Below are 143,232 nucleotides of genomic sequence, written 5' to 3'. Positions count from 1 at the left end.
TTGATTACAAAGGTTTATTATATGTGATAAGAGGGATGGAAACTTGTGTTTGCCACATATCTTGCTTTCTACAATTTTGCCAGGAAAACAAAAGGAGTGATCTTCATAGGGAACCAGTAGGGTGATGGTTGGTCAAAAAAAATATTCATAAAATATTCAAAAAAATATTCACCAAAATATTCAAGAAATATTCAAGAAATATTAGAGAAATATTAGAGAAATATTAGAGAAATATTAGAGAAATATTCAAAGGAATGATTGATTACAAAGGTTATTATATGTGATAAGAGGGATGGAAACTTGTGTTTGCCACATATCTGGCTTTCTACAATTTTGCCAGGAAAACAAAAGGAGTGATCTTCATAGGGAACCAGTGGGATGATGGTTGGTCAAAAAAAATATTCATAAAATATTCAAAAAAATATTCACCAAAATATTCAAGAAATATTCACGAAATATTCAAGAAATATTCAAAGGAATGATTGATTACAAAGGTTATTATATGTGATAAGAGGGATGGAAACTTGTGTTTGCCACATATCTGGCTTTCTACAATTTTGCCAGGAAAACAAAAGGAGTGATCTTCATAGGGAACCAGTGGGATGATGGTTGGTCAAAAAAAATATTCATAAAATATTCAAAAAAATATTCACCAAAATATTCAAGAAATATTCACGAAATATTCAAGAAATATTCAAAGGAATGATTGATTACAAAGGTTATTATATGTGATAAGAGGGATGGAAACTTGTGTTTGCCACATACCTTGCTTTCTACAATTTTGCCATGAAAACAAAAGGAGTGATCTTCATAGGGAACCAGTGGGATGATGGTTGGTCAAAAAAAATATTCATAAAATATTCAAAAAAATATTCACCAAAATATTCACCAAAATATTCAAGAAATATTAGAGAAATATTCAAAGAAATGATTGATTACAAAGGTTATTATATGTGATAAGGGGGATGGAAACTTGTGTTTGCCACATATCTTGATTTCTATAATTTTGCCAGGAAAACAAAAGGAGTGATCTTCATAGGGAACCAGTGGGATGATGGTTGGTCAAAAAAAATATTCATAAAATATTCAAAAAAATATTCACCAAAATATTCAAGAAATATTCACGAAATATTCAAGAAATATTAGAGAAATATTCAAAGGAATGATTGATTACAAAGGTTATTATATGTGATAAGAGGGATGGAAACTTGTGTTTGCCACATATCTTGCTTTCCACAATTTTGCCAGGAAAACAAAAGGAGTGATCTTCATAGGGAACCAGTGGGATGATGGTTGGTCAAAAAAAATATTCATAAAATATTCAAAAAAATATTCACCAAAATATTCACCAAAATATTCAAGAAATATTCACGAAATATTCACGAAATATTCAAGAAATATTCAAAGGAATGATTGATTACAAAGGTTATTATATGTGATAAGAGGGATGGAAACTTGTGTTTGCCACATATCTTGCTTTCTACAATTTTGCTAGGAAAACAAAAGGAGTGATCTTCATAGGGAACCAGTGGGATGATGGTTGGTCAAAAAAAATATTCATAAAATATTCAAAAAAATATTCACCAAAATATTCAAGAAATATTCAAGAAATATTCACGAAATATTCAAGAAATATTCAAAGGAATGATTGATTACAAAGGTTATTATATGTGATAAGAGGGATGGAAACTTGTGTTTGCCACATATCTTGCTTTCTACAATTTTGCTAGGAAAACAAAAGGAGTGATCTTCATAGGGAACCAGTGGGATGATGGTTGGTCAAAAAAAATATTCATAAAATATTCAAAAAAATATTCACCAAAATATTCAAGAAATATTCAAGAAATATTAGAGAAATATTAGAGAAATATTAGAGAAATATTCAAAGGAATGATTGATTACAAAGGTTATTATATGTGATAAGAGGGATGGAAACTTGTGTTTGCCACATATCTTGATTTCTATAATTTTGCCAGGAAAACAAAAGGAGTGATCTTCATAGGGAACCAGTGGGATGATGGTTGGTCAAAAAAAAGATTCATAAAATATTCAAAAAAATATTCACCAAAATATTCAAGAAATATTCACGAAATATTCAAGAAATATTAGAGAAATATTCAAAGGAATGATTGATTACAAAGGTTATTATATGTGATAAGAGGGATGGAAACTTGTGTTTGCCACATATCTTGCTTTCTACAATTTTGCCATGAAAACAAAAGGAGTGATCTTCATAGGGAACCAGTGGGATGATGCTTGGTCAAAAAAAATATTCATAAAATATTCAAAAAAATATTCACCAAAATATTCAAGAAATATTAGAGAAATATTCAAAGAAATGATTGATTACAAAGGTTATTATATGTGATAAGGGGGATGGAAACTTGTGTTTGCCACATATCTTGATTTCTATAATTTTGCCAGGAAAACAAAAGGAGTGATCTTCATAGGGAACCAGTGGGATGATGGTTGGTCAAAAAAAATATTCATAAAATATTCAAAAAAATATTCACCAAAATATTCAAGAAATATTCACGAAATATTCAAGAAATATTAGAGAAATATTCAAAGGAATGATTGATTACAAAGGTTATATGTGATAAGAGGGATGGAAACTTGTGTTTGCCACATATCTTGCTTTCTACAATTTTGCCAGGAAAACAAAAGGAGTGATCTTCATAGGGAACCAGTGGGATGATGGTTGGTCAAAAAAAATATTCATAAAATATTCATAAAATATTCAAAAAAATATTCACCAAAATATTCACTAAAATATTCAAAAAATATTCAAGAAATATTAGAGAAATATTCAAAGAAATGATTGATTACAAAGGTTATTATATGTGATAAGGGGGATGGAAACTTGTGTTTGCCACATATCTTGATTTCTATAATTTTGCCAGGAAAACAAAAGGAGTGATCTTCATAGGGAACCAGTGGGATGATGGTTGGTCAAAAAAAATACTCATAAAATATTCAAAAAAATATTCACCAAAATATTCACCAAAATAATCACCAAAATATTCAAGAAATATTCACGAAATATTCAAGAAATATTAGAGAAATATTCAAAGGAATGATTGATTACAAAGGTTATTATATGTGATAAGAGGGATGGAAACTTGTGTTTGCCACATATCTTGCTTTCTACAAAATCAAAAGGAGTGATCTTCATAGGGAACCAGTGGGATGATGGTTGGTCAAAAAAATTATTCATAAAAATATTCAAAAAAATATTCACCAAAATATTCACCAAAATATTCAAGAAATATTCAAGAAATATTAGAGAAATATTCAAAGAAATGATTGATTACAAAGGTTAAGATATGTGATAAGGGGGATGGAAACTTGTGTTTGCCACATATCTTGCTTTCTACAATTTTGCCAGGAAAACAAAAGGAGTGATCTTCATAGGGAACCAGTGGGATGATGGTTGGTCAAAAAAAATATTCATAAAATATTCAAAAAAATATTCACCAAAATATTCAAGAAATATTCACGAAATATTCAAGAAATATTAGAGAAATATTCAAAGGAATGATTGATTACAAAGGTTATTATATGTGATAAGAGGGATGGAAACTTGTGTTTGCCACATATCTTGCTTTCTACAATTTTGCCATGAAAACAAAAGGAGTGATCTTCATAGGGAACCAGTGGGATAATGGTTGGTCAAAAAAAATATTCATAAAATATTCAAAAAAATATTCACCAAAATATTTAAGAAAATATTAGAGAAATATTCAAAGAAATGATTGATTACAAAGGTTATTATATGTGATAAGGGGGATGGAAACTTGTGTTTGCCACATATCTTGATTTCTATAATTTTGCCAGGAAAACAAAAGGAGTGATCTTCATAGGGAACCAGTGGGATGATGGTTGGTCAAAAAAAATATTCATAAAATATTCAAAAAAATATTCACCAAAATATTCAAGAAATATTCACGAAATATTCAAGAAATATTAGAGAAATATTCAAAGGAATGATTGATTACAAAGGTTATATGTGATAAGAGGGATGGAAACTTGTGTTTGCCACATATCTTGCTTTCTACAATTTTGCCAGGAAAACAAAAGGAGTGATCTTCATAGGGAACCAGTGGGATGATGGTTGGTCAAAAAAAATATTCATAAAATATTCAAAAAAATATTCACCAAAATATTCAAGAAATATTCACGAAATATTCAAGAAATATTCAAAGGAATGATTGATTACAAAGGTTATTATATGTGATAAGAGGGATGGAAACTTGTGTTTGCCACATATCTTGCTTTCTACAATTTTGCTAGGAAAACAAAAGGAGTGATCTTCATAGGGAACCAGTGGGATGATGGTTGGTCAAAAAAAATATTCATAAAATATTCACCAAAACATTCACCAAAATATTCAAGAAATATTCAAGAAATATTAGAGAAATATTCAAAGGAATGATTGATTACAAAGGTTATTATATGTGATAAGAGGGATGGAAACTTGTGTTTGCCACATATCTTGCTTTCTACAATTTTGCCAGGAAAACAAAAGGAGTGATCTTCATAGGGAACCAGTGGGATGATGGTTGGTCAAAAAAAATATTCATAAAATATTCATAAAATATTCAAAAAAATATTCACCAAAATATTCACCAAAATATTCAAAAAATATTCAAGAAATATTAGAGAAATATTCAAAGAAATGATTGATTACAAAGGTTATTATATGTGATAACAGGGATGGAAACTTGTGTTTGCCACATATCTTGCTTTCTACAATTTTGCCAGGAAAACAAAAGGAGTGATCTTCATAGGGAACCAGTGGGATGATGGTTGGTCAAAAAAAATTATTCATAAAAATATTCAAAAAAATATTCACTAAAATATTCACCAAAATATTCAAGAAATATTCAAGAAATATTAGAGAAATATTCAAAGAAATGATTGATTACAAAGGTTAAGATGTGTGATAAGAGGGATGGAAACTTGTGTTTGCCACATATCCTGCTTTCTACAATTTTGCCAGGAAAACAAAAGGAGTGATCTTCATAGGGAACCAGTGGGATGATGGTTGGTCAAAAAAAATTATTCATAAAAATATTCAAAAAAATATTCACCAAAATATTCACCAAAATATTCAAGAAATATTCAAGAAATATTAGAGAAATATTCAAAGAAATGATTGATTACAAAGGTTAAGATGTGTGATAAGAGGGATGGAAACTTGTGTTTGCCACATATCCTGCTTTCTACAATTTTGCCAGGAAAACAAAAGGAGTGATCTTCATAGGGAACCAGTGGGATGATGGTTGGTCAAAAAAAAATATTCATAAAATATTCAAAAAAATATTCACCAAAATATTCACCAAAATAATCACCAAAATATTCAAAAAATATTCACGAAATATTCAAGAAATATTAGAGAAATATTCAAAGAAATGATTGATTACAAAGGTTAAGATATGTGATAAGAGGGATGGAAACTTGTGTTTGCCACATATCCTGCTTTCTACAATTTTGCCAGGAAAACAAAAGGAGTGATCTTCATAGGGAACCAGTGGGATGATGGTTGGTCAAAAAAAAATATTCATAAAATATTCAAAAAAATATTCACCAAAATATTCACCAAAATAATCACCAAAATATTCAAGAAATATTCACGAAATATTCAAGAAATATTAGAGAAATATTCAAAGGAATGATTGATTACAAAGGTTATTATATGTGATAAGAGGGATGGAAACTTGTGTTTGCCACATATCTTGTTTTCTACATTTTTGCCAGGAAAACAAAAGGAGTGATCTTCATAGGGAACCAGTGGGATGATGGTTGGTCAAAAAAAATTATTCATAAAATATTCAAAAAAATATTCACCAAAATATTCACCAAAGTATTCAAGAAATATTCAAGAAATATTAGAGAAATATTCAAAGAAATGATTGATTACAAAGGTTATTATATGTGATAAGAGGGATGGAAACTTGTGTTTGCCAGATATCCTGATTTCTACAATTTTGCCAGGAAAACAAAAGGAGTGATCTTCATAGGGAACCAGTGGGATGATGGTTGGTCAAAAAAAATATTCATAAAATATTCAAAAAAATATTCACCAAAATATTCACCAAAATATTCAAGAAATATTCAAGAAATATTAGAGAAATATTCAAAGAAATGATTGATTACAAAGGTTATTATATTCGATAAGGGGGATGGAAACTTGTGTTTGCCACATATCTTGCTTTCTACAATTTTGCCAGGAAAACAAAAGGAGTGATCTTCATAGGGAACCAGTGGGATGATGGTTGGTCAAAAAAAATTATTCATAAAATATTCAAAAAAATATTCACCAAAATATTCACCAAAGTATTCAAGAAATATTAGAGAAATATTCAAAGAAATGATTGATTACAAAGGTTATTATATGTGATAAGAGGGATGGAAACTTGTGTTTGCCAGATATCCTGATTTCTACAATTTTGCCAGGAAAACAAAAGGAGTGATCTTCATAGGGAACCAGTGGGATGATGGTTGGTCAAAAAAAAATATTCATAAAATATTCAAAAAAATATTCACCAAAATATTCACCAAAATAATCACCAAAATATTCAAGAAATATTCACGAAATATTCAAGAAATATTAGAGAAATATTCAAAGGAATGATTGATTACAAAGGTTATTATATGTGATAAGAGGGATGGAAACTTGTGTTTGCCACATATCTTGCTTTCTACAATTTTGCCAGGAAAACAAAAGGATTGATCTTCATAGGGAACCAGTGGGATGATGGTTAGTCAAAAAAAGTATTCATAAAATATTCAAAAAAATATTCACCAAAACATTCACCAAAATATCCAAGAAATATTCACGAAATATTCAAAGAAAAGATTGATTACAAAGGTTATTATATGTGATAAGGGGGATGGAAACTTGTGTTTGCCACATATCTTGCTTTTTACAATTTTGCCAGGAAATCAAAAGGAGTTATCTTCATAGGGAACCAGTGGGATGATTGTTGGTCAAAAAAAATATTCAAAAAATATTCAAAAAAATATTCACCAAAATATGCACCAAAATATTCAAGAAATATTAGAGAAATATTCAAAGAAATGATTGATTACAAAGTTTATTATATTCGATAAGGGGGATGGAAACTTGTGTTTGCCACATATCTTGCTTTCTACAATTTTGCCAGGAAAACAAAAGTAGTGATCTTCATAGGGAACCAGTGGATGATGGTTGGTCAAAAAAAATATTCATAAAATATTCAAAAAAATATTCACCAAAATATTCACCAAAATAATCACCAAAATATTCAAAAAATATTCACGAAATATTCAAGAAATATTAGAGAAATATTCAAAGGAATGATTGATTACAAAGGTTAAGATATGTGATAAGAGGGATGGAAACTTGTGTTTGCCACATATCCTGCTTTCTACAATTTTGCCAGGAAAACAAAAGGAGTGATCTTCATAGGGAACCAGTGGGATGATGGTTGGTCAAAAAAAAATATTCATAAAATATTCAAAAAAATATTCACCAAAATATTCACCAAAATAATCACCAAAATATTCAAGAAATATTCACGAAATATTCAAGAAATATTAGAGAAATATTCAAAGGAATGATTGATTACAAAGGTTATTATATGTGATAAGAGGGATGGAAACTTGTGTTTGCCACATATCTTGTTTTCTACATTTTTGCCAGGAAAACAAAAGGAGTGATCTTCATAGGGAACCAGTGGGATGATGGTTGGTCAAAAAAAATATTCATAAAATATTCAAAAAAATATTCACCAAAATATTCACCAAAATATTCAAGAAATATTCAAGAAATATTAGAGAAATATTAGAGAAATATTCAAAGAAAGGATTGATTACAAAGGTTATTATATTCGATAAGGGGGATGGAAACTTGTGTTTGCCACATATCTTGCTTTCTACAATTTTGCCAGGAAAACAAAAGGAGTGATCTTCATAGGGAACCAGTGGGATGATGGTTGGTCAAAAAAAATTATTCATAAAATATTCAAAAAAATATTCACCAAAATATTCACCAAAGTATTCAAGAAATATTCAAGAAATATTAGAGAAATATTCAAAGAAATGATTGATTACAAAGGTTATTATATGTGATAAGAGGGATGGAAACTTGTGTTTGCCAGATATCCTGATTTCTACAATTTTGCCAGGAAAACAAAAGGAGTGATCTTCATAGGGAACCAGTGGGATGATGGTTGGTCAAAAAAAAATATTCATAAAATATTCAAAAAAATATTCACCAAAATATTCACCAAAATAATCACCAAAATATTCAAGAAATATTCACGAAATATTCAAGAAATATTAGAGAAATATTCAAAGGAATGATTGATTACAAAGGTTATTATATTCGATAAGGGGGATGGAAACTTGTGTTTGCCACATATCTTGCTTTCTACAATTTTGCCAGGAAAACAAAAGTAGTGATCTTCATAGGGAACCAGTGGGATGATGGTTGGTCAAAAAAAATATTCATAAAATATTCAAAAAAATATTCACCAAAATATTCACCAAAATAATCACCAAAATATTCAAGAAATATTCACGAAATATTCAAGAAATATTAGAGAAATATTCAAAGGAATGATTGATTACAAAGTTTATTATATTCGATAAGGGGGATGGAAACTTGTGTTTGCCACATATCTTGCTTTCTACAATTTTGCCAGGAAAACAAAAGTAGTGATCTTCATAGGGAACCAGTGGGATGATGGTTGGTCAAAAAAAATATTCATAAAATATTCAAAAAAATATTCAAAAAAATATTCACCAAAACATTCACCAAAATATCCAAGAAATATTCACGAAATATTCAAAGAAAAGATTGATTACAAAGGTTATTATATGTGATAAGGGGGATGGAAACTTGTGTTTGCCACATATCTTGCTTTCTACAATTTTGCCAGGAAAACGAAAGGATTGATCTTCAAAGGGAACCAGTGGGATGATGGTTGGTCAAAAAAAGTATTCATAAAATATTCAAAAAAATATTCACCAAAACATTCACCAAAATATCCAAGAAATATTCAAGAAATATTAGAGAAATATTCAAAGAAATGATTGATTACAAAGGTTATTATATGTGATAAGAGGGATGGAAACTTGTGTTTGCCAGATACCCTGATTTCTACAATTTTGCCAGGAAAACAAAAGGAGTGATCTTCATAGGGAACCAGTGGGATGATGGTTGGTCAAAAAAAAATATTCATAAAATATTCAAAAAAATATTCACCAAAATATTCACCAAAATAATCACCAAAATATTCAAGAAATATTCACGAAATATTCAAGAAATATTAGAGAAATATTCAAAGGAATGATTGATTACAAAGGTTATTATATGTGATAAGAGGGATGGAAACTTGTGTTTGCCACATATCTTGCTTTCTACAATTTTGCCAGGAAAACAAAAGGATTGATCTTCATAGGGAACCAGTGGGATGATGGTTAGTCAAAAAAAGTATTCATAAAATATTCAAAAAAATATTCACCAAAACATTCACCAAAATATCCAAGAAATATTCATGAAATATTCAAAGAAAAGATTGATTACAAAGGTTATTATATGTGATAAGGGGGATGGAAACTTGTGTTTGCCACATATCTTGCTTTTTACAATTTTGCCAGGAAAACAAAAGGATTGATCTTCATAGGGAACCAGTGGGATGATGGTTGGTCAAAAAAAATATTCATAAAATATTCAAAAAAATATTCACCAAAACATTCACCAAAATATCCAAGAAATATTCACGAAATATTCAAAGAAAAGATTGATTACAAAGGTTATTATATGTGATAAGGGGGATGGAAACTTGTGTTTGCCACATATCTTGCTTTCTACAATTTTGCCAGGAAAACAAAAGGAGTGATCTTCATAGGGAACCAGTGGGATGATGGTTGGTCAAAAAAAATATTCAAAAAAATATTCACCAAAATATGCACCAAAATATTCAAGAAATATTAGAGAAATATTCAAAGAAATGATTGATTACAAAGGTTATTATATTCGATAAGGGGGATGGAAACTTGTGTTTGCCACATATCTGGCTTTCTACAATTTTGCCAGGAAAACAAAAGGAGTGATCTTCATAGGGAACCAGTGGGATGATGGTTGGTCAAAAAAAATATTCATAAAATATTCAAAAAAATATTCACCAAAACATTCACCAAAATATTCAAGAAATATTCACGAAATATTCAAAGAAATATCAGAGAAATATTCAAAGGAATGATTGATTACAAAGGTTAGTATATGTGATAAGAGGGATGGAAACTTGTGTTTGCCACATATCTTGCTTTCTACAATTTTGCCAGGAAAACAAAAGGAGTGATCTTCATAGGGAACCAGTGGGATGATGGTTGGTCAAAAAAAATTATTCATAAAATATTCAAAAAAATATTCACCAAAATATTCACCAAAGTATTCAAGAAATATTCAAGAAATATTCAAGAAATATTAGAGAAATATTCAAAGAAATGATTGATTACAAAGGTTATTATATGTGATAAGAGGGATGGAAACTTGTGTTTGCCAGATATCCTGATTTCTACAATTTTGCCAGGAAAACAAAAGGAGTGATCTTCATAGGGAACCAGTGGGATGATGGTTGGTCAAAAAAAATATTCATAAAATATTCAAAAAAATATTCACCAAAATATTCACCAAAATATTCAAGAAATATTCAAGAAATATTAGAGAAATATTCAAAGAAATGATTGATTACAAAGGTTATTATATTCGATAAGGGGGATGGAAACTTGTGTTTGCCACATATCTTACTTTCTACAATTTTGCCAGGAAAACAAAAGGATTGATCTTCAAAGGGAACCAGTGGGATGATGGTTGGTCAAAAAAAAAAATTCATAAAATATTCAAAAAAATATTCACCAAAACATTCACCAAAATATCCAAGAAATATTCACGAAATATTCAAAGAAAAGATTGATTACAAAGGTTATTATATGTGATAAGGGGGATGGAAACTTGTGTTTGCCACATATCTTGCTTTTTACAATTTTGCCAGGAAAACAAAAGGAGTGATCTTCATAGGGAACCAGTGGGATGATTGTTGGTCAAAAAAAATATTCAAAAAATATTCAAAAAATATTCACCAAAATATGCACCAAAATATTCAAGAAATATTAGAGAAATATTCAAAGAAATGATTGATTACAAAGTTTATTATATTCGATAAGGGGGATGGAAACTTGTGTTTGCCACATATCTTGCTTTCTACAATTTTGCCAGGAAAACAAAAGGAGTGATCTTCATAGGGAACCAGTGGGATGATGGTTGGTCAAAAAAAATATTCATAAAATATTCAAAAAAATATTCACCAAAATATTCACCAAAATAATCACCAAAATATTCAAGAAATATTCACGAAATATTCAAGAAATATTAGAGAAATATTCAAAGGAATGATTGATTACAAAGGTTATTATATGTGATAAGAGGGATGGAAACTTGTGTTTGCCACATATCTTGATTTCTACAATTTTGCCAGGAAAACAAAAGGATTGATCTTCATAGGGAACCAGTGGGATGATGGTTGGTCAAAAAAAGTATTCATAAAATATTCAAAAAAATATTCACCAAAACATTCACCAAAATATCCAAGAAATATTCACGAAATATTCAAAGAAAAGATTGATTACAAAGGTTATTATATGTGATAAGGGGGATGGAAACTTGTGTTTGCCACATATCTTGCTTTTTACAATTTTGCCAGGAAAACAAAAGGAGTGATCTTCATAGGGAACCAGTGGGATGATGGTTGGTCAAAAAAAATATTCAAAAAATATTCAAAAAAATATTCACCAAAATATGCACCAAAATATTCAAGAAATATTAGAGAAATATTCAAAGAAATGATTGATTACAAAGGTTATTATATTCGATAAGGGGGATGGAAACTTGTGTTTGCCACATATCTTGCTTTCTACAATTTTGCCAGGAAAACAAAAGGAGTGATCTTCATAGGGAACCAGTGGGATGATGGTTGGTCAAAAAAAAATATTCATAAAATATTCAAAAAAATATTCACCAAAATATTCACCAAAATATTCAAGAAATATTAGAGAAATATTCAAAGAAATGATTGATTACAAAGGTTATTATATTCGATAAGGGGGATGGAAACTTGTGTTTGCCACATATCTTGCTTTTTACAATTTTGCCAGGAAAATAAAAGGAGTGATCTTCATAGGGAACCAGTGGGATGATGGTTGGTCAAAAAAAATATTCAAAAAATATTCAAAAAAATATGCACCAAAATATGCACCAAAATATTCACCAAAATATTCAAGAAATATTCAAGAAATATTCACGAAATATTCAAGAAATATTAGAGAAATATTCAAAGAAATGATTGATTACAAAGGTTATTATATTCGATAAGGGGGATGGAAACTTTTGTTTGCCACATATCTTGCTTTCTACAATTTTGCCAGGAAAACAAAAGAAGTGATCTTCATAGGGAACCAGTGGGATGATGGTTGGTCAAAAAAAATATTCATAAAATATTCAAAAAAATATTCACCAAAACATTCACCAAAATATTCAAGAAATATTAACGAAATATTCAAAGAAATATCAGAGAAATATTCAAAGGAATGATTGATTACAAAGGTTATTATATGTGATAAGAGGGATGGAAACTTGTGTTTGCCACATATCTTGCTTTCTACAATTTTGCCAGGAAAACAAAAGGAGTGATCTTCATAGGGAACCAGTGGGATGATGGTTGGTCAAAAAAAATATTCATAAAATATTCAAAAAAATATTCACCAAAATATTCACCAAAATATTCAAGAAATATTCAAGAAATATTCAAAGAAATGATTGATTACAAAGGTTATTATATGTGATAAGGGGGGTGGAAACTTGTGTTTGCCACATATCTTGATTTCTATAATTTTGCCAGGAAAACAAAAGGATTGATCTTCATAGGGAACCAGTGGGATGATGGTTGGTCAAAAAAAATATTCATAAAATATTCAAAAAAATATTCACCAAAATATTCACCAAAATAATCACCAAAATATTCAAGAAATATTCACGAAATATTCAAGAAATATTAGAGAAATATTCAAAGGAATGATTGATTACAAAGGTTATTATATGTGAAAAGAGGGATGGAAACTTGTGTTTGCCACATATCTTGCTTTCTACAATTTTGCCAGGAAAACAAAAGGAGTGATCTTCATAGGGAACCAGTGGGATGATGGTTGGTCAAAAAAAATATTCATGAAATATTCAAAAAAATATTCACCAAAATATTCAAGAAATATTCACGAAATATTCAAGAAATATTAGAGAAATATTCAAAGGAATGATTGATTACAAAGGTTATTATATGTGATAAGAGGGATGGAAACTTGTGTTTGCCACATATCTTGCTTTCTACAATTTTGCCAGGAAAACAAAAGGAGTGATCTTCATAGGGAACCAGTGGGATGATGGTTGGTCAAAAAAAATTATTCATAAAATATTCAAAAAAATATTCACCAAAATATTCACCAAAGTATTCAAGAAATATTCAAGAAATATTCAAAGAAATGATTGATTACAAAGGTTATTATATGTGATAAGAGGGATGGAAACTTGTGTTTGCCAGATATCCTGATTTCTACAATTTTGCCAGGAAAACAAAAGGTGTGATCTTCATAGGGAACCAGTGGGATGATGGTTGGTCAAAAAAAATATTCATAAAATATTCAAAAAAATATTCACCAAAATATTCACCAAAATAATCACCAAAATATTCAAGAAATATTCACGAAATATTCAAGAAATATTAGAGAAATATTCGAAGAAATGATTGATTACAAAGGTTATTATATGTGATAAGGGGGATGGAAACTTGTGTTTGCCACATATCTTGATTTCTATAATTTTGCCAGGAAAACAAAAGGAGTGATCTTCATAGGGAACCAGTGGGATGATGGTTGGTCAAAAAAAATATTCATAAAATATTCAAAAAAATATTCACCAAAATATGCACCAAAATATTCAAGAAATATTAGAGAAATATTCAAAGAAATGATTGATTACAAAGTTTATTATATGTGATAAGGGGGATGGAAACTTGTGTTTGCCACATATCTTGCTTTTTACAATTTTGCCAGGAAATCAAAAGGAGTGATCTTCATAGGGAACCAGTGGGATGATTGTTGGTCAAAAAAAATATTCAAAAAATATTCAAAAAAATATTCACCAAAATATGCACCAAAATATTCAAGAAATATTAGAGAAATATTCAAAGAAATGATTGATTACAAAGTTTATTATATTCGATAAGGGGGATGGAAACTTGTGTTTGCCACATATCTTGCTTTCTACAATTTTGCCAGGAAAACAAAAGTAGTGATCTTCATAGGGAACCAGTGGGATGATGGTTGGTCAAAAAAAATATTCATAAAATATTCAAAAAAATATTCACCAAAATATTCACCAAAATAATCACCAAAATATTCAAGAAATATTCACGAAATATTCAAGAAATATTAGAGAAATATTCAAAGGAATGATTGATTACAAAGGTTATTATATGTGATAAGAGGGATGGAAACTTGTGTTTGCCACATATCTTGATTTCTATAATTTTGCCAGGAAAACAAAAGGATTGATCTTCATAGGGAACCAGTGGGATGATGGTTGGTCAAAAAAAATATTCATAAAATATTCAAAAAAATATTCACCAAAACATTCACCAAAATATCCAAGAAATATTCACGAAATATTCAAAGAAAAGATTGATTACAAAGGTTATTATATGTGATAAGGGGGATGGAAACTTGTGTTTGCCACATATCTTGCTTTCTACAATTTTGCCAGGAAAACAAAAGGAGTGATCTTCATAGGGAACCAGTGGGATGATGGTTGGTCAAAAAAAATATTCAAAAAAATATTCACCAAAATATGCACCAAAATATTCAAGAAATATTAGAGAAATATTCAAAGAAATGATTGATTACAAAGGTTATTATATTCGATAAGGGGGATGGAAACTTTTGTTTGCCACATATCTTGCTTTCTACAATTTTGCCAGGAAAACAAAAGAAGTGATCTTCATAGGGAACCAGTGGGATGATGGTTGGTCAAAAAAAAATTCATAAAATATTCAAAAAAATATTCACCAAAACATTCACCAAAATATTCAAGAAATATTAACGAAATATTCAAAGAAATATCAGAGAAATATTCAAAGGAATGATTGATTACAAAGGTTATTATATGTGATAAGAGGGATGGAAACTTGTGTTTGCCACATATCTTGCTTTCTACAATTTTGCCAGGAAAACAAAAGGAGTGATCTTCATAGGGAACCAGTGGGATGATGGTTGGTCAAAAAAAATTATTCATAAAATATTGAAAAAAATATTCACCAAAATATTCACCAAAGTATTCAAGAAATATTAGAGAAATATTCAAAGAAATGATTGATTACAAAGGTTATTATATGTGATAAGAGGGATGGAAACTTGTGTTTGCCAGATATCCTGATTTCTACAATTTTGCCAGGAAAACAAAAGGAGTGATCTTCATAGGGAACCAGTGGGATGATGGTTGGTCAAAAAAAATATTCATAAAATATTCAAAAAAATATTCACCAAAATATTCACCAAAATATTCAAGAAATATTCAAGAAATATTCAAAGAAATGATTGATTACAAAGGTTATTATATGTGATAAGGGGGGTGGAAACTTGTGTTTGCCACATATCTTGATTTCTATAATTTTGCCAGGAAAACAAAAGGATTGATCTTCATAGGGAACCAGTGGGATGATGGTTGGTCAAAAAAAATATTCATAAAATATTCAAAAAAATATTCACCAAAATATTCACCAAAATAATCACCAAAATATTCAAGAAATATTCACGAAATATTCAAGAAATATGAGAGAAATATTCAAAGGAATGATTGATTACAAAGGTTATTATATGTGAAAAGAGGGATGGAAACTTGTGTTTGCCACATATCTTGCTTTCTACAATTTTGCCAGGAAAACAAAAGGAGTGATCTTCATAGGGAACCAGTGGGATGATGGTTGGTCAAAAAAAATATTCATGAAATATTCAAAAAAATATTCACCAAAACATTCAAGAAATATTCACGAAATATTCAAGAAATATTAGAGAAATATTCAAAGGAATGATTGATTACAAAGGTTATTATATGTGATAAGAGGGATGGAAACTTGTGTTTGCCACATATCTTGCTTTCTACAATTTTGCCAGGAAAACAAAAGGAGTGATCTTCATAGGGAACCAGTGGGATGATGGTTGGTCAAAAAAAATTATTCATAAAATATTAAAAAAAATATTCACCAAAATATTCACCAAAGTATTCAAGAAATATTCGAGAAATATTCAAAGAAATGATTGATTACAAAGGTTATTATATGTGATAAGAGGGATGGAAACTTGTGTTTGCCAGATATCCTGATTTCTACAATTTTGCCAGGAAAACAAAAGGTGTGATCTTCATAGGGAACCAGTGGGATGATGGTTGGTCAAAAAAAAATATTCATAAAATATTCAAAAAAATATTCACCAAAATATTCACCAAAATAATCACCAAAATATTCAAGAAATATTCACGAAATATTCAAGAAATATTAGAGAAATATTCGAAGAAATGATTGATTACAAAGGTTATTATATGTGATAAGGGGGATGGAAACTTGTTTTTGCCACATATCTTGATTTCTATAATTTTGCCAGGAAATCAAAAGGAGTGATCTTCATAGGGAACCAGTGGGATGATGGTTGGTCAAAAAAAATATTCAAAAAATATTCAAAAAAATATTCACCAAAATATGCACCAAAATATTCAAGAAATATTAGAGAAATATTCAAAGAAATGATTGATTACAAAGTTTATTATATTCGATAAGGGGGATGGAAACTTGTGTTTGCCACATATCTTGCTTTCTACAATTTTGCCAGGAAAACAAAAGTAGTGATCTTCATAGGGAACCAGTGGGATGATGGTTGGTCAAAAAAAATATTCATAAAATATTCAAAAAAATATTCACCAAAATATTCACCAAAATAATCACCAAAATATTCAAGAAATATTCACGAAATATTCAAGAAATATTAGAGAAATATTCAAAGGAATGATTGATTACAAAGGTTATTATATGTGATAAGAGGGATGGAAACTTGTGTTTGCCACATATCTTGATTTCTATAATTTTGCCAGGAAAACAAAAGGATTGATCTTCATAGGGAACCAGTGGGATGATGGTTGGTCAAAAAAAATATTCATAAAATATTCAAAAAAATATTCACCAAAACATTCACCAAAATATCCAAGAAATATTCACGAAATATTCAAAGAAAAGATTGATTACAAAGGTTATTATATGTGATAAGGGGGATGGAAACTTGTGTTTGCCACATATCTTGCTTTCTACAATTTTGCCAGGAAAACAAAAGGAGTGATCTTCATAGGGAACCAGTGGGATGATGGTTGGTCAAAAAAAATATTCAAAAAAATATTCACCAAAATATGCACCAAAATATTCAAGAAATATTAGAGAAATATTCAAAGAAATGATTGATTACAAAGGTTATTATATTCGATAAGGGGGATGGAAACTTTTGTTTGCCACATATCTTGCTTTCTACAATTTTGCCAGGAAAACAAAAGGAGTGATCTTCATAGGGAACCAGTGGGATGATGGTTGGTCAAAAAAAATATTCATAAAATATTCAAAAAAATATTCACCAAAACATTCACCAAAATATTCAAGAAATATTCACGAAATATTCAAAGAAATATCAGAGAAATATTCAAAGGAATGATTGATTACAAAGGTTAGTATATGTGATAAGAGGGATGGAAACTTGTGTTTGCCACATATCTTGCTTTCTACAATTTTGCCAGGAAAACAAAAGGAGTGATCTTCATAGGGAACCAGTGGGATGATGGTTGGTCAAAAAAAATTATTCATAAAATATTCAAAAAAATATTCACCAAAATATTCACCAAAGTATTCAAGAAATATTCAAGAAATATTAGAGAAATATTAGAGAAATATTCAAAGAAATGATTGATTACAAAGGTTATTATATGTGATAAGAGGGATGGAAACTTGTGTTTGCCAGATATCCTGATTTCTACAATTTTGCCAGGAAAACAAAAGGAGTGATCTTCATAGGGAACCAGTGGGATGATGGTTGGTCAAAAAAAATATTCATAAAATATTCAAAAAAATATTCACCAAAATATTCACCAAAATATTCAAGAAATATTCAAGAAATATTAGAGAAATATTCAAAGAAATGATTGATTACAAAGGTTATTATATTCGATAAGGGGGATGGAAACTTGTGTTTGCCACATATCTTGCTTTCTACAATTTTGCCAGGAAAACAAAAGGAGTGATCTTCATAGGGAACCAGTGGGATGATGGTTGGTCAAAAAAAATATTCATAAAATATTCAAAAAAATATTCACCGAAATATTCACCAAAATAATCACCAAAATATTTAAGAAATATTCAAGAAATATTCACGAAATATTCAAGAAATATTAGAGAAATATTCAAAGAAATGATTGATTACAAAGGTTATTATATTCGATAAGGGGGATGGAAACTTTTGTTTGCCACATATCTTGCTTTCTACAATTTTGCCAGGAAAACAAAAGAAGTGATCTTCATAGGGAACCAGTGGGATGATGGTTGGTCAAAAAAAATATTCATAAAATATTCAAAAAAATATTCACCAAAACATTCACCAAAATATTCAAGAAATATTAACGAAATATTCAAAGAAATATCAGAGAAATATTCAAAGGAATGATTGATTACAAAGGTTATTATATGTGATAAGAGGGATGGAAACTTGTGTTTGCCACATATCTTGCTTTCTACAATTTTGCCAGGAAAACAAAAGGAGTGATCTTCATAGGGAACCAGTGGGATGATGGTTGGTCAAAAAAAATTATTCATAAAATATTCAAAAAAATATTCACCAAAATATTCACCAAAGTATTCAAGAAATATTAGAGAAATATTCAAAGAAATGATTGATTACAAAGGTTATTATATGATATAAGAGGGATGGAAACTTGTGTTTGCCAGATATCCTGATTTCTACAATTTTGCCAGGAAAACAAAAGGAGTGATCTTCATAGGGAACCAGTGGGATGATGGTTGGTCAAAAAAAATATTCATAAAATATTCAAAAAAATATTCACCAAAATATTCACCAAAATATTCAAGAAATATTCAAGAAATATTCAAAGGAATGATTGATTACAAAGGTTATTATATGTGATAAGGGGGGTGGAAACTTGTGTTTGCCACATATCTTGATTTCTATAATTTTGCCAGGAAAACAAAAGGATTGATCTTCATAGGGAACCAGTGGGATGATGGTTGGTCAAAAAAAATGTTCATAAAATATTCAAAAAAATATTCACCAAAATATTCACCAAAATAATCACCAAAATATTCAAGAAATATTCACAAAATATTCAAGAAATATTAGAGAAATATTCAAAGGAATGATTGATTACAAAGGTTATTATATGTGAAAAGAGGGATGGAAACTTGTGTTTGCCACATATCTTGCTTTCTACAATTTTGCCAGGAAAACAAAAGGAGTGATCTTCATAGGGAACCAGTGGGATGATGGTTGGTCAAAAAAAATATTCATGAAATATTCAAAAAAATATTCACCAAAATATTCAAGAAATATTCACGAAATATTCAAGAAATATTAGAGAAATATTCAAAGGAATGATTGATTACAAAGGTTATTATATGTGATAAGAGGGATGGAAACTTGTGTTTGCCACATATCTTGCTTTCTACAATTTTGCCAGGAAAACAAAAGGAGTGATCTTCATAGGGAACCAGTGGGATGATGGTTGGTCAAAAAAAATTATTCATAAAATATTCAAAAAAATATTCACCAAAATATTCACCAAAGTATTCAAGAAATATTCGAGAAATATTCAAAGAAATGATTGATTACAAAGGTTATTATATGTGATAAGAGCGATGGAAACTTGTGTTTGCCAGATATCCTGATTTCTACAATTTTGCCAGGAAAACAAAAGGTGTGATCTTCATAGGGAACCAGTGGGATGATGGTTGGTCAAAAAAAAATATTCATAAAATATTCAAAAAAATATTCACCAAAATATTCACCAAAATAATCACCAAAATATTCAAGAAATATTCACGAAATATTCAAGAAATATTAGAGAAATATTCGAAGAAATGATTGATTACAAAGGTTATTATATGTGATAAGGGGGATGGAAACTTGTGTTTGCCACATATCTTGATTTCTATAATTTTGCCAGGAAAACAAAAGGAGTGATCTTCATAGGGAACCAGTGGGATGATGGTTGGTCAAAAAAAATATTCATAAAATATTCAAAAAAATATTCACCAAAATATGCACCAAAATATTCAAGAAATATTAGAGAAATATTCAAAGAAATGATTGATTACAAAGTTTATTATATTCGATAAGGGGGATGGAAACTTGTGTTTGCCACATATCTTGCTTTCTACAATTTTGCCAGGAAAACAAAAGGAGTGATCTTCATAGGGAACCAGTGGGATGATGGTTGGTCAAAAAAATATTCATAAAATATTCAAAAAAATATTCACCAAAATATTCACCAAAATAATCATCAAAATATTCAAGAAATATTCACGAAATATTCAAGAAATATTAGAGAAATATTCAAAGAAATGATTGATTACAAAGGTTATTATATTCGATAAGGGGGATGGAAACTTTTGTTTGCCACATATCTTGCTTTCTACAATTTTGCCAGGAAAACAAAAGAAGTGATCTTCATAGGGAACCAGTGGGATGATGGTTGGTCAAAAAAAATATTCATAAAATATTCAAAAAAATATTCACCAAAACATTCACCAAAATATCCAAGAAATATTCACGAAATATTCAAAGAAAAGATTGATTACAAAGGTTATTATATGTGATAAGGGGGATGGAAACTTGTGTTTGCCACATATCTTGCTTTTTACAATTTTGCCAGGAAAACAAAAGGAGTGATCTTCATAGGGAACCAGTGGGATGATGGTTGGTCTAAAAAAATATTCAAAAAATATTCAAAAAAATATTCACCAAAATATGCACCAAAATATTCAAGAAATATTCAAGAAATATTCACGAAATATTCAAGAAATATTAGAGAAATATTCAAAGAAATGATTGATTACAAAGGTTATTATATTCGATAAGGGGGATGGAAACTATTGTTTGCCACATATCTTGCTTTCTACAATTTTGCCAGGAAAACAAAAGAAGTTATCTTCATAGGGAACCAGTGGGATGATGGTTGGTCAAAAAAAATATTCATAAAATATTCAAAAAAATATTCACCAAAACATTCACCAAAATATTCAAGAAATATTAACGAAATATTCAAAGAAATATCAGAGAAATATTCAAAGGAATGATTGATTACAAAGGTTATTATATGTGATAAGAGGGATGGAAACTTGTGTTTGCCACATATCTTGCTTTCTACAATTTTGCCAGGAAAACAAAAGGAGTGATCTTCATAGGGAACCAGTGGGATGATGGTTGGTCAAAAAAAATTATTCATAAAATATTCAAAAAAATATTCACCAAAATATTCACCAAAGTATTCAAGAAATATTCAAGAAATATTAGAGAAATATTCAAAGAAATGATTGATTACAAAGGTTATTATATGTGATAAGAGGGATGGAAACTTGTGTTTGCCAGATATCCTGATTTCTACAATTTTGCCAGGAAAACAAAAGGAGTGATCTTCATAGAGAACCAGTGGGATGATGGTTGGTCAAAAAAAATATTCATAAAATATTCAAAAAAATATTCAACGAAATATTCACCAAAATAATCACCAAAATATTCAAGAAATATTCACGAATTATTCAAGAAATATTAGAGAAATATTCAAAGAAATGATTGATTACAAAGGTTATTATATTCGATAAGGGGGATGGAAACTTTTGTTTGCCACATATCTTGCTTTCTACAATTTTGCCAGGAAAACAAAAGAAGTGATCTTCATAGGGAACCAGTGGGATGATGGTTGGTCAAAAAAAATATTCATAAAATATTCAAAAAAATATTCACCAAAACATTCACCAAAATATTCAAGAAATATTAACGAAATATTCAAAGAAATATCAGAGAAATATTCAAAGGAATGATTGATTACAAAGGTTATTATATGTGATAAGAGGGATGGAAACTTGTGTTTGCCACATATCTTGCTTTCTACAATTTTGCCAGGAAAACAAAAGGAGTGATCTTCATAGGGAACCAGTGGGATGATGGTTGGTCAAAAAAAATTATTCATAAAATATTCAAAAAAATATTCACCAAAATATTCACCAAAGTATTCAAGAAATATTAGAGAAATATTCAAAGAAATGATTGATTACAAAGGTTATTATATGTGATAAGAGGGATGGAAACTTGTGTTTGCCAGATATCCTGATTTCTACAATTTTGCCAGGAAAACAAAAGGAGTGATCTTCATAGAGAACCAGTGGGATGATGGTTGGTCAAAAAAAATATTCATAAAATATTCAAAAAAATATTCAACGAAATATTCACCAAAATAATCACCAAAATATTCAAGAAATATTCACGAATTATTCAAGAAATATTAGAGAAATATTCAAAGAAATGATTGATTACAAAGGTTATTATATTCGATAAGGGGGATGGAAACTTTTGTTTGCCACATATCTTGCTTTCTACAATTTTGCCAGGAAAACAAAAGAAGTGATCTTCATAGGGAACCAGTGGGATGATGGTTGGTCAAAAAAAATATTCATAAAATATTCAAAAAAATATTCACCAAAACATTCACCAAAATATTCAAGAAATATTAACGAAATATTCAAAGAAATATCAGAGAAATATTCAAAGGAATGATTGATTACAAAGGTTATTATATGTGATAAGAGGGATGGAAACTTGTGTTTGCCACATATCTTGCTTTCTACAATTTTGCCAGGAAAACAAAAGGAGTGATCTTCATAGGGAACCAGTGGGATGATGGTTGGTCAAAAAAAATATTCATAAAATATTCAAAAAAATATTCACCAAAATATTCACCAAAGTATTCAAGAAATATTCAAGAAATATTAGAGAAATATTCAAAGAAATGATTGATTACAAAGGTTATTATATTTGATAAGGGGGATGGAAACTTGTGTTTGCCACATATCTTGCTTTCTACAATTTTGCCAGGAAAACAAAAGGATTGATCTTCATAGGGAACCAGTGGGATGATGGTTGGTCAAAAAAAATATTCATAAAATATTCAAAAAAATATTCACCAAAATATTCACCAAAATAATCACCAAAATATTCAAGAAATATTCACGAAATATTCAAGAAATATTAGAGAAATATTCAAAGGAATGATTGATTACAAAGGTTATTATATGTGATAAGAGGGATGGAAACTTGTGTTTGCCACATATCTTGCTTTCTACAATTTTGCCAGGAAAACAAAAGGAGTGATCTTCATAGGGAACCAGTGGGATGATGGTTGGTCAAAAAAAATTATTCATAAAATATTCAAAAAAATATTCACCAAAATATTCACCAAAGTATTCAAGAAATATTAGAGAAATATTCAAAGAAATGATTGATTACAAAGGTTATTATATGTGATAAGGGGGATGGAAACTTGTGTTTGCCACATATCTTGATTTCTATAATTTTGCCAGGAAAACAAAAGGAGTGATCTTCATAGGGAACCAGTGGGATGATGGTTGGTCAAAAAAAATATTCATAAAATATTCAAAAAAATATTCACCAAAATATTCAAGAAAAATTCACGAAATATAAAAGAAATATTCAAAGGAATGATTGATTACAAATGTTATTATATGTGATAAGAGGGATGGAAACTTGTGTTTGCCACATATCTTGCTTTCTACAATTTTGCCAGGAAAATAAAAGGAGTGATCTTCATAGGGAACCAGTGGGATGATGGTTGGTCAAAAAAAATATTCATAAACTATTCAAAAAAAATTCACCAAAATATTCACCAAAATAATCACCAAAATATTCACGAAATATTCAAGAAATATTAGAGATATATTCAAAGGAATGATTGATTACAAAGGTTATTATATGTGATAAGAGGGATGGAAACTTGTGTTTGCCACATATCTTGCTTTCTACAATTTTGCCAGGAAAACAAAAGGAGTGATCTTCATAGGGAACCAGTGGGATGATGGTTGGTCAAAAAAAATATTCATAAAATATTCAAAAAAATATTCACCAAAACATTCACCAAAATATTCAAGAAATATTCACGAAATATTCAAAGAAATATCAGAGAAATATTCAAAGGAATGATTGATTACAAAGGTTAGTATATGTGATAAGAGGGATGGAAACTTGTGTTTGCCACATATCTTGCTTTCTACAATTTTGCCAGGAAAACAAAAGGAGTGATCTTCATAGGGAACCAGTGGGATGATGGTTGGTCAAAAAAAATTATTCATAAAATATTCAAAAAAATATTCACCAAAATATTCACCAAAGTATTCAAGAAATATTCAAGAAATATTAGAGAAATATTCGAGAAATATTCAAAGAAATGATTGATTACAAAGGTTATTATATGTGATAAGAGGGATGGAAACTTGTGTTTGCCAGATATCCTGATTTCTACAATTTTGCCAGGAAAACAAAAGGAGTGATCTTCATAGGGAACCAGTGGGATGATGGTTGGTCAAAAAAAATATTCATAAAATATTCAAAAAAATATTCACCAAAATATTCACCAAAATATTCAAGAAATATTCAAGAAATATTAGAGAAATATTCAAAGAAATGATTGATTACAAAGGTTATTATATTCGATAAGGGGGATGGAAACTTGTGTTTGCCACATATCTTGCTTTCTACAATTTTGCCAGGAAAACAAAAGGAGTGATCTTCATAGGGAACCAGTGGGATGATGGTTGGTCAAAAAAAAAAATTCATAAAATATTCAAAAAAATATTCACCAAAATATTCACCAAAATAATCACCAAAATATTCAAGAAATATTCACGAAATATTCAAGAAATATTAGAGAAATATTCAAAGGAATGATTGATTACAAAGGTTATTATATGTGATAAGAGGGATGGAAACTTGTGTTTGCCACATATCTTACTTTCTACAATTTTGCCAGGAAAACAAAAGGATTGATCTTCAAAGGGAACCAGTGGGATGATGGTTGGTCAAAAAAAGTATTAATAAAATATTCAAAAAAATATTCACCAAAACATTCACCAAAATATCCAAGAAATATTCACGAAATATTCAAAGAAAAGATTGATTACAAAGGTTATTATATGTGATAAGGGGGATGGAAACTTGTGTTTGCCACATATCTTGCTTTTTACAATTTTGCCAGGAAAACAAAAGGAGTGATCTTCATAGGGAACCAGTGGGATGATGGTTGGTCAAAAAAAATATTCAAAAAATATTCAAAAAAATATTCACCAAAATATGCACCAAAATATTCAAGAAATATTAGAGAAATATTCAAAGAAATGATTGATTACAAAGGTTATTATATGTGATAAGGGGGATGGAAACTTGTGTTTGCCACATATCTTGCTTTTTACAATTTTGCCAGGAAAATAAAAGGAGTGATCTTCATAGGGAACCAGTGGGATGATGGTTGGTCAAAAAAAATATTCAAAAAATATTCAAAAAAATATTCACCAAAATATGCACCAAAATATTCAAGAAATATTAGAGAAATATTCAAAGAAATGATTGATTACAAAGGTTATTATATTCGATAAGGGGGATGGAAACTTGTGTTTGCCACATATCTTGCTTTCTACAATTTTGCCAGGAAAACAAAAGGAGTGATCTTCATAGGGAACCAGTGGGATGATGGTTGGTCAAAAAAAATATTCATAAAATATTCAAAAAAATATTCACCGAAATATTCACCAAAATAATCACCAAAATATTTAAGAAATATTCAAAGAAATATCAGAGAAATATTCAAAGGAATGATTGATTACAAAGGTTATTATATGTGATAAGAGGGATGGAAACTTGTGTTTGCCACATATCTTGCTTTCTACAATTTTGCCAGTAAAACAAAAGGAGTGATCTTCATAGGGAACCAGTGGGATGATGGTTGGTCAAAAAAAATTATTCATAAAATATTCAAAAAAATATTCACCAAAATATTCACCAAAGTATTCAAGAAATATTAGAGAAATATTCAAAGAAATGATTGATTACAAAGGTTATTATATGTGATAAGAGGGATGGAAACTTGTGTTTGCCAGATATCCTGATTTCTACAATTTTGCCAGGAAAACAAAAGGAGTGATCTTCATAGGGAACCAGTGGGATGATGGTTGGTCAAAAAAAATATTCATAAAATATTCAAAAAAATATTCACCAAAATATTCACCAAAATATTCAAGAAATATTCAAGAAATATTCAAAGAAATGATTGATTACAAAGGTTATTATATGTGATAAGGGGGGTGGAAACTTGTGTTTGCCACATATCTTGCTTTCTACAATTTTGCCAGGAAAACAAAAGGATTGATCTTCATAGGGAACCAGTGGGATGATGGTTGGTCAAAAAAAATATTCATAAAATATTCAAAAAAATATTCACCAAAATATTCACCAAAATAATCACCAAAATATTCAAGAAATATTCACGAAATATTCAAGAAATATTAGAGAAATATTCAAAGGAATGATTGATTACAAAGGTTATTATATGTGAAAAGAGGGATGGAAACTTGTGTTTGCCACATATCTTGCTTTCTACAATTTTGCCAGGAAAACAAAAGGAGTGATCTTCATAGGGAACCAGTGGGATGATGGTTGGTCAAAAAAAATATTCATGAAATATTCAAAAAAATATTCACCAAAATATTCAAGAAATATTCACGAAATATTCAAGAAATATTAGAGAAATATTCAAAGGAATGATTGATTACAAAGGTTATTATATGTGATAAGAGGGATGGAAACTTGTGTTTGCCACATATCTTGCTTTCTACAATTTTGCCAGGAAAACAAAAGGAGTGATCTTCATAGGGAACCAGTGGGATGATGGTTGGTCAAAAAAAATTATTCATAAAATATTCAAAAAAATATTCACCAAAATATTCACCAAAGTATTCAAGAAATATTCGAGAAATATTCAAAGAAATATCAGAGAAATATTCAAAGGAATGATTGATTACAAAGGTTATTATATGTGATAAGAGGGATGGAAACTTGTGTTTGCCACATATCTTGCTTTCTACAATTTTGCCAGGAAAACAAAAGGAGTGATCTTCATAGGGAACCAGTGGGATGATGGTTGGTCAAAAAAAATATTCATAAAATATTCAAAAAAATATTCACCAAAATATTCACCAAAGTATTCAAGAAATATTCAAGAAATATTAGAGAAATATTCAAAGAAATGATTGATTACAAAGGTTATTATATGTGATAAGGGGGGTGGAAACTTGTGTTTGCCACATATCTTGATTTCTATAATTTTGCCAGGAAAACAAAAGGATTGATCTTCATAGGGAACCAGTGGGATGATGGTTGGTCAAAAAAAATATTCATAAAATATTCAAAAAAATATTCACCAAAATATTCACCAAAATAATCACCAAAATATTCAAGAAATATTCACGAAATATTCAAGAAATATTAGAGAAATATTCAAAGGAATGATTGATTACAAAGGTTATTATATGTGATAAGAGGGATGGAAACTTGTGTTTGCCACATATCTTGCTTTCTACAATTTTGCCAGGAAAACAAAAGGAGTGATCTTCATAGGGAACCAGTGGGATGATGGTTGGTCAAAAAAAATTATTCATAAAATATTCAAAAAAATATTCACCAAAATATTCACCAAAGTATTCAAGAAATATTCAAGAAATATTAGAGAAATATTCAAAGAAATGATTGATTACAAAGGTTATTATATGTGATAAGAGGGATGGAAACTTGTGTTTGCCAGATATCCTGATTTCTACAATTTTGCCAGGAAAACAAAAGGTGTGATCTTCATAGGGAACCAGTGGGATGATGGTTGGTCAAAAAAAAATATTCATAAAATATTCAAAAAAATATTCACCAAAATATTCACCAAAATAGACACCAAAATATTCAAGAAATATTCACGAAATATTCAAGAAATATTCACGAAATATTCAAAGGAATGATTGATTACAAAGGTTATTATATGTGATAAGATGGATGGAAACTTGTGTTTTCCACATATCTTGCTTTCTACAATTTTGACAGGAAAACAAAAGGAGTGATCTTCATAGGGAACCAGTGGGATGATGGATGGTCAAAAAAAATATTCATAAAATATTCAAAAAAATATTCACCAAAAAATTCCTCAAAATATTCACGAAATATTCAAGAAATATTAGAGAAATATTCGAAGAAATGATTGATTACAAAGGTTATTATATGTGATAAGGGGGATGGAAACTTGTGTTTGCCACATATCTTGATTTCTATAATTTTGCCAGGAAAACAAAAGGAGTGATCTTCATAGGGAACCAGTGGGATGATGGTTGGTCAAAAAAAATATTCATAAAATATTCAAAAAAATATTCACCAAAATATTCACCAAAATATTCAAGAAAAATTCACGAAATATAAAAGAAATATTCAAAGGAATGATTGATTACAACTGTTATTATATGTGATAAGAGGGATGGAAACTTGTGTTTGCCACATATCTTGCTTTCTACAATTTTGCCAGGAAAATAAAAGGAGTGATCTTCATAGGGAACCAGTGGGATGATGGTTGGTCAAAAAAAATATTCATAAACTATTCAAAAAAAATTCACCAAAATATTCACCAAAATAATCACCAAAATATTCAAGAAATATTCACGAAATATTCAAGAAATATTAGAGATATATTCAAAGGAATGATTGATTACAAAGGTTATTATATGTGATAAGAGGGATGGAAACTTGTGTTTGCCACATATCTTGCTTTCTACAATTTTGCCAGGAAAACAAAAGGAGTGATCTTCATAGGGAACCAGTGGGATGATGGTTGGTCAAAAAAAATATTCATAAAATATTCAAAAAAATATTCACCAAAATATTCACCAAAATAATCACCAAAATATTCAAGAAATATTCAAGAAATATTAGATAAATATTCTAAGGAATGATTGATTACAAAGGTTATTATATGTGATAAGAGGGATGGAAACTTGTGTTTGCCACATATCTTGCTTTCTACAATTTTGACAGGAAAACAAAAGGAGTGATCTTCATAGGGAACCAGTGGGATGATGGTTGGTCAAAAAAAATATTCATAAAATATTCAAAAAAATATTCACCAAAAAATTCCTCAAAATATTCACGAAATATTCAAGAAATATTCAAAAAAATATTCAAAAAAATATTCAAAAAATATTCACCAAAATATTCAAGAAATATTCAAAGGAATGATTGATTACTAAGGTTATTATATGTGATAAGAGGGATGGAAACTTGTGTTTGCCACATATCTTGCTTTCTACATTTTTGCCAGGAAAACAAAAGGATTGATCTTCATAGGGAACCAGTGGGATGATGGTTGGTCAAAAAAAATATTCAAAAAATATTCAAAAAAATATGCACCAAAATATTCAAGAAATATTAGAGAAATATTCAAAGAAATGATTGATTACAAAGGTTATTATATGTGATAAGGGGGATGGAAACTTGTGTTTGCCACATATCTTGATTTCTATCATTTTGCCAGGAAAATAAAAGGAGTGATCTTCATAGGGAACCAGTGGGATGATGGTTGGTCAAAAAAAATATTCATAAAATATTCAAAAAAATATTCACCAAAATATTCACCAAAATAATCACCAAAATATTCAAGAAATATTCACGAAATATTCAAGAAATATTAGAGAAATATTCAAAGGAATGATTGATTACAAAGGTTATTATATGTGATAAGAGGGATGGAAACTTGTGTTTGCCACATATCTTGCCTTCTACAATTTTGCCAGGAAACCAAAAGGAGTGATCTTCATAGGGAACCAGTGGGATGATGGTTGGTCAAAAAAAATATTCATAAAATATTCAAAAAAATATTCACCAAAATATTCACCAAAATATTCAAGAAATATTAGAGAAATATTCAAAGAAATGATTGATTACAAAGGTTATTATATTCGATAAGGGGGATGGAAACTTGTGTTTGCCACATATCTTGCTTTCTACAATTTTGCCAGGAAAACAAAAGGAGTGATCTTCATAGGGAACCAGTGGGATGATGGTTGGTCAAAAAAAATATTCACTAAAATATTCACCAAAATAATCACCAAAATATTCAAGAAATATTCACGAAATATTCAAGAAATATTAGAGAAATATTCAAAGGAATGATTGATAACAAAGGTTATTATATGTGATAAGAGGGATGGAAACTTGTGTTTGCCACATATCTTGCTTTCTACAATTTTGCCAGGAAAAAAAAAGGATTGATCTTCATAGGGAACCAGTGGGACGATGGTTGGTCAAAAAAAATATTCAAAAAATATTCAAAAAAATATGCAACAAAATATTAGAGAAATATTCAAAAAATATTTAAAGGAATGATTGATTACAATGGTCATTATATGTGATAAGGGGGATGGAAACTTGTGTTTGCCACATATCTTGATTTCTATAATTTTGCCAGGAAAACAAAAGGAGTGTTCTTCATAGGGAACCAGTGGGATGATGGTTGGTCAAAAAAAATATTCATAAAATATTCAAAAAAATATTCACCAAAATATTCACCAAAATAATCACCAAAATATTCAAGAAATATTCACGAAATATTCAAGAAATATTAGAGAAATATTCAAAGGAATGATTGATTACAAAGGTTATTATATGTGATAAGAGGGATGGAAACTTGTGTTTGCCACATATCTTGCTTTCTACAATTTTGCCAGGAAAACAAAAGGATTGATCTTCATAGGGAACCAGTGGGACGATGGTTGGTCAAAAAAAATATTCAAAAAATATTCAAAAAAATATGCACCAAAATATTCAAGAAATATTAGAGAAATATTCAAAGAAATGATTGATTACAAAGGTTATTATATGTGATAAGGGGGATGGAAACTTGTGTTTGCCACATATCTTGATTTCTATCATTTTGCCAGGAAAATAAAAGGAGTGATCTTCATAGGGAACCAGTGGGATGATGGTTGGTCAAAAAAAATATTCATAAAATATTCATAAAATATTCAAAAAAATATTCACCAAAATATTCACCAAAATAATCACCAAAATATTCAAGAAATATTCACGAAATATTCAAGAAATATTAGAGAAATATTCAAAGGAATGATTGATTACAAAGGTTATTATATGTGATAAGAGGGATGGAAACTTGTGTTTGCCACATATCTTGCCTTCTACAATTTTGCCAGGAAACCAAAAGGAGTGATCTTCATAGGGAACCAGTGGGATGATGGTTGGTCAAAAAAGATATTCATAAAATCTTTAAAAAAATATTCACCAAAATATTCACCAAAATATTCAAGAAATATTAGAGAAATATTCAAAGAAATGATTGATTACAAAGGTTATTATATTCGATAAGGGGGATGGAAACTTGTGTTTGCCACATATCTTGCTTTCTACAATTTTGCCAGGAAAACAAAAGGAGTGATCTTCATAGGGAACCAGTGGGATGATGGTTGGTCAAAAAAAATATTCATAAAATATTCAAAAAAATATTCACTAAAATATTCACCAAAATAATCACCAAAATATTCAAGAAATATTCACGAAATATTCAAGAAATATTAGAGAAATATTCAAAGGAATGATTGATAACAAAGGTTATTATATGTGATAAGAGGGATGGAAACTTGGGTTTGCCACATATCTTGCTTTCTACAATTTTGCCAGAAAAAAAAGGATTGATCTTCATAGGGAACCAGTGGGACGATGGTTGGTCAAAAAAAATATTCAAAAAATATTCAAAAAAATATGCACCAAAATATTCAAGAAATATTAGAGAAATATTCAAAGAAATGATTGATTACAAAGGTTATTATATGTGATAACGGGGATGGAAACTTGTGTTTGCCACATATCTTGATTTCTATCATTTTGCCAGGAAAATAAAAGGAGTGATCTTCATAGGGAACCAGTGGGATGATGGTTGGTCAAAAAAAATATTAATAAAATATTCAAAAAAATATTCACCAAAATAATCACCAAAATAATCACCAAAATATTTAAGAAATATTCACGAAATATTCAAGAAATATTAGAGAAATATTCAAAGGAATGATTGATTACAAAGGTTATTTAATGTGATAAGAGGGATGGAAACTTGTGTTTGCCACATATCTTGCCTTCTACAATTTTGCCAGGAAACCAAAAGGAGTGATCTTCATAGGGAACCAGTGGGATGATGGTTGGTCAAAAAAAATATTCATAAAATCTTCAAAAAAATATTCACCAAAATATTCACCAAAATATTCCAGAAATATTCAAGAAATATTAGAGAAATATTCAAAGAAATGATTGATTACAAAGGTTATTATATGTGATAAGAGGGATGGAAACTTGTGTTTGCCACATATCCTGCTTTCTACAATTTTGCCAGGGAAACAAATGGAGGGATCTTCATAGGGAACCAGTGGGATGATGGTTGGTCAAAAAAAAATATTCATAAAATATTCAAAAAAATATTCACCAAAATATTCACCAAAATAATGACCAAAATATTCAAGAAATATTCACGAAATATTCAAGAAATATTAGAGAAATATTCAAAGGAATGATTGATTACAAAGGTTATTATATGTTATAAGATGGATGGAAACTTGTGTTTGCCACATATCTTGCTTTCTACAATTTTGACAGGAAAACAAAAGGAGTGATCTTCATAGGGAACCAGTGGGATGATGGATGGTCAAAAAAAATATTCATAAAATATTCAAAAAAATATTCACCAAAAAATTCCTCAAAATATTCACGAAATATTCAAGAAATATTAGAGAAATATTCGAAGAAATGATTGATTACAAAGGTTATTATATGTGATAAGGGGGATGGAAACTTGTGTTTGCCACATATCTTGATTTCTATAATTTTGCCAGGAAAACAAAAGGAGTGATCTTCATAGGGAACCAGTGGGATGATGGTTGGTCAAAAAAAATATTCATAAAATATTCAAAAAAATATTCACCAAAATATTCACCAAAATATTCAAGAAAAATTCACGAAATATAAAAGAAATATTCAAAGGAATGATTGATTACAAATGTTATTATATGTGATAAGAGGGATGGAAACTTGTGTTTGCCACATATCTTGCTTTCTACAATTTTGCCAGGAAAATAAAAGGAGTGATCTTCATAGGGAACCAGTGGGATGATGGTTGGTCAAAAAAAATATTCATAAACTATTCAAAAAAAAATTCACCAAAATATTCACCAAAATAATCACCAAAATATTCAAGAAATATTCACGAAATATTCAAGAAATATTAGAGATATATTCAAAGGAATGATTGATTACAAAGGTTATTATATGTGATAAGAGGGATGGAAACTTGTGTTTGCCACATATCTTGCTTTCTACAATTTTGCCAGGAAAACAAAAGGAGTGATCTTCATAGGGAACCAGTGGGATGATGGTTGGTCAAAAAAAATATTCATAAAATATTCAAAAAAATATTCACCAAAATATTCACCAAAATAATCACCAAAATATTCAAGAAATATTAGATAAATATTCTAAGGAATGATTGATTACAAAGGTTATTATATGAGATAAGAGGGATGGAAACTTGTGTTTGCCACATATCTTGCTTTCTACAATTTTGACAGGAAAACAAAAGGAGTGATCTTCATAGGGAACCAGTGGGATGATGGTTGGTCAAAAAAAATATTCATAAAATATTCAAAAAAATATTCACCAAAAAATTCCTCAAAATATTCACGAAATATTCAAGAAATATTCAAGAAATACTAGAGAAATATTCAAAGAAATGATTGATTACAAAGGTTATTATATGTGATGAGGAGGGAAGGAAACCTGTGTTTGCCACATATCTTGCTTTCTACAATTTTTCCAGGAAAACAAAAGAAGTGATCTTCATAGGGAACCAGTGGGATGATGGTTGGTCAAAAAAAAAACTTCATTAAATATTCAAAAAAATATTCAAAAAAATATTCAAAAAATATTCACCAAAATATTCAAGAAATATTAGAGAAATATTCAAAGGAATGATTGATTACAAAGGTTATTATATGTGATAAGAGGGATGGAAACTTGTGTTTGCCACATATCTTGCTTTCTACAATTTTGCCAGGAAAACAAAAGGAGTGATCTTCATAGGGAACCAGTGGGATGATGGTTGGTCAAAAAAAATATTCATAAAATATTCAAAAAAATATTCACCAAAATATTCACCAAAATAATCACCAAAATATTCAAGAAATATTCCAGAAATATTAGATAAATATTCTAAGGAATGATTGATTACAAAGGTTATTATATGTGATAAGAGGGATGGAAACTTGTGTTTGCCACATATCTTGCTTTCTACAATTTTGACAGGAAAACAAAAGAAGTGATCTTCATAGGGAACCAGTGGGATGATGGTTGGTCAAAAAAATATTCATAAAATATTCAAGAAATATTCAAGAAATAATAGAGAAATATTCAAAGAAATGATTGATTACAAAGGTTATTATATGTGATGAGGAGGGAAGGAAACCTGTGTTTGCCACATATCTTGCTTTCTACAATTTTTCCAGGAAAACAAAAGAAGTGATCTTCATAGGGAACCAGTGGGATGATGGTTGGTCAAAAAAAATATTCATAAAATATTCAAAAAAATATTCACCAAAATATTCACCAAAATAATCACCAAAATATTCAAGAAATATTAGATAAATATTCTAAGGAATGATTGATTACAAAGGTTATTATATGAGATAAGAGGGATGGAAACTTGTGTTTGCCACATATCTTGCTTTCTACAATTTTGACAGGAAAACAAAAGGAGTGATCTTCATAGGGAACCAGTGGGATGATGGTTGGTCAAAAAAAATATTCATAAAATATTCAAAAAAATATTCACCAAAATATTCAAGAAATATTAGAGAAATATTCAAAAAATATTCAAAGGAATGATTGATTACAATGGTCATTATATGTGATAAGGGGGATGGAAACTTGTGTTTGCCACATATCTTGATTTCTATAATTTTGCCAGGAAAACAAAAGGAGTGATCTTCATAGGGAACCAGTGGGATGATGGTTGGTCAAAAAAAATATTCATAAGATATTCAAAAAAATATTCACCAAAATATTCACCAAAATAATCACCAAAATATTCAAGAAATATTCAAGAAATATTAGAGAAATATTCAAAGGAATGATTGATTACAAAGGTTATTATATGTGATAAGAGGGATGGAAACTTGTGTTTGCCACATATCTTGCTTTCTACATTTTTGCCAGGAAAACAAAAGGATTGATCTTCATAGGGAACCAGTGGGATGATGGTTGGTCAAAAAAAATATTCATAAAATATTCAAAAAAATATTCTCCAAAATATTCACCAAAATATTCAAGAAAAATTCACGAAATATAAAAGAAATATTCAAAGGAATGATTGATTACAAATGTTATTATATGTGATAAGAGGGATGGAAACTTGTGTTTGCCACATATCTTGCTTTCTACAATTTTGCCAGGAAAATAAAAGGAGTGATCTTCATAGGGAACCAGTGGGATGATGGTTGGTCAAAAAAAAAACTTCATTAAATATTCAAAAAAATATTCACCAAAATATTCAAGAAATATTAGAGAAATATTCAAAAAATATTCAAAGGAATGATTGATTACAATGGTCATTATATGTGATAAGGGGGATGGAAACTTGTGTTTGCCACATATCTTGATTTCTATAATTTTGCCAGGAAAACAAAAGGAGTGATCTTCACAGGGAACCAGTGGGATGATGGTTGGTCAAAAAAAATATTCATAAGATATTCAAAAAAATATTCACCAAAATATTCACCAAAATAATCACCAAAATATTCAAGAAATATTCAAGAAATATTAGAGAAATATTCAAAGGAATGATTGATTACAAAGGTTATTATATGTGATAAGAGGGATGGAAACTTGTGTTTGCCACATATCTTGCTTTCTACATTTTTGCCAGGAAAACAAAAGGATTGATCTTCATAGGGAACCAGTGGGATGATGGTTGGTCAAAAAAAATATTCATAAAATATTCAAAAAAATATTCACCAAAATATTCAAGAAATATTAGAGAAATATTCAAAAAATATTCAAAGGAATGATTGATTACAATGGTCATTATATGTGATAAGGGGGATGGAAACTTGTGTTTGCCACATATCTTGATTTCTATAATTTTGCCAGGAAAACAAAAGGAGTGATCTTCATAGGGAACCAGTGGGATGATGGTTGGTCAAAAAAAATATTCATAAGATATTCAAAAAAATATTCACCAAAATATTCACCAAAATAATCACCAAAATATTCAAGAAATATTCAAGAAATATTAGAGAAATATTCAAAGGAATGATTGATTACAAAGGTTATTATATGTGATAAGAGGGATGGAAACTTGTGTTTGCCACATATCTTGCTTTCTACATTTTTGCCAGGAAAACAAAAGGATTGATCTTCATAGGGAACCAGTGGGATGATGGTTGGTCAAAAAAAATATTCATAAAATATTCAAAAAAATATTCTCCAAAATATTCACCAAAATATTCAAGAAAAATTCACGAAATATAAAAGAAATATTCAAAGGAATGATTGATTACAAATGTTATTATATGTGATAAGAGGGATGGAAACTTGTGTTTGCCACATATCTTGCTTTCTACAATTTTGCCAGGAAAATAAAAGGAGTGATCTTCATAGGGAACCAGTGGGATGATGGTTGGTCAAAAAAAAAACTTCATTAAATATTCAAAAAAATATTCAAAAAAATATTCAAAAAATATTCACCAAAATATTCAAGAAATATTAGAGAAATATTCAAAGGAATGATTGATTACAAAGGTTATTATATGTGATAAGAGGGATGGAAACTTGTGTTTGCCACATATCTTGCTTTCTACATTTTTGCCAGGAAAACAAAAGGATTGATCTTCATAGGGAACCAGTGGGATGATGGTTGGTCAAAAAAAATATTCATAAAATATTCAAAAAAATATTCACCAAAATATTCAAGAAATATTAGAGAAATATTCAAAAAATATTCAAAGGAATGATTGATTACAATGGTCATTATATGTGATAAGGGGGATGGAAACTTGTGTTTGCCACATATCTTGATTTCTATAATTTTGCCAGGAAAACAAAAGGAGTGATCTTCACAGGGAACCAGTGGGATGATGGTTGGTCAAAAAAAATATTCATAAGATATTCAAAAAAATATTCACCAAAATATTCACCAAAATAATCACCAAAATATTCAAGAAATATTCAAGAAATATTAGAGAAATATTCAAAGGAATGATTGATTACAAAGGTTATTATATGTGATAAGAGGGATGGAAACTTGTGTTTGCCACATATCTTGCTTTCTACATTTTTGCCAGGAAAACAAAAGGATTGATCTTCATAGGGAACCAGTGGGATGATGGTTGGTCAAAAAAAATATTCATAAAATATTCAAAAAAATATTCACCAAAATATTCAAGAAATATTAGAGAAATATTCAAAAAATATTCAAAGGAATGATTGATTACAAAGGTTATTATATGTGATAAGAGGGATGGAAACTTGTGTTTGCCACATATCTTTCTTTCTACAATTTTGCCAGGAAAACAAAAGGAGTGATCTTCATAGGGAACCAGTGGGATGATGGTTGGTCCAAAAAAATATTCAAAAAAATAATCACCAAAATATTCAAGAAATATTCACGGAATATTCAAGAAATATTAGAGAAATATTCAAAGAAATTATTGATTACAAAGGTTATTATTTGTGATAAGGGGGACGGAAACTTGTGTTTGCCACATATCTTGCTTTCTACATTTTTGCCAGGAAAACAAAAGGAGTGATCTTCATAGGGAACCAGTGGGATGATGGTTGGTCAAAAAAAAAACTTCATTAAATATTCAAAAAAATATTCAACAAAATATTCACCAAAATATTCAAGAAATATTAGATAAATATTCAAAGGAATGATTGATGACAAAGGTTATTATATGTGATAAGAGGGATGGAAACTTGTGTTTGCCACATATCTTGCTTTCTACAATTTTGACAGGAAAACAAAAGGAGTGATCTTCGTAGGGAACCAGTGTGATGATGGTTGGTCAAAAAAAAAATTCAGGAAATATTCAAAAAAATATTCACCAAAATATTCAAGAAATATTCAAGAAATATTAGAGAAATATTCAAAGGAATGATTGATTACAAAGATTATTATATATGATGTGGAGGGAAGGAAACCTGTGTTTGCCACATATCTTGCTTTCTACAATTTTTGCAGGAAAAGAAAAGGAGTGATCTTCATAGGGAACCAGTGTGATGATGGTTGGTCAAAAAAAAAATTCATGAAATATTCAAAAAAATATTCACCAAAATATTCAAGAAATATTCAAGAAATATTAGAGAAATATTCAAAGGAATGATTGATTACAAAGGTTATTATATGTGATAAGAGGGATGTAAACTTGTGTTTGCCACATGTCTTGCTTTCTACAATTTTGCCAGGAAAACAAAAGGAGTGATCTTCATAGGGAACCAGTGGACAGAGCGTCCGAGAGTCAGTCGTTGTTAACCCTGTGGAGCGACGCGAAATGTCACAGATCACCAAACCTTCTCCTAAATGTTATTCACCAGCCTTATAATCAATTTCAGATGGTATTTAAAAAGGAAACGACCAATAGCTACATGATAATTCCACTTCAGGGTCATAGTACACATCCCCAAGGTGTCATCCAGAGATAAGCAGGACATTCTGATGTACTATTCCAAAATAAAAGCCTCTCAAAATACCATACATGAGCCAATTTCCTTAAAATTCTCCATCACGAGAGTACTTTTGGTCAATTTCAGGTTAGAATTAAAAGTAAATTATAAATAGTTACATGATCATTTCACTTCAGACGGATAGTACACATCCCCAAGGTGTCACCCAGGGATAACCAGGACATTATGATGTACTATTTCAAAATGAAGGCCTCTCAAAATACCATACATGAGCCAAAATATCAATTACAAGAACATCCGGTCAGTTTCGAATTACATTGGAAAAGGGAACTATCAATAGTTACATGACCCTTTCACTTTAGACGGATAGTACACATTCCCAAGATGTTATTCAGCAATAACCAGGACATTATGATCGTTTTTTACTGGATCCTAGAAAATGTAACTTCTGGTTACCAGTAGATGGCGCCATGGCTTGATTCAACTTTACGTCTCTTGAGGCCCAGATTCTCATCAAACATATATAAATTAGAAAGAATCCGATGATATCCAGTAGAGTTACAACGGTTTAGTTGTTCTTGGCGAAGGATCAGCTTTGCCGATGCACCCTCTCGCGACCAATTATCGGATTCTTATCATTTTCACACTGAAGCATTATTAAGGTCTTACCTCTCTGCTAGGAAATTTTGAGAGGGATCAAATGAACCTTTGAGGAGCATAACCTGTGAGGAGCAGGGTGTAAAAAACAACAACATTCAACTTCCTGTTTCCCCCAGGTGGCGCTATGACTAATGTTAAAAATGATCTCATGGATGTTTACAGGGTGAGAAGTAATGAGAGCATAGAAGAAATGCTATATGAGAAATATAGAGCAGATTATATAAAGTATGGTAGAGTTAAAACAACTTCAATTTTCATGCCAAATGGTGGTTTTTCAAAAATGCTCCCTACACACATAGTTTGGAATTTCTTCCGGCAAAATACAATTTTTAGAGCCTAGGTCCTCAAGATCACACTGCGCGAATTTGAAAAGAATTGGGTTAAATCCCTGGGAGGAGTTCGGTCTTTTACAGCTCTAGGAAATCACAAAAATAGGCCAAAAAGGCAGATTTTCAACGATCAATTGCAGCGCCCTCTATTCTTCAAATATTCTTCGTGACAATCGGACATAGCGTTTAGGAGAAATGGCCAAAAACGTGTTTTTCACAAAATTCAAAATGGTGGAAAATCTAGTTAGGCGCATTTGCATACCATGATTGACTTTTTTGTAGAGCATGTCCAAGAGCACATGTGTGCCAAATTTCAAGTCGATCGGACTCGATCGGGGGAAAAACTGGCCTAATGGGGTACTTTTCAAATTTCTTGGGGGCGCTATGGACACATTTCTTTGTATCCAAATACGTGACTACGAGATTATCAAATTTTTGAACATTCCAGATATGGATGCCAAATTTAACAACTTTTTGAATATGATAAAGCCCCCAAAAAGGCCCTTACTTTGTGATAATAATAATAATAATTCCATGAAATACAATAGGTTCCTCTACGACTAGTCGTTGCGAGGACCCTAATAAACAAATTTGTTGTAAACGAACAAGTAGTAAACAAACAAGTAGTAAACAAACAAGAGGTTACAAAAGAGAGAAAACAAAGTCACCAAACAGAACACACAAATTGTCAAAAAATAATTCTCGTGATGCTGCGGCCTTCTTGTCGTCGTGGCAACAAGAAGCCTCACACTCCGCTGACTCATCTGTTCACTCACAACTCGTTTGACTTTAGTAAAGTGGTGTGAGATGTTTTTTAGATGATCTGTGAAAACAGCCATCTGTTTACAGACGTCATTAATATGAATAATAACACGAGAAAACTACATCAACACAATTGTAATGAGCCAGGTTTGCATGTTTATAATCGATCATGAGTTATTAATCAGAATATGAACGTTCTTTGAGGAGAGCTGTGATCTTCCTGCTCGGTGTGTTTATGGAGCGAGAGGCTTTCCAGTTGATGGAGTCCCCCCCCCCCCCCCCCCCCCCCCCCCCAGAGCCCCCCATGTTAAAAGATCTTTAAATCATCGGTTGCCACTTTGTAAAAGCTATAGTATTAATGTACTTCATAGTTAATATAAGTAACCGTGTGCAATAAATTGATTATTATGTATTTATTGCGTATTATCAGCTGATACAACACATCGTCTGTACTGTTTAACATTATTGTTTGGGACAAGTTAACATCATCAATGAGCATTTTACATTTAAGTAATGAAGTTGAAATCACTCATGATCGTATTGAGTGTGGATTACATCGTATCTTCAAGTGTTTGTGAGCAGACAATGAGGTGCGTGGGGGAGGTGTGGGGGGCGCCAGAGAGAGAGGGAGAGAGAGAGAGAAAAAGGGAGGAGGCGACGCTGATGACACAAACACACACACACCCTCTCTGCCTCTCACACACGGAGGAGGAGGAGAGGAGGAGGAGAGAAGGAGGAGGAGAAGAAGAAGAAGGAGAGAGAGATGCCCGCTGGACGGATGGATTTTATTTCCCCCGAGCTGCACGCGCCTCTGTGAGACAACATGGGCTGCATCGGATCCCGGACCATCAGTAAGAGACCCGCCGCCTCCCGGTCCGCCACGTGCACGCGTGGATGCATGTGTGCAGCGAGGGACGGGTGGAGGGGATTAGATCGAGGAATGCGCGTGCGGGGGCGGAGATGTTGAGAAGAGGGTCAGAAGAAGCCGGCTGAGGTTGAGCACTTCTTCAGGAGAACCCCGCGCGCTTCACACGTGACCGTCTTCTCTGCCGGGTTCTATTAGATATATATAAATATATAAATACATATGAAGAGTCGGTGCACTTTGTTAGCGGGATTACGTCTCACTGTGTGTGCGTGTGTCGGAGCCGAGAGGCGGGTGACAGACAGGCAGCGGGCGGCTCGCGGGACGAGATGCGGCTTGACGTCCCCGTGTCCACATGGATGACACCGGGAAGGCGGAGCGCGTGTGGGTGTGCGCGCGCGAGAGAGAGCGCGAGAGCGAGAGAGACCTCCGCCTCGACATGAAACTAAGGTCATTGCATGCAGGGTGTCTGAGAACCCCCCCTCGCCCCTCTATCCAATCTCACCTCTCCTCGTCTCTTTCCTCGCGCTACCGTGCGTCACGCAGCGACGTAATGAATTGGAGACGCAGGCAGCAGACGCCGGGTTTCACACACACGCACACAGACGCGCACGCGCACAGAAAGCGTCTGGGCGTGACTCGTGCAGTATGAGTCAGAACCGGCCGGTAGACTCAGGTGTGAGTGTGAAGGCTGCGCACATGTAGGTCAAGTCTGCAAAGTCAACGGCGCCGGCAGCGCACACGCACACACGCACACACACACACGCACACACACACGCAGGATACTTGCGAGTACCTTTCCTTTGCACAGCATCAAACCTCTATGTTAACTAGTATAACTTCAGGTATCGATGGACTCAATTACTAGACTACTAGAAGTGATTTTATTCAGCGATATGTGTGTGTGGTTGTGCGTGTGTGCAAATAAGTGTCTCTGCAGACCCTGAACCCCTACTCGGCCCATCAGTGTGGCCGGCGCCTCGCGGTGTGAGTGAGATTGAGATGATAAATCTATTTTTTTAAGCACTAAATATAAATGCGGTCCATTTAGCGATCTGGGACGCTGAGCGTGGTGACAAGAACCAACCAGTGAAAAGTCCCGTGGGAATCAGTGCGAACGTTAACGAGCTCGGCTCATTGGTCATGAACTTGCTTACGGTACATTTGGCCTAAACAGCAGGAGGCGACCTCCGGGTCCGAGGAGAAAAGCCGATGCTTCATGTGTTAAAGCTGCATTCTGTGTAGTGACCAGCAGGGGGCGACTCCTCTGCTCCCATAGACGTCTATGAGACAATGACTCTACTTCTCTCTTGATTTATTCCCTCAGTAAACATTGTAAACATGAGTTGATGGTCTCAGTCTCTAGTTTCAAGTCTTTTCAACACATCATGATGTTGTTTTGGTGAATTTGTGTTCATTTAGAGTCAAACAGACCATAAAGTAACGAGTCTAGTGGAAAATCAGCGCTAAATTGTGACTAGAGCCGGTGGTTCGATCCCCGGCTCATCTGACCCACGTGTCCTTCGTGGCCTCGGTAAGTTGTGATAGTGTTAGTCCTGATGAATGGGTGAATGACGTCATGATTTTGAAGCACTTCAAGTGGTCAGAAGACGACTTTGTGGCTCTCCGCTGAGCCCCAGAGGCCTGAGGAAGAGACAGACGTCCCATAATTATGTCTTTCTCCCTACATCAACCCAGAAAGAGTTTAAACAAGACGTGCAGACCAGAAAAAAAAAAGTCTCACTCTCAAGCTAAAACCGGTCCCCACTGTACCAGAGCGCAGCGTCTCAGAGCCACATCAGCTCCTTCATGAGGACAAATAGAGGCAGCTGGGGGAAGATAAACCAAAGGGAGTAAACGTCTGACCTTTGATTGTCATTGAGGTGGACGGATGGACGGGCCGAGGGGGCTGATGAGGACCGATAAGGACGGGGAAGGATTGTGTGGCGTAAAGAGCCAAGGAAACTGTCCCGGCGTTCTGTGTCTTGGTTCTGTGTCTCCTCTTCTGATCTTCGCCAGGCTGCTCGGCCACATGAAGACAGCTTTTGGTTTAGTTCAGACCCGAGGAGGTTTAGTTCAGCGTCCACTTTAGTTACGTTACTTTCTCCCGTTGCCGTGGTTACGCGTTAAAGCACAAGGAGGCAAAGGAGAACAAGAGTGAATCTGAACAACGCAGGAGTCACGCGATTAAGAAAGAAAACGGTTTTCAAATGTTTATAGAGGAAGGAGAGAAGTTGGTTTGTTTAAAGGAAAGAAGAGGCAAAGAGACCTCTGTTCTTCACTCAATCCAGAGCCAACACGTGCTAAAAGGCATTAAAACTAAAAGCTTGGGTCAGAATGTTATTTGAAGGTCATTAAACGTCAACAGGTTTTAGCATCAATCCTCTTGATGTCTATTCTCCAAGACATGGATAAAACAAATGTCGTCCATGTAGCTCTCCGTTGAAGGAATAAAAGCTCCACTAGTTTCTTTGTGAGGATTTACGATCCATTAACTCAGAAACCTTGAGACTCAGAGTGCAGTGCAAGAGCCCTTTTCATCAAAGTTCAATGAAACAGGGATGGCTCCGCCCCCTCGCCGCATGACGAGCACTTGCTGCCGCGCTGCTCGCCAGGAGCCTCTATTCTCATATTTGGCCCGAGCAGAGCGGCTGCTGCTAAAAATAGGTCTGGGGAAAAAAAGGGAAGAAAGGATGGAGGTCAATGATAGACGGCGGGAGGGAAAATGTTACAGTAAATATGGGTCAACAGCTCCGCCTCTCACTCCCACCCCGGCTTTCTTCTTCTGTGGTTTCCGTCTCACCCCTGACTTTGTGCCGGCGATTTAAATGTCACATGAAGGGAACGGCGGCGTCCTCCCGGTGATCTGTGGGTAAATACGCAGACGGTTGGTTGGATCGACCAAACAAGATTTCATTCCCAGTATTCAACACTTGAACACTTCTCGAGTTCTACAACAAAAGGACTTTGCGAGCTCATCTAGAAAAAGTCAAAGTCAGCATTAAGACATCGATATTCTATAAATGAAATGTGTGATGAAAATCACACAGAATATATAAAACAAACATGTAAAGAAAGAGTAAGTAAAGGGACACCTGATCACATTACGCATACATACATATCACACTGCTGGCTTAGCAAGTAGTTTTACATTGTTGAATTGAGGATCGAGTGAATCAAGTGGATCCTCTCGCTGAATATTTTGTATACAATTGCTCCTTATTCCTTTAAATAGTTATTTATAGAGAGAAAGTGCAAAAACAACAAGGAGTTATTGTGGCGTCAGAGTAATGGTTGTGTGTATTAATGTGTGTGTGTGTGTGTGTGTGTGTGTGTGTGAGGCGGCGCTCTCCAGAGTGCTGAAATGAAGCAGCAGTAAAACTTCTAGGCGCCACCAAATGATGTTTTAGGAATCAGCTGTTTCTTCCTCGCTCCCTCTGCTCATTTCGAGAGAATTCTTCATCGGCTGTATCTGACTGTGCTGATAAATGTGTATTCTTGGATTTATAAAGCGTTACTTTTACTTTTAAAGCAGAGATAGGAAATGAAAGTCGGATATTTGACGTGAGACATTAGTGACAATCGTAGGACGCTCATCATCTGTTGATTAAAGTTTGGAACCCCAAAGCCTTCCGGAGAAAATAAAAACACGAGTCAGGGGATTTAGTTCCTTCTTGAGTGGAAATCATGAATATTTAGTTCACGTTTTAACCTCCAAGGCCTTAATTAAGAGCGAGATCATTACACGGCATGCTCATTGGGTGGTAACAATGCTAACCAAGGTTAGCTGCTCGACCACAAGCCACATGCTAATGACTAAAGATTATTGTTCTTTTAAAAGTGTCCTCGTGGGGATCCGCTCTGATCAAAGCTCTGCTCACGATGCCGAGGGCCGCGTTGTTCCGCCGTCAGACTGGAGTCTCCTTCCAGTCGGGCCGACGGCGTCTCCTTTCGTAAACAAAGCGCTCCGACGCTCGGCCCGTGAGGTTCTCTCCGAGCGGAGTCCTGCCACTATTTGGGGACGGATCGATTCGGGCCGGTAATAGAAAAGGGAGGCGATGCTTCCTTCGGGCTCGTCTCTTTCCGAGTGCCTCAGTTTCCCGTCTTCCCCTCTAAATTTACATCACGACGTGCCTCCTCCAGGTTCTCCACATGGACGGGGGTTCTGGGTGGAGACGTGGCAGGCGGCTTGGAGAGCCTCACCGGGCGATTTCACTCTTCTCTAAATGGACCTCAAAGGGTAACAGCTTGGATCCAGAATGCTCAAAAGTTGTGACGTTTGTATAAGTGGAGGTTTCAGTTGATTTGAATGAGGAAAATGGTGTAAATTCTCAACAGCTGAGGGATGCAACACGATTTCTTTGTTTTTGGCAGAGAAATAAGTTTAACCGGTAATTTGACCAAAGGCTCCTAAACTGAATGGCCGGCTGGTTAGTGGTAAAGTTAATCCTCCAGATGGGCCACCGCTTCATTTCACAACCACTGCGGCAATAAAGCACGGCGCGGTTAGCATGCTAGCTAACTAGCCAGCTAATTCCACCGCATTTCCAACGTCAGACTCGGTTCCAGAAAACGAGCCCAACTAAGACGTCCCGCACCGGCCGTTTTTTTTTTTCCTCTCAGGTTGGAATTAGAATATTAATGAATCTTATTTACTTAATACTTTCTGACAAAACATGGAGAAACGACCCACCGTGAAATATGATTGTTATTTCACATTTTAAGATAACCGAATCCTAAGGGGGTGGGTAACGTTTACTACAAATCAGGTAATCTGGCTTCCATAACTTACCGACGTCACCGCACCATAACTCAGATATTCAGATATAGACTGAACTTATTCAGGCTCAGACAGGATTCAGTTATTCTCCTGTGTTTGAGGCACCACCTTCCACAGGAAAGCCCTCCTCCCTCCCCAAATCCACATTATCGACCGGTGTGTGAGGTGTGAGGTGTGCAGCTGAGGGGGGGGGGGGAGGGCATTGTGTGATTTTAGCATTAAGTTTGAGGGTGACGGATGTACGGGGCAAGGCGACGGTCAATAATGTGATTGACAGGTGGCCGTGAGCAACTGTGACCTGAAGGGCAGAGTGAGGAAAAAAGGAAAACAGTTTGTTATCCGACTGTTTCCAGACTGACAACGAGCCATTTGTCTCGAATCAAATCTCACCGAGGAACGTTTAACTGGTTCTGACTGCCGGTGCCTCTCTGTGACCTCCGGGGGGACAGCTAGACCCTCAGCGGAGGCCCCGCCCCCCTTCATCCACAGGGGGCGCCAGAGTCACAGATACTACAGTGTTATAAAATAGTTCAGATGTCTGTGAGTTTTAAAGTAGTGTTACTACCCCCCCGCAGTACCTCAGCTGATGAGGTTATGAGGAGAACATAAAGAACACGGTGGGGGGGGCTCAAGGGAATATGGGGTGGCCCGAGACATCCTTTAATATGTGACACACACACACACGTGGAGTGACGGATGGATGGATGAAGGTATTACCCCGACGAGCCGCAGTGAGCAGGACTCCCTCCGTGTTCGCCGCCACCTCGGAGCGTCCGCTGCTCGAGCGGAGGTGAGTCTGATCCCAAGTAAAGTCCGGAGTCTATGTCACACACACACACACACACACACACACACACACACACACACACACACACACACACACACACACAGCCCGGAGCGATGGCAGCAGACAGGCGAGGGTCTTCCAGAGAGAGATGTCAGGACGTATTGTTGCAGCATCCCGCTCTTCCTCAGACACTTGCGTGCGTGTGTGCGCGCGTGTGTGCGTGCGTGCGTGCGTAGGTGCACATATGTGTCCATGTCCATCCTTCTTTCTGTTCTGCAGATACGCCTTTCTTAGGATTTTCTCTTTTTTAACGGAACTTTGTATTCTGTTTCCTTAGTAAATTAATTAATGTTCTCTCTGTAATGCAATCCTCAAGCCTGGGGAGGGGGGGAGGGAGTGTGTGTCGGGTGCTCTTTTGTTGGGCACAAATAGTAATGACCTTTTCCCTCAAAAGGTCAGCTGCGTCACAAGTACCGAGGCGCGCACAGTCCGACACGCACAATAAAATATCCGTATTCATCGCCGAGGGCAACGAGCATCCTTCACATCGGAGTCCCGCCAGGAGTTTGTGTGGTTTTTCCTCCCAAATGAGGCGCCTGTATGCACGTATGAACATTGATCGTAGTCCACCGATGCCCCCCCTACTTTCCTTCTCCTCCTACAAGTGAACACGACGTTGGCACGAGGAGCAAAGACCTCCTTCAGAAAGTCAAACGTCAACCACAGAAGAAGAAGCGGTTTGATTGACAGCAGCGCCGACCATGAAGCGGTTCCAGGAGGCGGAGTCTCCCAGAGTGCAAATGGTCGTCAGGTCGCCTGATGCTGAGTGACAGTAATGCCTGTGCACCTCCAGGTGCTGCAGGGAACTCTGGGTAAATGTCCATCAGAGAGTTGCTGTTACACTTGTTAGTGCGAGCAGATGCTGCTGCTGTGGGCGCGTTTTAGCAAAAGGTCCAGAGTTCGATTCAAACATCCTCCTCTTTCAGTTATCGAGCTAAACGCTTAACATGAACCATCGGGATGCTGCAGATTATAATTAATACACGACTATGTTACGGTTTGCATTTTAGATTCACAATCAGGCTTCTTCCACATGTTTTGGGATCTTTAAGAATCATCTATTTGTCTATTTCATAGTATTTATTGTCTTGAACAATCTCTGGCTTTTATTCCTTCCCTCTCCATCATTTCCCCCTCTATGAGCCCACAGCCACCCCCCCTCTCTCCTTCCTCCCCCCCCTCTCCTTCCTCCCCCCCTCTCCTTCCTCCCCCCCCCTCTCTCCTTCCTCCCCCCCCCTCTCCTTCCTCCCCCCCCCCTCTCCTTCCTCCCCCGTGGCTCCATCTACTCCAGAAGTGCTTGTGTGTGTTTGACTTGGTTGTGCCTCCATGTGGGGAGTAAATGGGCTCCAGGATCCCCGAGTCGCCTCTCAGATGTCCTCACAGAGAGCAGAGTCATGACTGAGACGCCTTTCATTAATAAAAGGGGGGGGGGGGGCTCTAGAAGCTAAGAAAGAGATCTTCAGCTTTAATTGATCAATTCTTATTGAAAACAGTGAATATTCTAATGCTGTGCTGCACGCTGGCCTTTAAATCTTGTTTTATTTTCACAAGCCGTATTTTACAGAATTTCTGTGTTTTTTTGTTCCTGTCGTTTCGGTCCAGATGGATAGAAAGCGTTTGGAAATGAAGCTTTTCTCCTCAAATCGATCGCTAGGAGCGACTTTGGCACCAAGCTGTCATTTCTTGTCCCTGGAGATTCTAACAACATCTCTGAACTGTATCTTCTACCCCCCCCCCCCCCCCCCCGGCCTCAAAGGGGTTTTATTGATATTGATTTGGATTGAAAGCATAAGTCTCCATTGGAGGGAGTGTGAAGGCTGAGGTTGATTTTCTCCAGCCGGGGGGGGAGAGGGGGGGGGGGGGGGGGGGGGCTGAGAGGCTTCTCCTGGTGAGCAGATGTTCAAGCACATAAGCCCCCCGCGAAGAAAATGAATCTGTCACATGAACACAGGATCTTCACTCACTTTTCAGGAGGTCTGCGTGATCTTTGGCTGCTTCCTTTCTGCTCGCTTGGAGAATCCGAGCGGAGATGCGACTCTGTAATCTCCCGCCGCTGACACGTCATCTCGCCCCGACTGAGGAGAGCGACCCGTCTGTCCAGCGTACGAGGGCCGCTCGGTCAGCGGGGCTTTGTCGCACGTTTCCATCAAATACGCGTGAAGGTCGTCAGGTTCTGGGCAGAGGGTTGATGGAGCTGAGACCCACTGGTCACCTGTCATTAGCCACGCCCCTAATTATGCTTAACTTTGAACCCTTCGTATCATTTACATCATACGCCTCAGCACCCAAGGGTGCCGCTTGGTAACGACGAGCTGGAACCTGACTGCGTCCGCTGCAGGGATCTCAGCAGAGAGCGAAACAATTCTGCAATTCATGAACTAACCGTTTATCACGAAAGAAAACGGGGGAAAAAAAAACTACCGACCGCTGGCCGACAACGAGACGGCGTCGTGGCAACGCGTCCGCCGCAGGGATTCGCCCGAGTGCGCTTACAGGTTGCACGGGATTCCCTCACTGCCAAGGTCGCGCTCGAGGTCACCGGGAGGAGGTGAAGCGGCCCGTGGATGATTGACAGAAGGGCTTCTCCCTCCTCGTCGCGCCCCCGCATATTTCACAACCCTCTCTGGCCGTTGGTGACTCATACCGGTTGTGCCCTTTGTGCCAAAGCTCGCAGTGGATAATGAATCTAATTTTAGCCTGTGTGTGTGTGTGTGTGTGTGTGTGCATGCGAGCAGTTTGACGTACTGCTGTCAGTTCCCCCCCCCCAGAATGGCTGAGAAAGGCGATTGTGCACCCAGATGTTGCATCTGTAATAGAGAAACGATGTCATTGAATAATCTGTTCTCTCTCTCTCTCTCCAGCGGTGGATGCTGTGCCGGTGCAGAAAGATGGGGATCAGGTAACACGCTATCCTCTTTCTTCCTTCCTTTTCTTGAGGCAATCGTTGTGTGTCCTCGTGCATCCGTACAGAGTTCGGACAGAAGGGACACAGTGTGCGTGAGGGTGTCGCCCCTCGGCTCCTTCAATCTCTTAAGAGGTGAGAAAAAGAAGCGCCGCAACTCACCCGGAAACGCCTCCTGCAGTCAAGCGTCAGTCTGCACGAAGGCCGGATCCAAACTCTGAGCAGGAAGAAAGGATTCACTATCAGTGTGTGTGTGTGTGTGTGTGTGTGTGTGTGCACTCATCAGAAAGCATTGCGCGTCCGGTTGGTTTTGTCTCGGTGCTTCAGCACATTTAGAATTTAGGTGATTTACAGGGAAACTTTCTGTTCTCAAGTAGTGCTGCGTGTTTCAGTATGACGGCTTTACAGAACCGAGGAACACAAACTGACTAAAACTGTTGCTGAATGAATCTAGTTTGTGATATAAACGCTTTTCTGACCAGACAAGAAGAATATTAGTGTCCATATCGGTTAGTCAAACCTGTGTGTGTGCGCCGGCTGAGAGGGTGTCGCTCCCCTGGAGCTCAGACCATAACTGAGCCGTGTATCAGCCCTCAGCTGTGAACCCGGGGACACAGAGAGACAGAGCCGGTGTTGTGAGGTTGACGTTCTCCAGAGGTTTTATTACAAGTTAAAATTCCTGTTCAGAATTCCCGAGTTACAACCGTCACCTTTAATTGGTATTAATTAGAGTAGTAGTTTCCTAGTGTCGTGACAGGAAGTAGGAGATTAGGTTGTTGGTTGTTCAGAAGCACAAAACGACGCGTCGCTGCTGTCGGGCACATCTGCCTCTCTCTCTCGCGGCCGTTCAAAGATAAACGCACATCGGTCTGACGAGCGTTCATTAGCTTCAGAGATTAAACAAACCGTTATTCAATTAGTCGGGTCGGCCCGTCTGCTGTGAGAGGTTCACGCAGCTCGTTAACACGTTCGCTGCCGTCGTTTGGGGGCTTCGGTTTAGGCGGCCTCGTCGCGTTGGGAGATCTCTCCCTGCAGGAAGTCACAATGAATTCTAGCTCCCAGTTTCAGCCGGTTTCAATGTGCAAACAATTTCCAATGAGGAAAAACTATACTATATATAATCCGGTCAATGCAGCCTTTAAACGATACTCATGCAGATATTGTGGTGTTACGAGTCGCAGAGCACAGCGGCAGCTGATTGAATCATGAATAAACAGAAGAGGCTCCGTCACGATGTTTCTCACCGCTGCACACTGCTTCTGTATTAGCATTTGTATTGTCCTCTTACAGGAGCTATTGGGAACGGATAAAAACACCATTGCAGCTGCACAACATTTTCATGTTAAATTCATCTGAAAACATCAACATCACAATGACTCCATATATCAGTTATGAATGTTTCCATTACTGTCGCCTGAGGTCGCTTCTCTGCTCAAAGTTAGTTTGGTTTACTTTCACACGAGACTTCATGGTCGCATAAATCCATCAACGAGAAAAGTGTTTCTTGAGTCCCTGACTCGGACAAAGTGGACATTTAAAATAGGATGAAATGTGCATAAATATATTTCAACAGTGAGTCGGCGTTAAACCTTCAGCTTGTGGCATCTTTACATGTTCTGATGCTACGCGGCGTTAAAAAGGTTCCGTGTACCATCTTTTTCTCTCAGTTATAAGAGCATTCAGCCCCCCCCCCCCCCTCATGCCCCAGTTTGTCTTCTACTTCGACACCTTGTTTGGGGCATTTCACCTCACGCAGTCTGCGGCGGTAAAACTACGATAACGAGCCGCTGAGAGCGTCTTTGGGACAAGAGGCCCCATGTCCACAGATGAGAAATAAATAAAAAGATTTAAATTCTCTGCAGCCCAAATGTTCCCTTCTGCCTTTGTGCCATCATACAGCGTGATGAATATGCATGAAGGCCTCTGTGTGTGTGTGTATAAGAATACACACTAAATGGTGTCCAGGTTTGGTCACCCATCAGATTTGCCGTTGCCCTTGGCAACAGGGTTGCTGCTGAGCGGTATCCGTTGGTTACCTAAACATTCTGGGCAGTGTGGATGGACAAAGAGGGAAAGTGACACACAGAACTGCACACGAGCAGCTTGTTCATGTGTTCTCACCTCCCGGGTCCAAAACCGCTTCGGCCTTTTGGGGATTCAATGTGAACACAGGAGGCAGGGAAATACAAAATAAAAGGTGTGTTATTTTAATCTACAGTGAGGCTGTTTCTCTCCAAGAATATGAAGCAGTTCCTTAACAGTAAAAAGTTTTATGACCTTTAAAAAAAACAATGTGTGACATTTTAAACTCAAATAACTGGAAACTGCTGACAGACGAAAATCCAAACTGAAACCACAGCGTCCCAAATCTGCCCCTCCCTCTCGTCTCTGCTACACCTGCACTTGTGCCCCCAACTAGCGTCCTACGGGTTTATCCTTCCTGCCCCCCTTAAACCCCCCACAGAGCTACAGCGAGCTCCTTTCCCCCACAGAGGAGCTTCTACTGTTTCAGTGCTCCACGGCGTATAAACGTCTCTTTTCAGGCAGAAGAGTCGTCGTGCACAAAGACCTCGCTGACCTTTCCTGAGTGCTTGTGTCCAACCGATCAGAAGTCTTATATATTCACTCTAGTCTCATCTCAACAAACTAATACATGTGTCTTCTGTGTTCGGGGCTGAGCTCAGAGACACGGCGTAGGAGGACGTGGGGGTCAAACCGACAGACTGTTACCCAGGAGGTCGCTGTTCGTGTCCTTGCTTTTACCTTTTCTTACTCCTCCCGTTGTTACGTGATCAGCTTACTCCTGTTTTCCTTACAAATTAACTTTTCTTGGCGCTTCAGGGGAATAAATAATAAACTAGGAAAGGGTGTGTGTGTGTGTGTGTGTGTTCCTGGTACACGCAGGAAACACCAGAGGCAGTAATGGATGCACTTAACCTCAGAACATGGCATCTGACACACGTCACAAATAGAGATACTGTATCATTCTGTTCTTTACAAGCAATGATCCCTGTTTGAATAATGACCCCCCCCCCTCTTATTCCCTCTAACAACCTCCCTTCTCTTCTTCCATCTTCCTCTAACTACCTTCAATCATCTCCTCTATTCCATTCATCCACCCTGCATTTATCTTTCTGTCTCATCTGTTTCCTGTCACCCTGCTGCCCCCCCCCCCCCCCCCCCTCCACACACACGTACCCCCTTCTCTTTTCATTCTTTTTCTTACCACCCCTCCCTCTCTTTAGTCGTCCATGGAGGACACCTCTTCCATTCTGCCCCGCCTCAAGAGGAAGCCCCCCCAGACCTATGGGATTGGTGCCCTGGCTAAGTCCTCTCTGACAGGTGTGTCAGGTGTGTGTCTGTGCTGCTAGGTGGTAAAACAGCCCCCATGTGGCCTCCAGGCGCTCCGCGGAGGATCCGGGGTGAAGTTGTGGTGGTTGAGGTGGGTGAGGGGGTTGAGGGGGGGAGATGGTCTTTGGTGTTGTTCAGATGGTCAACAACAACAACTGACCCTTCAAACGCGTGTAGATTAATAAAAAATAAAACAACTGACACATTTGGGGATAAAAAAAAACCAAGAAGGACGTGGACACCCCAACCTCAACAGACAACTTCCCTGGAGGAGGAGCTTGGAACCAGCATGGTCACCCTGTGGGTGCCCCTCCCTTTGTCACCTCCTGCTTTCCCTTCTCTCCATTGACACCAACGGCAATGACACATTTCTTTAGCGTCATTGAAGGAAATCCAATCAGATCTTTGATTTCAAAGAAGCTGAAGTAAGTGAGATTACTTACTTTGATGAGCCGCTGCGGCACAGGGAGGTTCTCTGCTCCGTTCACTGTGGTGCTGCGTGCTTTTTATCGCTGTTTAAGTGTGTCGGTGTAAAACGTTTTGTTTTAGTGGTTTTGTGTGTGTCTGGACCTGGACCCCCACCCTCCCCCCACACCGTCCCTCATCCTCATTCCTATTTCCATGAGTGTTTGATTTGGCTCTATTTTTCTTTGGGGGAAACGTTTCTATTTGTATTCTCGGTCTGGAAGTTGACCTCCGACCCGAGGGAGCAAAGTCCCAAAGCTCCGTCTGTTAATTCGCCCCCGTGTGATTTATAAAAAAGAAATAGAATGAAAATCGATCAGCCTCTCCGTGAGCGCTTGACTCGGAGCGCACGTCGCTGGTTGGAATTGAGCATTTGCATCTTAATTGGAACGCGATGCTCTCGGTTCTGTTTGCGATGATTACTCTCAGCCTCTGAAACACGTTTTAATTACAGAAAGTCTAATGAATCTCATTTATTCTGTTTACCGCGGCTTTCAATAATTAATGTGGTTCTTCGGCGAGTCATCCTCGTCCCTCGCCGTTCAACCCAATTTGTCCCCGCGGCGAGCTCGAGTCACCTGACCTCCGACCCGCTGGCCGTCATTGTGGCGCAATTGATTATTCAAGAAGGAATCTTTAACACCTTTGTCAAATTCATTCCCTTCAAGTGGCCAATTTTAAATTCTCACTTCAAATGTGATGAGTTCCAGGAGCTCACGCATCATTTGAGTTTAAAACAGATTAAGGAGATTATGAGGAGAAGGACGGAGGACGACACTTATTCCCCTGCTGTTGTGTTCCCAAGGCTCCGAGGCTTCGAGCCCCCGACTCGTCCAGCTGGAGAGCGCTCGCTAGGCGAGCCAGAGGTGTGAGAACGAAGCACATCGATGCCGAAATAAAGACACGCCGTCCTCAGAAAAACGTTCCTCATTAAACATGAAGAATAGATAAGCGGAGGTTCACTTTTACAATCTGTACAGACTACAAAGTTCTTAAATCCTTGTGATGAAAATTAGCTGCCAGGTTGCTCCATCCGGACATCACGGCATCACTGAACACGCTCATATATTTATACGTTTCCTGACAACAGTTTCTCATTGTCATTCTACCCCGTCACCCCATCTCAGATGGAGGAGCCATCAACCACTAAGGCAAGAATTAGTTCTAACAGTATTGGGTGTGTGACCCTGTGCTCCGCCCCCATACCTGTTGCAGGTGTGTCCCGCTCCATGAAGGACAAAGTGACCAAGCCCACCGCCATGGCCCAGGGCCGCGTCGCCCACATGATCGAGTGGCAGAGCTGGGGCAAACCGACGGCGGGGCCGCTGGGGAGCGCGGGACACACCAACCTGCAGCGGGAAAAGGAGAGGAGGATGGAGAACGATGCCTACAGCGACCTGAGCGACGGCGAGAAGGAGGCGCGCTTTGCTGCAGGTGAGCGGAGGTCAGAGAGGTACGAGTACACCACGGAGAACCTGTCAGAGGAACGAGTACACCACGTAGAACCTGTCAGAAGTACACCACGTAGAACCTGTCAGAGGTACACCACGTAGAACCTGTCAGAGGTACACCACGTAGAACCTGTCAGAGGAACGAGTACACCACGTAGAACCTGTCAGAGGAACAAGTACACCACGTAGAACCTGTCAGAGGAACAAGTACACCACGTAGAACCTGTCAGAGGAACAAGTACACCACGTAGAACCTGTCAGAGGAACAAGTACACCACGTAGAACCTGTCAGAGGAACGAGTACACCACGTAGAACCTGTCAGAGGAACAAGTACACCACGTAGAACCTGTCAGAGGAACAAGTACACCACTAGAACCTGTCAGAGGAACAAGTACACCACGTAGAACCTGTCAGAGGAACAAGTACACCACGTAGAACCTGTCAGAGGAACAAGTACACCACGTAGAACCTGTCAAAGGAACAAGTACACCACGTAGAACCTGTCAGAGGAACAAGTACACCACGGAGAACCTGTCAGAGGAACAAGTACACCACGTAGAACCTGTCAGAGGTACAAGTACACCACGTAGAACCTGTCAGAGGTACAAGTACACCACGTAGAACCTGTCAGAGGAACAAGTACACCACGTAGAACCTGTCAGAGGAACAAGTACACAACGTAGAACCTGTCAGAGGTACAAGTACACCACGGAGAACCTGTCAAAGGAACAAGTACACCACAGAGAACCTGTCAGAGGAACAAGTACACAACGTAGAACCTGTCAGAGGAACAAGTACAACACAGAGAACCTGTCAGAGGTACAAGTACACTACGTAGAACCTGTCAGAGGAACAAGTACAACACAGAGAACCTGTCAGAGGTACAAGTACAACACAGAGAACCTGTCAGAGGTACAAGTACAACACAGAGAACCTGTCAGAGGTACAAGTACACTACGTAGAACCTGTCAGAGAGGCAGTCGAGGTCGCTGGTTCCAGTGCGTTCGTGCTTTGCATAAACGGATAATCACGACATTCTTTTTCTCCCTCCAGAACGGTACTTTTCTTTTCCTGAATACTCATTTCTGCCGTGTTCTCAGCTGAAGTTGGGAGGATCTAATTGTGTTTCTGGCCCATCTAGAAGAGTTACACCAATAATTTGTGACTTGTTTGTACGCCTGCATTTATTTGTCTGCAACGTTGCTGCTCGGACACTTTGCGTTCTCCTCGGCCGATAATGAACCCGTGTGTGTGTGTTTGTCTCCCCTCTTGTCGTTGTTGCTTCGGCCTCTTCAGGCATCATGCAGCAGTTCGCCATCTCCGAGGCGACTCTGTTCGGGTGGAACTCGATGGACGGGGAGAGCATGGGGGCCGGATCCAACCAGGGCAGCGTGGCTCACCTCAGCGAGGTCAACCAGGAGAGCATCACCAGCAGAGGTACGGCGGTTCAGCCCTTTGGGCCCCCAGCGCATCCGGGTGCCTCTGGCCATGCAGCTCTTGTCGTTGTGCAGACATGCGCAGGTTTTGGGGGGAAATAAAGAGCCCCCCCCTCCCCCCCGCTGAAGACAAAAAAAAAAAAACAGCCGAGTCGGTCATTGTGCCAACCAGCTGCCGAGGACTTTTTGGAGGACGGGCGCACAGCTGCACACTCCTGCCTTTCACCGCCGCCGGGCACTCAGTCAAAAAACTCATTCAGACAACTGCCAGTCGACTGCAGGCCGGAGCAGCGCGAGCGCTCAGGGGAGAGAAACGTCAATTGTTTTCCAACGGAAATGAACGGCGTTATTGAGCTTCACACTCGGCTGAATAACGCACACACACACTCATATCCTAAATTGGGGTTTGAGCCTCAGGTGTTGAGACGTCGGTTCGGTTTAGCCGCACAAAGAGACGACGGGAAGAGATCAGGGAACTTCATCCGACCGAAACTAAACCAACCGCTCTCTGGCTGTTGCTCTGCTTTCACTCCCTCACTCGCTAACGAAGCGGCTTTTGATTCTCGCCGGCTGGTCGGGCGGAGCGGAGCGCCGTCGCGACCCCGTGGGTCGGCACAGTCATTAACAGCACCACATGGCCGGCTGGGGGAATGTTGTAGGTGTGGAGCCCGCATGGCTGCGCTTTATCAGTAGCACTTCATGTATCCAGGGTCAACTCTTCACCAACTAGGCCTCACATGTGTTCGTTAGGGTTAGGGTGGGGGTTCGTAACTCAATCCAGAACCGTGGCTTCACTAAATCCTTAAGTTACTTCATAAAGTTCTTGTTTGTGGGGATCCACCTCTCGCCCCCCTCACAGACCAGGTGCTCCACCACTCCTCGGGGGACGTCTGGCCTCACACCTACGTCTCGCAGGGCCTGTACTGCCTGTCGTCCTCTGACGCCTGGGACCCCATCACCAGCCAGCCCTCGGGCGTGGGCTCGGGCGTTGCCTCGCCCGCCGCCAGCTCCTACATCATGGCCGCCGGTGAGAAGCTCCTCTTCCCTCCGAGGCTTCCTCTCGGCGCTCGGGCCGCTTCCCTTGAGTGGTTTGTTCTGTTGTGGTCGTTCCAGGTGGCAGCGGGGCGCCGGGTACGCCCGGCGAGGTGTTTGAGGGGACGGTGGGCGGCTACCTTCAGCAGCACCACCCCCATTTAACGCTGCAGCAGCAGAGCCAGTTCCACCAGCTCCAACATCTCCACCAGTACCAGCAGCAGCTGATTCAGTTCCAGCAGCAGCAGCAGGTCGGTGGTTCTGAGAGGACTTCGTCTACCAGCAGCTGACATATTGCACTTCATCCATACGGCTTCAGCAGCACTAACATTAACACAATACCTCTCAAAATAATGTGGCTGAGATGGATTGACATTTTGGAATATTTAGTGTAGTTAGATATGCATGGTCCTCAGAGGATATCCTCTAATTTGACTTTGTTGAACCTTCCTCCCTCAACAGCAAATGCCATTAACTTTCGTTTGGGCAACATATTGTCAGTTAATGACCTTCAATCAGAAAATTAGCCTCAATGCTAAACTAAAACGGTGTAAACGTTTAGGAGCCACTGCATAACTGCAGCTATGAGCTGTGATGGGCGATAAGCATCGCCATGCCAACACAAATGACGGAGCTGCCCCCCCACCCGCGCTCAGCTGCCTTGGCTGGAGAATTTTTCTGCCTTTTTTCCGCTTCCTTCCAGACACTAATAATGTCCTTCCTGTAATCAAGCAGTTTGGAGACGCTGCTGCGGGGAACAGAGGGGAAGAGTCTCAGAAAATAGACTGATGATGCAACTAGTGCATGATTGAGGGTTTTTAATGGTTCTATTTAGGGGGAAACAGCTTGTTCCTCTGAATGAGAATCAGCTTTCCCTTGAACGTCTGCGTGGAGGACTTGTGGGGATCTACCAGCAGAGCCGGCTGTGTCTCTTTTCATTTTTTTGTGTGTGTAACTCAGCGTCTGGCTTCCTGCTTCCAGGCTGTTTTTTTGTGGTGAGTCACGATGAACTGTGACACCCAGAGACCTTTTCTGCTCGGCTGCATCTCGTTAAGTGGCTCAGGGTTATGAAATCATAGCTTGAAAAGGTTGGGGGCCGTGTTTTGGAAAAGGTCTGCTGATCCAAGATAGAAATGAGCTGTTGTTAGCTTTGCTGTATGTTTTATTAAAGGTTCTCCTCTCAAAAGGACTAATGAATGGATTATATTGCGATATAGTATCAGTCGGCCAATTTTCTGAAGATAGGAGCCCGAGAAAATTTCCCTGAAGCACCGTCCCTGAATCATCATTAAAAGGGAGCTACTAGCAGATACAGATGGTTATTAGTGACTAGACCAAAGTGAAGAATTGGCAGAAGTATCCTGGACGAGTCGCAGACTGCTACTCATCCAAGATTAGAACTTCTTTGTCATTTGTTTTGGCACATGGAGGCTAATTAACCCCCCCAGATGAAAGTTTGAAATGTCTATTTCTGAAGAAGCTGAAAATGTTCGGAGCTGCAGGGCTTCCGCGCCTTTCAAATCTCTAGCGATGTCAATGTCTTCATTCCAAAAGACAAACGGAAGATTTCAAATCAAAAGACGGGCCAACGTCGACTTATTTCACAGTAAGAACTTGATTAATTGTCTTTTCTTCCTCTCCTGTCTCTGACTAGTCTCTGGAGCACCGGCTACATAGCGCCTCCCACTCCCTCCAAGCCACCCCCAACAGCACCATCCACAGCCTCGGCCCTCCCACCCACCCGCGGCTAGCTGACCTGTGGGGAGCGGCGCAGGTCGAGGCACATCACGTAGGCACCCCCCCTCCCCCCCCCGCGCTGAATCCAAATGGTCGGATTAGACTATGCAGACTAGATGGCGCTGTAATGTGTGCAGTGTGTTGCAGGACAGGCGTCTCCATCCAGTCATTACTACGTCACATAACTACGGATTAGACTCCTGCAAGGTCATTTCTCAGGCACCGTCCGTCTGCATCGTGCCTGACGCTCTCCTCTGCTAATTTGTTCTAGATCTGGCTTTGTTCATAGCAGCAGTGTTTAGCACAGTGCATGATGGGAGAGACTGCCGGGGAAGTGAGCGAGGTAGGAACGTCTGCACGGAGCACTGCCCGACGCCTGCATGACGGCCTCCAGCGGACCCCGAGGAGAACACTAAAGGACACCCTTGAAAAAGAAATGCCTGGTCTTCAGAGTTAGCATGCTGTTTAGTCTGCAAGCTTACTAAGCATTTGGATTCACCATCCGTGTCTGTCTTGTCTCTCCGATGTCCTGCCTTGGGACATGGGAGCTCATACTCTGCTTCTCTGTCTTTCTGGGACTGTTCAAATTGAAGGGATTTAATGTCGGTCTGTGACGTAACGTGTGCTCAGAAGCCAGCGGCCTGTTGCGTCTTGGGGCGGCATTAAATCAGTCAACCCCTCCTGGGTGCAGGTGGACGTTGTCGGGCAGATGAATGGGCAGGTGGTTGACATGGCGGCAGGACTGGTAGAAACCTTGGGAGAGGAGCCGGAGCTCGAGCTCGACGACACCCCTGATCGGCACGAAGAGGAAGAGGAGGAGCTGACGAAGGTGAGTTCCGTTGATTAATCCCGAGTCCTAAAAACTGCCATTTAAATTTGTCACGTCGTGTCCCCCGCAGGTGGACGAGGTAACACTGACCCTGGAGCCGGAGCCCTGCTCTTTGGCCCCGTCCCCGCTGAGGGAGGAGGTGACCTCGACCAGAAGCTCCAATCCGGGCTCGCCGGCGGCAGGGAGGACGCCCTTCAAGGTCACGCCCTGCCTGGTCCACGACTAGGGCGGAGGAGGCCTCAGTCATTGAAGAACTGGATCATTTGGTCCGACAAGAAAACTGGAAATAAATACTAATCAAGCTATTCTGCCCCCCCTTCCTTCCCCCCGGCTATACACCCACTTTCGAGTCAGAGGAGACTTTTTGAGGGGAAAACGTGGGATGTAACGTACAAACTAAAACGCCAAGAAGCCCCCCCCCTCCATCCCCTCCGGAAGGCGTGGAATCGTCAACATTAAAACAAAAGGAGGGACGAGAAGAGGAATTAAGGGGCCTTGTTACATCCTGCAGGATCATAAACGTTACTTGTTTGATTTGCTCAGTAATGTACTTTTTGCTTTGATTGACAGCTTGTCTGAGCCCTAGTTGATTCAAATGAGATGATTTGCGAGCACTTGATCTGAACACAACCAAATGAGAGTGCATGCTTTTAAACAGCGACCTAGCCCATCAGTATAATTCAGTATCCAAAGTCATAATATATCAAATTGCTTTTTATAATAAAATAAAAAAGCCAATAAACCGATATGTATCTGTATGAATGTAAGACTGTATGTATGTATGAATGTAGCTTTGTTTGTGTGTTAAATATATATATTCTGGGAAAACAGATTGTTCCTTGTGCTGTTCTGTTCTTCTGTGACATCATACACACGTACATAATGTGTAAGGAAGGTGCTCAGTCAAGTTATTATACCCTCCAGTTCTTAACAGCATCAGGCTTTAAATAGACATTAAGCTTGATATCGTCAACATCACAGTAGTAACAGATAATAGGAGGGGAACCTGCGCAAAGGAAATTACTGAGGACCAAAGACAGACCCCTGATGGAGGGTGGGAATGATACCTGAAGGACGTGAGGAAGGAATTCAAACAGACCACCAGATCAACAATGTGAGAAAGATCCAAGATTGTTGTTTTTGCAGAACACGTAGGAGGATAATGAGAAAGCTTTCTGCATTAAAGGAACTCCATATTTGCGGCGTACCTTTGTCTGAGGTGAGCTCCGGTTCCAGTTTAATCATCTTTCTGTTCCTCCGGTCTGTACAACCCTCCTGACCTGGATAATTAAAAAAGTTGAACACATGAAGTCGGACCGTCCCAGCATTCACTAAATAAAACTTTATTTTGCTACATACTTCAAAGTTATATACATTGATAGAACATTTGACTCTACTAAAACAATAGATAACTGCATACATGAACCCCAACCAGCGACGAGACGATAGACGTTTGCACTTCAGTGCGGAGACTCTTAAGAAATCAACACACACATTTGAAATCACACCAACACAAAGAAAAAGGCTTTTGGTACATCTGAATGTTTGAAAGCTTTTAAGGCAGCAACCTGAGAAACTGAATCCAGGAGATGAGAGTGTAAGAAGAAACGCAGAGATACATGAGGAACACATATGAATGCAATTATTAAGGTACTCTCACAGCAGTGAGGGGGGGTCGGGGGCAGTATCATGGGGCCGTAAACTAAGTTTAAGAAGGCGGGGCACTTCCACTCATCACAATTGTAATCGTAGAAATAATTTGTTATCACAAAATGATACAAACCATTTTCAGACCAGACCGGGTCCATCCATCAGACCTCCACTGAGAGACTATTGGTTAAGAACTAGAATAAGAATCAACACTTTATGGCCGCTGAGAGGAGGAAGTGCCACATGAGCAGCCTTAATAATCATCACGACAAGTCCATATCCATCATACTTCTAATCAGGTGATTTATTAGGGCAATTAATGCATTGATTGTCAGATATCTCCTTGTCAACATAGGTCTTCATCATCGTTTCACATGTGGACGGGACGGGATGACAGCTGTCATCTGCTGTCATTTCTTTGCGTAACATTCTTTATGATAGAATTATGATCAAAAGTAAGCTAAAGTAGTCACGTGACACTGTTGCAAAATGTGGAGGGAACCTTGTGAGTGAGAGCGGGGGGGTCACGAGGACGTACGAAGCCTCGGGCTTCACCATCTATCAACTTAACCGTGATGAGATGAGCTCTGAGGCTGCGCTCACAAGGTCGCCACATCATTTGGAGGTCGTTTTGGGGCTTTGGACAATCTTCCACGGCAGACTGAGCAGCTCCATCAGTCCCCTGCCATCCAGATTGTCCGCTGGCCAGTTTAAGAGAAAAGGAACGGATAGCTTTTAATTCAGAGACATAAAAGATCAGGTCAGAGCTTCAACGCAGCAAATTATGTTAATAGAACATATGTCAGGCTGACGTAGAGATGTGTTCAGTCGATCGAAACCGAATCTTGCCACTAACAATAATAATGTCATCGGTATAATTGTTTTTATGCTGCTTTGAATGTCAAAATAAAAAATGTCATCATTTTACAACTTGTCATACATTCATTTGAAATATATGGAACGATTTGAAAACCAATTATTGAATTACAGGACAAAAACTTGTTTTAGGAGGTCACAATGACCTTTGACCTCTAACGGCTAGATAGAAGCTGGACGCCAAATTTGGACTGGGGTTACCGTGACTACGGAACGGACGGGCGAGCCGGAGACCTAACGAGGAGGAAGCGTTCCTCCAAACACACACACGGAGGTTGGTTGGTGAGGACACACGCAAGAAAAGCGCCTCCGGCTGAAGAGGCCGAGCCGTTTGCCTTGAATCAAAAAGAGGTAAAAACACACAACTCACACCTTTAGAAAAAGTTTTCCGTTATAAAAAAACATGACCATCACTCTACACCATTGGCTCGTCATCGCTCTCTTCATCCCCCTCCAGCTGTCTCTGTAAGGGTCTCTGGGTGAAGGAGGACGGAGGAGGAGGAGGGGTGGAGGAGGAAGGGGCCGGGGGAGGAGTGGGGGAGGGAGGTGGGGTGAGGTGGCTGGCTGAGCTGCGGGTCCCGGAGCTGCCGCCGCTCTCCTCCCCCTCCCTGGTCACGCCCTCGATCCACGCCTCCGTCTCATTCTCGTGCAGATGGCGGGTGTGGCGATGGGGCGAGGGGGGTGGAAGCTGGGGAGCGGCTGGCGCCGAGGGGGCGGAGGCGGAGGGCGGAGAGGAAGGGGCAGAGGGAGAGGAGGGTGGAGGTTTGGGGGCAGATTTGCGATTGCCGCCCCGAAAGCTGGCGAGCGGCGGCCGGAGGCGGACGCCGGAGCGGGTGGAGCCCTCGATGGCCTTCTGGAGCTGAAGGGGGGCCGGGAGAGGACGAGGAGGGCAAGTAGGGAGGAAAGAGGAAGGACAGAGGTGGAGTGTAAGAAAAAGGAGGACAGACGGCAACAAGAAGAAGAAGTGAGGAGCAGGAGAAGTAAGACAGAGAGCATCTCACCTCCTTCAGCGCCACCACGCCCACCAGTTTGCCGATACTGGTCACATACGCGTGACTGAGTCCCAGCAGGGAGAACAAGGTGTGTGTCTGTGGAGACAGAGGCGCCACATCACAAACGACGTCCTCCTCACGTCCGCCGGCTCTGAGCTCATCCGTGCAGACACGAGGCCCAAGCGCAGGAAGATGTTCATCATTTATACGCATGCATATAGAATATATAAACCACAGAGATGGAGGAAGTAGAACAGGGCCAGCAGGTCCTGAGGGAGGTTGAACGTCATGAATTGTTCCTTTTGTTTCTTTAACACAAACAATGGTAAAATAAATAAATAAATATAGACTGTTCATCTGGAATCATCCGGCTCGACGCCCACGAGTACCGGAGAGAGAAGACGCCGCTGAGTGAGAACACTCTTCTGTCAAGGCCAGAGAGCCTGCTGAACTCCAAGGACGAGACCCTTAGCTTTTATAAAACCGATTTAGTCTCAGCAGTGGAAGCGGCTGCAGGTCCCTGCCGATTATGACGTAATGTGGGAAGTCCTCTCAGGGACGGGGCCGCAGTTTATTTGAATGTTATTTATGTTGACTCAGAATATTTCTCTTTTGTAAATGAAGTAGCTTTGCAACGAGTTCAAACGTGCCGTCACTGTGAATAATATCTAAGCAGTGTTTCAGGGCACGTTAACACCAATTTAGACTTTATTTCAAGCAAGAAAAAGGCCTCAAACGAGTGTTGAACTACCACCATCAAAAGCACCTGTTGTACCTGATGTTTCATTAAGCATAATCATCTAAAACATTAAAGTGGTACCACGGCTACTGAAGTCCTTCAACTCGTCTTCACCTCAATATGAACAATATACACAATCACAATATATTAAAATTTGGGGTGAATTTCAAATTGCGACAGATTTAAGAATTAACGAGTTAAAGAAATGTCTATTTTCATATAATATAATTACGTGGCGTTTGTAACTTAGTGTCTGATTACTTTAAATTCATTAAGAGCCCCCTCGGGTGAAATGTCCCTCACACATCAACCACTGGTTCAGATTCCTGTTTTTACAGGTAACTAAACATCAGCTGTTGAACCAGGACTTCAACGCCAACCTTGTGCAACGACGTCCTCTCAACCAGCTGGAAAGGCGACGGGTCCACTCGGATCTCGTCAATCTCCATCGGCTCGTCCGTCTCCGCCTCCTCCCACGCGGTGATCTGAGAGATACAAGGTCACGGGAGGAGGAGGCGGCCGCCGTTACATCCGGGGAAGATAACAGCCGCTCCATTCAAACCAACGAGCCCCGCCGGTGGGAAACATCAGGATCGAAAACGTCTTCCCTCCATCCACCCATCAGGGGGACATCACCGGTTTGACCGACGTGCAGCAAACAGTAAACACCATGCACATCCTCCCATGGGGACCATACCTGCTCCGGGGGCATGTTGTCCGTCAGGGGGGGGGCACACGGCTCCTTGTGACGAATAAAGAAGGGGGAGACAAACGAGTGGTGAGTGTGGTCCTTTGCATTTCAATGGTTGGTGACTCGAGGGAACATTTCTCGACTGCTGCCTTCATACACTTCACTTCAAACATTTGGCTCAACAGAGAAAAGGGCACAGAGGTTTACAAAGACGTAAATACACAGAAATGTGGAAACGTACAAAGAAAGTCAGTGAGCGGGATTACAAACCGGATACGTTATGGAGACATTCCTAAGAGACAATATTGTTTAATTGAGTTCCTGTTGCCTTTCGATCATCTCCACCAGTCTGCCCGCCCTCCTGTGACCTCCCACACCAACAAGGCATTTTCACCACACAGCCGCCGCTCACCGGACACTTTCTCTTTTTTCTCTGTGTGACGCCGAGAGATGGTTGTGTGTTTAAATCCCAGTAGGTCAGCAGTTTGTAACACACAGTCTGGCACCAACAGCCACGGTCAAAGTCATTACATTCATGACATTCTGAGGTCGCTTTGAACAAGTCGTCTTCCCCACGTCTACGTTCCTAAAGGCATTAGAGTTGCTGCCATGTGATTGGCTACTTGTGTAAATTGAACAGGTGTACCTAATAAAGACCGGAGACTGTGTGTGTGTGTGTGTGTATATATATTAATAATTAATAATAATTATTCTCTAAAGACAACCAGGTGTTGCTTGAATCAAACAAAGTTCTATTAACTACATGATTAAAAAAAGTGTTTTTTGAGAACACACAACATGCTCAGTGGTAGACAGACACACAATAAAAGTGTGTGTACACACACCTGGAACTGTCCCTCGCTCTGTCTGCTCTTAGAGGTGAAGAGACTCCGGAGTGTGTTCTGCACCGACTGGAGAGGAGCTCTCTCTGAGAGACAGAGACACACACACACACACACGAGAGAGAGAGACACACACACACACACACACCAGGAGCCGGATATGCAGAGGTTCAACACATTTTACACATGCTGCTTTCTAAAAGAGTCAAAAGCTGTTGGAGAAAATAATCAAACTGCAGACGGAGGTGCAACTCTTTATAGTCCTGCCGGGGCTCCAAAGTGAAAAATCCCATTTGTTTGACTTCCGCTGAGGGCCGAGATGAACCAACCCGAAGCAGCTTGCTGTGGTGAACGCCGTGAAGCGGCGGCTCGTCAATAAAACAGTTTCATTTTTCAAACTCCTTCTACGTTTTAGCATATTTCGGCAATAAATGTTCCTGATTGGTGGGATTATGATTCGACAAACTAGTGACTGGCGTATCGGCCCTGCCGGGCAACAATGGGAGGAGCCATCACATTATGGTAACGTTGTTTACAAAGCCCAAAGCGTCCTCCCGGCGCCGATGTACATCGGTGAGCCATCCGGGCTCTGACTAAAAGCTTGGTCATATCGGTTGACATGTTTGTTTCTGAGGCAGAGTGGGAGAGACGGCGGACAAGAATAAATCTTATTACGTCACCCTGGTGGGCAAAACTTGTCCGAGGGAATCAATATTACGGCGACGAGCCCCATAAGGCTTCCACCGCCGTGGCTGGACTTTATGTCAAGAGATTCAAAGTGTAACGGAGATCAAAGTTTGACTTGTTTCTACACAAATCTGGACAAGCCAGAAGGAAATGAGCTCGCTTCTGAAAGTCTGTGACTGGGAAATGACACAAAGTAGCAGCTAGCAGAGCGATATGTAATATGGGGTCAGATCAGTCTCAATAATTGCAAATGCGCACAGAGCAATTCAAAAATATATTTGAATTACTGATCTGACCCCATAAAGCAAATTAACGTAAATGTTTCCGTTGTTACTAAGAGTGGGTTTCCAGCCAATGAGAGCGGATACACTTTATCCGGGATTTATGAAATGATTTACACATAAAATTCCAGTTTTAACGAAAAGGTTTTCATCCTTTGTCCACCTGCAATGATCCACGTTGATCAAATCAACTATTAAAAGTTTTCATGTCCACTGTTCACTCATCACGCCTCATGCATTTAAATAAAGCTCACCAGGAAGCAGAGCGCTGTGGTTGGAGGAAGCCGCCTGAGGCTTAGAAGGAGGCAGGGGGCCGTTACTCTCCTCCTGCACCGGGCCGCCCTGCAGACAACGGACATCATCAGTATCTTATATCGCATAACAACTAAGATCAGGTGGTTTGAACCGAAAAACAAAAGACGGCGCTCGGCAGCTAATACAACAGTTATTAAAACATATTCACTGGAGAACAGATTAGAGCTCCACCTTCTCTCCGTCCTCCTCTTCCTCCTCCCCCTCGTCAACAAAGGCGAAGGACTCCCAGCTGTGCTTCTGAGGCCGCTTCTGACCGGAAATCCAAGATCATATCGGGTCAACATCAGTCCCACATTATCTATACATCACCCATTCTGGCCATTTGAGTAGAAGAAATGGAGAATTATCGGGGTGGTAACAACTATTCTACCTGCACACTTGTGTTCCTATGACACGAAACGCAATAATCTGCAGTGTCCGTCCTCACCTGCATCAGGAGCCTTCTCTCCGGTGACAGCCACCAATCACACAGAGCCAAGAGCTCCAACCTGTCGATGCTGCCCAACAGGATCATAGAATCTGGAAGCAGGGAGGAGTTATCAGACAGACTTCCAAAGCGTGGGAACGTTTGAGTCTAATCCCATTGAAGAGGGCCGTTCCCGATGAGCGGCGCCACCTTTTGAGTCCACCAGAGGGATGGAGTTGAGCGAGGAGGAGTCCAGCAGCAGTTTGACTTCTCTGTATGTGGACTGAGATGATATGAACTTCACCTCCCTCACCATGATGTCTTCTACCACGATGTTGTACTGGCTGCAGGACGGAGACACACACACACACACAGCGACATTTCACACACGTGGAATGATAATAATGTACATTTCAGGTACATAAATAAAAGGACTATGTATCTTTTTTTAATGGTCACTCTAAATCTTGCACACTGTGGGCCTCATTCACCAAGATAAGAACAAATTTGTGCTTAATCGCCACTTAATCGCCACAATGCAGTTTTCACAAAGATTCTGGCATTCTCCAATGTTTTATCTTATTTGGGATTCGTTCTCGGGTAAGAACAGAATTCACGCACGGAGCACTCTTACACACAATTGAGAGCGGACATGTTTGCGCAAAATACATTATACCGTTTTCGGCCGTTCTAATTTAAAATGGAATATATCTCTCTTTTACAATTTTGCTAATAATTATATGTCTGTTTTAATAAATAGACACACTTATTCTCCACTTCTTTTTGTCTTTCGTTTGGAGTCGAGGCTTCCACGGCCATCTCATGCCCTTTTATGGGAATTAACGGGGCGTTAACTTGCGCTAAATTGGAGCAACGGGGCACCAGCTTTCAATTTACGACATATTGGGATTCATCATTCTAAGACGGCACCTGAATAAACTTCTTAGACCTTCTTGCACCCCGAAGCAGAAGAAGCACAAACCTCATGTGCCCGAAGCCGAGCTCCGGCAGGTACGGCAGCTTCTTGACCTGGATGATGGAGTCGTACAGGGAGGGCTGCAGGCCCTGGGCCACCATGTTGGCCAGGATCACTGCCACCATCATGGGCAGGATGTGAGAGATCTGACCGGTCAGCTCAAAGCAGATCACCGCCGTGGACACCGTGTGAGTCACGGCCCCGGTCAAAGCCGCCGCTCCTGGTGGCGTTGGTGGGTGAGGGTGGGGGGCACAGGACGAGAGGGGGAGCTGTGGTCAGACTCACTCATCAAAAAGATGTGATAAACATGGTACAAGTTCTGAGAGAATAGGAAGCAAACAAAAAGGGCGAAACACAGGAAAGGGCAAAATGAAGGAAGGAGGAGGAAGGAAAGATCAAGGGAGAAAGAAGAGGGGTGTGGGATGGGGGGGGAGGGGGCAGGTTTCTGGGTCGCTGAGCAGAGGGAACCCACTGTGACATTCACAGTCAAAGCAGAATGGCCACATGTTGTGATAGAAGGGAGGAGGACAAAAAAGAGGCGGGGGACGAGGAAGATCAGGTGAAGAAGACAACTCAAGTTCCCCCGAGGTTGACAGGAGGGGGGTGGGGGGGGGTTGGCGAAAGCGAAGGATGTCTGCTGACAAGCTGAGGTTGACAGGAGAGGAGGAGGAGGAGGAGGAGGACATCTTCACAGGAAAACATGAAAAGGGTCTAATTATGAACGTTAGAATTGAGACTTCAGCTGTCAGCTGTGTCACAAGTGTCACGAGACAGACCGGAGGAGAGGAGGACGCCACTCACCGATGACCGCGTACCCTCCGGGGATGATGCGGTAGAGGATGCCATCGAACACGATCCCGTGGGGAAACAACGTGGCCATGATCTCCCCGACCAGCCGGCCGAACGCAGCTCCTACCGAGAGAGAGGAGTAACTTTCATTACAATACAATAAAAGATTTACTTTCTGCTGAAATGCTCCAGACGGTGGTCTGTGTTTACTGAGAGGAATCAGTTCAGCAGGATTGTGTCCAAAACGTCATCTGCCTTACACAGCATCAACTTCCTGGAGTACTCCTTTGCAAGTTCGAAAAATGTAGACTTTTTTGCACTTTGTGACGGAGAAAAAGGCCAAATTTAAAACCGTAGACAAACACACACCAAGAGCAGAGTTTGTTCTCTGAAGCTGCTCTCGTAATGATGCACATTTTAAGGCGAAGCACCAGTGAAGGTCACATTGCAGAGCATTTCATACCACAAAAACAGATGAGCCGCAAACTGATTCCTAAAACATTGATCTGAGTAACGGCTGAAATCTCATATGAAAGCTGATGAAACGTTAACTGTGGGAACATTTTACGGAATCCAACATGCTCTACGACCAAATAACTCCTTTCCACAGAAAATGAAGTGAATGCGTGTTTTCCTGCTCACCCAGTATGAAGACGGGCATGAAGGCACCAGAGGGGATGGGCATGGTGGTGGCCACAGCGGACATCCAGAACTGGAAGACAATAGAAGAGCAACACCATTCAGACGAGGGAACCGATGGTGAGGACCTAAAGCTCAAAAAACACCGGAAAATGAATCGGGCCAACTCAAGTCACAGCTAAAGAATGTGTGTGTGTAACGATTCATTCAGTGAAGCGATTAATCGATTTAGCGATCCAACTGAATTGATCCGTGCTCTGCAAATCGGCATTCCGGATGACATACATTGATTACAAATCGATTGAAATGGTACATAATCGATTTGTATCAATACTTGGAAACTGCACATTGGATTTAAGCACAAAAACTGTATGGATTTTGTGTTTGTTTGTTTTTTAGCACTTTAGACACGTTAAGCGTTACCGGATTCAGTCTGCCTGTCTGTGACGTCATCAGTACGCAGCGGCAGCCGCGCGAAACTCTGAACAACAACAAAACACAGCGTGGAGGAGACGACTGCGAGCGAGACACAGCGCGTGGAAACATTTTGGCTTTTGCAAACGCGGAGGTGTTCTAAATAAGTCGGTCGCTGTTTGTAGAATATGTAGAAGCCAAATAAAAAAACCCACGGAAACACGAGGAATCTTTCCGGTCGTCTACTAAGGCGCCGTGGGATTAAACAACGCCGACAGTCAGGCACCTCTAGCAGCGTCACCGCTGCAGCAGCAGCAGGTAACTGCAGCTCTGCAGACGCCTCAGGCCTCGCCAGCACCAAACTCATCACAGTAACAAGTTTATCTGTAAAGACGTGCGACCCGACAATGTGGTGTCTGTGAATTGATCCAAACATTGTGTAATTATTGTGTAATGTTTACATTGAAAATGGCACTTGATTCAAATAAAATGTTAATACATTTGCCATTAATTGTTTGCTTGTTTATAATATCAGGAATTAATTTAAACCTGATTTCCTTACAAGAAACAACAGGGATCTCAGAAACTTTGCCTGCACTGTCCAGTAAACTTACTGAATCGATTTCGAGTCACTGAATCGTTCTAAATGAACCCAGATCGTCCATGAAACGAATCGGCAACTATGAATCGCGTTTCGAATAGAATCGTTGTTAAAATGAATCGTCACACCCCTAGTGTGTGTGTGTGTGTGTGTGTGTGTGTGTGTGTGGGGGGGGGGCGGAAGCAATCACCCTTGGGTGTCCTTGAGCAAGGCACTTACTCAACAGCTGCTCCAGTGAAGCTGCAGAGGACGTGTCCCTCCTAAAAGCTCACAGCGTCGCTTGGAAATACCACGCTACGATCTCGCTGTAGAGAACTCGTCAGCGGCAACAATGACTTTACTGGAGCTCTGGGCTGGCTGGTGTGTGTGTGTGTGTGTGTGTGTTTCACCAGCATCCACACACCGGGCTTTTCTCCTTCTGATCGGAGGGGATTGGGCCGAGTAACATTGCACTGCATTAGCATTCCAGCAGTGGAGATTACCGTTGGGCGTATCGTTTGTCATCAGCAGTTTGAGAACTTAATTACTGCGGTGCAAGATAAAAAGCCATTAGCACGTCTCGCCCCCCCTCCCACTGTCGTCTGTTAAGCTTCAGACGGGTTTGAATGATGTGCAATGTGTGTGTGTGTGGCCTAAAGAGTTTGATGACGTCTGGTTTGCATCTTCTTCACAAGCTCCAGCTTGGCAGGGTTTTTCTGCCGCAGCCAACAGGTCAGCACGCCGAATATTTAGAGACCAGACCTGACAGACTGCCCAGAAGACCGTCGAGAGGCTGACATGTGGAAGACCACCCTTTGCCCTCGACGCAGCTTGGAGCTTTGGAGTTGCAATTTATCTATTTTGATCCCATGTCAAGTTTAACTGAGAAGTTTGCTCTGTTGTTCACAGGATTATTTCAGTCGGTATTAGAAATACTGGACCACAATGAGGGACGTATGACTAGGTGAGGCTAAGCCAGGTTTAGAAGTCTGCCTGGTCCTCTTCACTAGCACACAGTGGCTACCTTACTAGCCATGGAGCTAACAAGCACGCATGCTACAAGTCAATCATATTTCAATGATCTGAAATGACAAACACACTGCTTCACTATCACAGGAGAAACGTGTTTCATGGAAGGCGGGCGGAGAAGATGGCGCTGCTCCTTTGACATTTGAGGACGAGGTGTGCTAATATCATATATTCCGATCAGGTCACACGGCGGTGCTTGGATGAGGTCCTCTGCGCCGACATTCTCCCGAATGTCAATGACACCACCGGTTCATCTGTGTGGGCCTTGCGGGCCTTCACACGCGGCCTTGCGGGCCCCGCCTGGTGTGAAAGCATCAGCCGCCCCGGCTGCCCGTAGCGTCCGCGAGCGCTGGGATTTCTTTTCTTTAAAACTGACGTGCAGCTTCACAGTCGACCCAGCAGCCAGACGGCATCGCTTACAGCTGAGATTGGAATTCTGCGGGCTGTGTGTGTGTGTGTGTGTGTGTGTGTGTGTGCAGCTGCTTTCAGGAAAACATCAAAAATGCTGGAGCTGCTGGCAGGTTGCCAACACGGTTGACCTTGGACAGGGAGAAAAGGAGGAAAACAAAGACGCACATACATACACACACACACACACACACACACACACACACGTCCACATCACCAACACACAACATGAGTGGGCCGGTGCAAATGTCCCTAATGAAGAGGATTATGACGAAAATGCTGACGTCAGGTGGAGTTACACACACACACACACACACACACACACTTTCACACGGAGAGTCATACACTCTTGCATTATCGAAATAATGACACACACACACACACACACGCACCGAGTTCCCAGCAGCCACAGACCTTCATGAATAAGAAGAGCAGCAGGACGAGGAACACGCTGACATCAGGGTGCAGCCAGGCGGCAGAGAGACCCAGTCCGACCGGAGGAGGAGATCCCGAAATCTTTGTCCACGTGAAGTTGTCGAACAGCGAGTTGATGCACTCCCTCGGCATTAGCTGGAGGAGGGGACGGGGGGGCAAAAAGCAGAGGGTGTAAGGCATGAAGGCAGGGAGTATGGAGAAAATAAGAACCATTAAGAGAAGCAGCAAAAAGCAGGAGAAACGGTGTAGGTAAAGAGATGAAGAGGAGGAAAGAGACTACGGGGAGGAAAGAGGAAGGATGAGAATAAGAAGCAGACGAGAGAAGTATAGAGAGAGAAGGAAGGAAGGATAGATATAAATGGCGGAAGGAGGGATGAAGATGAATGAAGAGGAAAAGGATGAAGGAAGAGGACGGGAGGCAGAATGTGAAGTGGGACAAACACAAAGTCCCCCGGAAAGCTGTGAGTGGACGGGTGTCCTCGTCCAATGACTGACGCCCTGCAGACGCCTCACCAATGACTCGGAATGAAAGGACTCGCATCGAGGCCTCGGAATACGCTCACAGGAACAAATCGCATAGGCGGCGGGTGGGGGGATGACACCCATGTCTTCCCCAAAAAGATATCTCTCTTAACTTAAGAGAGATATCTTAACTTAACTTAAGAGAGATATCTTAACTTAACTTAAGAGAGATATCTTTTTAAATCTATGCATCACTTCCACTCCCCCGCTGTGTTAGTTTGGTAGAAAAGGTGTGAGACGTGGATACAATGCAGGTGTGAAGGAACAAACATGTTGAGGCGTCGCACACTTTTTGTTCTTAAGAGACACACACACACACACACACACACAGACACACACACACACCTGTGGTTGGCACTAAGTGGGCTATTCTGAGCGACGATGAAACACATTTTCTTAGGGGTATGCATTAAAAACCGTATCTTGAGGATGTCTAAAAACCTGCATGTTGGGATACGGCTTCCTTCTAACTATGACACGATTACTCACTGACTTTGGAAACATTGTGTATTTAGACATTTTCTAGTTCATTCATTCATTTATCTGGTGCACACTGAGACATGAAGTAGTAGTTTGCATTTCCCCGTGAACGGATTGAACGATGTCACACCTGAGAGCCTTGTGAAGAAGACGGCGGCCGCGTTTAAAGACCCGCGGTGGGTTTCCCAGAAATCTTTGAAGCAGGTGTTTTCCATGACCATCTGCATGTGGGTGTTTTAAACAGTGTAAGCTCTGCTGCAGGGACGGAGCAAGTCGCATGCACTAGAGGGACAACAAGACATGACCTCTGACCTCTCCTGCCATGAACTGTCCGAAGCCGGGTGGGAAGGTCAACGTGGCGACGACTAGCGTTACCACAGCGGGAAAAATCAGCCGGCTGGGAGGGGAGACATTCAGTGAATATCTGTAATCGAGTCAGGACCACTACTCCTTGGACCTTTGAAATGAAAGTACATATTAACCCCCCCGATAGACTCACTGTTTGGTGAGGAAGCGCGTCATGGCATTGGGTCGTCTCATAAACAGAACCACCTGTCTGTTGAGGTAGACGAAGAAGGCCCCCAAGAAGCCACAGGAGATCCTGCACACACAAAGAACTTCCCATTAGAGTTATCTCCCCCCCTCCTCCCTCTTCCTCCCTCTCTTCTACTCTATTCTCCCTGAGGAAAATGGTGCAATAATAATTGGGTGTTTTAAATGCTACATTTGCATAATGTTCGACTTACTAACATTTTATATTGAAGAAGTTCGGAGACAAACCATGCGTGTGCACACACACGCGCTGCTATATACATATATGTCTCACCCGATGATGGCGAAGGCGGGCAGCTCTTGCAGGTCGAAAGGGAAATCCATACGAAAGTTCGTCCTGAACAGAGCAGTGATGGTGACTGCAAGACAAGAAAAAGAGGTGGAGCCATTAAAGCAATTAACAGGGAAGAGCAGAGACCCTTTTAGCAGGTAAGAAAGGTGCATTCGGTCCATTTTATCCTTAGAAGAAGGATAAACATTTATAAAAAAATGTGTGTAGTCCAGTGTGTGCAGTTCATGTTGTGCCAGGATGTTCACTAGTTGAGCAATAATTTTATCTCACAGTCAAACATAATGATGAATTGGTTGAACAAAACAATCGGGAGATCATTAAGATAAAGTTCATGGGAAAAGCATACATAATGTTATGTAGAAATTCTATATAATGTTATATATTTCACAAACAAACCGAAAATAAATTCTTAACTCGCTAAAGAAATACAATAAATTGAGTAGAAGATGTGACGTTTTCTTTCAGACAGGCAACGTCGCCATGTGATAATACTTAATTCATACTCAACTGTTGAATTTAGTAGGCGGTGAGAAGAGCACACAGATGTATGTATGAAATATATTCAGTTCAAACGGCGCCTGCGGGTGTTGGTTACTGGGGGGAGGGTGCCCTCTAGGGGAGGGGATCCCTCACGCGCAGCACAGCATTTTAACGCCCGCCAATAACTTAATTGATAGCGTTTCTCTGGTCAGTACCTGCGTCTTTGTTGAACACGGATAACACCCTGAATATGAAGGCACTAAACGTGGCGGCGAAGTACCCCCTCCAGTAGTTCCTCACAGCGAAGTACGTGGACGTCACCTCGATGCTGAAGAGCACACCTGGGGGAGGAAACAGTAAGCACACGGACACAGACAAAGACAGATCCTGTGTCTCCTGTAAAAGGGATTTGTGGATATTTCAAGTTCCCCATGAAGACTGTACCTCCGAGCGGAGTGCCGAAGCAGCAGCCTACTCCGACAGCACAGCCCACAGTCAGGATGTCTGTGTAACAGTACGGATTCTACTGATCCAGAGGACCGAGACAACGGAGAGACAACACACACATGAGGAAAACCTCACACACTTTCCTCTCTTAATCCCAATGAAACGTTTTACCTTAATAATATAATCTTTCCCGACAATCGGCTCACCTGATATGCTCCTGAGAAGAAGGACATGAACCTGCTGAGAACTGCAGCGCAGATACTGGCGATGTGAACAAATGGGCCCTGAGTGACAGAGACGAGCACCAAACAGGGAGCTTTTTAATCAGGAAGCGTACATGGAGATGGAGAGATTAGTTGATTCATCTGGATGCCCACCTCTTTGCCCACAGGCATCCCGCTGCCCAGGGCGGCAGTCAGGCCGATGACTTTAGCCACAAAGGCCCTGAGAGTTAAATACTCCTTCAGCACCACACCTCTCAGGATGGTCTTCAGCTCTGGGATGCCAGAACCTGAGGAAGGACGCAGGTAGTTAAGCAGGCGTAATGGTATCGAACACGACTATAAGTCGTATATCACGACTTATGGGGAACTCTGGAGCCACTAACATACCATCCATCTAGAAAGCCGATTTAAAGAACTTACACAAACATAAACTGTAGCTTAGTGAAGCTACACCTCGTTTTTGGATGTTGTCTTCTGAACAGAATAGTTTGATTTCCAGACCATTACTTTCAGAGAAATGGCTTGGAGGTAATCGCGCAGCCTAACGGGCCTCCAGAGGGTTTCCCATCGATACTCAGTCAGTTTCAGACAGAATTTGAAATGCATAATGTGTAATATTCAGTGGATTACATCTTATAGAGACACGCTATTAGACACCAAAAGTGTGTGTGTGTGTGTGTGTGTGCGTGCGCGTGTGTGTGTGTGTGTGGAGGGGGGGGGGGCGCGGGGGGGAGAGGACTGACCGATAGCTTGAGGCGCGACCAGCTGACAGAAGAAGGAGGAGAACAGAATGAAGATGAGGGGATATGAAACCCAGGCCAGGAACTGCAGGGGGATGTTCTCCCTCAGCTCCCCATGAATCCATTTATAGGCTGCGGAAGGGGTTGCGGGGATGGAAGAGGAAATTCACAGGTATCTTTCACGTGCCTTTCCTTTCCTTGAACAGGTCCTGCAATGCATTGTGGGCCCCGTAGTCCTACCTTGCAGGCTCTTAGCGCTGGCATAGTCCATTGTCCAGCTGACCAGCGCCATCGTGATGCCCAGCAGAACGAGGAAGATCCAGTCTTCTCCCAACCTGGTCACAAGGAAGCGCTGCACCCGCGCTATGCAGTCTGAGGAGATGGAAGCGCCACAGGAAGGGGAGGAGTCAGGAGGAGTCAGGAACCTAAGGAGTACCTCCGTTTTCTGTCCCATCTCACCTCTACATTTGGAGTAGGAGCGGCTCTTCTTCATAGAGGACGCCAGGCCGGGTTCCGACGTCTGCTCTTCGTGCTCGTCGCCGTCTGCCTCCATGTTGGACTGGCGCCGGTTCCTCGGCCTGCCATGGTGGCCGTGCTGATGGCGGCCGTTCTGACTGGGGCCGCGCCGGCCGAGGCGGGTCCTGCCACGGCCGCGGTGATGGTTGCCATGCTTCTTGATCTGCCTCTCGGTCAGCAGGCGCGTGGCCTCCCGCCTGCCGGAGCCTCCCTGGTTCTCTTGGTACTCCCCATAAAGCTGTCAAATCAACCGGTGAACCGATGCGTCAACCCAGAAGTACAGAAGAGAAATCCCACAAACATCCGGCTTTCATTCGTTAGACCTGAACATGTACAGGTAGCTCCTGAGAAAGAGGGAATGGAGAAAGTGATAGCGCTCTCCTTTTGGCAGCTCGGCCGAGATGAGTATTAATAGGCCGAGCACGTGTTGACCCACACAGCTCGAATGGGAAACACGGGCTCTGCCTCGGGATTTATCACCTCTGGACACACTCCATGAAATTGCAAGACATCTTGGGAAGAAATCAATTCTCACTGGGCCAAACATCTCTTCCAGTGAGAGATGCCCTCAGTGATTTCTTTAATCATCTGATCCAAGCACACACGCGGTCCTTTTTCAGACGTTACAATAAGGCTTTTCTATAGTTTTTAACATCAAATTCTTAAATGCAATGATGTTATGTCTTCCAAGCAATTGAAATATGCAGGTGTAACGGTGCACTTAAACTCTCTTGGTGCTCAGGGTGACGGCCTTTGGGAGTCCTTAGTGTTGTGTGTTCACACCTACAATCTTCTTCTAGTCGGGTTTGTTGGTAGTGTTTGGGTCTTCTTGACATCTACAGTAACATGAAAAAATACCATGTGGCGACACCCGAGTCGAACCAGAGTGAAATCCTTTTCCTCATTCCCGCTACGCACAATCACAGGGAATCGCTGTAATCTTGCATCTACAGTCGTGAAGCGGGGGTCGAACATGTCAGCAGTGTGCACTAAATATCACACCAGGGCTCATGTATATTCCAGCTACATCGACAGCAAACAATAGACCTCCAAGAATACAACTGACGCCTGATGGATGCTTCTGGTGCCGACACGTTGGACGTCTGCACTCACCTTTCAACGGCTTTTATTTTAGCAGGTTCATGGAAAGATTGATGGATGGATTAACACACACACACACACACACACACACACACACACACACACTCTCAAGGTTGTGGCCATGCAGTGTGAAACTTGAGCAGCATAATACACAATATGCTGTCACTGAATGCCGACACACACAACACACACTCTCAAACAATAGAACAATGGACTTTTTGATTTGAAAATACATCCGACCCAATCGTCGAGGGGAGGATCAAAAGTGCGGGGGGGGGGGGGGGGTTCGCCCCGGGCCGCTCGGTACAAGACATCTTGTGGGAAAGAAAATCTGGAGCCTAGATGGAGCGGAAACCCTGAAGGTTTGGGCAGCTATGGCATTGAGCTCATTCGACAGGTATCTGTTGATAAAATTAACATTTACTAATTCATCACCTCAATGTGTCAATCAGCAGAACGAGACCAAATGTTGTGTCTCACCTTAATACATACTAATCTAAATAAATCCTGTAAAACGGGCCTCGGTAATGATGATTAGAGCATGTCAGCCGACCATATATAACGGTAATTAACAAGGCCTCATCGACTCGACTGAGAAACCAAAGCTGCGTGATTGGAAGTGCAATCAGCTGTTCCCCCGGGACAAAAGACCTCCAGCAGCGAGTGTGTGGTCAGAAATCCATCCTCGCCACACTGCTTTACCTCAGTCCACCTCACCTTCCCGCTTCCCTCCTGAGCAGAGAAACTCGACACTTCGCCCCCCTCCCCCGTGAAACTAAACTCGGGGCTAAATTTAGCAGCAGCGGTGTGATCCAGTGTTCCTCATTAGCTTCCCTCACCTCTCTCTCCCTCCCTCCCTCCCTCCCTCCCTCCTGCCATCAGTGTACCTTCCAATGCCTCATCGTATTCCCTAGTTTCTCCCACGTTGCTCACTCTCCCCCTCTCAGCTGTCTCTCTGTCTCTCAAGGACTCAAGAGAGGAAGCAGGGCGAGACAAGACTGTACTAAACTGAGTTTCCACCTATTGGGATTTAACTACCACACAGCACCAACATGCTAACGTACAATGTGTGTGCGGCTAGTGGGGCTCGGGTACAGGTACAGCGCTGCGCCCCTTCGGAGGGAGAAGTAATGTCTAAACTGAGCTGGGTACCGTTTGACATTTTTAGAAACTAGTGTCGTGTGCCAATTCAACACAGGAAACCACATATGGCACCGGTTCCTATATGACCGGCAGCTACCGCACCAAAACACAACGCAGATTTTGGTGCCTGAGCCAATTGAGAAACTTTATTTACACACTGTGATGACACCAGAGAGCGCGCGCTGACCAGCGGACACGGAGCACTCTCACGTCGGCCAATCAGCACGCAGAGCCTGCGGTTGTGTGCGCCGCGTCGGCCCTCAAGCATCCGTCATTCAACTCGATTGCTTACAGGAGAACGTTTGTTGAAATGAAACTTTTAATGTTCAGGGGGTTTATATTATATTATAGTTAGATTTGTAACTGGTGGCAAAAGGTTCAAAAGAGTTCAAAGTTATTGATTATTCTATTTATAAATTGGTATGAAGGAGGACCACAATAAAGTGATATTATTGCATCTTAGTATCGAAGACAAAACAAGACAAAACAAAGGGCCCAACTAGTATATTGTATAACTTCTTTTTTAATCTGATGTGGATAAATTGTAAACTCTTACAATTAAGATATTTAAAAAAGCAGATTTAACAACTGATTTCTTTTTTTATGAATTATTCTGAATTATTTTATGTGTTGCAGTGTACGAAGCTCCCAAGTCCTCCGGATGAGACGCCTCTCTGCGGCTGCCTTCACGCCGCCGGGTCCCACAACATACATGTAACCGCACAAAAGGTGAGGATTAGCGCCGCGGCACATGGCTGATCGGGTTCCGCATTCGTGAGACAAGCGTCCAACGCACACGCATGGACACACAATCGCAGATGAACGCACAACATAATTCTAGTTGTGTTAAGACCGAGTGGGGCTTACGGAACAAGGAGCAAACAGGTGGTCGGCCTGGAAGGAAGGAACACAGCGACAAAGTGTGTGTGTGTGTGTGTGTGTGATTGCACATGTTTCTGTGCATACCGAGATCAGGGGTGAAGGTGGTGCACGGTGTCGAAGCACCTGTTGCGTGGTCACGTGCGTGACTGTTGTTGTACATGAAGCTAATTGGTCTTTGCAATCTCTAGCGCGCACGCACACACACACACAGCAAGTCACACGGGCTCCATCCGTGCACATGTAGCTTGCACTGCTGATACAAATGATTCAGGGAAAGAAAAGGTGGAGCAGCACGGAGCAGCGACGGAGGAAGGGAGAGAGAGAAAGAAGGAGAGGAAGGAGAGGGGGACACTGACCAGCGTTTGCTTGTATCTCAGAGCCTTCCTTTGCGACGCATCTGCGGCCATTGACACACAGTCACTGACCCAAAAATAAACCCATCCGCTCACAGTCCGTCTCAGCATTACCAGGACACCCAGCCAGGACACTCTCTCCCTCTCTGACACACACACACACACACACACACACACACACACACACAGTAAACCAGCTCCAGCTGGGGTTACCCCCCCCCACCCACCAGCCCCCCTTGCCACAGGCAAACTGCAGTGAGCAAGTCAAACAAACGTGAGCATTCGTATGGCTTCGAAGTGCTCCAAACACGTATGGCTCGTGACGCGGGCGCAGAAGTGGGTGAAGCAGGTGAAGCAGGTGAAGCGCTGCAGGCCACGTGACAGTGAGCAGAGACTTCCCCCACAACGTCGGCCTGTGTTACCTGGCAAAATGGAAAGAAGTAGAATAATCTAGAAACTGTTTTCTAGAAGTTTGCCCGCAGTGACGTGAAGATTTGCTGGACTTTCAGAATTCAGATTCACAGGTTTGATTCCTGATTCCTGATGTAACGACGTAACGAGGACGATCCAACAGAATTCTCCATCGCGCTACGCTCACTCTCAGTGTGGATGCAGAGGACACGACAATGACTACAGACACCGAACACCAGCTCGCGGTTTTCCGGTTGTTTTCCGGTCAAGGGGGTCGATGCCAATGATTTCCAATCTGTTTAATACTTCCATGATGCAAGAGGTGGACTACTTAGGTTCTACCAGACATAAAGAATGCAGCAAATCTGGTATTTGCTTCATGATATGGTTTGAAATGTGTTTTACTCTCTATACAAAGGGACATTGTCACATGTTAACAAACAACTGGCTGATGTCAGAATTAAATTGATGGCCAACTGATCTTCAGGTCTCTCTCACTTAGAGGATCAGATTTGCGTCTGCATAGAGATCCACACGTGGAGCAACGTGAACAGTATCAGTGTGGAGCTGCGTCGGCTCGGCTTTGACGCAGCAGGTGAAAAGTCAAGATTGTTCAACACCAGTTTCAGCAGCTTCAAAAAACTAATTGATCTTTAGACTTTGTAGCTTATCTGGGAGGATCAAGACGACATGCTTTACAAAGCTCTTCTAGGTGAGGACGCACTCACTGTTACACAAGTTCGCCTACCTGAGCTCGGCTTATTTAGCAAATGAATATATCGATATATAAACACCCCCTAATATAATAGCAGGGAAACACTAAATGGATGTTAACAAATAACCGCTGGACCGTTAACCAACTACACATTGTGAACGACTAATGCTAGCAGATGGATTAAACACAGTTTGGTTGTTTGTGACATTATCAGAGGTCAGCGACTAGAGATAAGACATAATTCTGAGTAAAACGTTCCCTTCAAACTGTGATGGTTAGACTGTAAACGCTCTGCGGTTCGGATCAGGACTATTAAACAAGGGCTGAAAATAAGCATCCTTGATACCTTCCAAGGAAATGCAAATAGTATCCAACTTTCTGTCTTGTCTAGTTAGAAAGAGAAATGCAGCCGGGTCACTCCACACAAACACCCGAACAATGACACGCAAACACTGGGTGTGTGCAGGCGATAAGCACGGCGAGGACTCGGGGGGGTGTGGCTTACAGAGAGGGAGACAGACACACACAGGAGAAAACGTGCGTGTGACACAAAACAGAAACAGAGGCTGAGACTTTGACGATGTGTCGGCCCGTGGACGCTACACAACTCTCCACCTGGGCGCTTTGGACGAGAGGAGCACGTAGAATCTGACAAGTAAGATCAACCAAGGGAACTTTAAATACTGTTTAGGTGAAACTGTTGTTTTTTAAACACGCTCCAGCTGAAATCCGTGTGCACTTGTGTGTACGTGCTGTTACGTTGTCTGGACACACGGCCACTTAGTGCAGGTTGAGTTCAGATGGATTATTCTATGACTCCTTTCATAAACGGCATCACTGCATAACTTCCCCAAGTGATTTACAACTGTAATGTCTTTTGCTCCGTGATTTTGTTTGTGTGTCTTCAGTGTGTGCTCTTGTGTGGAGAGGCGTCTGTGTCTTGTTGTGCGTGCGGGCGAGTGTTGTTGCGGGCGTGTTAGCTGTGTGGGAGAGCAATGCAGACAAACAGGTTCTGTGACATCCATTCTTCCTAAATTGTAAAGGCTTCACTTTAGTTTTTATTGTCCTCATGAATGCTAACTGCATGCCAGTGAAAATATGTAAGGAGTTGGTGTGTGTGTGTGTCTCATCGAGAGTACACTATAATAAGAATGTTTCCATGGTCTGAGAGGTGTGGATGATCAGACTCACTGCGCGGTAACATTTGTTATGTCTCCCCTCTAATCCCTCTAATGCACATCAGCCTGCAGTGAGCGTTACCGTGTGGCTGTCGGGTTTAACCAGATGACAGAAGGGGACGAGGGAGGCATAACAACACATTTCTTAACTGTTATTGAATGACAACACATCAGCTGCTCGTAGACGAAGGCACCTTCAAAGAATCATTCCCCCCCCCACAAAGAATGAAGTCAAAAGAAGCTAAATGATGAACAGGCTTTGATGAAGAGGCCGCAGGTCTTCTTCCCCTGTGGTTAAACGGTTTACTTTCTTACCCAATGCTCCACAGGTGTGTGTGTGAGACAGGTGTACAGGGGGGGGAACGGGTCGGGCCTTCTGCATCACTGCTAACGGTGGTTAGTTCGGATCGCCTGCGATGCATTTGTTAAACAAAAAGGAGGCGTCGTGGTTTTCCAGCGTCTGTCTGTCCTGTTTTACCTCATTGTTTGAATTTTTACCATTTGCGTAAATTACTTTAAAAAATGGAGAGCACAGGATGAACCGTGCACGGAGCACGCAAAATTAATGTTTCCTTAGCCTGTGTCTCAGTAAGCCATCTGCTGGAGGTCATGTACTGACCACTTCATAACCATCCCGAATATCCCTGATGTGATCAAACAAGTCACATTCATAGTCAGTCATGTGTTTCCCTTCATGTGACGTGAGAAAGTTTCCTGTCTGTAGCTACCAGTTACCGGTCTTGATAAAAAAAACACTCGGTTTTTTAGATGAGGAAATGATGCTCCACCTTTTTACTGACAAACCACCAACCGGCACAATGTGAGCACCACGGGAAGAGCCAGCGAACACCGGAGAGCTCGGCCGTGCGTGCAGCCGTATCGTGTGTGCGCTCTGAGAAGTTTAACGGGCTGCTGAATGCCGGGTTGATATTTATATGCTGAGCAGCAGTAACGCTGATCTCTGCTTCTCTGTCATGCATGGAACACATTTATCAGTTTGAACTGCACACACAGAGAACAAGCACTCCAGCACGCCTTTTTATATTTGCTTTGAGCGATAAAAAAAAAGGCTTAGGGTTTCATTGTTTGCTATGCAAGTAAAGATTGTTAATAGATATTTACTGTAAATATGAACGTCTTTGTGAAATGTGGTGGTTACTACAGTTTAAAGCCACTTCCACATGTATATATAAAGTTATTTATGAGACGTAACTGATCTCTGCTCCTCTCTTCCCCTCCAGCATGTCTTCAAACACCTCGGCCGATAATCTGTGTGCACCCAACAACCAGCTCTGTAGTAAGAACACAGCCGCTCCTCATCTCCTCTCCCCTCGCTCCCTTCCTCCTCTCATGTCTCCTATTTACTTTACTCCTCTTCCTACTTTACTGCTCGCCTCACTTCGGTCTTCTGTCTTTGTGTACCTGGAGACCTTTTCATCTCCACAGTTAGTTTGAGTTCCTGACTTTTGCTTTTCATCTTTAGTTATACATCTACTTTTCAGTTCACCGCCTGTTGAGTATGTTAATAAAACAGCTTCCTTATTTAAACAAGAAATTTATTATTTCAGGATATATATATATATATATATATATATATAGTATATATAGGATGAGCCTTTCACACACCATACCAGTCACTTTCAAACTTTATTACAACACATGAAACTATAACTTTAAAAAAAAGTCCTGATTTTTGCAGTAAGGATGCCTTTTAAAATTGTTGTTGATGGATGTTGACTACGGGTTTATTCAAATATTCGAAGACTTTCTACAAATGAGTTTGAATGTATTCTGCACCTTTTAACCGTTCCTACCAACGTAATGAGAATGCCAGATGTCTCACGGTAACAAACATGTAGTTGAGGTTTTAACATGACTTGTTGAGTCCTTGTTCAAAGTTGGAGCTCAAACAGCCAAAGGAGAATGTCAAGAAATTATTTACTCCCTTTGACAACTACCTCACCACACCTCAGAATCACCACCAGCACGCCGCGCTAACACCGACTTCACTCCAGTTTCTTCTTTCTAAAAACATTGGATTCACGTCAGTATTTCCACAACAGGAGCCGATTCATACATTGTTATATGACGTCAAAGGTGTGTTGGTCCACACAAAGACTTTGGTATTAACAGGGTTGTCAGTGAAGGGTCAATGTGAAGGGGAGGCGCACTTCTAAAAGACTAAATGAAAGCCATAAAAAGAGTGAATACAAAAGCATCCTGGGAAGAGCAGTGGAGAGCTCAAGTGAATGTCATGAGATAATGAGGACAGCCGTGAGTAAGCAGGAAAAACCCCAAATCTATTTCCTGTTGGGCTTGGCTGTCAAAGAGAAATGGTTCCCGGAATGAACAGGTAAAGTCCCGCGATCAATGACTTTGCACTATCGGAGCCTCTAAATGCCAATGAGTGATTCAGCCACGTCTAATGACGGCAGCCTGTAAGGAGGCAGTGAGCAACACAATGGCTCACGCCAGTCATATGATGACAAAAGAAGACTATTGGCTAAACAGCATTACTGGTAAACCTTACTGAGCTTCTCCAGTGTGACGGGAAACTGATTGTGGTATTCATGAGTAACTATGAAATTCTCCCCTCCTGCTGAAAATGCTCAAAAACATTCCAACAATAAAGACAATAATAAAGCTTAGAAGAACAATATCAGTTCAGTTGGTTTGTTTGCACCATTGACATGAAGGTGAAAGTTGCTTTCCAGTACTGAGGTGCTTTGTGAAAGAAATGATGCGTCACAATCAACATCAACATACCGAGTACAACCTTTTACCAGCCAACGTATTCATGCTGTCCAAGACCCCCGAGCAGGAAACAGAAACCAACTACCAAACAGCGTCAGTTGTTTTGGGTTTGTTTAGTCCGTCTGAGACACACATTGACAAGAGCATCAAGAACTGGTGAAGGACGTGCTTACTGAAAACACGAGAATACACGGGGTTCGGACATTCCTGCTGTGGGAAGGTCTTCCTCAGCAGTGCAACTCAGCAATGGCACACATGAAAATGTAAAGTCTTAAAAAGGATCCACCGTCTCCAACCGGATATTTACACACGGATGCTCTGTGATGTCTCTCAGTTGTGACGTACCACATGAAAGAGGTGATCATCGTCCCCACGCTGCTCATCCTGGGGAGCCTGGTCACCTTACTGGCCCTGTGCTTAGTGATGTGTTGTCCTGAACGGACACAGAGCAGAGCCCCTCAGCGCCCCCACAGCTCATCACACAGACACAATCAGAGGAAGAGCCAACGGCCTCACCTACAGGGAATCGATGGTGAGCGTGCACGAGTCCCGGTGTTCTTTCTAATCTCTTAAAGTATGAAGATTATTTTTTTTAATGTAATATTCTGCTGTGTGCCTCTCTCTCTGAATAGCCCCCCCAGGGATAAACCCGCTAGAACACGAAGAACTGCCAATGTCAGTTCAACAAGTGCAGCGGCAGACAGTCGTGCCAACTCGGGCTGCAGTACCTCAAGTGTCCACAGAGAGGCAGCACGGAGCCTTCAGCCAGGTCACTGCCCTGCCGCGGTCCTTCTCCATTAAGCCGGACGACACAGTCAGCCTCTACAGAGCGCGCATGGACAACAGGGACGTCGTCCTGAGGAGGCTCAAAGGTGGAGTGACTGCATGCAATGTTTAGTCTTGTTCATTTCTTAGCAAGAAACACATCACTAGTTTACGGGGTTTTGTACCTTATACGTGCTTGGTTCTGGTTCAGTTTCCACAGCCGCTCAAATACAGCAACTAGCAAATGTCCACACAAAAAAAACTACAAGCGATTGATGGCACAGAAGCCTATTTTTTTGCAAATAAATGCAGTTCAGTTACAGTGTGAATGTGAACCACGATGCTTTTAAGAAAGCACTTCCTCTCTGTGGAACTTCAATGTTCAGAAAAATGGCCATACAAATATCGATCTGTTGTTTAACCTTTCCATCAGAACGGGCCAGCAGTAGTGAGAAGCAGCACTTTTTCGGTTTCGCTTCCTTCGTGTCAGGACTGGGGCCCCACCCCTTCATACCTGAGCTGCTGGGTGTGGTCTCCGTCCAGCCGCCCCCCATGATGGTGGTGGAGGAGCTGCTACACAGAGACCTGCTGGGGTACCTGTGGAGATGTCGACAGGTAAGCTTTCTACTGGTCCATAAATGAATGGATTATGAGCCAGGTTTACACTGTAGTTTGCATCACTAATAAATAGAGCAGGAAACCTAAGAAAGGCGTATTTAAAAGCATTTCATTAGAGAAATCAAAAACATTCTGGATAGGATTAAAACAGATCGGTTCAAATAGAACAGAAGTGGACATAATATTCTTCATGGCACTTTAAAGGACCCATCGTGTGCCCATTTTAGCACCAGCTGATGTGGTCCTTTGAGGTCTTAATGAAATGTCTGTAACATAGTTTAAACTTTGTTCAAAATACCACAAGGATCATTTAAAACCCTTTTTACCCCGTCTGAACGAGACAGAATGATGAGGAAGCTCATTCCAGTCATTCGCACACAACGTTCGAGAACCAGAACCAATCGCGGGAGTTGTTTTTTTGTCTTTTAGTTTTGGGGTCGGTAGACATGCCAGATACCCACAGTAACGTGTAGAAGCATTAAAAATGTTCCCTGTAAGTAGTAGGACCATTATGTGATTACCTCTAAACATGCAGGGTAGTCACAGTGATTACTGCTCTTTGCCTTTCTGAGGTGTGTAGGCCAATATATCCTGTTAGGAAAAGTATACAGTACAGTATACAGTATACAGGAGAGCAGGTTCAGCGTTCCTACTTCTACACATGTGAGCCTGCAGTACATATGGAGTAACAGCTGATTATGGTCACATAAAAGTAGTCTAAAGGAAGGCTACAATCCAACTATAAGAAGACTCATTGTGTGTTCTAAATGTTCCCTCCTCTCTCACTGAAGAATAACTCCGGTTCAGAGTCCTCATGTGAAATGACAGAGAAGAGGATCTTCACCATGGCAGGACAAGTGGCCTCTGCTCTGGTCAGTTAAACTATTTGTTTTCTTTTGCTTTGTGTACCAAAATACAGAATTTATCACAATCATTTGGTACAGAGAGCACATTTATATTATATCTTCCTCTTTATTTCCCAAACAGTCTATATCCTAATGTGTTATGGCTTGGTGGGAAACCAAAGGTCAGTTTATGCCTGATAAATAAAACAGGCTGAATGTTATCTTCACACTTCAGGTTAAGGTTATGATGCCGGGTTGAATTAGATGTGACAACAGTTAAAGTATGAATCAGTATCCATTCTAAATGTTTCTAAAAACCATAAAATGTTTCTATTGCACAGCCAGGTCCTCAACATGTGCAGCATCCCTCTTAACTCCATCTTTATATGTGAACATCTTGTAGGAGTACCTGCACAGTCAGCGCTGCATCCATGGCAACCTGGGAGCTCGCAGCGTGCTGGTTGGTGGAGATCTGACAGCGAAGCTGTGGGGATTAGGCTCCGCCTACCGCAGGACTACAAGCGCCGGCCCCGCCGAGGAAATAGGAGACAAGGAGATGAGGAAGTGGCAGGCACCGGAAGTGTTAAGCAGAAGAGACTTCCGTCAGAGTAGTGACGTGTGAGTCTATATGAAATAATGCTACTAAGACTGAAGTATTCATTGAAATGTCCCAGCCACAGTTATCAAAGTAAAAGCTTGATAATGCAGGTTTATTATTTTCCAATTTGTTTAATAACTGACATTACATGACATTGTATTTAAATGATGTAAATGTTATATTTCTCCCTATCGTGTATAACAATGTTATATAACATTAAATAAAATAATCTCCACATTTCTAGTGAAAGGTGAGCATCTGAAATGTTTGAAAATGTTAATTATTTCTACTCTAAATGCATTAATATGTGAATTTGCACCCAACAGTATATCTTAATCTCAGTATACATAATGCATAATGCTCCTCTCACCCTCGTTGACAGATGGTCCTTTGGTATGCTGCTCTATGAAATGGTCACATTGGGTAGGTATTTTCCAATATTAAATATACCTCCAAGAAAAGCCATTTGGTGTATGAAACTTTTTGGTAAAGTGATAGAATTTTGATTATAATTATCGAAAAATAATAACTTTCATACAACAGTAAGCCAAAATAAAATCACATACAATGCGCTCTTGCAGCTTAATATGTTTGTAAAGGTTCTTTAATCAATCATGTGATACTGTCTGCAGGTGACCCACCGTTTGCCCAGATCTCTGTAAATGAACTTCTGCAGAATCTACAAAGAGGAAAGCATCTCAAACGGCCCGTCAGATGCTCCAACTCACTGTAAGACAAGACCGCTTTCACAATACCACAGTCTTTATATCAGCCACAAATCATGACGTGCCCTAGAAACAATTCAATGCCCCGCATTAAAAATAATGCTTTTTGAATGAGGACCAAGTAACGTCCGGGTGTTCTAAACGGCAGTTTTTAGCTATTATTGTGTCTTATTTGGAGGAGATAAGAGTATAATATCGTACCCCGGCCCATAGGCTTTTTTATACATATAAATATATTGATATTGTTAAACTGTAATTATGCCCACCGCCCCCAAAAAAGTCCTGATCACAGGTGTCAAATCCTTAGCATCAATTAGCATTAGCTAGCTCACAAACTAGCTAGCAGTTAGCTAATTAGCAAGCGCCAACGAACATTTGTTTCGTAGCGTTAGATGGTTTGTTTTCAGCCAAGGCAAACGTAATCTTATAGATTAACTATAATTACATTTTTAACGTGCTTAAAATGTAACTTTAATTTGTGTAACATTAAACATACATCCTAAACAACGTTAAATTGCAGACACATTTAAGCGAAGTTACGTGAGGCAGTAACTTAACGCTAAACTAACGTTGCATTTAACGTTAACTTACTAGCGTTAGCTACGTTAAGTTAGTTAGCTAGCGTAAGTTCCAACGGCCGAAACCCTGCTAACTAACGTAATGGTGTGTTGCGGTGGAAAAAATCGTTTTCTTTCTGGGTTTTGAGATGTACTCTTGTTGTTCTCGTTACCTTGTTCTTCAGGTACTCAATCATCAGGGCCTGCTGCCATTGGGGCCCCGAACAACGCGTCTCGATGCCAGAGCTTATTAGGAAGCTTCACGAGGCAGAGCGCTCAGCCAATGGGAGCACAGTCATCAGAGCGGCTGCACCACTGGACATCGAGAAATACCTCAGGGAGGCGGGGTTTGGAGAAGCGTACAACTACGCTGTGCTCTGATTGGCTGAGACCGTCATCAGTCGGAACTTCTCTGGATAGAATAATGAAGGATTGCAATGAAATAGAACTTCGGGAGAAAAAAAATCAACCACGTCAAACGTTTATACTGTATATTTGGAAAGTATGTATATATATCGGGTGTAAATATATTTCTTTTGCGTAGTATAACTATCATAATCATCTGAAATACTCATAATGAAAGAAGTTAGCAGCACTTTTGCAGCTGTAAAGGAAGGAAATTGTGTTATGCAGAGAAACGTTCCAGAAGCGTTACAGCAGAGGACACGAGGTGCACCATAATATATTGTGTGAAGAGACAATACTTCACTGTAAAACTGCCGTGATGCAACAAATGACCAACAGCCGCAGATGTAGTGAGTGAGACAGTCAGGTACAGCAAATAGTGAACTTTAAAGCATCATAATGCCAAAAACACGTTCCTACAAACCTACAATGATCCATTCTCACATTTCAGACCATAGAAGATAATGGCACACAGCGGAAGTAATCCATACACGTCAACAATTATTATAAAGAGCACTATACAAAAGCTATGCATTCACTGAAGGTCAGTTCGGTCAAAAATAAAAACACATGGTTGTAAAAGACTGATGATTTTTTTTATTTGCAAGATAGAACTGTTAACATCTCTTTGTCAGACCGAGTCCCTCCAAGATTTAGCAGTTTTTTAAGACTGTTAACTGAAAAATTGAGTAGCCTCAATTCAATAATTATAAAACGAGTGCTACTTTTTGGGAGAACGATGATTGAATGAACCCCGGTTCTGCAAACGTTTCACCGATAATCCAAACATTTGCTGGTTGGTGGTGATTAAGAGACTGTGGCTCACACAACTTGTGTACAAGTGCCAATATTTTTAGCCTTCACAGTACGGCGAGGGATTCAAACACCTCAACATATGGCGAGCACTATGGAATAGAAAAAAAACACAGCTACCAGACACCATCGTCCTGTTGGAAAGAAAACACTGTGAGAGCCACGGTCACGAACGAACAATAGAGCCAAAGGTCGATATCTAGACAGGGAAATACTGTTGGTAGTTACACGCTACGGGACGGAGCCACGAGGAAGATGGCAAGTGTCCTTAATCGAGGCCGGTACTCAGTGGCGCCTTTTGGGGAAAGGCAACAGATGTCATTGCTTGAATTAACAATTGTAGAAAAGTAAGTACGAATATAAAAACAAGGAATGATATGAAAAGCAGTTAGAAAAGAAACAATCCTCATCTAAACCTATTAAAGAGACTAGTGAGAAAGGCCACAAGGTTCACAGAGCGGTAACATGAGAAAACTCCTACGGTAAAAAGCAGAAACAAGGCCGTCCAGCAAACAAATGTGCATTTAAATATAAAGGCAAATCCTACACTTATTACAGCTTAAGTTTCTCCTCATTGACGCCTCCTTCACTCAGGAACGTCCATCCGAAACGTACCTGTAGGTCCGTGGGTTTCTCCTCCTGGCTTTGTTCAACTGTTCCAGCGTTTCTTTTTTTAATGTTGTTGAGGAGAAAACGTCCCTTCGCAAAAATCAAGCCCACGACGTCACCCGTCACTCACACACAAACCCTTGAATGGAGCCGGTTGGACAAGTCTCAAAAATTGCCAGACAGAACAAAATAGTCCCAGGATGCATCTTTGAGTGTAGAGTCCACAGTAAATGAAAAGACTGTCTCGTTAGAGTTTTTGGAGAGCGTTCCTGCTTCTTGGAGTGCCGATGTGAGAAAAGCAGAAGCAACATCAGTATTTTTGCCTCACTTGAAAACAGAGCCGAAGGACTCGGGATTCATTTGGACTCTAGTACCCTGTACTCAAAGCGTACCCTGTAAACTGAAGAACAGACCGCATACAAATTAAAAAAGCCACCAGTTAAAAAACAATTACACCTTTTTGAAAGTATTAGTTGTCACATAAATACAATTAAAGTTAAAATGTTCCCTTCAAAGTAAACCAACTGTCATCTTTGATGACAACTGATACACAGCTTTTGAATAGATTTGAATTAAATTATACATATTTTTTCGCTACAGTTCTGTAATAATCCCAATCCAAACAGCCTCAAGTGTTCGGCTACACAAGAACATACGTGGTTTAAAAGAAAGACGACAAAGAAGCGGGCTGTCAAGTACACTTTGACCCGATGGCCAAACATCAATTCAATGCAACAACAAATGCAGTAAGATAGGCAGCGCCTAGTTTACTGTCTGTGCAAAAATCCAACTTTCTGAAGCGACTTGCGTGGAGAATACATTCAGAACCTTCATTTCACAACACACAAGCAGGTGCAGGAGGGAGATTGTGCAACTAAAAAGCAAAATGAAACCACCAAGAACTTTTACTGCTCTGCGTAGAAACAGCATTTTAGGGAACATCTATCTTCACCTAAATATTGTAATCTTTTTTTAATATTTGCAAATACAGACTCAAAGGTTAACAACATCTGTGCGTCCGACCTTTAAGAGTGAGCAGCCGAGCGGACGGATCAACGACCTGCTGAGAGCTCACGAGCCTCGGCCTCCTCTGGAAGAGGATGTCACGCCTCCAGGAGCAGCCCTCCGACTCGTCCCGAACCAGTTCCACATCCAAAGTGATCGGGGGCTTGACTTTGAACACGCATCAGTCCCTCAGGGCGTTGATGTGGGCGCAGATCTTGAGGGCGGGGCCGAGCTTGATGTTCATGGTGGACATTAGGTGCTCCTCCTTCAGCAGCAGCAGGGCCTGTCCGTCAATCTCCTGCGACAGGAACTGGGAGGCGAGCTCCTCGCAGCCTGCGAACAGGAGGACGAAGATTAAAGAAAAAGCGGTTGGGGAGGGGAGGAGGTTTGGAATAGAAGAAAAAGTTTATATTCTAACCTTGTAGCGAGGAAATGAACTGCGTCACCTCCTCCACGCCCCACTGGGCGGGGCCGGAGGGCGGGCAGCCCGCGGAGCTCTCCGTCGGGAGCGGCGGAGGCGGCGGGCGGCAGGAGGCGGAGGAGGCAGAGGACAGGGACACCGGGTCGTCCTCGTCCTCCTCTCCGCTGGACTCCTCGTCTGAGTGGCTGGACTCCGAGTGGCACTGTGCGGGGGGAAGAGGCGAGGAACCCGCGAGCAAGGCGTTAGAAAACGGTGGCTGACCACGGGGGGGGGGGCGGGTTTGGCAAAAGCTTCATGTCTCAAAGCTGCATTCTCTGTGGTGGCCACCGGGGGGCAACTCCTCTGGTCCCACAGAAGTCGATGAGAAAACGACTACAGCCGTGTCTCTACGTCACTAGGCCGCATCCTTAAGGACGCGTTTGTCGACCTCGCCTGTCCCAATCCGTCGGCTCCCCCGAACGCGCTCGAGGGACGCAGTCCTCCAGGAGCCGGTTCGGAGGACACATCTGATCTGACCTTTGCGGCCCAGTATATACCAGCATGCAGTGCGGCGCCGACGAGGATTTAATTTATTCAGGGCGGGGGCGGGTGATCTGACGGAAGAGTGCACTTTTAAATGTAACGTTGAGTTAGAGAAGTATGGTCCATTCGGGAGGCTCACAATGAACAGCCATTGATTCCAACTTAAAAACATTCCCGGCGCTGTTTTGTTCGCCCAAAGTGGCTCAAAAGTACGTCGCTATCAAACGAGTTAATAACAAAAAAAATAACGGGAGGGACGTCACCTTGTCCGGTAGGGGTCTCCCTGCGATCTTGGCACTGGCTATTTCGGAGCTGGTCCTGCGCGGGACCCTCCGCCTGGCGATCCCCGCCTCCTCGTCCGAGTTGGAGAGCTGACCTTGACCCTGATCGAGCCGCACGCAGAAGTGCTGCCGGAAGCTGACGTTGTACCTGGGGAACCAATACATACTGTATCGTGGACAAAGAGTGACATGTACGCTACTGAAGCCAAGACGAGCAACACACAACGATGAGGAGGATCATGATACTCGCATCTGTGTGTGTGTGTGTGTGTGTGTGTGTGTGTGTGTGTGTGGGGGACAAATGTAAAAGCAGAAAATGTTAAATGATACGCCAACAGCGATCTGCTGTGTTTTAACCTTTCCTTCTAAATGGCTTCGGCTGCATGTATTACGTTTGATGCACGTTGAAGTACCTCTTGGCACAAGACATGGAGCAGAACCTCTTGGTGCCTCTGAACTGGCTGGCGGGAGCAAAGTTTTTACAGTACTCACACTTCAGCACTGAGGGGGGGGGGGGCAGAGAAAAAGAGCAGGCGGTCAACACAACACCTTCAACGTTTCAGGGTCACAACATGTGAGCACAAGACACACAGGACGCCATGTTCCCGCGCTGCCTTCAGCTCAACGGCAGCGGCGGGAGATTCGGAGCCTCCAAAACTAAACAGGTTCAAAATTCTTTGGAGGGAATTTTGGATATCTCTGTTGTCTAGTTTGTGCTTATGTTCAACACAGTTCAACACTACATTAAAAGGAGCTTTAATTGTGTGAAATATTATGCTAAATATGCAAAGGAGGCGTTATCTACTGGTAACAACAACAAAGTGTTTTTAGAGCAGCTGGTCTGTTACCCGTTGCTGTTGTGACCGCGTCCGATCCGTCCGCGCCGTCGTTTAAATCCTCACCGGTCGAGTCCTTCACCGAGCCACACGCCTGTCAATCAAACAGCATGGAGGAAAGAGAAGGCCGGCGGTTGAGGGGGCGAAGGTCAGCCAACGACTCGATGAGGAGCACAATCAGGTTATTGCAGGAGACTCACGGGGAAAGGCTCGGCCCCCTCCTGGATGACGAAGCCCTCTATGAGGTGCGTCAGGACGTTTGGTTTCACCACAGCTTGAGGGGGGGGGGCTCTCTCCCCCTGGCAGACCCCACGGGACGGCGGCAGCACGGGGGAGGAAGAGGAGGAGACTGGAGGAGGAGCACCAGAGCCTGGTGGAGGAGGGTGGGGCACATATGTGTATATATATACATATATATATATATCCCTGTTTATGAGCGTGGAGAGTTACAGGTGTCTGTGCGGTTACCTGCTTCGCTGGGATTGGTCGGCCGTGCTGAGGCAGGATCTCTGATTGGATGGAGCCGTGGAGGGGAGGGGCCTTCTTCGTCATTGGCTGATGTAGGATCAGATTTTCTTTTTAGTGAGCCTGTCAACTGCTTTCCCTGAAAAACAACCGTTTAAGCAGACGGAAAGACAAAAGAACAGATATAAGAAAATATGCATAGTATATATAATATATATATATATATATATTATATATACACACACACACACACATAATATTTACATATGCTTTATTTTTTATAAAATAAATAAAAAATATTGTGTGCAAATTGTTCAAAACATAAAAAATCTGCCTTCTTCTGTCTCATTTGTGTCACACTGACAATGGAAAAGATCATTTACTTATTACTTAATAAACTTCTACCGTTATTCCAAAAATGTTTCCTTTTAACCCCCTACAACAACCCACAGGGGACACTGACCTGTGATGTCTGACTTCTGGATGAGTCTCCGTTGACGGGCAAAGCTGCTGATGCTCCTCTCTGCTCCTCCGTCACTAGGGGGAGGGAGAGGGAGGAGCGAGGCGTCGAGGTGGGAGGGGCGGAAACCCCGGGGGCCTGGGAGGAGGCGGGGCCTGAGGCCAAGGGTCCATTGTCACCCGGCCCGGAGCTCTGATTGGCCTCCGGAGGCACCTGAGAGACCTGAGCCACTGGGGGCGCCTCCTGTGGCGACTGAAGCGCCTTTAGCCCCGCCCCTCGGCACACGGCCGCGCCCTCCCTGGAAGTGACGGAGGCCAACATGGTGAGCAGGCTGGACGAGCCGTCCCGGCAGCAGCTGCCCCGGGCCAGAGCCAGCGCCTGGGTGTTTCCCAGCATGCTCTGCCTGGCGCCCACGATCTGCACCGGGATGTGCGGCGTCTGAGGCGGCGCGGAGCTGCTGACTGGCGGCGGGGCGGGCAGGATGGGGGGCGGGTTCCTAGAGGGCAGCTGGAGCGGCAGGCGGAGCCCCTGCAGAGTTTTGGGTTGGATGGGGACGGGTCCGTTGCTCAATTTCTCGGCACCGGGCGACGTCTTCTGCAGAGGCTGCACCACCAGCGTCTGAGCGCTCACCGCCGGTTTCATGGTTGCCGTGCCGACGGGATACCCGTGGGCCTGGGAGGCCGTGCCGGACGTCAGGAGCAGAGCGCGCGCCGCCGTGGGGGCCGTGGTTCCCGCGGTGAGGGTCCGGGTACCGTGAAGCAGGAGCTGGGAGAGAGGGATGGAGGAGGTGGCGGTGGAGGAAGAGGAAGGCTGGGCTTTGAGGTTGGTGGGCTGAGGGTACGTGGGGATTTTGATGTGGGGGGGCGGTTGCTGTAGATGGCCTGGCTTGTTGGCGGTGTGGGAGCTCGAGTGGACCAAGGAGTAGGCTGCTTACAAGACAGGGAGGACAAAACTGCGTCACGTGACCAACACATCGACATCAGGAGAAACGGCTGCTTACCCGAGTCGCTCCTCTCTGGAGCTTCAGTCTTCACGCCGACACCTTTGAGCGTGGACACGCCTCGCATGGCCAGATTCTGCACCTGGAGACAAAGAGGGAATATATTTTTAAAAAGGGGAAAACAATCAGTGGAACCACAAACAGAACAAAGTTCTCCTCAACATCAGCAAGCCACTAATTCCACGGACCTGGTCGTTGTCCGACTGACCGCTGGCGGAGGAAGTTGGCGTCACTTCCTGTTTAGCCTGCGGCTGCTGGCCAACGGTTGCGCTGCCGGGCATGAAGATGAGCTGCGAGGAGATGGGGGTCCTTAGAGAGCGGTTGACCTGCGGGACGACGTCAGACACACCCGGCCGCTGGTGAGCTTCTAGGCACCAGTATCGGGAGCTAGTTGATGTTAGCGGTTAGCACGGCCCTGCTAAGCTAACGGCTAACGTTAACGGAGGATGCATCAAGCTCTGTTCAGTAGAACTGGTCTCCAGAGGACACATAGCTTCTATAAAGTGATGAACAGCGACATACGATGACTGAAGGCGCTCCGTGACTCACCCTCAGGTACATTTGTCCCTGCGCCCCCGCCGTCCCACTCAGCACCACCGATTGGCTGATTGTGGACGGGTTGCCCAGAGGACGGCTGTTGGTCGTAGATCCAGATGTTACACTGGCCTGACAAATTAAAAGAGTGGCTTCTTCAATGTGCAGAATTATTATTTAAAACTTCTACTCGACATTTACAACACAACACAGAACTACTGTGATTTCTGATACCAATTTACAAAAATGTGGGAACAAATATACAGATTACAAGAAATATATCTAGTCGAACAGACATGCATCAAATAAAATGATTCATATTAAACGTCATTAAACATTTTCAGCTAGTTTTGCCAAATCAAAAAGGAATCATTTCTCTTCCACATTCTTACAAATGGTGAAAGTTCCCACATAAAACGGTCACTACGCTCTTTCTTTTAGCTCTGCCCCACCCCCCACCTACAGTTTCCCTCAGCTAGTGAGCGGCCATGATGGTGCGCGGCTACGTACGGACGCGGCGCCGGTGGTCTGAGAGGAGCCGCCGCCGGAGGCACTCGACTGCCGACTGGCAGCCATGGTGGCCTGAGAGGAAGCGGGACAAGAGCTTTGGGTTTTGTCCTCTTTCATTTGACATCCTGACTCTAAAAATCACCTGCAAATCTCCTCCCTTGACATTGCGCACACGTGCACGCACACCTGTGTGCTTTTACCTGCTGCACGGCTGCCAGGTTCTGGAACTGCGCGTTGCTGATCTGCTGCTGCAGCATCAGCTGCTGGAAGTACTGCGCCGCATTGGGCTGCCGCTGTAACGCCTGCAGCGCCTGGCCGGAGGTGGAGAGGACACAGGTGAGCCATCGCGGGCGGATAAAGCAGAGGAGAAGAAGTACACAGAGTGTGATGAAGGAGAAGATGAAGGCACACAACGAGGAGGAAGATGCGGAGGAGAGAAGCAGAAGAAGTACTGTGCTTTGGGGTAAGCGGGAGGGAGGCTGCAGCAGAGCATTACGCCTCCTGCCAGCTGCGTGATGTACGAGCAGAGGCTCGTGCTCAATAAGTGGAGAGATGAAAGCGCGGCGGGCTGGATTAGAGCGAGCGCGGGTGACAGAGACAGATGGTCGTGCAGAAGCATGAGAAAATTACACAGAGCCTCGGTAGAAACCGGCTGGGCGACTCAGTCACTTCAACCTCCATCCTGAGACATTACACAGGCGAGTCCTCCTCACCTTAACTTAGCTTAGCTTGTTATGAAAAGCCCCATTTAGATAAAGTTTATTGTCTCAATGAGGATTGTTATTGTTTCCACGAGGGGAGAAAAACGAATAATCCGTCGGGGGATTTGATAGATTTATTCTAAGAAAACTCTAATTCTAATATTCAAAAAACTCTCATGCTAATATGTGTACTCAAGGGACCAAACCAATACTCAAATGAATGATGACCTGACACACGCACACACACGCACGCACACGCACACGCACACGCACACACACACACACACACACACACACACACACACACACACACACACCTACCTGCACCGCCTGTCTTTCGTACAGAGACATGGAATTCATTGGAGAGGGGCGGGAGCTCGTTCCGGATGCCGCGCTACCATTGGTCGAGGCCCCCTGCTGGTTCTGCTCTCCATCCGTCTCCATGGCTGCTGAGGAGACAGAGGAGCCGTCCATCAGACAAACACACACTCACACACTCCTCCTCTGATGAGCGGCCGTCACTCTTCTCCCAGAGGAGGGAGGCTGAGAGGCTGACTCGTATTTAGTGACTGAGGTCGACCTGCTCTCAGCGACAAAGATGCTTTCAGGGCGACGCCGACGACTCCAGATGTTCTCGCCTCTGTTCACCGCGACCATCTGTTGACGTGTAAATGGCTCCGTGCATCACAACACATTCAGGGTGTCACGACCTGCCGTTCTGTTGCACAGGAGACCTTAGTAAATATGAACTATATTTGCAGGCTGTTTTTTAAACATTTTTGTAGATGAAATTTGTTATGTAAATAATTGTGCACATTCATTTGTGAAACACGGGGTCGTAAATTCACACAAGTCGAGTTGTTTTTTCAGTTTTATCTGTGAATTAAAAGGCATGTTTCTTACACAAATAGATTAAAATAATGAATATGTGTATCTATCTCATACTCGCTTTCCCCTTTAATATATTTGTCCATTTTGCCATGAGCACTAACCTACACACACACACACACACACACACACACACACACATATATATATATATATACATACACATATAACATAAAACAACGTTTATTCTAATTCATCTTGTAACGTTCGTGGTGTGTTCCTTTAACATCTGGATTTATTATGGGCCTCTCTGGTGTAACATCTGACTCCCTGCAGCATCTTTATTACTAAAGCTACGCTTCACACGCGCAGACGCGCGCGCGCGCGCACACACACACACACACACACACACGCGCACACACACGCGCACACACGCGCGCGCGCACGGCTTCACTTCATCAGCAGCGGCTGCGCGCATCAGCTGGGAGCCGGACGCGGTGTGTTAGCTGGCCGTGTTACCCCCCCCCCCCCCCGTTAGCATCCCGTAAGCCTGCCGCCGCTGTCTGGTCCCGTTATCGGGGGTGGGGGGGGGGGGGGGGCGGGGTCTCGGGTACGTGCTTACCGGTCCCGGTCCTCTCCGCCGGCCCGCTGCTGACCGTCCGCAGGCGGCTGGTCGGTGTCCGGAGCTCCGTGCGCGACGCTCCTTTTCTTCCGCAGCGCTTCCTCTGTTTTGCATAAATCTGCAGCTGATGGCGCTGGAGGGTAACGCCTCCTTTCCCCTTTTTTTTTTTCTCCTCTTCTTCTTCTTCTTTTTTTCGTCGGTGCGCTGCCTTTTCCGGCGCGATGTGATGACGTAGCAGAAGCGAGCAGCGGGGGTCCATTTATACATAGATATGTCCTTATATCTATGTATATGTACTTATATATATATATATATATATATATATATATATATATATATATATATTTATCTATAGTCCATTCGGGGTCCGGACCGGAAACGAGTCCTTCTCAGACTTCGGAAGCCTTGTCTTCCTAATATGCAAATTTCACTTTATGTATTTTAATCAATGTAGTTAATGAGTTAACAGGACTCCATCTTCACTGATTGGTATCAACAATACAAGCTCACTCATAAAAAATTATCCATTATTTAGTCTTTAATAAATTAATGATTCCCGCAACGTGTATTTTTTAAATGACATTTGCACTCAAATGTTAATTTTGTCATAAATTATATGGTTTTGGGATATTTTGTTAACAGGTGCCTGTACTTACTATTAAAATGTCTGTGTAGTCTGCTATTGTTTAGTCTGTGTGTTTTACTGTTAAATTATTTGTATTATGTGAGGGTTCACGTGCATATGTCGGTATTTCACATTTCAACATTATATCAGACTATAAAGAAAAAAAGAAAATATGAAGAGTTTAAGTTCACCATCTTTAGTATCCCATAATGAATAAAATAAAATCCTAGAATGAGAAAAGAAAGACTTTGATGTACACATTCACACCTTGTGGGATGATGAATATTTTATTGAACAACCGTAGATCCGGTATATATATACACAACACAAACAGGTGAAACAGTTTCAGAGAGCTTGAATAAACCCGGTGGATCCCCCTCATCTCAGAACACGCCGGTTTGTGTCAAAGATCACATGACGGGTCCGTCTGTGAAAGCGTGAGCTGCAGAGAGGTACGAACAGCCAAATACTTATGTACACAACCTGGAACACACTGGTCAGGACCCAACAAACAACAACAATACAACAATCACGGCGTGCTGACAGTAGACGGGTCCAGATGCAGAAGTGTGCACGTGTATTGCAGATTGAATCAGACTTGGTTTGAAGGGAAAAGGCAGAGACACATCTCAGAGGTGAAGGTTAATCAGTCGAGTTGTGAGCCTGTAACATTCACCGGCTATGAGGTTCACTCTTTGGCTCTAAACACTGATAAAAGGACGACAACAAGGCCCATAAAAACAAGACAGAAATGAACCCATCTTCTGATCAGGCACACGGATAAATTGTGAGTGAAGGAAAAACAGCAAAATGAGCAGAGATGTTCCCCGAATCCCCCCACCTTCTACACAATAAACACATGTGCCCCAAAGGAAAAATAACACACACACACACACACACACACACACACACACACACACACACGTATGACTCAGCAGGTCAACGGATAAATACTTTTCTCTTAAAATATATATTTACAAGTGAATTCTCTCCTATCTCTGTATGCATACAGTAGATGTCAATGGTCTGGATCCGGGTCCAGGTGTCGTACATGTGTGAATCTTTGAGTCAGCCACTTGTTTTGTGATTATTTGTTGGCTGCGACGTCATCGAACTCACTCGTTAATGGGCAGTGTTTGTTTTGTTTGGAGAAATCATTTAGTTGTTGGTGCGACGGCTTCCCGGTGTCGGACACGCTGTCTCAAACTGTCAGAGTTTAAAAAAGGGGAAGAGAGAGTAAATACCTTAAATATCTTCCCAAAACATGAATAAATAAACATGTTGTCAAAGTGCAGCATGAATCACTGGTGTCACGATAGAGAACACCTACTTTGTGTTACACACTCACAAACACGGCGCACAGTGCTGCTGATGCATGGAAATAGAAACAACATGGCCGACTGAAGCGAAGAGTTTGGAACCGACAAATAAAACCAGCCTCGATACAACTCACTCATGTTGTTATGGGAGCTCAGCTCACTGTCCGATGCTTTTATTTAATTATTCAAAAGCTCCATATAAGCAGGTTAGTCAGACTTAAAATATCTCAAAACGATGAGAAACGCTGTGAATGTTTTCACTTTTTTCCCTCAATGAGAAACTTTCTAAATAGATTCAATACCTCAAATGATCCCATTGAATCGGAAAATGCTGGAAATATTTCCACGTTGGCACGTATAATTATTATATGTTGTCACAATGTCGTAAAAAGCTGCTTTCAGTGTAACGTCAGCATTCTGAAACACACAGAACGAGACAACAATCTCACACCAAAGGATTTTTTCCTTTTCAAGAAAAATGGATTTCATCATTTTGACGAGAAGGCAGAACCGTCCTTCCCACCAAAGATCAACTCTGATTTAATCTGTTCCAAGGTGCTTCAGACATCTCATGCCAGTTATTCAAGGTCTCATTATCTAATGCCATCAAGTTTGCTCAAAGTTGCCGTTTCTCGCTGTGTAGATCTTCTGGATTATTTATTCTAATCTAACGTCAGGAATCGTTTAACTTGTTTATTACACTATTAGCTCCGCCCGTTTAGTTTCCCCTTCTCGCTATCGGCTCCTACAGTGTTTAGGCTGCAGCACATTTTATACGACTCCTATTCTAATAGCAGCAGATATACGCTGGATCTCAGGTAGATATACTTTGGCTGCTACATCGCTGGTTGTGGCTCTAATGCTCATTTAGCTGCTCGTCTGGTTAACAAAGTGCATCTTAAGAAGATCCTCAGCAGCAGAAGCTTCACACGGGTTTCTTAATTAGCTTTAGTAAGTTATATCATTATATCATTTACACAAAAGTCAATCTCTAAAGAATACATAAATACTCATCTATTAGTTGACAAAATAAAATATTGCACGTCACCCTACTGTAATCTACACGGATAAAACCACAAAAAGACGACACATTCTTGTCCCGGCCTGCGTTATTCCTCCAATACAGTGAAGCAATAATCCACAAGATTCAACATCTTCTGTCACTAATATATATTCACCGATTCATAAACCACAGAAGAAACCAATGACGAGTTCAAGACTTAAAGAATAAATATAAAAATTCTCTGTTAAACATCAATTAAAGAAAAAGAAATAAATCAGTCAAAACATTTTCTCATTCAATTCAATGAGAAAGTGTTTCCAAACTTTTGACTGGTGTAATGCAACTTAACACAAGGAAATGAGGGGCGGAGTAACCGATTACAGTCAAATCAACTTGAGGTTTACAACTTTAAACCCCCATGAACCCAAAAGCGGACGAGAGCGTTTAGGTCGACAAAGTTCTGCCCTTCCGCCAAAAAGCTCATAGTCAACATCTGTAGGCGGGGCAAACATCTGTAACAACCCCTCTTACGCTTCCAAAAAAACGCCTAAACGGATAATCCAACCTTACTAAAGGAAACCAAGGTACATTGCACTAGAAACACGGAGACGTCCGCCTGGACTCCACAAACGGCCAGGCAGAGGACGCGTGTGCTGCGTCACGTGACCTACGCAACCGCAGAGGACGCTCTCCTCTACATCTACCCGACCCCCACCCCCCCCGCTGGTACCGGTCGTCCCACGACGTTTTTTGGGTACTAAAGTGTCGCCCTGACTAGACGCGGCTGCCTGGAGAACAATTGAATGAATGTACAGTAGGTTAAATGTGTAGTGGTGCACGGTGACGTGAGGGAGGATCCAAAAGAAGGAAGAACCACGAGAACTCTGACGAGTCGCCGCCAAAGCAGAAAGCGTGACCTTTTGGAGGTCAAAGCCTGCACGTTGAGAATGCTGTCGTTCTCCGTAGTTCTATTATAAAATGATACAGTTTATATTAAAATCTGTGATCCTTCCTTCTTTTAGAACCCCGCCTCCACCCGCTAAAACTCGTCCTACAGCTGCTCCACGCTCTCCCGCGCCGTCGATCCAGGCTTATCCTGAAGCGGCGTGCTTTCAGAGGTGGGAGCCGGCGCCGCCTCCACCAGCGGGACCTTCTCCTTCACCGGGGAGGCCGGCAGCGTGGTGGCGGCGCTGGCGCTGGCGGGCGGGTCCTCGACGGACGAGGAGGTGGGAAGCGGGTCGCCGCCGAAGCTGCGGGCGATCTCGTCGAAGGTCTTGCCCCTCGTCTCTGGGACTTTGAGGTAGGTGAAGATGAAGAACAAGATGAGGGAGGTCGCGAAGATGAGGAAGACCCAAGGCCCGCACCACTCCTGGAGGGGAGGAGGGGGGGGGTATATCAGATGTAACACGCTGAGAGTTCTAGCTACCCACCCATCTATCATCTATCTGTCGATGTTCTTAATGTTTAGTATAAAAGACACTCTGAGGATGTAATAAAGGACAAAACAACCAAAACCTTCATAACAAAGAAAACGAGCCGAACCAGCACGTACCACTAATTTGGGGAAGCTCATCCCAACCAGGAAGTTGGCCGTCCAGTTGCAGCAGCCGGCCACAGCCATGGCGGCGGGCCGGGGCCCCTGGGAGAAGAGCTCGGCCACAATGAACCACGGGATGGGACCGGGGCCCATCTCAAACATGGCCACGAACAGCATGACGGCGACGATGGCCATGTAGCTCATAACGGGAATGTCCTTCTGCTCAGCGGGGAGGGGGGGGGGGGCATCAGACATTGAGAAAACATATACTCCATGAATTACAAACCTACGTCCCGATCAAACAAGCTCATTGGGGCTGATATTATGCGAGGTCCTCATCAAAGAATGATGGACGCTCGAGGAGCTGAGACGACGTCACATGAGTCTCTTCCAGGACTCACCAGCAGCAGGGCGACGGTCATGAGCACCGCGCTGATCGCCATCCCGCCCAATCCCACCAGGTGCAGAGTCCTTCGACCCGCCTTCTCCACCAGGAAAAGCTGGAGGACAGAGGACAGAGACGGCGATGAAGGCGACGAAAGACGATCACAGCGGGGAGAAAGACCACGCCGCCGGCGGTCACTCACGGAAACCACGGTGAAGACGGTGTTGACGATGCCGGCTCCGATGGTGGCGTAGATGGGCTGCTTCACTCCGGCCGACTCGAAGATGCCCGTGGAGTAGTAGAACACCTGAGGGACAAAAGGTCTTATAGCTGAAATCAAATAAACGTGGGTTACACTATTCACCGCCTCCAGCTTTCACATTCATTTCACATTCGGTGAGATTAAAGCTTGATCTGTGATACGTACTATGTGATGATTTATTATGCGTGTTTGAATGAACCAGAGGAACCAGCAGATGCTGACAGAGCGTGTGTGTGTGTGTGTGTGTGTGTGTGTGTGTGTGAGTGTGTGTCGTCCTGACTCACAGCGTTGATCCCTGACAGCTGCTGTGAGAGCTGCAGCATCACGGCGATGAGGAGCGGCTGGCGGTACAGCGGCGAGCGGAAGAGCTCGGGGATGGTCACCTTCTTCTCCATGGCCATCTTGGCGCTCTCCTCCTTCATCTCTTGCATGTCTTTACTGACGTCCTCGCTGCCGCGCAGGCGCACCAGCACTGAACACACGACACCCACACTAAGTGGCTTTTCTCCTTCACGGGTTCTTTTCTGTCAACGAGGGGCGGATCAAACGCGCCACAAACGCCACCCGGACACATGTTGGCAGACACCAAAACCTTCTGCCTGTTCAAGGACTCTCTGAAGCTGCAACATGACCACCGCTCACCAATGAAGTACGTCATACAATCGGTAGAATAAGTAGTATAAGAAGTATTTGAAATAGAAGCAGCAGTATCATCAGTAGAATAAGAAGTATTTGAAATAGAAGCAGCAGTATCGTCAGTAGAATAAGAAGTATTTGAAATAGAAGCAGCAGTATCGTCAGTAGAATAAGAAGTATTTGAAATAGAAGCAGCAGTATCGTCAGTAGAATAAGAAGTATTTGAAATAGAAGCAGCAGTATCGTCAGTAGAATAAGAAGTATTTGAAATAGAAGCAGCAGTATCGTCAGTAGAATAAGAAGTATTTGAAATACTAGCAGCAGTATCGTCAGTAGAAGTGTTGATAATAAATATAAATTGTACACAGAAGCGGTGGTGTTGTCGCGGTACCTTTGCGGGCCTGCTCCTCCTGTTTCAGGTTGATGAGCAGGAAGCGGGGGCTCTCCGGACAGAAGGGCAGCAGGATGCACTGCAGCACAGCGGGGGCCACGGTGAGGGCCAGCAGCAGGGGCCACAGCTTGGCTGAGCCCAGCAGAGCCTCCAGACCAAAGATCTAAACACCACAACAGAGCTGAACAACCCATCCGAAGCTAACCGGACCACACGCTGAGACATGGTATGGAGGTCCCTGCCCACCTGAGCAATCAGGATGCCCACCACCACACCGAGCTGGTGGAGGGTGCCGAAGGCCCCACGGAGGGGCGTGGGCGACACCTCGCCAACGTACATGGGGGTCAGGCCGGTGAAGAGGCCGCAGAACAGGCCGATGACCAGGCGCCCAGCAATCACCATCTCATACGAGGAGCAGATGGTGGAGAAGCCCATGAGGAGGCCGCCGATCACCGCCAGGCAGTTCACCAGGAACATGGAGCGACGCCTGAGGAGGGTGAGGGGGGTTTGGGGGAGACACGAAATGAATCTATTGGTTTCTTGTATTCTTTTTCTGAGTTCCTGGGACGACATTAGGGCTAATTGACCTGAGCGGACGTGAATGTCAGCTGCTTTCCTGTCTAATTAGATCATTGACAGATATATTCCAGTTTTATAGTGTGTGTGTAAAGATAAAGGGTCAGGCTGTCTGTCTCTTATTTGTTATTATAACGTGTGTGTGCATGTATTTAAAGGAATAAAGAGACATGGCGGCTGGCTGGCTAAGCAGATATAAATAAAGGATGATCGTATCTGACGAATGTCTCCTTTCCAAGCAACGAAAACACCAGGTATGGAGCAAGAATGAGAGGTTATTAGCTTAGTTTAGGGATAAATGGCTATTCTAGAAACCCTGAATCTTATACGTTTGAATTGACACAGACGTAGGAGAGAGCCGGGGCCCTGTTTTTAGTGAATCTACTTTATAGTTTATTTTCTCTAACGCTAAAGCAGAAGCTTCTTGTTGTTCATATCATTTTTTTATTCACTTTGGTGGAAGTTGTCAAAACAGTTTCACAGCAGAAAGAATAAACTGGTTGTGTTGTAGTGCTCCAGGTCAAACTCAGAGTGAAATGGATAAAAAGCAACATTGGAGCCAATTAGTGAAACACAAAACACACAAAACTCCAAAAAGCACAGAACACGTGACGACACGTGACGCGTCCCAGTGAGAAGAAACCCCCGATCACTGGAGTGCAAAACAACCTTCCTACCGGCCAAAGCGGTTCGCCATGACGCCCACGCTGAAGGAGCCCACCATGCCGCCCACGCTGAAGATGGCGACGGAGATGCTCCAGACGATGGTGCAGACCCCCGGGGTGATGGGGACGCCATAGCGCTCCACCCAGGTGTCGTTGAAGAAAGATCGGAGTTTCTGGTGGTGGAAGGAGAGACGATTTTAAGAGGGAAGCGCACTGAGGTCGGCACAGGTTGATTAGGTTAGCTTAGCATAAGGACTGAGAGTGTATCCAGGGTCTTCTTTTATTCAGCTGATACCTGAGGAGCAAATGTCTTCACTTGGTTTTTGCTGAAGTAGAAGCAGTATCATTGGAGTAGAAGAAGTATTATTGGAGTAGAAGGAGTATTTTTGAAGTAGAAGCAGTATCATTGGAATAGAAGAAGTATTATTGGAGTAGAAGGAGTATTTTTGAAGTAGAAGCAGTATCATTGGAGTAGAAGCAGTATCATTGGAGTAGAATCAGTATCATTGATGGAGAAGCAGTATCATTGATGGAGAAGCAGTATCATTGATGGAGAAGCAGTATCATTGAAGTAGAAGCAGTATCATTGATGGAGAAGCAGTATCATTGATGGAGAAGCAGCATCATTGATGGAGAAGCAGTATCATTGATGGAGAAGCAGTCTCATTGGTGGAGAAGCAGTATCATTGATGGAGAAGCAGCATCATTGAAGTAGAAGCAGTATCATATATGGAGAAGCAGTATCATTGATGGAGAAGCAGTCTCATTGGTGGAGAAGCAGTATCATTGAAGTAGAAGCAGTATCATTGATGGAGAAGCAGTATCATTGATGGAGAAGCAGTATCATTGGTGGAGAAGCAGTATCATTGAAGTAGAAGCAGTCTCATTGATGGAGAAGCAGTATCATTGATGGAGAAGCAGTATCATTGATGGAGAAGCAGTATCATTGGTGGAGAAGCAGTATCATTGAAGTAGAAGCAGTATCATTGATGGAGAAGCAGTATCATTGATGGAGAAGCAGTCTCATTGGTGGAGAAGCAGTATCATTGAAGTAGAAGCAGTATCATTGATGGAGAAGCAGTATCATTGATGGAGAAGCAGTATCATTGAAGCAGCATAGTTGTCGGTAGGAAGCTCTTGTCATCATTCTGTGTAGAGCTGCACCGTTCCACTTTAATCTCTCGGGTTTGGGTTTTTCAGGCATCAGACTACGCGCCCCGATGTGAAATACTATCGAGTCACCAACCTGCTCCGGAGCGTTGATGACTCCGGTGTTGTAACCAAACTGCAGGGAGCCGATGACGGCGGTGCCCAGAGAGAAGAGGAGGTAACCCGTCACCTGGTTCTCCTGCAGGGGGGGATGAGGGAGGGCAGCAGACATAAGATGGATGAAGGTAAAGGTGGAGGAAAGAGAGAGAGAGAGACGTTCTTACATGAAAGCTGAGCTCTTGAGGTCAGTGATGCATAAACAATAATATCACATACATGATATTTACACTAGAATCATTACGACACAGCGGCTCTGAACGTCTTTCTACCTGTTTAAATGTCTTCCTTTAGACTAGGGGAACAGAGACAAAATACACATTTGATTTTTTATTAATTTATTACTATTTCTTAAATATATCTCACATATAAATTCAATAATGAAGCTGTCCACCTCCATAATCCATAATCTCTACGTGATGACATCAACTACAGTATTACAGGAGCCACTGGCGTCATGACGACCAGATCTTTTAAGAGGTTTTAGGCTCTTTAGTCTTTATTATCATCCTGAATGTGTTTTCCATTTTTCTTTAGTTATCTCTTCATGAGGCATTTGACAGATTTCCCTCAACTTCTAAAAGCGAGGGTGCTCATATTTAGTAATAGGAAATGGACTCGCTGCTGCAGAACGTGCAGCTGCTATACGACACGGCGTCCTGGAGAGGCCTCAGCTGATCACTGCCCTTGGTGCGACATCCCCGGGTTGAGGTCACGCAATATCAGCGCCCACTGCACTTCTCTGGATTCACTGCGGACGGATGGGCGTCGGCCAGAGAGGACCAATCAGAGGCAGAGAGGCGAACGCGTACGGGAAATTAGTTAAAGGTCGAAGTGGAACTACTCAAAGCTCAGAATGATTTAACGCCATAAATAAATAAACTGAGTGAGCAGTAGATGGAAGCGGAAGCACATTTGGTTTTCATTCATTTTCACGACAGACATCTCACAAACTCCCTGCTCGGGCCCTGAATCGAGCCAGCGAGCCGTGAGATGACTCATCGCGCCTTTTAAAATGAGCGATACCACAGGAGGAGGCGTCCTCGTGTGTGACGATAACGAACGAGCAGGAGGAAGAAACCACATCTCTCATCTTTGACATGTTAGTTTATGCCCGGGGCCGAGCTGCAGCAGGTGGATGTCAGTCACCAGATGACATCTCCATGGCAACAGGGATCTCCGCGGTGGGAGGCGCAAATGTTTTCCAGCTCTCAAGGTTAATTAAATAAATCTTTATTTGCATTCGTTCCCTGGATACGTTCCCTGAGGATTCTGCTGACATTTACGAGCGATCGATAATCCGGTCAGCGGATACAGACATTTGTGTGTCTGTCGTCTGCAGCTCTCGTTGGTGAAAACCTGACTTATCGTTTGTTTACAGAAATGAGACCAGAGATAAAGTAGATTCTCTTTCCTCCACAGGTGGAACCTTTAAGCCGGATGATCGATCCCAATGTGCAGGGATGACAATGAAACATATCTTAGAGAAATGAGATAAACGGTCACTGTAATTACTTATCGATGGAGCAGAAGCATTTATTTCACTATAGGCAATGGTCGTTCAAACTACGAAGTTGTATTTGAAGGTGATTTTAAACTGAGACACAAACGGAAAACATCATCGTCATCACTTCAGTTGACTAATGAGACAGGAAGGGAGGAGCCCTGAGTGCATCACGTGATCCAAATGCTGCTGATTGGTTTGGTTTCCTTATGGTTGAAATGCACTTATTGTAAGTCAGCTAAATGACATGTAATGTAATGATTGAGGACTCACACACACACACACACACACACACACACGGAGCTCGTTCCTCTTCCTCATGGACTCTGCCCGCCCTCTGTTGTGTTTTTTTGTCAAGTCACAGTGACTCAGTAAGAATGATGTGTCTCAGATGAGGATTGATTACAGCAGCGTGTGGGACAAATACCAACGCAACTGCTTGTTAAGACACTTTAGCATTTGTTTAAAAGAAGCAGAACCTTTGTGGGCCCTTTTAAAAGGACGTGCAATGAAGTTCCCCTTGAGCCGCCTGTTGCTGCTGAACCGATGCTGCGTTACTACGGTGACCAGCGTCTTGGTGACACGATTCCAATACCACGTGTCCCTCAGGTTTGACAAAAAGATGGTGAGAGGGTTTTGTCTTCTGCCGTCTGCATGAAGACAACGGATGAGGTGAGATAGGAGGCGTGTCAGCAGCGGCTCCTGTAACGCCCGCCCGCGGCGCCACAGCAGTGTCTGTAAACATGCCGCCATCTCCCCGTCGGCCTCAATAAAGCGCTCTCGTTTCGGCCTCCACCCAACCACGAGGGACCACGTCGCCCCCATCCCCCCCCCCCCTCCTTTCTTCATCTCCACGGCAACGGAGAGTTTTATTCACAGGCGCCAAGACCCCGAGGCACGTCACCCATTCAGACCCCCGACCCCTCCCCCACACTAAAGTGACACTATAGCGCGTACTGCCGTGTGTGTGCGTGTGTGTGGACACACACACAAGCGCAGGGACAACATGTGACCTACATCCAGGCAGCACAGAGAAAATCAACTCAACTGCAGTGAAACCAAGAGGAAGAGAAACACAACGACTAAAAAGAGACACAACTACAACTACAAATAACATTGATGATGATGATGATGATGATGATGATGATGATGATGATGATGATGGCGTGTTGACATAGATGCAACGCTTTAGTGTGATGTGGCAGCGTGTGCGTGAGGCGGGCCAACACGCGGGGACCGTCGGCATGGCAACACAAAGTGCTTTTTTCAGCTTGTGAAGAGGCGTCTCGCTGCTGCATTGCATTCTGGTCTATTTCTACTACTGCGATTATGTAAACTCCAGTCTAAGCATCAAATTCAGACTTCATACTCTGTTGTTGGAATAGTTTCTGCTTTTCAAACGAACCGAAGCTGTTTTGTTTGAGCAGACGGAAGTTTGAACGTTTCCCTCCTGACCTCGAGCCTCAGGATAAAATACATTTCCCTTCACGAGAATCGTGAACAAATCACACTTGCCTTCCCTGCCATCTTCTGACGTCCGCTCCGAGTGACGAGGATGCAGCGGGTGGAGGAGAAGAAGCTCCGCAGGACCCGCCCGCCGGCGCCCTCAGCTGCGGGAAAAGGAGCACTCCTTTTTAGGCGCTGTCCGTGGTACCGGGTAGAACACGACCTTTCACTGCTGATCGATATCACGCATTGGATGGACCCCGCTCGAAGCTCGAGGCACCGGGACGTGGAGTGCGATGGTTCGTTGTCTCCGTGTCGCTGACGTCGCTCACCTTCCGGGACGAAGATCCGACTCGCACGGAGAGGAACGAGGACAACCGCACGTAAGTGTTTGTGTTTCTTTAATTATTTTACCCCCCTGTCAACCAATGGCAAACCGGAATCCTGGGATGCCGTGACGTGGCCCCGCCCCTCCGCTTCGTCGTGCAGAAATTCGTGACTGGAGTGCATCGTCACCGCATCCCGTGTCCTATGACGGCCGCAGCCCTTCACTCGGTTGCTTGCTGGGTTTAGCTCGCGAATGCGGTGACGCGCATGCGCGTCGGTGGAGCTTCCGAAGGGTCGTGAGGAATTTTGAGACCCCCCCCCACCCCGCGCGCGCCGGTGTCCTCCTCTCCTTCCCATGATGCGTCCCGCGACCTTGAAAGAAGCTGCCGGATGGTGCTGATGCAGCGGATGCTGATGCGGTCCGTTGCTGTGACAACGGGTCACGCGGCAGCCGGCTGATCCGGGTGATTTGTAGCCGCCGAGAGAACCTCACGGGGAGGATAGTGTCTGTTTCTGAGGGTGATGATGGAGAACAGGTGGTGCAAGCAAAAGCTCCAGAACAGCCTCTGAGTGGAATGCGAGCTGCTTTTTAACCTCCGATGTGCAGTTTTTTCTGTACTACTTTAATCTGTACAGTGAACCAATCAGACCGTTTTAGGTAAAGACATTAGCTTTTTTTTGTTCTTTATTTCAAACACTTTTACTTCCTGTACTTGAACTTGAAATCACCTTCCTCGTGCAAAGCCTTTGCTTCCTTGAGAAATGTACTGTTTTTGATATCTAAATATCGATTTGAGGAAACCGAAATATTAAACACAGACAAAAAAGTGGAAAAAGTTTGTCGTTTCTCCACCATGCCGACCTAAATGTTTAAAAAGAGAGAAACGTTGTATTCAGGATTTCTTGAATCTTGTCAACGTGCTAATTGAAGAGAAAAATCATATTTAACAGTTAATCATTTAACTAAACCTGCAGGAATATTTAATGTTACACTGCTGTCCCTTTTCAAAAAGAAAAGAAAAACACCTTTAACAAATATATTTGTTCTCCTGATACTTCATGTTGCTGATGTGGAGACCCCAGTTTAAAAAAGAAAATAATAATAAAACCTGCAACAGTGGCATTATATCATTTATTTACTCATTTCTGTACAGAGAGAACAGGTGCTCATTGAAGACGGGGCGATGCGTCCCATCAGATCTTTCTGGGGGAAACTTCTCGCCTCCAACTGGTCGTCCCATTTCTGGACCTGAGGGTGCGAGAGAGCAGCCTAAAGAAAAGGGACTGAGGAGGCATCTGTGTGTGCGTGGTGGATGAGAGGATTAAAACCCAGCTCATGAGGCAGAGGCTCTTGTAGACCCTTTGGTGCCGCTCGCAGGGCGCCGTGTGCTGCTCCTTGGCTGACAGAGCTTTGTTGCAACTGTGGAAATCTGCAGAGAAAACAGAGCAAGAAGAAGAAAAGTCAGACCTGTCAATCACAGTGAGCCCCGCCCTAAAGCATCCCCAACGAAAAAGCCCCAAGGATCATGTGACCTCCGGATCCGGTGCTGAGAGGAACTGAAGCAACGGCTCAGCGGACACTTAAAGGAGCCTCGAAGGAGCCATAAAGGAGCCTTGAAGGAGCCTTGAAGGAGCCTCGAAGGAGCCTCCAAGGAGCCTCCAAGGAGCCATGAAGGAACGCCACCCGAGGGGTCAATCGTAGGGGGTTTACAGTTCTGGAAACAGTTGCAGGTCTGGTTGGTGTTTGGGAAGCGAGCGTTGAATGGAGCGGTCCGGAAGTTCTCCATCTTCAGGCTGCTGGGTTTCTGTGCGACAGAGGACCATGAGGACTAGAGACACAGTAGAGGACTATGAGGACTAGAGACACAGTAGAGGACTATGAGGACTAGAGACACAGTAGAGACAGAGGACCATGAGGACTAGAGACGCAGTAGAGAGACAGAGGACCATGAGGACTAGTGACACAGTAGAGACAGAGGACCACGAGGACTAGAGACACAGTAGAGAGACGTCAGAGGACCACGAGGACTAGAGACACAGTAGAGAGACGTCAGAGGACCACGAGGACTAGAGACACAGTAGAGAGACGTCAGAGGACCATGAGGACTAAAGACACAGCGAGAGAATGTGTGTCTTGAAAAAGGACATTTTTATCCCCAAACCGCTCAGACAAACGATGGATAATACTGAGCACTTATTTAAACACCTTCAAACACTGTTTAGTAAGTGTGTTACAAACCGAATTAACCAGACTAACAGACTCGTCTATTGTTAAACAACCTTTATTGACAATCAGCCTCTATTATTAATGCACGCTGTGTACGTTTAACACAAAACATGAGCACAAACACAACGCGCTGAAGTCAAAAAACGGTTTCCCTTTCTTTCTCCGCGGCAAGACTCGCTATGACGTAGAGAGCGGCTCACTCGCGGTGCATGCTGGGTAGAGGGAATGACGCTAGTGGGGTGGCACCGCCCCCCGGTGGACACTCCGCGCAGGTACATGTGTGTAACATCTCTATCAGTCCCTCAATGGGGAAATTCACAACCGGGTGATCCAGACGAGCTTCTCTATCGATGATGATGATGATGATGATGATTGTGATTGTGAGGATGATGATGATTGTGAGGATGATGATGATGATGATGATGATTGTGAGGATGAATGTAGCTGAACAAAACAAAGGTTGCCTGAACCAAACATTCAAACGAAGGCGTAACGATTAGTTTTCAATAGGCCGAAATATTATTCATTAACTTAAAATTAAATTAAAAATAGGCTGATAGAAAATCCTACAGCAAGCGTCTTTGAAGACCATTAAATACTTCTAGTTCATGGACCTCCTGTGCTCTGCCCTTTTTTTTGTGTAATAAAGTCAAATGGTAATATTGTACATTATTGATTGAGCAGTATTTTTTAATACCCAGCATCTCCATCTCCCAGCAAAGTTTTCTTCAGATGCAGTTTCTCCAATGGAATCCTTATTGTTTGTTGTCACCTCTCCCCCTCCCCTCACCGCAGCGCCGCCTCCCTCCTCAGCAGCAGGAGCATCTGTAGATGATCGGCTCCTCCTGTGGTCGCCTCCTGGTGGAAAAAAGGAAGTACCAAACAAACGACAGGCTTTATTTTGTTACCATGGCGACCGTGATTCGAGGACACGCATCATGAAATTAAAACAGCCGTGAGTGTTAAAACAACACACACACACACACACACACACACACACACACACACACACACACACACACACACACACACACACACACACACACACACACATCAAAGCTCTACTATTATTTTAATATTTGCATATATTGGTTTGCACATAATTATCTTTATTTTCAAGCACTATTCAGGATATTCTGTGTTTCTGTAATGCTTTCACTCAACAATGATCACTTGTCTGCAAGTTTCTAAGTTTGTTTTTTTCTTCAAGACTTTTTCATCTCCTGTTTCCATGGTGGAGAATAAAACAAATATTTAAAATCCTTAAAGAACTGAAGTTAACCGTTGGCTGCTATTAGAAACTGCACTTGTACTTAAAACACTTCCTGATCAGCCGCGACTGATTGCTAAATTAATCTTATCTTATTATGAGACTTATAGATTTACGTCTGCATCGTAATCCTTTAATTAAGTGAGCTCTTAAAGCGCATTTCTGCCTGGTTTAGCTTAACATACAGTTCTTCTCATTAAAATGAGCTGAATTGGAGTTTAAAAGTGTTTCAGTTAATTTAAATGAATCTTATCGGCAGCCAACACAGAAATCCGTTTTGATAGATGTTTTCAAAGGCACACTTGCCATTCACGGCTGTCTCACCTGCGACTCTTTATATTTTCCAGTAAAGTAAAGTTTCACCACCTCTGGGCTTTAAACTGATCAGCTCATCTCTAAAGCTCCCTGAGCTTGTCAGCTAATGTTCTACTTAACACTAAACCCAGTAAATCACGGTCCGTGCAAGTGAAACAGCGTCACATTTAAAACAGCTTCAAAAGTCCACTTGATGCGCTCGAGGTCTGCGTGAAGCCTTTTAAGATCAGGATTCCACACGGATTCTTTTGTTAAAATGATTCATATTTAAAGTTTGAATGCAAAAAAAAAGAGGAAAAAATGACTGACTTGTGGCTGTTGTGGACCCCCCCCCCCCCCCCTCCCTCGTCCCACCACGGCTCCCCCGAGCTGCACTGCTGGTCTGAGAAGCACACGAGCTCTTGTGTGAAGTTGCAGAAACCTGTTCTTCATCTCTGAGAATCAATGCGACACACGTGTGCCGAGCGTTGCACCATCTTCAAAGAAAGGAGTTTGTAGTCCAGTTCCAAACCATAAATCATTTTATTCAAAACCCTGCAGTCATTACACATATTTCACAGCGGTTACGGAGCATTTTCTGCATTATCAAGTTTAACGACTCAGTTCGTAGTTTTGGCTGTGGACTCCTTGAATATTTACAGCCAGAGACCAGCGAATAGACCCGGACATCACAGTGTCCTCCTCATTTCTCCATCGAGCTCCTGAGGACGTTCCTGCTCAGGTATTTACAGCTGTGGATGCTGAGCTATTCTATCACCATGACAACCACAGATGCCCCTCCTCCCTTTTTGTACGTTTCATTACAATGAATGAAGAGAGCTCGTCCTCTCTGAGTTTCTGAGTTGACCTCAGACGGGTTAAAAATGAGCCAAACAGCACCCGACGAACCCTGTGGTTATGTACTTATTTCATTATTTACAAATGTCACAATGCATGTTTTAATTTTTCAAGCTACATGTACAAAAACCTCATATAGTTATAAAAACGTGAAGCTACAAGCAGAGATCGACAACGTCCCGTCATCTTCTCTGGGCGTGTGTGTGTGTGTGTGTGTGACTCTGCACTGTGGTTTGAGCTGGTCAGAAATAGGTTAGGATCAGTTGTCCACAGGTAAATCCTGCTGTAAGCCGAAGGTTGCAGAAGGAGACATCAGCATTACCGCGGTGACGGGATGATGGACTCGGCGATGATGGACTCGGCGTTGGGTCACATGGTGGCGCGTCATGTTGCGACTTTAAGCTTAAGTACCGGCTAACTTCTGACCCACTTTTCTTTTTTAAACATCATAACTCTTGACATTTTTTTTTAAGGTTGTAAAGAACACACAATACATGGATTACGCTTTTCTTTTCAGGAAACACAAAAGCAAACTGTTTCTACAAAAAAGGAGGAGTTTTCAATATGAAATACTAGTAGAAAACAGTCCGCCAAAATCTCAACGTGCAAACGCCAGCAGGTTCCGCCACATTTTACCTAAATTGTAAAAAAGTTTTTCTTATGAAACAAACAAGCAGATATTCAGTACGACGGGAGTGATGTCGCCCTTCTTGCAACCCGCTCCTCTTTGCAAGACCCCCCCCCCCCCCCCCCCTCCCCGCTGGAGCCTCCACAGTGGCGGTGCAGGTGGAGAAGGCAGAAAGTAGAGACAATATATGTATTTACAAAAAAAGCAAAATGGCCAATGAAATAAATCCCCATGTTTGATCTGTGATCTCGCTCTCCAACCAGTCCTGGGGGGGGGAGGGGGGGTTGACTCGCCGGCTCTCTGAAGCCTTAGTGGCAGGGGTCAAAGGGCACCTGCACAAGCCCCCCGTGGAGCTCCACTGACTCCTCGGACCAGGACATGACATCACCGACAAGGTGGCCCCCGCAGGTGGCCTGGGTGGAGATCTCGCTGGCCGACAGCACTCTGGACCAGAACTGGAGATCCGACAGCTCTCCCACAAAGGACTGGGTGACGTCGAAGCGCCCCCCCATCGTGTCCTGGGAGAAAAAAGAAGTCTGAGCTTGAAACGTCGTAAAAGTGACATTCTAGTGGCGGCTGATGCCCCGGCATCAACGGCTGTTCTGCATACCTGCTCCTGGCCCAGGATGAAGGCCCCTCCTGGCTCGATGGGACGCCACGCCGACAGGTTCTGCCCCGAGCCTTTCTTCACGCCGTCCTGGTAGGCCTCCCAGACGCCGTCACGCGTCGTCCACGTGATGCACACGTGGTGCCACTTCCCGTCGGTCATGGTTATCGGCAACGTGACCGCCTGAGAAGAGAGGGAGGGAGAGGCGGAGATGATCATTATTCCTTTTGGGGGGGAGGGTCTTTTCCTGGCGTCACTGTAACAAACCCTCAAACGAAACCCCTCTTGGATAAAAGCGTCGGAGGGGGATCAGGCCGAGGCGACAACCTGAGAAGAATCTGCGTTGTGAGTCATCGATCGGCACGATGGCTGCCAAGAGAGACGATGAGGAGAAGAAAGCCAACGTGGGGTCTTGTCTCTCCTGTGAGTGTCTCCCCAGCAGACAATTAGGCCAATCAATTAGAATAATCAGATGAACTGCTTTGTTGATTTGTTTGTTGAGCTCACAGCGCTGCGGCAAGGAAGGAAAGCGGCATCTTTTCAAAGAACGACAGAAGGGTGGAAGGTCGCGTCAAACGAAAGCAGGACTTTCACTCTGCAGACCAACACAAGAAAGTACTTATTCTCCTTTCCTCTACGAAGCAAAGCTACCGTAGCTACGTGCAAAGCTATGTTGAAGCTAACGCCTTGATGTACAGCGGCAGTGTGTTGTTACTCCAGGAAAGAAGCCAGGTCGTCATTGGGCCTCGCAGCCTAGCTTTCCTACCGGTGTACAGAGGTCAAAGGCCGGGTGGAAGGGTTCATAACTGCATCCTGAATCACAATGAAAGGCTACGAGATCCAAATCTCGATGTAGCACGGCTCTTAGTTAGCGCGTCGCTTTTACCTTGTCACAGATTAACAGCTCCATTGGGTTGCTGCCCCATTCGATGAGCACCAGCTCGTTGGCTTGCCCGGGTGCAGCGTAGGAGAACGGGGTACCGAGGCCGGGACCCGCTCCCGCCTTCAGCCACAGACAGATGGTCAGGGCGAAGATCTCGTTGACCGGCGGCCGCTTCATCTTGGCGTACATGTAGTTGGTCTTCACGGGGAAGTTGAGCAGGAAGGCGTTCGGGGTCTTTAGCTTCCTTCCTGGTAGGACGGAGGCGGGAGAGTTAAGATTCAGGGCGTCCGTTGTCCGTGTTCTTCCCTCTGCAGTTGGCTTTTGTTGAGCATCTGTTGCTAGTAGCAACAAGGGCACAAACAGGATATTGAATTTAGACATGTTTTAAACTTGTTTTAAATTTCTCTTTCTGGCCTTTTCTGTTTAGTCTTATGCTCAGTCTTGGAATCGCTTTGAATCACCTTCTCTGAAGAGTGCCCCTTCTCTTGTATATACCTTTTGTTGACAGGCTTCCAAATCAACTGGCTACATATGCACATGGCACTCTACATTGTGTGTGTGTGTGTCTGCGTGTGTGCGTACCGTGGTCAGTGTTGCCATGGTGCAGTTGGCTGAGCACTGTTTCCAGCTTGCCATGCCCCGCCCCTCGCAGATTTGTGTGGGGTGGACTATGATCGTTACCGCGGCGGCTCTCCTGGTGGTCATTGTCATGGTGGTCATTGTCATGGTGGTCATTGTCACGGTGGTCATCGTGATGGTCATCGTAATGGTCATTGTGGTGGTCATCGTGATGGTCATGGTGATGGCCATCGTGATGATCATCGTAGTAACCATGGTGATCATCGTGGTGCTCATCATGGTGGGGGCTATGATGGTTGCCGTGGTGACTGCGCTGCCGGCTATGGTGCCAGTCGTAGTGGTGGTCGTTATAGCGACTGTGGTGACCGCCGCGATGGTTGTTCCTGTTGCTACCGTGGTGACTGCTATGATAGCTGCCGTGGTGATCGTCATGATGACCATTGCCACGGTGGTCATCATGATGGTCGTCACGCCGACCAGTACCCCGGTGGTCATAGTGGTGGTTGTCACGATGACCTGTGCCGTGGTGGTCGTCGTGGTGGTCGTTGTGGCGGCTGTTGCCATGGTGGTCATCGTGGTGGTCATCGTGGCGGCCGTTGCCACGGTGATCATCGTGGTGGTCATCGTGGCGGTCGTCGTGGCGGCCGTTGCCACGGTGATCATCGTGGTGGTCATCGTGGCGGTCGTCGTGATGGTCGTCAGGGTGGCTGCTCCCTCCGCGGTGGTCGTCGTGATGATCGTCCCGGTGGTCGTCATGGTGATCTCGGTAGTAGCTGTCCAGCTGCTCCTCCAGGGCGGTGATCTTCCGCTGGAGGAGTTCTCTCAGGGAGCTGGAGTACGAGCTGGACGAGTTCCTGGCCTGCAGAAGCACCAAAGCATCAGTCAGCAAAGGGGGCGCAGCCCATTTGTTACAAGTTGACAAACAAAATGTGGCTTTGGAAGTTACTTCTTGTTAGTTTTATTAAACTTTCCAAAGTCGAGTGTGAACTTTGCTTCTTCATGTAACAAAGAAGTTCAATGAGTCAAAGGCTCTGAGCGTGAAGAAAAGACTCATTTAAAATTTAAAAAAAAGTTCTTTGCAGTAAATTCTGCATTATCCAACGAATAAACACTAACTGTGGGATGACAAATAAATTTGCAAGGAAATAGTTTGTACACCTGCCTCCTCTCCCTCGCTCATCCTCGTCTGCCTCACCACCAAATCCGGCTTTGTTCCCTACCAGCGCACGCCGCGATTAACAGCCGCGTCAGGGAGGATGAGGCTAATCGAAGGTGAGACCAGCCAGAGGCCGGCGCCACAGACTTCCTGTTAGAGGACGCGGCGACGGAGGGTAAATCCCCGTGACGCCTGTGTGTCGCCTCACACCTCCAAGCGAGGCGGAGGGGATTTCGGGCAACACCTTCCCTCATAGCGCCCAGAGACCACCTGATAGCAAAGCTCTCACAGGGTTTTAGTCTCGCGCTGCGGCGCCCAGCCTCGTTAAAATGTTGTTACACACGAGTGGGAAAAGAAGAACGAGTGCTTTGTCTCAGGTTTCAAAATAATCAATCATTATCAAACAAATTCACGTTTAAATTTAAAGAGTCCTGGACTTATGGATCAGTTGTTCAAACCTTTTACAAACGGATCCTTAATTCCCAAATGCAATTAATCAGGATGAATACACACTAAATAAACGTACGGATAACAATAGCTCAGAGAACACGTAATGCAATGGTTGGAGGTGTATCGGGTCTGGTACCATTTAGAGTGGCTTCCTGTTTGGTACACTGACATCCAGCAGAGAGAGAGTGTGTGCAGGCCGAACAACCTCTAGCGATTGTGGTGACCGCCGCCATGGTTGTTCCTGTTGCTACCACGGCGACTGCTATGATAGCTGCCGTGGTGGTCGCCATGGTGACCATGGCCAACCCCTAACCCTAACCCTAGCTCAGAGACAACGGGCCAGCACACACCAGTAGTGTGTGCGCCAACAAGGAATGCTACTTAAAACGCACAGGTTTATTCCACTAGTACATATGCCACTAAAAGATCCCTTTTAAACAGGGACCATGTCCTAATGAAACACTTCCTTCTTACAGTATTTGGGCGGATTTTGCGGCTGAGCTTGTGACCCCCGATGACGCAGGACATGACCTCAATTAGGTCAAACCTTTGATAGGCTTCCGCCTTGGCAGACGCATTCCTGAGGACCTGGAAATACAGGTGTGGGGGGGATTGAGCCCTCCGCCGGAAGCCCTTACTGAATGTTTACCTTCTTCACCTGAGACTTGCTGCTTTAATTACAATCATACCGATGTTACAGTAAACCTGAGATCAATTACTCACGGCCTCTAAATATCGTACTTCTATCCCCTATTATTACAAACAATATCAATCCAGAAACTCTGAAGGTAAACTATTTAGTACATAACGAGTACATTTTCATGATACTTAAGTGGAATATTAAAGTACTTTGGTATTAGTATGGTAAACATACAAATAATTGCACCCACCTGCAAGTTCTCCAGTCTTTCCTTCAGCGTCTGCAGGGTTTTGCCCGTCTGTTCGGGGGAGAAGGAGCTGTGCTTCCCGTACGACGGGGCCTTCCTCGGGTGGGGGTCCGACCTGTGGCCGCCATGCGAGTGGTGATGGTCGCCGCTGTGATACGTGGAAGGCCCATGGTGCGACGGCGGGGGCGTATGGTGGCCGCCGTGATGCCCACGGTGGTCATCGGGGCGGCCGTCGTGGTGGTTGGTATCGTGGTGGGTGTCGTGATGGTTTTCGTGGTGGTTGTCGTGGCGATCGGTGCCATGGTGACCGCCAAAGCCCTCACACAAGGTGAGTTTGGCGGTCAGCTCCCTGATGGTCTCCCGCTGGTCCAGGATGGTCTCCTTTTGCCTCACCAGACTCTCGCGCAGATGCAAGATGGTGGCTTTGGCCTCGTCGGACATCACGCCGCGCCGGCTGCTGCCGTTGTGGCCGCTCGTTTGGCCGTTGCTGCTCGGCCCGTGGGGCACGCTGGGCGGGGAGTAGCAGCTTGGGTCGGCTTCTGGGGGAATCGGGGTGCAGACAAATTTGGGGCTAATGCCGTAGTCATATTCAATGCCTGGCAAATTTCCTGTTACTGACACCGCACATGACAGGAAGTAGTAGAGAATTAGAAAACGCAGGGGGAAGGAAGGGAGGATGAACCCCAGAGAGGTGCCATCCCGTTCCTGGTATCTTGCCGACAGAGGCATGAGGCTCGGAGGACTCACGTCTCTGGCCATATTTGGCCCAAGTTATTCCTCGACAAACGACCAGCGTCCTCCTGGGCCTTAGTCTCGATGTGACGAACAGCATGAATGGAGATCGTGCGCGGGGGATGGAGACGTGGTGGTGCAACACATGTCAGCAGCGAAAGACCAGATGAAGTCTCCTCCCAGTCAGCGTTAATTCCGCGAGCAGCACAAACTCAAAGTCGGGGCTCCATGGCCAGTGAACACGCCGGGAGAGCTGCGCTCGATAGGTCCTGCGTCCTGGGAGGGGAGGGGGGGGGGTCTGGCCTCCGCCAGCCAGGTGATCCTGTTCGGCTCCAAGGACCTCCTGTGTTCGACAGCCAAGAGTAATCCCTTTAACTTTGGCTTCTAACCACCCATCTGGTCCCAGGCTGCTCTTACCTGGAGGACGGGGAAGGTACCACAAACACCAGTCAAGACAAACCGAGACAGAATACATGACAAATATCAAAGTGGAACTTTTGAATTAGTTTATCAAAGGAGGACTTGAGTATATTGATTTTATTTTATTGAGTGTATGTTCCAGTTCCCAGCATGAATAATTCACACAGCAATATCGGAGCAACAATTGGACGAGATGTGAACGAGAGGAGGACCAGAATGAAACATAAAGAAAAGGGACTCTGGGTTGTAAATACCTCAAAGGTGATCTGTCTCATTAACAATCAATCTGATATCCAGCACGGGGACAGCAGACCACAGCACAAGTTCAGTGATGCAGTCTACGGCGCTAAGGGGGGAGGGAGGGGCAGTTGGGGATTATCAAGGCTACAGCAAGCGATACTGTAATAAGACTACAGCCAATTAATATCCCCCCAAACCACAGCTCAGCAGTTTGAGTTCTTGGTAAGATAATGAGCAGAGCAGGAGGCCGGTGGGTTTAACGGCTCGTCCACCTCCGCCGCTTTGTCCCCTCGGCAATATTCTTCTCTGGTCAACTGAAGTTTGAAGCTGCATCCGCAACCCATCAGCTCAGCTTTGCAGAAAGATTAGATTTAAAGGGCAATAGTTAGTCCGGCCCCTCTAAATGTTACTCATCAAAATGTTATACCGTGCTTGTTTGCTCGACATGTCTTATGTGTCTGTCACTGAGTGCAGTTTAATGAGGCAATCAGATGCAGCCAATAGAAAAGGGCCTTAATCTGACAGTGAGCTCCACCGTGTAATACGTAGAGACAACGTTAGTGGAGATCTATGAGACATGATACTTTACTGAAGCACAAGACGTCACGCATGAGCCCAAAGAGCATCAGCAGGGGCATTAGGTACGGCTATTTCCCCTTTGCTGATGCAAATACAATGACCCATTGAGTGGCTAAACAAAGTAGGACGCTCCATCAGTTGTGCACCTGTGGTTACTGCACCACTGCATTTGAACCTAAACATAAGGCAAATATTTTGATCACATTATATTGCATTGAACATGTGTAATGGTTTTTATTTTAGTGTAGAAAACACATTCTTTTCTGATAAACATCCTACATGCACACAGGAGACCACAGGAACATGCATCCTCCTCCCCAGGGTGGCAGACAAATTGGATTGCTTGGATTTATTGCTATTTAACGAAGGATTGGCCACAGGGTCCAATCCCCCACCCACACCGCCCCACCGCCCCCCCACACGGCTGAGCCTTTGTTGTCACCAGAGGAAAAGAGCATGCGTGTGCAAAGCAATCAATGGCGTGTAAAAACTCAAACCCAAGTTTTCAGCTTCTCCATTGAGCGTTTAAACTAATCTGGACGTTCAGCTCTTCAAGCTTTAGCTTTTTTTGAAGTAGACTTTTCAAGACTTTTCATGGCGAAGTTTAACTTAGACACCTTTTTGTGAGATATTATTATATTATATTATTATTATTACTATAAGTTGTGTTTAATTTTCATGAGGGGGACGTTTTGTTGGACGGGAGGACTTGAACTTTCCTTTTGAACACACAAAGCAGGCGTCCATCCTTCATATGAATTAATTTTTACTTTTGATTGCGCACTTGTTCACTTCACTACAAAATGCACCTCTTACCCTGGACAGCTTGCGTTTCCAAAAACTGCTTTGGAGTAAAACTTCCACCTCGTTCCGTCTCTTTTCTACCATTATATGTCTAGACAAAGGCCATCTATCGCCAGGTGACACCCTGAAGGACGGTGAAACCAGCGCACAGCGAAGAAAGACATCAGACCAAACATTCGGTTCGTCTTAAAAGAACAAGAATATCCCATCGCTCCCGTTCACAGTACGGATTCTGCTTCACGGAGGTGGACCCGTTTCACTGAATAATAAGTCCAAAGCACTGTAGTGATGCTGTATGAAATAGGATCTTGTTCCCATGTAAACAACACAATCATTGTCATCAGTAAGCCATGGTGGTGTACACACGTGTGCACATGCAGTGGCTTGTCAAGCTACGCTAAGACCATTAGCCAGCGGAGGGGAGAATACAGTAGTGGTCCAATATCAAGCGGACAGATATGAAGACGTGATAAGTGGAGAGACGTAGCGGGACGTAGAGGGGTGACAAAAAGACGCCCTTCTATCACATGTCCAGTACCAAACCATTGCACACATGAATTATGAGACAAATGTGACCTGCGCTGGCAGGTAATGAGATAATTACTGCTGTCCTGAATGTGCGGTATTTACCTACAGCACATAAGCTTTGCAGCTTATGGTCAACTGTAAATTCTGTGCCCTGAGAAAGTCCATCACATAACCAAATCTATCACACCTTACATCTACCAGGTTGCACAACAGACACACTTGTGCGGATGGTTTGAAGTGAATGGAGAATTATTTACATCCCTGTAAACAGACGCTTTGTGTCCCAGCGATACGAAGCCTCGTAGCTCAGAAGAGACGGTTCAACCTGCATGTTTACAAGGTTAAAGAGTTTTTCTGAGGAAATAACAAATAACTGCGTGAGAAATAAACTAAAAGTTTCTTACCTGCCGGCATGTGAGAAGCCTCAAGCTGTTTAGTCCTCACAGCTCGCTGATCAGCTGCAGCAGGATCGGCTTTGGGATGATTCTCTCTCTCCTTCTCTGAGTCTCTCTCTCTCTCTCTCTCTCACACGCACACACACACACACACACACACACACACACACGCACACACACACACACACGCACACTCACACACACATGGACGCACACATGCACACTATTGTCTTATATCAGTAATCAATTTGGGATTTCCGTGTTGATGTGCTGTATATTACGTTGACCTTTAGTGTCCTTAAGAAGTGTGTAAACGCGTCGCTGCGGTTCACATGTACACTGATAGTAAGAATGAAAGTCACCAACGCTGCAGTCCAGAAAAAAAGAAGTGGGAACTACTCAAAAACAAACCATGTATTTTCTGCACTGCCTGTGGGAGTAAATAAAAGTCCTTCTGTGCTTCTCCCTGGACTGTTGTTTCCTATTTGATATTTACTGTGCATTTTATTTAGAACACAAAGTATTGAGTTTAATAATGAAACTAAACTCCATTCAAACAACTGCAAATGTCTTGATGCATCATTAAGCTCTAAATATACTTAAATATGCATGTTAGTAGATGGGTAACGTAGGGGGTAGAGGGGGTGCGCCGGGAACCGGAAGGTTGGTGGTTCGATCCCCGGCTGCTCCATGTCGAAGTGTCCCTGAGCAAGACACCTGACCCCTGACTGCTCCCTGGGCAAAAATGTAAAAAGCCGTGGTTTAAAAATACAATGTAAATCGTTTTGGATAAAAGTGCCAGCTAAATGAGCTGTTATGTAATAATGAAGATTTGTTCCTCTTAAAGCTCCAATGTGAAAGGCAGTCAGTCATCTTCTATTCTGCTGTATATCGTTAGAGGGTGTCGGGGTGTCGGGGGGGGGGTGCAGAGAGCTACGGAACCCTTCCCTCTCACATCCACCAGCCTACGGGTCTCATCCAGCGCCTCGCGTACGCAGCGTGGATATTCCTCCATACGGGCTGTTTGCGGGTCTCCCTCAGTGAAACTCACAGTAACTGATGCTTCGTGTCAGGGAACATGCCTGTGAAGTGTCTCCCCATCAAAGTGTTTGTGATCTTAATCCACGAGTCACGTCGGGACGCCCTGTGAACTTCACAGCTTACATGCCGGTCTCCACCCGTTCCTCCACCTAAGCATGTTTCATAAGTCTGCTGCAGGCCGACCCACTGACCCCCCCTGTCCCCCCCCTGACGGCCCAAAAGACTTCTTCGCCCTCTCTGACCCCCGTTACTCTGCACAGTGACTTAACAGTGTTTTATTGCAACCTGCAGATGAGCTCATCCCAGTAAACACTGCTATGGTTTGTTGTTTGTTCCATAAATAGAAACACCCTAAAAATAAGCCACACTGTGGTGGATAAATAAGCAGATTGTTAGTGGTTACTTGTTAACAGTAACCTTGTTGCATCGATGGATCCACAGCACTAGAAATATATATACATATAAATTCTATTCAGTGTTTTGAGGGATTTAAAGCTTATCAAGTGTGGCGCCTGTGCTTTGGGGAACCCGCTCTAAGCCTCCGGCATCTTCATGAATAGAATAAACCCCACGGGGCAGGTTGGAGGCTGAGTGGACGGCCAAAAGACTTTATTCTTTTACATTCTGCTTTCTTTGCCACCTTAAATCCAGTGATTAGAATCCGTTTGTCTGCCACAGGATGGTTACTGTCCTCTATGAGCAGTCGATGGACACGTCAACAGCAAACCAACATTTAGTTTGAAGTCATTGAGCCGAAGTCCAAACGAACCAGCTTCAAGTCGCCATCTTAGTGTCATTAAAAGCTGCAAACCGTTAAGTCAGAGTCTAACAAGGTTGGTGGTTCGAGTCCCAGCTGCCCCATGTTGAAGTGTCCCTGAGCAAGACACCTGACCCTGAATTGCTCCCTGGGCCAAAATGTAATAACGCCATGTGTTAAGAATGTAAGTCGCTTTGGATAAAAGCGACAGATAAATGACCTGTAATAATGTAATATTGTCCCTGTAGGATTTGATTTGGAACCAACGACTTACAAGCCGAAAGTAAAATGTGTTTTTACCTCATATATTGTCATTGTTTAATTTAAACCACTGGCTTTAGCTTTGTAACAGCATTAATCATATAACTGGTGATTCAGGGAGTCCGACACTTTAAACAGCTTCCAGGATAAATGACAATCAATCCCAGTTTGCATACACGAGATGGTTCAACACTCACACTGGTTCTCCAACTGATATCTGGTACCTTTGAGTGAAGCTATTTTCACAGACCGGCTCCTTTTTTCAGGTGCTGCTGACGTCAGGAAATGACTTTGTCCCTAAATGTGTTCATTTAGATTAAGACGGAAGGTCAAAAAGCAAGAAGGGTCCAAACGAGGTGGACGGGCCGATGAGATAAACAAGGTTAAGAGATAGAGAACGATGAGAATGTGGGTCAGGCGGTCAGGATGAGCGTTAATCATTCTGCTGGACTATTCAGGGAAAGTGGGCGGAGATTTCTGAGTGGACGTGAATGGCGGCAACGTGTTGGTCCTGCAGTGTGAGGAGAGAGAACAATGCACGTCAACGGGAGTTTAGAATGTGGCCTACTGTGACTCCAACGTATTAAAAAAGGTGGGCGATGACGTCACTGGTAAGAACGATGACATCACTAGCGAACATTCTAGTTTTTTCAAGGCTGAGATACCGACATACCACGAAGATAGAACCTGTCAGTGCAGATGGATCCATGTCAGCACCATAGGAAGGCTTAAGTTATCTCTCTCATGTCTTCATGTTGTCTCTATCACATCTGCTATTGGTCCAATTACAGTTTTTTTGTGCCAAATAACGGCAACCCAAGTTTTCAGAGAGCATTTTGCTATTCACAAGGAGACTAATGGAGCTCTACAATTTGTCCCATTTTATGTGGATCAGAGAGACTTGATTTGCAAAATAACATAGAATGGAACTCACAGGAAACACAATGCTGCCTTCAAATGAGCTTCATTCGGCCGTAATAACCATTAAACATCGCCGAGATCACTTTATACATACGCTTATTTAGACCGTGACCCGAAGGTCATTGCTGACGCAGGAGGATAATTGTGTCTAATTGTCTTTCATGCAACAACAAGTAAAGACGAAGGAGAGCTGCTGTTGGAGGAGGTGAGAGGATGAGAGAAAACTAAGAAACCAGACAAAGGGCCGTGTATAGAGAGCTGACTTTAAGATGTGATGTACAGACAGACTCGTCTTTCTGCCGCCATAGAACCAGCTATAGTTCTAAGAATATGAGATCCTGCCTACAGAGCTGTCTGGTCTCCAGTTGGAAGTAACATCCGTCGATGCACAGCACCAGACTTCCTTCAATCTCACGAACCTCATGAACCTCAGCTGGAGGTGCTTCCTCCCCAACGGCAGGTCAAACATCCCGACGAATCCAGCTCTTTAATCAAATCAGAACTCAACCTGCGAAACACAAAGGTCAGGGTTCAGGCTCCTGACTGTCTGTTGGCGTCGGAGCGGCTCAGCGCCACGTCCTCTCTGCCGGGAGAGCATCTCATGGCTGAGCTCGTAGCTGCACGGGGCTCTGCTGTTTCCTCTACAAGACAAATACCTAAATGTCTTTTGAGCACCTGCGCTTCTTGAAGGTGCTTGTGATGCTGATAAGAGGTCAGCACACCGGGAGGTCACTGGTTCATGAGTTGGCTCATTGGCCGAGGGAGCTTTACATAATTATCTTTTTTTTTACAAAAGAAAGACCCCAAAGAAACAATAAATCTCTGGCTGTTTCTTGAAAACAGAAATTTCAAATTGCAGCATAAACAGTTCATCAGCAAATTAAACTATTAATAAAAAATGGGCTGGTTGGCTTTATGGGGCCAAACAAAAGGTGAAAGTTAGAAAAAAAGAATTTCATCCTTTTTGGTTCCCAGTAGCCTCGGGGCTGACTATTAATTATAAAAATTATGTAACCAGCGGAAAACTATGGAGCCTCCATCCGCCTCCCTCAGCCTCCATCCGCTGCCTCAGCATGCTGTGCATTTTAATTTGGCTGCTGAGGTAACGGACTGAGCCCGCCTGGTGTCCATCATTCTTTGGTTCTTCTCTTCTCGGTTCTCCTCCACTTGATCCGTCTGCCGTTTCCATTCCACTCAGTCCTCCGTCTCCGTCCGTCGGCGTCTGTCCGACCTTCTTGTGTTTGCACACACACCTTTTATCACAATGCACATCTGACTGCAGAATTCTCTCCGTACCCTCAGACTGATGTACAAATAGCCATGAATACTACAACTATACACGCTGTAATGTCAATATCCAACTAGAATATTCCTGCTGTGATTGCTTGATCCTCGCTCTCCCTGCTTCTTTAAGAGTTGGTAATCAATGTCTAACAATATCAACTAGTCAGTTTGTAATTAAATCATGGTTGGTTTCATCGATGGCCACGTGCTGCCGTTATTGGTGCCGCGCTTCAACACGTCGTACATTTGAACTGAACTCTCATGTTTTAATGGCAGCGTAGCGCTCTGTCCACGTGTTTCAGACGGTCGTCTCCCAGTAGGAACAGAATCTGTCAGCAGGCTGTGACGGAATCAATCCGGCGGTTTCTAACATTCCGCCACTGGAGCCGACCGGCCGTTTAGCAGGTTTTGGAGGTGATGAACCCACAGTTCCCTCCTGACGGCCAGAGTCCAGCTGACACAAAGCCCTTTCCCCCCCGGGTCGGCTTTAATGTCATTAACAGGTGGGGGGCAGAAATAGATGCAAGGGAGGCATAGCTTCCACACACACACACACACACACACACACACACACACACACACACACACACACACACACACACACACACACACACACACACACACACACACACACACAGATAAGGAGATGGGGTTGTGTGAGTGGTGAGATACATTTTAAAGTTATTGTACCACACACGCTAACACACATTCATTCCTACACTACCAACAAGGGACCATCGCACACATCCAACCAAACGTGGATCTGTGTTTCTGGTCATTTAAAAAAAAGCTTTAAGATAAAAGGGGTTATTTTTAAAATAATCCGTCCCCTCGCCCACACACATACGCACATACGCACATACGCATACATTTAAGGCTTATGGCTACACAGACATGCAGACACACACAGAAAACACACAATAGATATTTATGCAAACCTACACACACACACACACAAACACACACATATTTGGGCATTCAGCTGATGCTTTTTCAGCTTCAAATACCATCTTAACACCCCAATCATCTAGCGTACGTAACACCTCCACCCTCTTTCCCCCGTCCCCCTCCCTCCCTCCCACCTCTCACTCCCTCCGTCACTCCCTTTCCTCACCTCGCCCCCTCCGTCACTCCCTTTCCTCACCTCGCCCCCTCCGTCACTCCCTTTCCTCACCTCGCCCCTCCGTCACTCCCTTTCCTCACCTCCCCCCCTCCGTCACTCCGAACAGAAGCACACACACAGAAACCAGGTCAGCAACTTGTTAATATTGTTGTGGTGTTTGTGAAGTGTGTGTGTTTGGGGGGGGGGGGGGGGGGGGGACTTAGACTAATGTGTCTCACTTCAAAATGATATTTTTTTGGCAGGTGGGCTGGATGGGAGGGCTTTGGGTGGGTGGGGGCCGGGGGGGGGTCGGGCTGGTGGGGGCAATAAAGCTGTACTGCCTTCTTCTTCAAACGGTGCCTAAGTGGAGCGTCCTTGGAGGTCAGTTTCCTTTAACTCGGCCTGCCGATGACGTCTCGGCTCGTCTTCGGACGTGTTTCAGGGGAGAAGCTGCTGAAGTCGGTCGCTGGTCAGTCGACACGATGAGTTCCCTCGTCTGGCTTCTCAGCAGATTTCACGAGTAAGGACAGCAGATTTCACTGCACTTATTTTCTTAAGTTCTTGATCAATAACAACATACTTTAACTAACTTATTCTTTGAGTGACAAACGTCAATGCGGTTTGTCTTTTTTTATCCAATAATGATTCGAATTATCCCCATTTTGGTAAATTGCACGCACCCAAATATCATTTTTTTTATTTTGATTTTTTTTTATATTTCCGGTTGATTTATTTGTGCCCACTGAGACACATTAGAGAAACCCGTGATTAGTTTGGCAGCCTTAACTTATTTTCTACTAGAATTACCATTCTGAGGGAACATTTAGCATGATTTTATCATTACTTGATTTCTCTTTTTTAAAATATAATGTTTCCTTTTCTGAATATTTTATTCATTTGAAGATTGTCAGCGAACTGAAATATCATCTCTAGTCTTTAGATATATACTTTCATAAAAACAGAATGTCTTGACCCGGCGTTTTCTCCACCAGCTGAAGTCGTACAATGAAGAACATAAAAAGTAAACATTTCATAATAATAGTTTATTATTTCTTCCAGTTTCTGAACACATTTATGACCTTTATAGTGTATATTTATATACATACTGGTGGTATTTGATGGATGCATTAGACCTCTGCTTGACTGAGATTTTACCGATACGGTTTGTGTTGACAACTGAATATGATATAAACCATTTATATTTGGGGAAATCTGCTTCAGTCGCTCCACAGACATAAAGGGTTTAGGATTCGATTCATCGGCAGCGTATCTGCGTCACACCTCCATCACACAGCTATACAGCAGGCTGCGTCTAGTGTTGTTTGCGCTTTGTCTTTTTTCTTTTGAATATTCCCTGTGATTTTGGTTTATTCGGTACCTGATCTGGAAGGATTTGTTTTTTTCTGTTAATTAAGATTCATGTAAACTTAATCTGGGGGAACAACAAAAATGACTTCACTTTATTGGCGGTTTCCATCTTCAGAGTTTATTTTGAAACATGTAAACAGCATTATGATTATTCATTCACACATAAATAGTTTGGTTTATTTTTGTTTGATAGAATGTGCACCAATGTCTACACTTCTGACAAGACATTTCTGTTTTTATCAACTTTTAAATGTTTGTGCAAGATGCTCCTTTAGATGTTTGTGTACACACACATATTCACATTAAAACTTTGACCTTCTCCTCTTTTCTTTTGTCCTTCCTTCTATCTCTAGGAAACACTTCATCCACTCCTGACTTCTACCTCTAGTGACTCAGTGGCCACACTTTGCTGTACATATTTCACATCATGCTTTCACGATGATTAATTAATTCATTTTAAATCATTTTTCAAGAGAAGGCTCCTTCCCTTCTTTGTCTGCTCAAGGGTTCTTATACTCTTGAATGACACTTTTTGAGCTGTTAGTTCTCATCTGATTGTATTTTTCTTTTCTTGTTCTACCTCCTCCATGCTTCTCCTTCCTCTATGTCAGATGCAACTGTTTGACATTATCATACTTTAACATCATCAACAAGTTTAACTTAAACTTTTTCTATCGCCAAAGTGTCAGCCATTCGTGCCCAGAGCGAAGCTCCCTGAACTTAATCCCACTTGGCTCCTTTAGTTGTTTTTTCTATTTTTGTCACAACATGTGGTCCACCTTCTTTGTGACCGATGAGGAGGGCCGTACTATTGGTCCGGCGGCGCCAGGGGGGGGGGCTGCGCCGGGAGGAGCACCCCAGGGTGCGGGGGCCATGTCCGGCCTCATGGCTGGACGCAGTACATTCGGGGGGAACAAGCGACGCAGGACGACGTCGGGACACTTCTTGAGCGAGGCCCAGGAAGGGAAGGTGACCGGCTTCATGTTACGTTTAATGTGTGTTCTGGCGCATGCTGGTGATAAATGTCCTCCATCGACATGAAGCACATCTGCTCCATTTTCTTGATCAGCTTGGTTGTTCTCGTTGTGTGGATCCAGTTCACATGTTCATCCCCTTTCTAATGAACTCCACAGAAATTAAAGTCATGGTGGCTGAAAGTGCAAAAAAAATGCAATGGACACGACTAAAGATGAATGAAATCTCCTCAGTCAGATAAACTGTATATATGCGATAAAGCTAAATATGTGCACGTAAATCTCTTCTTGCTCGCTCTTGATTTCATTGTTGCCTACAATATGAACACTCACTGTTTTGTATTGTGTTCCTTCACCAGATCAAGTTGGCTTTCTTCGTGGCCATCGTGGGCGTAGTCCTCACGGTCCTCGGGATGGGGACGGAGTTCTGGGTGGAGCTGTCACCTCCTAAGGGTTTCTACAACAACCAGGTGTACTATTGGAGTCATCAATAAACAGGCGCTTTGTCTTGTAGTAACATTATATCCTGAAGTGCGAAAAAACAGAATAAATGTGTTCAGTGTCTCCACCCAAACATGGAGATGGAGGTGAAGAAACTAGAACTGCATGTTACATTACACGAATGTGCAGGTGAGAGCACATATGCTCCTTAATAACTTTGTAGGTCGTTGACCTTTTCAAACTTGCTTCCACAAGGTCACTCAGGTCGGCTGACCAGTTGCTGCTGGTTGTCCCCTGATGCAAAGGGGGGATACTGGGCTTCTGCAGTGGAAGCCTCTGTTAGGCCCCGTTTCAGGAACCCTGTCTTAAAAACACATGTTTCATTCTCCAGCCTTAAACACACTATGAGTGTTTCCAGTCTTATCCTTGTTTAGACACGTTTTTATTGTACAGCTTCATTAGGATTGGATTGTGTCGTTTTTCTTTGTCTTTTTGCAGACGTGTCTGACAGCTCACTACGGCCTGTGGAAGAGCTGCACAAAGACCTTGTGGGTGTCCGACATCGACCCAGAGAGAGAGAGCTGTGGACCTTCTGAACTACCTGGAGGTGCCTCACAGATTCACCGACTGCTCGGCCGTCTAACGGCCTTCGACAGCTGACCGCTCTGTGCGAGTTTCAGGATGATGGTTGACGGACCAACTGGCCGACTCTCAAACCTGTTGCACAGCTCAGTTTGGGGAAGCCAGATGGCATGAATGAGAGGACCACCTGAGCCTCTGATGCCTGCTCAGTGTTTGAAGGCTGTCGGGCTGAGTCGCTGCTACACAGAGAACGAGGCCCTCCGGTTGCTTTTGGGTCCAGTGACAGGTGACATCGTTTGGTTTATGTTCTCGGCTCATGAGCAACAATTCTCTTTTTACTGGTTTGAGTCTCTACTTGTTTTAAAAAAGTCCCGTAGAGGTCAGGAACCAACCTGGAAAAGGAGAACTGGTCATGACAGCAATACACAAAATATATACTTTGCTGTGTTTTAGTATCCAGATGCCGAGGGCCTGAGACCAGTTGATATAGTTAAAAACTACATGAGACCAGTTGTTATAGTTAAAGACCAAGTTGTCATCGTTCTCTCGCCGTATCCCTCCACTGTTCTATGACTCGCATGAGCTCCACTTTTGAAGAATGACTCGAATAAAGAGCCGAACACAAAAGTCCTCCAGAAGCTCTGGGTGTGTTCGTCGTGGGTTCCATACGGGACGTCTGTTGGACGACCGGGACTGATTCACACGGTTACTTACTGTAAATGTAAATGTGAAGAGATACTGATACCTTATTTACATGTTTGGATGAAGATACAACTCCCTTTGGTCAACTTTCAAATTGCACTTCAATTAATATGGTCACGTTTTTCTGAGCAGCTGAAGAGGCATTTACATGAGTGAAGTGTATGAGTTATAGAGAGGAGAGTCCAATTGTCTGTCTGGCCTGTTGCACAGATCCCTTCATTTCTTGATGGGATGACACATTTTGTCAATGAGATTTGAGTGCAGCTCCTCTCGAGGGTGATAGCTGTTGTGTCTCTTGTATCCACAGATTGCAGCTTTGATCAACCTAATTAACAGTGATGTGTGTGCCTGTTTAGCTTGCTTGTGTGCACAAATGTGCGAAGGAACAGACTGAGGTGTCAAATTGCATTTGGTGGCCAAACTCCAATTACTGTGACACATCATCGGGACGGCTAAATGCTAATTGGCAGGAGGCTTTGGATTGTCACCTTGAGCTTGTCATTGTCGTTCACGGCTGATGATGCATGATGGAGAATTGTGAAAACCAAAGGGCTGAGAGGGATGTTCATCTAAATCTTTATCTCGTCTTTAGCTACGGTAGATTAACTCGTTTAACAGTGCCTCTTTTTTCACTCCTGCAGCATCAAACTGCACATACTTCAAGTTTTTTACCACGGGGGAAAATGCTGTGATATTTCAGAAGACAACAAGGAAGAGTGAGTCATGCAGCTCTTTCTGCTCTCTAGGCCTCTCTGAACCGCTGTCCCACCTCACCCGCCCACTCCCTGCTTTCTTTATCCCTCTTCCTCTCCTTCACCTCCCTCCCTCCCTGCAACCCTGCATCTCCCGCCACCATTCTCTTTATTCCTCAGTCGCCTGTCCGTCATACGCCTTTCTCTCATCCTCCCTTCACTTCTTCACTGCACTCTTTCAGGTTGCCCATTGTCTTCTCTGTGAGTGCTAGAAATGTATTCCGCCCACGCTGCGTTCAAGTGTCTCCGAGCAGTCGTCTAACCTCTCATTTCACTGGCAGCTCCGTAATGTATTGAGATCGCAGGGCCGTACGCCGAATAAGGAACAACAGACGTACATTTAAATCGTATTGTTCGCTGGTCACGCTGTGGTGTTTCAACACACACACAGCCATGAGTCTGTAGCACCATACTGGAACAGGGATTGTAGATAACAAATATATTCCTTCATGATTAATATGAATATAAAGTGGAATCGTAATGTGACAAAACATTTTTCTATTTTCTATTATCTAAGATATACTTACGTATGTATACATGCGTTGAATAAGCAAAATGAGTTATTTTAACAAAGTGAGTTTATATCCCAAAATGAAATAATAATAATTTTTTTTAAGGTAAAAATATTGTGGAACGAAAGTAAAAAAATATACGGTTCAAAAATATATTGAAAGGAAAGTCCAAAATATAAGGTGAAATAATTTCATGAAAATGGTCAACTGACCTGAGTGGAAATATTAAGTCAAAGAATATTTGGAAAAAAAGACGTTAGGTCAAAAAACGTCATAGTAAAAAAGTAAAAAAATATAGGTAGGTAGACAAATATTTTGACAAAAAAGTAAAAAATATTTGGTGAAAATATATTTGGAATATGTTGGGTCTAAAAATGTCATACGCAAAAAAATATGTATGTACTGTTAAAAGATGCCATGGAAAAAAGGTAAAAAAATATTAGATAAAAAAATGTTTTTGAAAAAAAATCCAAAGATCTTATTTTAAAAGAATTTTAGTCTAACATATTTTAAAGTCAGAATATGTTAGATCAAAAAACGTATTGTGAATAAAAGTCAAAACAAGTTTTCCTATTAATGTGAATGTCAGCGATAACAGCCACTTTCCTCCTTTCTTTGTGCAGATCTGAACGTAGCGGCGGCCATGTTGGCCCTGTTCAGCCTGTTCCTAATGGTGATGGGGGCCATTTGCATCACCATGGCCCTCAGCAAAGAGATAGTCTTCTTCCTCAAACCAGCGTCCGTGTGCTTTATTCTGTCAGGTCAGCAGAGGCAACAACACACAACGTTTGGGCTTTCGGTGGACCTTGATTAGTGGACATTGGTTCGTTGATGACAGTCCGATGACTCTCCCACAGGGGTCCTGGTTCTTGTCACTCTGATGGTTTTCCACCAGTCCGTCGTGGCCTTCCTGGCCAGTGACCACACGGTTCCTCTCCACCACGAGCTGTCCTGGTCGGTGACGTGCATCGGCTGTGCGGCGGCCGTCCTTACCGTGGGCGGGGTCCTCTTCCTGCTGCTGGCGCTGCCCTACAGCCCCTGGCAGAGGTGCCTCCCCCAGAAGGACAGCGTTTCGCGTTGCACTTTTGTTTGACGGGGAGGGACGTGAGTGTTTCCCAAAGACGTCTTAGCAGAGAGATTGCTTCGCCGTTATTTTCAGGTTTCACATGCATTGTATTAGAGGCAGCACACGCTGTAAGAAGGGTACGTGCGCTTGGTTTAGATTACGTGTCAGCTTTACATATTGTCTGTCGAGCGGATACAGCTAGAAACATTTGTGCTGACTGAGGAGGAAAACATCGGTTAATCAGCTCAACCGCGTGACAGCGGCCATGTTGTTGCGTCTGTATTTTGCTCGGATGGATCATGTTAAAGCAAAGTGCCTCTCTGAGCCCGATTGGGAGGCGAACCAACTATGTATGAATGACTTCATTTTATTATTAAACACGACATGAATATTTAATTTCTTCCACTCTCAGGTTCCGTTTATCTCCTTTTCTGCAACCTCAACACATTCTCAGATTACAGCCGCTGCCTCGTCATAATGAACCGTCCCACTTTACACCTGGGGAGGAAAAATGACACCACTAATCAAAGCATCCTCTTTGGGTTTGTGCTGGATTACCATCGCTTTTAAATGTAACGCTGAACCTCACTTGTTACTTATTATAAGCATAATCTAATACTTGGGCCCAGCGGAAAGTCATTACATTAAATAGTTTTTTTATCCTCTATATTTGAAATATCCACACATTCCTGCAATGTAACTATCAAACTTCTGAAGTTAAAATTCTATGAGGTTCAGACAGATGCTCACTTCATGTGTTCTTGATCACTAAACACGGAGCGCTGTTCTCTTTTACTGCTTTCATAACGCGTCTTTTCTCAGACAGCAGACACATCGTTCCTGTATTCTTATTAAACAAACCGCAGCAGGAATTAAATAAAATAATTATTGTGTGGGTGCCGATGTGTTTTATTTATCATACCTGAAACGTGAAGCTCACTGCATATTATAAACCGATGGAACAACTAAATCAACCGTCATCTGTCTTTAAAAGTGGCTGAAGATTCTCGGCCCTTAAAAGATCACGTTGCAGCTGCTTAATGAGATTCTTTTTAACGTTATTGACAGAGTGAACTGTGAGGAGCAGCAGGAAATAAGAGCCCTTTGACGTGGAACAAAGGTCCCGGCTATATTTGAGCGCGGGATGTTTCAGTGGCACGTTATGCGATACAGCGCGTTCTCAGACCGCCAGACCACCGCCGAGGCTCCTTCTTTCTCAGAGTCCTCAGCCGGGCCTTTGGGCCTCCTGCTTTGAGCTTGGTTCCGACCCGTGTTTTCCTCTGCGGACGCTTTCTCACGCTGGGATTCTCAGTCACCACACTGACCTCCCCCTCGCCTGCTGTTTGGCTAAATATGGAACCTGGCAGGAGAAACGCAAACCCGGAGACGCTCGCCGTGCACACAAAACACTCTCAGATTCCCTCGCTCGAGCCTCCTCCTCCCGCGTGTGCGCCGCTCAAATTGGGTGATACCCGCCGGGGGGGTTTCGCGATGTGAGGACCGGCCTTAACCTGAACCCCTGACGTCATGCGTCCATCTGATCTCCGTCCCCGCAGCCCAGGAAGTCACATGGTCCTCGTCTCTGTCTGTCACGTGTTGGCAAAGTGTGCAACGCGCCTCCTCCTCGACCAACTCAACGCCCCCCCAGTGCGTCGGAACCCTCCTCCAAGAAGAAGAGAACTCGAGTGAAGAGGCCGCTCGGCGAAAATCGATATTGGGTCCACAAATATTTGCGGGTTTATTGGCTGTGAGCAGAAGCTGGTGGTCTTTTCCCAACGCGTCTCTCCACAGAGTTTAAACACGTCCAGGCAGCTGGGGAGGAAATACTTTAAATGCACAATGCAGCTTTGTCAGATGCTTTAAATGATTTATAAAATTGACTGTCGACAGTTTGGATATGATTGTTTACCTCGACCGAGCTATTCCAGCTATTAAAAGCCGCGAGGATTCTCCGTCTACGCTGGTTTGCTGACGGCTCTTTTGAAGTCTCTAATCAACATTTTTCACCATCTTCTTTTTTGGAATTGGAACGTAGTACCGACAACAACATTTTTAAATGGCCAAATTTTTACAATGTGCTTTTCGTGATTTAGAAACAAAATGTTTAAACTTTAAACTGAATTTAAACAGTGTTCTTGAAATCGTATGTGCTCCACTGCTGAACTCCTCTTGTGTCCATCGGCGTTAAAATAACACATTTCATATCGAGGGAAAAGTAAAGAGGGAATAATATAACCGTACGGACACACACAATTTCCCAAACCTCTTAGATAATTGTAATTTACTAAAAATCTAAAATTCACAAATTACTTTTAAACATAATAGATAAAATGTCAAACATTTTTTGAGAAATTGGGAGGCGGAGCATCTGATTGAAGACGGGAAGTGAAATCTGCAGAATGTCCTCACAGGGGACAGACTCCCGTGGCTGTGATGGTTCTGTATTCACGAAAAACTGTTCAGTTTAAATTAAAACCCACCCTGATCGTTCTTACATATCATCCCTTTGACGGGAACCTTTCATCCGACATCTTTGGCTCTCGGTCCAAACTGCTGAGTCGATGTAGAAGCAGGACGCGAGGACGCTGATTTAGTTTCTGCTCCAAAAAGCTTGCTAAGTGAAAATGTTCCAACCATTGCTGATGCTCACACGCTGGTGGTGTTTTTCCCCTTCAGAGGAATATCGTCTTAGCGTTTGGCTTTCATCGATCCCAAAGACTCAACATGCTCAGTGAACTGTTCGCTGTCCAGAAACCAGCAGGTGTGCCGACTAAAGGGCAGAAATATTAGCGTCATTTCATCCTTGCATGGTCACAAATAAACCCACTTCTCGCTCTCCGGGCTGCCCCTCACAGCGGCGACAGGAGGATTCCAGGCGGCGAGAACTGCTCATTAAAACCTCGAGGCCCAAATCCCATTCCTCGACGCTTCAACCAAACGCGTCTCCATCGGTTTGTCATCAGGGATTAAAACTGAGACGCTCCCCTGGGCGGACGCAGTCAAGGAACTAAAGCCTGGAATGCAGAGTTGAGGGCAGCACATCACACACTCCTCCGCAAATAAAAACTACGTAGTAAGAGTAATACAATCTTGGAGTCACGGACATATAAATCCAAAGTCACTGTTGACTGATTGATATCCAGCAAATTTTTCTACTGATGTGATCCAACAAACGGTTTTAGTTTTAGACAAAACCTTTTTTTGGGCTAAAACTAAAAACGTTAGCACAATCCGAATGTGCATTAGTAAGAATTTTCAAATGATCACAAACTGAACTCCAAGCCGAATGTTTCTTGTAAAGGCCACGCGGGTCCGACACTGTGGAGCAATAATAATCCACACAACCCAATTTTCATATAGAACTTTTAATGAATATATCTATATACTGATATCTTTTTTGTCTTTTCCAGCGGGGATCCGAATGTTGTATTGCTTCTCCTCTTCCTTATTGTCCTTCAGGCGAGTCCGTTTCAGGTTCGACCGGCGCCAGTAGCCTGAAGTTTAGGCAAAAGGAGCCGGTGGCTCTCGCTGGATTAAAAATGGCTTTCACATCAGGACGTGAACCGAAGAACAAAGGAACAAGAACGTCCGCTGTCCACCACGTTTTCACAGACACTTTACAAAAAAAGGTCAAATATAAGTTCAGGCAACGTGATCTCCAAAACCTGCTCGTAAAAATGTGTACGAAAATCTTGAACATACAAATTGGTAACAATACATAGGAACTGGCGGCGGTTAACCACGCCCCCTGAGAGAACAACATGGCGGACCATGGCGGATTCTTGAGTGAACGTCTCTCCGCCATGTTGGATTTTTTGAGGGGGTTAGGGTTAGTATTCTATTCTTACAATTTAACATTGATTTCTCGTTAAAAATGCAATAATAACGCGTTTATTTTACATCGTTAGACTTCACGTGTGTTTACGGGGCGCAGGTCCCCGTTCACTTTGAATAGGAATACTTTGAATTGAATACGAACAGGTTTTGGAGATCAGGCTGGTTCAGGAGGCTTTTAGGGATTTGAAAACATTTCACTTGTACTTTTTACCACATCGACAACACCGACACAGACCACATTGAGCTCCCCTCCCGGGCTGGACGGTGCCGACCGCTGGTGACGTTTGGGATACGGAGATCTGTCCATGTTCTTCTTCTAGATTGATTTCGGAATTATTGCGCTTGGTTTGGAATGACGATGATGATGATGATGATGATATAGAAAACAAGTCCCGCCCCTTTGTGCTCAAAGCTTCACTGAGCTGATAAAAGTTGTGACCTGCTTGATGAAGAGCGGAGAGTCATCCTCATTGTTTGACAAGTGATGACTAAACACAAGAAGAAATGGACGGATTGAGGGGGGGGATGTGAGGGGGGGTGTATGAATATTTTTTCTAGTCCAGCCCTCCTCTCGTATGTCCCAGGCAGGCGTGTGCTATTTTAGCCCAAAGTTTAGGTATAGTAACTCTTAAACAATATACGACTGAGAATATCTATACATTTCACCACAAAAATAAATAGATTAATATAAATTCTATCGCCAACATTTATACACTAGTCATAACATTAAAAAAACAGTGATTATTAGGCTACGTTGGTAATGTTCACAAGAAAAAAAAAGCCTGTGTGGAAATAAGGACACACTGCTTCGGAGTAAATGACAGTGTAATGATGGATAAAGAGAAAATTAAACAAAAACATTATTTGGCAAAGAGAAAAAGAGCGTGTGAGTAAAGGGTGAACCGAGGTGTTGCTGAAGAGGAGCATGCACGCTCAGTCAACTCGCCCCGTACCGACGAACGGATGCAAAGGACCCGCTCACACCCACGTGACACCCGACAGAAAGGAAACACAAAAGTCCTTGAAACAATTATAAAAAATTACAAAAAGAAAAGATTTAAAAAATGTATAAATACCCTGCAATAAGTACGATCATAGAAACACCAGCAAGATGATATTAATACTCAAGGAGGTACAATCCCATGTAGCCTAGAGACAACCCAAAGATCACCATTTACAGACATTATGTGCTTTTGTTGAAGGAAATGGATCAATAATATACTCAATAATACATTTATTATTCTAGTTTGTGAAATAGTATATAGTTATAGCTGAAAGAGAGACAGAGGGAAGGGGTTAGCTGTTAGCGGTTAGCTGATGTGCTCTCTACCTCTTGCAAGGTTCAGTGGATTCGAGAGTTCAGAACATAAATCCAATATTCAGATTAAAAACACGAGAAGAGTTTCAATCCAAAGTGTCGTCCGTTTCAGAAAAGTCATGTTGCTGTCAAGCCTCAGAAATGACAACACCGCTCAGAACGTTTTACATAATCCACAATCTGGTCATTTTGCACTATAATATCTTTTCCAAGTGTTGTGTTTTTGATGGCGACTTTAAAACGACTTTCTTAGCGAAAAGGCAAACCAGTCAGTTGTGTTGGAGCCGCCGAGTTGTTCCGACACAAACTTTATGATTTCTTTCATTCCTGACAAAAGCATATTTTTTCTAAATAAAACGAGTGTTTGGCATTTTCCTCTCGCTGATCCGTCGTGCCGTCCCTGGGTAAAGGTGAAAAGTCAGATAATATGATAGACACTATATTATACAAGTTAACCGCCCCCCCCCCCCCCCCCCTGAGTGTAAACTGAATTGACCCCCACCCTGTGGCCTGTGGTTGCAGCCCTTGGTACGAGCACTCAAGGGATGCTTCTTTGTAGCCTTCGGTATGAACTCACCTTCATAAACAGTCACAGAAACCCTGGAATCAGTTTAGCCGACTAACCCTCACAGCAGCTCCTCCACGAATGCTTCCACTGGCCCTGAAGGTTATTCAGTAACATTTGTCTACTATACACCAACACTAACTAAC

At 42.3% G+C, this 143,232-nt stretch overlaps 8 protein-coding genes and 1 long non-coding RNA gene across 25 annotated transcripts in view; 4 read left to right on the top strand and 5 right to left on the bottom strand.

Moving 5' to 3' along the window:
• The first annotated feature begins 41,178 nt into the window (after positions 1-41,178).
• On the top strand, positions 41,179-61,297 carry LOC120826992 (uncharacterized). Of its 3 annotated transcripts, none has more exons than XM_078081166.1 (10): positions 41,396-41,620; positions 50,123-50,160; positions 53,409-53,505; positions 55,195-55,413; positions 56,728-56,868; positions 57,727-57,894; positions 57,981-58,150; positions 59,554-59,688; positions 60,328-60,465; positions 60,536-61,297. In XM_078081166.1, exons 1-10 carry the CDS (start codon positions 41,593-41,595, stop codon positions 60,689-60,691), a joined length of 1,290 nt encoding a protein of 429 aa, XP_077937292.1. In that variant the 5' UTR covers positions 41,396-41,592; the 3' UTR covers positions 60,692-61,297. The 3 variants fall into 3 exon arrangements, with proteins under 3 accessions (XP_077937291.1, XP_077937292.1, XP_040045583.2); XM_040189649.2 differs by having other exon boundaries at positions 53,409-53,514; XM_078081165.1 differs by lacking the exon at positions 53,409-53,505 and having other exon boundaries at positions 41,179-41,620.
• A 495-nt stretch (positions 61,298-61,792) lies between these two features.
• On the bottom strand, positions 61,793-81,108 carry LOC120826983 (chloride channel protein 1). Of its 2 annotated transcripts, none has more exons than XM_040189635.2 (24): positions 80,950-81,108; positions 77,411-77,705; positions 77,192-77,323; positions 76,955-77,083; positions 76,365-76,498; positions 76,194-76,271; positions 75,985-76,063; positions 75,756-75,881; positions 75,043-75,127; positions 74,716-74,817; positions 74,529-74,613; positions 73,194-73,349; positions 70,352-70,421; positions 69,722-69,832; positions 68,927-69,140; positions 68,155-68,288; positions 67,966-68,057; positions 67,710-67,784; positions 67,478-67,565; positions 66,259-66,341; positions 65,420-65,464; positions 65,103-65,207; positions 63,993-64,079; positions 61,793-63,850 (listed from the first exon to the last, which is right to left on the bottom strand). In XM_040189635.2, exons 1-24 carry the CDS (start codon positions 81,055-81,057, stop codon positions 63,407-63,409), a joined length of 3,057 nt encoding a protein of 1,018 aa, XP_040045569.2. In that variant the 5' UTR covers positions 81,058-81,108; the 3' UTR covers positions 61,793-63,406. The 2 variants fall into 2 exon arrangements, with proteins under 2 accessions (XP_040045569.2, XP_040045568.2); XM_040189634.2 differs by having other exon boundaries at positions 67,710-67,787; positions 80,950-81,107.
• A 1,469-nt stretch (positions 81,109-82,577) lies between these two features.
• Positions 82,578-91,099, top strand: styk1a (serine/threonine/tyrosine kinase 1a). The gene is made up of 10 exons (XM_040189648.2): positions 82,578-82,727; positions 84,492-84,547; positions 86,339-86,536; positions 86,637-86,876; positions 87,203-87,384; positions 88,179-88,259; positions 88,636-88,850; positions 89,213-89,253; positions 89,463-89,559; positions 90,298-91,099. The coding sequence occupies exons 2-10, from the start codon at positions 84,493-84,495 to the stop codon at positions 90,491-90,493; spliced, it is 1,305 nt and encodes a 434-aa protein (XP_040045582.2). The 5' UTR covers positions 82,578-82,727; position 84,492; the 3' UTR covers positions 90,494-91,099.
• LOC120826984 (polyhomeotic-like protein 1) lies at positions 91,094-100,319 on the bottom strand. Of its 11 annotated transcripts, none has more exons than XM_078081158.1 (16): positions 100,125-100,319; positions 99,255-99,392; positions 98,996-99,123; positions 98,174-98,284; positions 97,974-98,045; positions 97,479-97,595; positions 97,118-97,255; positions 96,930-97,011; positions 95,933-96,855; positions 95,473-95,608; positions 95,205-95,374; positions 95,017-95,098; positions 94,582-94,669; positions 94,151-94,316; positions 93,363-93,567; positions 91,094-93,277 (listed from the first exon to the last, which is right to left on the bottom strand). In XM_078081158.1, the coding sequence occupies exons 3-16, from the start codon at positions 99,116-99,118 to the stop codon at positions 93,126-93,128; spliced, it is 2,565 nt and encodes an 854-aa protein (XP_077937284.1). In that variant the 5' UTR covers positions 99,119-99,123; positions 99,255-99,392; positions 100,125-100,319; the 3' UTR covers positions 91,094-93,125. The 11 variants fall into 11 exon arrangements, with proteins under 11 accessions (XP_077937284.1, XP_077937281.1, XP_077937283.1 ...); XM_078081155.1 differs by having other exon boundaries at positions 95,933-96,858; positions 100,125-100,314; XM_078081157.1 differs by having other exon boundaries at positions 98,996-99,120; positions 100,125-100,308.
• Positions 100,320-101,016: 697 nt separating this feature from the next.
• On the bottom strand, positions 101,017-112,326 carry LOC120826989 (solute carrier family 2, facilitated glucose transporter member 1). The gene is made up of 10 exons (XM_040189646.2): positions 111,809-112,326; positions 108,770-108,871; positions 107,536-107,696; positions 106,529-106,769; positions 106,283-106,445; positions 105,540-105,727; positions 105,196-105,300; positions 105,010-105,108; positions 104,624-104,827; positions 101,017-104,440 (listed from the first exon to the last, which is right to left on the bottom strand). The coding sequence occupies exons 1-10, from the start codon at positions 111,818-111,820 to the stop codon at positions 104,123-104,125; spliced, it is 1,593 nt and encodes a 530-aa protein (XP_040045580.1). The 5' UTR covers positions 111,821-112,326; the 3' UTR covers positions 101,017-104,122.
• On the top strand, positions 111,981-115,561 carry LOC144383507 (uncharacterized). Its single transcript, XR_013450937.1, has 2 exons — positions 111,981-112,122; positions 115,089-115,561. It is a non-coding gene; the product is annotated as an uncharacterized LOC144383507 (long non-coding RNA).
• Positions 115,562-116,381: 820 nt separating this feature from the next.
• Positions 116,382-125,744, bottom strand: LOC120826985 (uncharacterized). 3 transcript variants are annotated; one of them, XM_040189638.2, is made up of 6 exons: positions 125,613-125,744; positions 121,909-123,054; positions 119,416-120,271; positions 118,837-119,171; positions 117,954-118,133; positions 116,382-117,861 (listed from the first exon to the last, which is right to left on the bottom strand). In XM_040189638.2, exons 2-6 carry the CDS (start codon positions 122,662-122,664, stop codon positions 117,652-117,654), a joined length of 2,337 nt encoding a protein of 778 aa, XP_040045572.2. In that variant the 5' UTR covers positions 122,665-123,054; positions 125,613-125,744; the 3' UTR covers positions 116,382-117,651. The 3 variants fall into 3 exon arrangements, with proteins under 3 accessions (XP_040045572.2, XP_077937276.1, XP_077937277.1); XM_078081150.1 differs by having other exon boundaries at positions 118,837-119,165; XM_078081151.1 differs by having other exon boundaries at positions 118,837-119,081.
• A 5,315-nt stretch (positions 125,745-131,059) lies between these two features.
• On the top strand, positions 131,060-137,765 carry LOC120827001 (voltage-dependent calcium channel gamma-6 subunit). Of its 2 annotated transcripts, XM_078081153.1 has the most exons (8): positions 131,060-131,117; positions 131,412-131,489; positions 132,691-133,306; positions 133,671-133,781; positions 134,251-134,359; positions 135,678-135,752; positions 136,924-137,061; positions 137,158-137,765. In XM_078081153.1, exons 3-8 carry the CDS (start codon positions 133,106-133,108, stop codon positions 137,391-137,393), a joined length of 870 nt encoding a protein of 289 aa, XP_077937279.1. In that variant the 5' UTR covers positions 131,060-131,117; positions 131,412-131,489; positions 132,691-133,105; the 3' UTR covers positions 137,394-137,765. The 2 variants fall into 2 exon arrangements, with proteins under 2 accessions (XP_077937279.1, XP_077937278.1); XM_078081152.1 differs by lacking the exon at positions 131,060-131,117 and having other exon boundaries at positions 131,233-131,489.
• A 3,620-nt stretch (positions 137,766-141,385) lies between these two features.
• Positions 141,386-143,232, bottom strand: part of LOC120826990 (voltage-dependent calcium channel gamma-4 subunit-like) — an 11,681-nt gene continuing 9,834 nt past the window's right edge. Inside the window, exon 5 of the mRNA XM_040189647.2 lies at positions 141,386-143,232. This exon is cut by the window's right edge and continues 1,798 nt beyond it. The gene's annotated coding sequence lies outside the window, so the exon portion shown is untranslated.

The sequence above is a fragment of the Gasterosteus aculeatus genome, chromosome 10 (genome assembly GCF_964276395.1).
Source record: "Gasterosteus aculeatus chromosome 10, fGasAcu3.hap1.1, whole genome shotgun sequence".
Taxonomy (NCBI): Eukaryota; Metazoa; Chordata; class Actinopteri; order Perciformes; family Gasterosteidae; genus Gasterosteus; species Gasterosteus aculeatus.
Note: the sequence above shows the minus strand (reverse complement) of the source record. Positions and strands in the feature narration are given on the sequence as shown.

What these genes read in the sequence shown, in the direction of transcription:
- LOC120826984 (XM_078081155.1), bottom strand. Translation starts at nt 99,118, where the DNA reads ATGGAGACGGATGGAGAGCAGAACCAGCAGGGGGCCTCGACCAATGGT. An exon ending in AGACCACCGGCGCCGCGTCC is followed by an intron (nt 97,596 to 97,973) that starts GTACGTAGCCGC and finishes TTAATTTGTCAG; the next exon opens with GCCAGTGTAACATCTGGATC. An exon ending in CGCGGTCACAACAGCAACGG is followed by an intron (nt 94,670 to 95,016) that starts GTAACAGACCAG and finishes CCCCCCCCTCAG; the next exon opens with TGCTGAAGTGTGAGTACTGT.
- LOC120826983 (XM_040189634.2), bottom strand. Translation starts at nt 81,057, where the DNA reads ATGCTGAGACGGACTGTGAGCGGATGGGTTTATTTTTGGGTCAGTGAC. An exon ending in GGATGCCTGTGGGCAAAGAG is followed by an intron (nt 76,272 to 76,364) that starts GTGGGCATCCAG and finishes TCTGTCACTCAG; the next exon opens with GGCCCATTTGTTCACATCGC. An exon ending in CGTGTTCAACAAAGACGCAG is followed by an intron (nt 75,128 to 75,755) that starts GTACTGACCAGA and finishes CTTGTCTTGCAG; the next exon opens with TCACCATCACTGCTCTGTTC.
- styk1a (XM_040189648.2), top strand. Translation starts at nt 84,493, where the DNA reads ATGTCTTCAAACACCTCGGCCGATAATCTGTGTGCACCCAACAACCAG. An exon ending in TCACCTACAGGGAATCGATG is followed by an intron (nt 86,537 to 86,636) that starts GTGAGCGTGCAC and finishes CTCTCTGAATAG; the next exon opens with CCCCCCCAGGGATAAACCCG. An exon ending in GTCAGATGCTCCAACTCACT is followed by an intron (nt 89,560 to 90,297) that starts GTAAGACAAGAC and finishes CTTGTTCTTCAG; the next exon opens with GTACTCAATCATCAGGGCCT.
- LOC120826985 (XM_040189638.2), bottom strand. Translation starts at nt 122,664, where the DNA reads ATGGCCAGAGACGTGAGTCCTCCGAGCCTCATGCCTCTGTCGGCAAGA. An exon ending in AGCTGTTAATCTGTGACAAG is followed by an intron (nt 118,134 to 118,836) that starts GTAAAAGCGACG and finishes CTCTCTTCTCAG; the next exon opens with GCGGTCACGTTGCCGATAAC. An exon ending in TCATCCTGGGCCAGGAGCAG is followed by an intron (nt 117,862 to 117,953) that starts GTATGCAGAACA and finishes TTTTTCTCCCAG; the next exon opens with GACACGATGGGGGGGCGCTT.
- LOC120827001 (XM_078081153.1), top strand. Translation starts at nt 133,106, where the DNA reads ATGTGGTCCACCTTCTTTGTGACCGATGAGGAGGGCCGTACTATTGGT. An exon ending in TCAGAAGACAACAAGGAAGA is followed by an intron (nt 135,753 to 136,923) that starts GTGAGTCATGCA and finishes TTCTTTGTGCAG; the next exon opens with ATCTGAACGTAGCGGCGGCC. An exon ending in CGTGTGCTTTATTCTGTCAG is followed by an intron (nt 137,062 to 137,157) that starts GTCAGCAGAGGC and finishes ACTCTCCCACAG; the next exon opens with GGGTCCTGGTTCTTGTCACT.
- LOC120826992 (XM_078081165.1), top strand. Translation starts at nt 41,283, where the DNA reads ATGAAGTTGAAATCACTCATGATCGTATTGAGTGTGGATTACATCGTA. An exon ending in CATCGGATCCCGGACCATCA is followed by an intron (nt 41,621 to 50,122) that starts GTAAGAGACCCG and finishes CTCTCTCTCCAG; the next exon opens with CGGTGGATGCTGTGCCGGTG. An exon ending in CTCCTACATCATGGCCGCCG is followed by an intron (nt 57,895 to 57,980) that starts GTGAGAAGCTCC and finishes TGGTCGTTCCAG; the next exon opens with GTGGCAGCGGGGCGCCGGGT.
- LOC120826989 (XM_040189646.2), bottom strand. An exon ending in TGACCGTCGCCCTGCTGCTG is followed by an intron (nt 104,828 to 105,009) that starts GTGAGTCCTGGA and finishes CCCGCTGAGCAG; the next exon opens with AAGGACATTCCCGTTATGAG. An exon ending in TGAGCTTCCCCAAATTAGTG is followed by an intron (nt 104,441 to 104,623) that starts GTACGTGCTGGT and finishes CCTCCCCTCCAG; the next exon opens with GAGTGGTGCGGGCCTTGGGT.